Source organism: Lepus europaeus, chromosome 1 (assembly GCF_033115175.1).
Source record: "Lepus europaeus isolate LE1 chromosome 1, mLepTim1.pri, whole genome shotgun sequence".
NCBI lineage: Eukaryota > Metazoa > Chordata > Mammalia > Lagomorpha > Leporidae > Lepus > Lepus europaeus.
In genome coordinates, this window is record NC_084827.1 from 160475874 (window position 1) to 160591218 (window position 115345).

At 44.3% G+C, this 115345-nt stretch overlaps 1 protein-coding gene across 1 annotated transcript; it reads right to left on the reverse strand.

The window, feature by feature from the left end:
- Positions 1-22599: 22599 nt before the first annotated feature.
- On the reverse strand, positions 22600-87094 carry MREG (melanoregulin). The gene is made up of 5 exons (XM_062201849.1): positions 86974-87094; positions 64679-64838; positions 27057-27147; positions 25098-25261; positions 22600-24598 (listed from the first exon to the last, which is right to left on the reverse strand). Exons 1-5 carry the CDS (start codon positions 87069-87071, stop codon positions 24464-24466), a joined length of 648 nt encoding a protein of 215 aa, XP_062057833.1. The 5' UTR covers positions 87072-87094; the 3' UTR covers positions 22600-24463.
- Between the last annotated feature and the right edge of the window lie 28251 nt (positions 87095-115345).

Consider the following 115345-nt stretch of genomic DNA (forward strand, 5'->3'; position numbering starts at 1 on the left):
GGGCTTTGGCGCAACCAGGACCAGGACACTCTGTATTTAGACTCTGTGTTTCAGGGCCCATTCTGCTGCCTTTCTAAAGTCAAAGGAGTGGTTCACTCTCCTGCCTCCTCCCCAGGGCACCCAGAGTTCCTCACACTGGAAAGTGTGGGCGAGACCTCCCTCCCTGTTCCACTCTTCAGTTGGCTTTTTAACTTTCTATTTCATTACAGTACAAACAACTCTACAAGCGGGCCTCCCGCTTCTCCCCTCAGGCTCTGTGGAATTATTCATACTCAGGGTCTAAAGAGGAACATCAGCATGAGGGAAAAACAGACCAAGGAGTAAAAACAAATTAGCAATCCAAACAGCCCTCTCCCTGCCTGTCACTACAAGGCCTTTGGTGTCCCCATCCAGAGTCAGGGGGTTTTCTGAGTGGAAGATTAAAGGATACATTTCCAGGCTCCGAGAACAGAGAGTCTGTGAAATGTGTCTTCACCCGAGGCAACGGGGACAAGTCACACATTTGCTGCACCAGGCATGTCTTCACCCACACAAAGGCCTCTGACAGATCCACCTGTGATGGCTTTTGGGTATTCTGCACCCACTGGGCATAGGTCTTTCATTGTTTCCTTCATGCTTGGGTGGGAGGCTAAGAATTTAAAAAGGGAGAAGAAAGGAATAGGGAGGGAGAGGAAAAGACAAGCTGTGAAGGTATCGTTAAGGGTGCTGCAAACCTTACTGCAAAGCATTATTGCTAAGCAGGATGATTGCACCCTACACAGAAACCCTTGGAACCATCTGAAGATATCGCTTTAAAATTGTCTTTATTTGAGAGAGAGAGAACGCTCCCATCTGCTGATTCACTCCCTAAATGCCTTCAATAGTCAAGGTAGGGTGGAGGCTGGACCTCAGAGTTGAGAACTCAATCCAAGTCTCCTATGGGGTGGTAGAAACTCATTTTCTCAAGCCAGCACTTGCTGGCTGCTAGAGAACTCCAGAGCAGGAAGCTGGAGTCAAGAGCCAGAGGCAGATTTGGAAACCAGGTCCTCTGATATGGGACATGGTGTCTCCATGAGCACCTTAACTTCTCGACAAAAGGCCCACCCCAGAGATCATTCTGGTTCTTAAAACAGAGGGTGGGAGGTGGGATTAGCATCCAGTCGGTGGAAAACAAGGAGAACACTGCTAAATATCCAACCAGGGCTATCCCTCTGCAAAGAATGGTCTGCCCCAAAATGTCAGTGAGTGTACGGTTGAGAAACTCTGCTGGAGAGAGATTAAGCAGTGAAAATGAAGCTTTGAGACTGCTTCTGTGTATGTGTGTGTGTGTGTGACATACACACTCACACTGCCTCATGCGAGTGAAACCTGTGCAGTTGCACAGCCCCCACACTCAGTAGAGTCTCTACTCAGCATAATCGTCTGCCCCCATGTTGGAAATGCTCAGTAATTTTAAATGGGATCCCACACATTTTCATTTTGCCCTACACCCTGTAAAGTGTGTAGCAGATCTTACGTGCAAATGAATAAACACGAGAGACTTGGTCCTTTTTTTGGAGCAGAAAAATATGTTCTCTACAACACCCTCTTGTTGCGCCCGCTATCCCAGCTCATCACAGCAGCACAGGCCCTGATTCTGCCTGACAAACCCCTTTTGGAGTTTTGGCAGAGCAAAAGCTGGAAAACACACCTAGGTCATGGATTTCAAAGTGTCTACAGATTTTCTTCTTGCCCATCAACTGTCTAGAAAATACACACAGTGCACCAAGTGGCAGTCAGTGGATCGTGAGACAGAAACAACTATTTTCTCAGACCGTGGAAAGACGCCACGGAGGCTATAGCAGGTTTTTCTTTCCCACAGGGCAGAGGAGTCTGTTCATATAATCCAATCTTTTCAGAGATAACAAAAATAATCCAGGGCAAGGAATTAGATTCAATCCAGTTTCTCATCTCTCTTCTTCTAACAAGTCGCTTTTCATATAATATCCTGTGTTGTTATCAAATCTAGATGTATACTTAGGATCAACTATCAAAAACCCAGTGAGATAGGACCCCTCACTTTGCTTCTTGTTAATTACGTTTAATCTACTCTCACGGGTCAATCAGCAACGACTTATTGAGCAACCTTAAAGGTAAATAAGCCCCTATCTGCAAACAATCATGTTCATTCTTCCAAATGGATCTCTGTTGATGGAGGGACACAGATCTCTCAGTGTTCCAGCAGAAAGATCCAGGTGTTCTCACACATGGAAAAAAACAACAGAAGCAACGGTAAATTTGGTTTCGAATTCAGAGCATGTATGAGAAAAACTGCGTCGAGATGCCAGTGCCCTTGGCGCGGGGCTGTCCTAAGTGCACCTCTGCTGCCATCTTCTGATGGCCCATCCAATGCACGACCATGAGCTTATGCCGCTTGGGAATCCCCTGAGCAATTTAGAAGCACACTTACAAAGTAAATGAGCTTTGGAAAAAAAAAAAATTAAAGCACAAATCATCGGCATTGCCACATTAGTAAACAGTTGAGAACATCAATAATAATTTCCGAGTTTGCAGGCGATTCGACTTCAAACGGTGCACACAGAGCACAATTCGTCTCCATCGTCTGTGAGCAGACAGCCTTGACCGAGCAGTGGCACTCTTCGGGGACCTCAGCAAGGGCTGTGGCCAAGGGGGAGAGTCATCTGGCTCCGACCCAAGCAGCCTGAGTTTTTTAGAAGTGTTTGTCTGTGGCTCTCAGGGAAAGGGGCCTAAAAGCTATGGGCCTGCTTTTCCAGGTAGTGCAGGCTCCCTCCTAGGAATCACCCAGAGCACACGCATATCTTGTTTCTCCTTTGTTCATAGCTACACAGACCAGATTAGCTCCAAAGGGAATCATCTTGGCCATCACTTTTTGATGATACATTGAATGCCAATTTACTTAATCTTTAGCATAATCTATGAGATGTGTATTATTTATGGAGAGATGGTAAGTAGGCTTAACTATTTGGTACAAAGTCACCCATGAGAGGAGTAGCAGTGTTAGCCAATTCTCATGTGGAGCCCACCCACAAACCCATGGCAGGGCAATTCCTGTAGAGGGATTAAGCAGTCTGTATATAGAATAAGAGACTTCGGGATTCAAGTTGGTTTGTTTACAGTGGAATGGATTCTCCTAAACAAAATAACAGAAGTCAGAAGACAGCTGGAACTGAGGATGGGGAAGTTGCCTCCACCATTTGTCCTGTAGACATTTCAAACTTCTTCCTGTAGTTAAACATTAGCATTGCTCATAACAGCCACAAAGTAGAAATAGCTCTGCTATGGACTGAATATTTTCGTCCATCCCCAAATTCATTGTTGAAGTCCTAATCTCCAATGTGATGATATTTGGAGGTGGGGTTTGGAAGATATTAGGGTGGGATCTCCTGTGAGTGGGATGAATGTCCTTGTGAGAAGAAATTGAATCATTCTCTCCACCATGTGATGATACAGCAGGAAGATGAGCCTCTGCAAGAGCGCCTTCCGTAGGAACTGACTCAGCCAGCACCTTGATCTTGGACTTGCAATCTCCAGAACTATGAGAAATAAGTGTTGTCTAAGCCACTCAGGCCATGACAGCCCTAGCAGACTAAGACAAACCCAAATGCACATTGACTGATGAACAGGAAAGTACAGTGTGGTATAAATCTATACAATGAACTATTGTCCACAATTCAAAGGAATGAAATAATGACACATGCTACCAAGGTGAGGCACCTTGAAGACATCATACCCATTGAGGGAAGTCAAGCACAAAACACCATGTGCCATATGCTTCCAGGTATACAAAATGGCCACAACACACAAATCTATAGAGCTAGAAACTACATTATTGGCTGCCTAGAGTTTGGCACGGTGAGGGGACAAATGTAGGGAATGAGGGAGGAGCGACTGCTAAGAGACATATATTTTCTCTTGGGGGAATGGAGTATCACAAAATTGACTGTGGTGGTGTTTGTACAGTTATGAATACACTAAAACCCTTGAATTATATGCTTTATATTGATGAATTATATGGTATATGAATTATGCCTCAATAAAGCTGTTACAAAAAATAACACTCTATATGTACTCAGAAACCACATGAATTCACAAATTATTGGTGTGTGAGGGGGGAACTCTTGGCGTTCCATCAACACCCATCCAGCTTCTTCTCTCTTTTATGCTTAGCTCAGTAAAAGTACCCCCACTGCTTCACAACTAGAAAGCAAGGCAATGTCTTTGGTTTCTCTTATTCTTGCACCACCCTCAAATCAGAGTCTATCAGCAACCCCTGTCCATTCCATCTCCAAAATGGATCTCAGACTTGACCGATTTACCCTTACCCAGATCCAAACCAGCACCCTCTCTGATCTTGTTTCTGTTCTTGCCATCCTCCACTCCATTCCCAATGTGTTTCAAGAGTTATTTGGAAATCAAAAGTCCCCCAAGTGATTTCCCACAGCAGGGTCAGACATCCACCCTTCACCATGGCCTCCAGGGCACTGCCCAAGTCCCCTTGTCATGTTCTGGTGCCTGCTCTCCCTTCTGTTTCTGAACTATGCCAATCTGTTTATCCCCTCCAAGCCTTTGTACCCAACGTTCTGTCTGACTGGGCCACTCTCCCTTCGAATCTTTGCATTATCTAGGTCTGAACTCAAATGTACCCTTGGAGAGCAAATGTCCCCTCAGAGAGAAAATGTCCCCATCCTCCCTAGGCAGAGGGACTGTGCCCAGACCCACCTTCTCTCATGCCAATGTTCATTTTTACAGCATATGCGTGTGATTTGTAGAGTCCTTGTTTACTTATCTTCTCTGCTCGCACCTGTCTTACCCACCAGATATTCTATGTAATGTTTAATTTTTTATTCAAACACATACTGTGAACATTTATTCCTAATGAAAGTTCACAGAAACTCCAACATGTTGAGATTACCTTGAGAATTAACCAGCAAAGGAGAGTGAACGGGAGCTAAAATTTCCCCAATAGAAAAAAAAGGATTACAGCCTTCCAGTGAGCTTGGTGCTCCACCCGCTGAAGGTTCACTGAATTAAACTAACACAGCCAGGAGAAAGGCTTATAAATGTACTGTGTGCATGAAAGCACTCATAAGGTAATTACCCACCAGGCCAATATCACTCAGAGACTTACATATTCCCCTTTTGTACAAGGAAGAGGAAGGTGGATGGTTTTTAGAATAGTAAAGGTTTTGTACAAGAACTTGGTGGGCTTAGAAAAAACACAATGCCTTGGGACAAAGTCTGTCTGGGCTGCAAGACAGATCAATGGGTTGTAAATGATTCTCTTTGGGACCCAAACAGAGGACAATGGTGTGTGACAAGTCTCTGCAGGTGTGTTGACAGACTTCAGACTTTCTTCCTGTGATATGAGTTCAGTTAATGAAAACTCAGAGAAAGGCCCCGATGCCATTGCTTCTTCTTTGATAGGTCCAGACTGTAGGCAGATAAGGGACCTTTACCAGAAGCCCGTCCTTGGCCTGGGAGGGGGAGAAACAAGGAAAGGTCAGAGGGACCTTGGCTCTGTCGCAGGCTTCTTTGGCCTCTCGGCAGGTCAGAGCACCAGGCTCAGGGGAGCCCTCTCAGTGTGAAAGGCCCTACAACTGCTGTGTATTTACTGAACAATAGCATACAAAAAAAAGAGATCATAACCAGTAATATCTTATAGACGTTAAATTCATTATATCGGGTATAGTACAATTAGTTTCCCTACTGATTATCCTACTTTGAATGCAGCATTCTGGGATTTCCTACATACAAAATTCTAAAGAGATGCCTAGAAATTTGTTCTGCTTTCTGTGCAGATAATCTGAATTAAAGAGGCACTTTTTTTTCACTGGGTGTGGTTCTCCATTCAAAAATTGGATGCTTTTCTAAAGTTAATGTCTCAGAGTCTTAGAGTCACTTTTCCCAAGTAATGATTCAGAGAGGCTAGCATGCCTTGTGTAGTCTTCCAAACTTTCTACTGCTGCAGAAGGTGAACACAGAGCATGAGAACTGTAGAATCAACTATTTCAGGATATCAGCAGAAAGGTTACCTTCGCTTCCATTACAAGAGTTGCAAGAAATGAATAATGGAGGAAATGAGGTCATCGGCCAGATGGCCTCGGTGATCCAGATCTAGAAGTGTCCACGGCCTTGTTTCCCATCCCTCCACCAGACTGACCGTGCTGCCTCAAGACTGACTCAGGAGGCCTGGAGGGGAGCCTGGGAGCTGGGCATGAACAGCCCGAGGCACTCTGACATGGACACAGGATGGACAACTGCTGCGGTAAGCCAGGTGCTCACAGGAATACGAAGATGGCCGGGCCGCGGTGCTGGCCTGAGGTCTTCTTGCCTGGGGAACACAGACATGAGCACGCGCTTCGTGCTCTGAGCGCTTTGCTATGGGAGCACAGAAACAGAGTTGTCTCCAAGTCTGAGTCATACTTGTCCTGGAAGAATCGGGAAATTCTGTGAGCTAAAATGGAAAGCAAGGGATTTTCAACTTTATTTGCAATTCTCTGTTTCCCAGTAAGTTTTTTGTGATCTTCCTCTGGAGAGAGGCCTCTCCTTTACCACCCATTCGCAGACCCTTGAAGATCTGGAACTGGTCCTAAGTGGCCCATGTTCCTGTAGGGCTTGTGCTGAAATTGTTACAATGAAAGGAAGCTAAGAGACCCTGCAGCCCACACTCCACCTCATGTGAAGGAAACTAAGTTCCCGTGAATGTCTGTGGCACAGAATGTGGGGTTGCCTGGAGCTGCCACGGGAAGGATCAAGGACTTTAATAAAAGTAGTGTTGAAGATATAAGGGACTGGTGTGGACAGCAAGTACGAGCGTAGCTGTGGTTTTAATACACTTGGTTCTGCGACTGTAGTAATAGGGCCAAGGAAATTCTTTCTGAAAAGAATTTATTTTTATTTGTTTGAAAGACAAAGAGACACAGAGACAGAGAGAGGTCTTCCAACCACTGGTTCACTCCCGAAATGCCCCCCAAAAGCAGGATTGGGCCAGGCTGAGACCAGGAGCTGGGAATTCAGTCTGGTTCTCCCATGGCAGAAACCCAACCTCCTGAGCCATTATCTGCTGCTTCGCAGGGTATAATGGCAAGAAGCTGGAATCAAGAGCAGAACCAGGACTCGAACCCAGGCACCTCAATACAGGATGTAGGCCCCCAGGCAGCACCCGAACCATCACACCAAACACCCACTCCCAGCAATATTCCTAGAGAGGTGCTTCTGGGTCCATAATACAAGCAGCAAAGGACTTGCACTATCCTTGTCGTTTTCATCAACCCGTGGCGTGCTCACTTAAAGCTCTCTCTGGCTCTCTAGTGTGTGCTGGTAATTTTAAATTCCATTATAGGATAAAGCACTCAAGTATTTACAACATGCACAGATATGATAAATCTAGCTACAACTAAATCTAACAAATAATTATTCTCTCTTTAGAGGATTCCTGCAAATATATTTCAAATGCTTTTCAAAATGTATCTGTAGGACTAGTCTTCAAAAGAGAAGATAGCTCTCAGAGGTCTACACAGATCGGGTAGAAATCAAATTGAAGAGTAGTGTCTTGGCAACACTGTTTTGGAAATAAAGGTTTGAATCAGATTCAACAATAAGCTGTGTCAATTTGGGCAAATGCTTAATCTCTCCAATCCTCACTGTTATGATTCGTAAGAGGAAGATGGTAAAACCTATCCAAGAAGATGAAGACAATTAAGTAAAACTTAGTGATATTTATGGGATCCTTCTATGGAACTAACTTCACTAGTGTTTGCACTTTTGTGTTAAACTTCAAGGAAGCAAACAGTTTTTTTAAGTGAAAGACCAGTAATGACACGAACTTCCTGCAATGCACCACAGCCTTAAGCATATCTCATAATATTCTGATAAATACTGACCACAAAAGCAATTTACTATGCCAAGAGCTAGAGAAGCAAGCCAGTCCGAGTGTCTTCTTGGGCAGAAACTCACGGCTCCAAAACAGTCTCATTTATAACCCCCTGGTCCAATTCGAATTTCTCCTTTAAAATCCACTGCTGCCCCTTCATCTTCCCATTTTCTGACAATTGCCAAATGTTCTCTGGAAAAAAGACAATCTCTGAAATTTGTCAAAATAACTAAAAATTCTTTAACCAATTGTTGAAAGAGAAAAAACAAACGGTGCATGAAGACCCAGGCTTTATAATTATTTATTTATTTATTTGAGACATAAAGTTTCAAATGCCCACAATTTCCGGAGCTGGGCAAGCCTGAATCCAGCAGCCAAGTACTCAATCTGAGTCTCCCAAGTGGGTGGTAGCAGAGCGCCAACTACCTGAGACACCACCTGATGGACTGCTTTTAAAAACGTCTATCTCCACGTGTAGACTGGAGGAAAACCTCGAAGTTGGGTCAACAGCGACATCTAGTGCTCAGTCAGAATCCTGCAACATCCCTAGATGGAGAGGACCAATTATTATTGTGAGATGCAAATCAACTATACTTGTCAACTGCTCAGTAAGATGCACTCACTTGGGCATTTTTGTGCTGGTTCTGGTTCACAAGGAAAGGACGTTGTCAGGTTGTCCTAATGCTAGAGATACCCAACATGTGGCCTTGGAGCACATCGCAACCCCCCAACCCAGCCTCCCTTCATACCCAAGCTCCTGTGCTTTCAGAGCCCCTGGAAGAGAGGAGCTGTTGGCTATCACTTAACAGCCTTCTCAGGGATCTAACTTAATAGGTTCTGTTAATTTTTGAAATAAAATCCTGGCTTTATAGTAACTTTCCCCCCAGAAGTCCTGAATGTGAATACCAAGTTCTTGGGGGAAATCATTAATCTACTACAATCCATAAATGAAAGGTGATGTGGGATCTGGGCATGCCAGTGAGATACACTATTTTTTCTGCAGAGTGCCACCAGATCCTTTAGGGGGACAATGAAGAGTGACCGTGTTACCAAGGATAGATCGAGATCAGTTATAGCTGCTATATATTCAGAGGAGGCCAATGTATAAAAACTAGATCCCCAGCCACTCTGCTTTCTGCAACCTCCCACTCTTCTTGTACTTGTCCACTTTTCACTCCCCTTTCCTCTCCCTGTCACCTCATTATCCCAGCCCTCACACCCCGAGTTCCTGAGGATTTTCTACAGAGCCTTGGGCCCTCCCAATCCAAGCCTTTTAAATATGGCTCAGTCTTCTTGAAGAGACAAAGGTTAGAAAGGCATCGCGGGCCTGAGCAAGGGACACACGGTGCTTTTCTGGGGAGAAAGATGGAGCTCCATGGGTACAGACTCTACAGAAACCAAGAGGTTCAGCAACAGTTCCTCAGCTGGGAGAGCAGGCTGCCCTGTCTCTTGCATACCCTCAAGCCCGCATCTTTGCTATGATGCTACTGGATTCTTTGAGAAACTCTCTTCACCATCTTCTGGGAGATCTTAGATCTTAGAGCTACTCACCTGTCTGTCCGTAAATGCAGGTATCCAGCATCAATACCTACAGAATGGCCAGGGTCCCAGGGCCAATTGTATAGGTGCAACACCCTCTAACAGTTCATCCTTAAGACCTGCTGGTCACTTGTCCCTGAAACTCTGGACATTAGACTTTTCTCTCTAATTATTCATTCATTTACTTCTTCATTCACTAAGACAACATAATTGATCGCCTCCTGAAGAACCCGGACCAAAGATCCGGCTCCTTATAAATGGGAACACTTGTCCTGGATGGTGAAAATAGTTCATTTTCCAAACAACAACAACAAAAACCCTGGAAGCCACCCTTTATGACTTAAATGTCATTTGCATGGTTTATCAGAGTGAAGTGGGGAAAAGTTCTCTGAGGCTCTTCACTTGGTAAACGCCACGTGATGAGGGGATTATGCTTCCCCAGAGCTCATTAATGATAGTTAACACCCAGCAATTGCTGCAAGACAGGCTTTCTGCTCGCACTTCACCTCGGGAGTCCTAAGCCTCAGCACGATTAATATTTGCAGCGGGACGATTCTTTGTGGTGGGGGCTTGCCCTGTGCCTTGTAGGATGTGTGGCAGCATCTCAGGCCTCTCCCAACTACTTGCCAATTGCTACTCCTGTTCCCACTGTCAGAACTAAAAATGCCTCCAGATAAGGCCAAATGTCCCTCAGAGGGCAAAACTGCCACCTTGTTGAGAATCATGTCTTACATAAATTAAATGTATAATTCTTGCAAACATCCCAATGGGTGTGTTTTATTTCTCCTAGTTTACAGTGGACCAAAGCACCAAACATTGTATGGATTCTCTAGTTTTGTACAACAAAACCCACTTCAGAGCCCAGCAGTGCAACCCCAGAGCCTATGCTGTCAACACCTCTGCTGCCTCCGCCCCTAAGGTCCTAGCCTCAGCTTAACAGCCAGGTTCAACAGGACTCTCCGAGGAGCTGGTAATTCACAGGTACCACCACCACCATCTCATGGGGACTTCCTGCCTCTTCTAGAGGCCAGCACGGTCAAAAAGATGAAGGTGGGGGAGAGGAGGAAATAAGGGGGAGAGAGAGAGAGAGGAAGAAAGAGAGGGAGGGAGGGAAGAAAGAGAGAGAAAGAAAGACAATAAAATAGATCCCTTTCAACTTTTAAGAACAAAAGAAAAAACAAAAGTTAAAGCAGATCCCCTTCAACTTCTCCCTTGTGTGTGAAACTGTATTTCTCAGGGCAGGCCCCCTTACAGGTAACTAGAACATTTTAAGAGTCATTACAAAACAAAACTTCTCTAACTCACTGTGGAGTTGTACCCCTCCACATTTATGTAATATTTTTCTTTTTTTTATTTATTTATTTATTTTTTTTTTTTGCTTTTTCATCTTATCTGAAAGGGAGAGAAACAAATAGAGATCTTCCATACAGCAGCTCACTCCCCACATGCCAGCAACTGCCAGGGCCAGGCCAGGCCATAGCCAGGACACTGGAACTGCATTTGGGTCTCCCCATATGGGTGGCAGGGACCCAGCCACTCGAGCCATCACCTGCTGCCTTCCAAGTGTTCACTAGCAGTATGTTGGATGGGAAGTGGAGGAACCTGACCTTGAACCAGGCACTCTGATATGGGATGCAGGAATCCCAACTAGGGACTTCAACCACTGCACCAGACACGCAGCCCATCTGCCTTTAAATTCCTGCCAAAATCTTTGGGGATCTCAACCAGAGCCACTACACTAGCATCTTAATGGATGCTTTGTGTATTAATCAGTTTTCATGTAGTATCTCATTTAAACTTTATAATGTTTCTCCCCTTTCCATATACATACATATCTCCTATTTGTTATTTATAAGATTATATACAGATACATATCTCAAAAAATTCATGGAATATGGAATTAAAAGGCAAGTTAATTTTAATGCAAAAAATTTTTAATCTGTGTATATATGGAGACAGAGAGAAGCCGAGAAAGAATTTAAGGAATTGGTTGGCATTATTGTGGGAGTGGCAAATCCAAATAGGGCAAGCCAGCAATCTGGAGATTGAGGTAAGACTTGATGTTCAGTTCTTAAGTCAGAATTCTTCAAGCCAGCAGGCTGGAAACTGAGGCAGGATATCTTTGTTATAATCTGAGGGAGAAATCCTTCTTAAGAAAATCTCCGTCTTTGCTCCTAAGGCCTTCAACTGACTGAATGCGGTCCAGCCACATCAGGGAAGGTAAAGTGCTTTGCTCAAAGTCTGAAATGTGAATCACATCTTCAAAGCATGGTCACGGGATCATCTAGACCAGAGCAGACCAGACAGCTGGGCACCAAGACCTCACCAAGCTGATGCAGAATTAACCATCGTCACACCTGCCTCGTTAGTGACAAAGCCGGGACTTGAGCAGCAAACTCTCTGCTTTTCCCCACTAAGATAAACTTTCCCCTTGGCCACTCATGTTGTCACCAATCTTTGTGGTACAATCCAGGTCCCCACGCCTGTGCAGCAACCAGCATGATAAGAGGGCGCCGACAAGGCACAAAGGGCTCTTTTTCTGCCACAGCCAATATCACTGATGCGAAGGCTCCCAAGGTCCCACCGAGTCCACAGGAAATAGCTTGCGTGGTCTTCTCTTGTTCTTTAATCGTGAATGTTCTTACTTTCAGAGTGACACGTGAGTTCACGGTGACAAATGAGGAGGAAGACATCAGTGCTCAGCTCATGCCTTCCCTCCATCCCTGGTTCTTTGGTCTTGAATCAAATTCTGCCTCTTGAGTCTCTCTGTCTTCAAAATACAAGCTGTCTCACGCATTCATTCTGTCAGCCTATATTTTCTTTATACCCTTCATATGCCAGCACTTCACTAGGCACTGGGAATAACAGAACAAGCAAAGATAGATGACATGGTGGTGGCTTCAAGGACCACAGATGGAAACTGCATGATGCCACAAGACCATTTGCTGAGCTACCCCCTAGGGACAATACTGCTGAGGACCTCATGTGGAATTGAAATGTAGGGAACTGAAGAATGAGAGGAGGTGGGAGCAGTCACCAGCTAAGAGGGAGATGGGACAGGTGCACAGGCTGTGAAGTGGAGCGAGGGAGCAGAGTCGGTCTATACACCTAGAAGAAGCCCATGGTGACTAGGATTGCAGAGTGAGCCTGAAAAACAAGCAAGGCCCACATTTTGTGGAACTTCGTGGGCAAATTTAGGATTTGGGTCAATTTCCTAAGAATACTGCTTTTAGCAGATGGAGACAGGATCATACTCATGTTTTTAGAAGATCATTTTTTTTTTTTTTGACAGGCAGAGTGGACAGTGAGAGAGAGAGAGAGACAGAGAGAAAGGCCTTCCTTTTCCGTTGATTCACCCCTCGATGGCCGCTGTGTCCAGCATGCTACGGCCAGCGCACCGTGCTGATCCGAAGCCAGGAGCCAGGTGCTTCTAGTCTCCCATGCGGGTGCAGGGCCCAAGGACCTGCGTCATCCTCCACTGCACTCCCAGGCCACTGCAGAGAGCTGGCCTGGAAGAGGAGCAACCAGGACAGAACCAGCGCCCCAACTGGGACTAGAAAGAAGATCACTTTCACTATGAAAGGAATGGACAAGAAACAGAGAGAGGGTACAAAACAACTCATAGAATAGAAATACAGTGCTACCAAAGCAGATGCTGCTACTGGCCTACCCAGCAGCTGCTCCCCTCTTGTTTGTTCATGGGATTCTATTTTTGTTCAAGGTGGTTGTGTGCCCAGCGAAAATTTTTCACCCTCCCAGTATCCCTTTCAGTTGTCAGTGGCCTAGTAACTTAGCTATGGCCAATTGTACTTTGTGAATGGAACTCTTAAAATAGACAGGCACAGGTAACAGTACCTTAGATCCTTCGACCTTACACCTTCACCTTCCCTGGTTATAGATGCTGCGTCTGGAGGTGCAGCAGCCCTCTTGCAACCATGAGGGTTAAAGTCACAAGTTGCAGGTGAGGAGCAAAAAGTCACATCTTTCCCATGTTGCACAGCAGATGCACAGACTGTCCATTCCCTGGCCTCTTTAATAGGCAAAGCCCCTGTATATTGGGTTTTCTATTACTGCCAGTAGAATCCAATCCTCACGTCATTCACTCATCACTCGCTCACTTTCAGACATACTTCAATCCTAGAGTCTTTCTCCAAATGTGCTCTAGAGATCTCCAGGACTGGGCGAAACTTAAGGCCGCATAGTCTTTCAGCCAGGCTACCAGGGCCGCCATCATCAGACTGAGGCATGATGGTCACATGTGCCCTTGCATGATGTGATGAAAAGGGCACTGTCTCTATGGTTTTCCTCCCAGTCAAGTCTTAGGAAAAATGTCAGACAAATCCCAACTGAAGCACATTTACAAAACACTTCACCAGTACTCAGAAACATGGATAGTCAAAGAGGCTACCACACCCAAGAGGACCCACAGAGGACATGCAGTTAACTGTAATGTGGGGCTCTGGATGGGATCCTGGAATAGTGGGAAGCATTGGGAAAAAGCTAAGGATACAAGAACAAAGCACAGGCTTTCCCCAGTAACGATGTATCAGTATTGGTCCACTACATGTGAGCAACACACCATACTCATACTTTCTGCACTGTTTTTGTCAATTTTTCGGTAAATTCCAAACTCTTCTGAAATAGAAATTCTATTAAAATGCACATTTCCGGGCCGGCACTGCAGCTCACTAGGCTAATCCTCCGCCTGCGGTGCCGGTACCCCAGGTTCAAGTCCCAGTTGGGGTGCCGGATTCTGTCCCGGTTGCTCCTCTTCCTGTCCAGCTCTCTGCTGTGGCCTGGGAAGACAGTGGAGCATGGCCCAGGTCCTTGGGCCCTGCACCCACATGAGAGACCAGGAGGAAGCACCTGGCTCCTGGCTTCAGATTGGCGCAGCACGCCGACCGCAAGGCGCCGACCGTGGAGGCCGCTTGGGAGGTGAACCAACAGAAAAAGGAAGACCTTCCTCTCTGTCTCTCTTTCTCTCTCTCATTGTCTAACTCTGCCTGTCAAAAATAAATAAATAAAAAATTTTAAAAATGAAATGCACATTTCCAGGTGCTAGCCAATCCTATAGAATTGGATTATTTTGAGTAGAACCCAAGCACTTGGATATCTAACAAGACCCTCGGCTTTGAAAACTACCAGTTTAGACCAAAATGAGAATCTCATTATACTTGAAAGTTAAGATCCCTCTGAGCACCTGCTCAGTTGCTGCAAAGGAAGATGCAGGACCTTTAAAGAGAAGGCTGCCTAGGGACCCAAGGGTGGACACCCAGCTTCAGAACCAAGCAGAGAGTTCCTTCATTGTGTGTAGATATTATTGACAGCAAAAATCTCTGGCCAGAAATCTCTAGTCCACTGTTATGCTCCAAAGTGGGGTTGGAACCTCTGTATTAATTGTGCTAATAGAATTATCTCTAGTAAAATATCTGGACACAGTTTTGAAGAGAAACATTTAATAATTTAATTTCTCTTACATAGTACCTCATACTGTTCCCATCTCTCAGAGCAATAGAGTAGGAAAGCCAATATTTACAAAGACTTTTCATGGTTCTATGTAAACCTCCCATCGGGCTTGAACAAGCTAAATAACTATTTTTCTGTAAGAGATTTCTGACATGAGTATAACAGAAATGCAACCACTCATTACTTGAATTGAGAAATAATAGGATCAAGTTATATTTCAAAATGCACTGATGGCATGCATCAGAAGAAGCAAGTGTGGTGAAGTGGAAAAAAATTAAACCAGAAATTTGCAGGTAGCAGACCGTGTTGCAGTTACTTGCTGGCTGTGTGACTTTGGAGAAATAACCTGCACTCAATGTCAGCATTAGCAAAATGAGTGGTTTGGAACAGATGACTTCTCAGATCCATCTGGGCTCTGGAATTTGATTATGGACTCCCAAAACAAGGAGGGAGTCTTGCACCCAATATCAAAGCCCCAAGATTTCTATTTGTAAACTCAAAATTTAATTCATAACTAATAATTCAGTATTTAATCATGAGACATAAATTAAAACTCACAGAGTCTTAATCCTTGAGAATTATTTCCCAGAACATGAATTAAAGAGACTCAGCTTCTCAATCCATTTGACTCTATTACAATTGCTGTCATGTGAGACAGTGAGAGACCCAAGGATAAAAACTGATCTAGTGTAGAAATGAAAGACTCCATATAACAGATGTTTTAAATGTGAAGCAGGTGTTGATGTTTATTCATACCTAGCTGCTGAATAGATTGACACTGTTACAACTTTAAAGTAGGGGTTCACCCTATAGACAAAGAACAAAGAAAACATATAAATCACAAAAGAAACAGAAATGGTAAATAACCATAGAGAATAATGCTCAATGTAACTGATAAACAGGCTTGCAATTTAAATCAACAAGAGGGTACTATTTTTATTCTCCACCAACATTTCCCTAGTATAAATTCCAATATGACAACAATGTGGAATTCTAACCTCATACATGATTGTTAGGTGATAGCATAAATGGGTACAAACTTTTTGGAAAATGTTTGATACTCACACAAAGGATTATTTAAATATTCCCAGCCTTTGATTTTGTAATTCCACCAATAGCACAGGACAAAGCAACACACGTGAAGATATCCACTATACAGAAAATCAGAAACAACTTTCAAATGTGCAGAAATGGATGAAGTATTGTCAAATGTGTTACATCTACCCAGATAAGAACTCTGCAGCTTTGTGAAAGAGATGTTCTCGAATGGAAGAAAATGTTTATGATCTGTAAAATGGAGTAGATTGCCAGCTCATGTATACATTATTGGCTTACACAATGTCATAAAAATACTAATTTAGTGGCCAATATTTTAAAATGGAAAAAAATTAATATCATGCTTGCTTGACTCTACTCAAAAAGTCAGGAAAAACAGTCAAAAGTAAGCCCTTTGGCATGGCAAAAATCATTTGCAGCTGGGAAGTAACTGTTCCCATCAGAGCAAGCCACACACAATGCCCTTGGTCTACCCTGCCTACCCAGTGGTCCTTGGAGGCATTTGAGTTCATAACCCCTGAACCAAATCTAAAATGAGAGCATCAAATTGTATATGTAAATTTCAAATATGAAGAGAATAAGAACTTCCAACATACTATATTAGCATTCTGGTATTTAGGTTTTTTTTCTGGTTAAAAACTATCTGCATTATTTGTATAATTTTCAAAATGCGTCAGAAATTGACCTAAGCCACTATGACCTTTCAGCCAACGTTCAGTCTTTTGGTAAATGACAGTGATCTGCAGCAACAGGAAGAGGCAGGTGAAGGCCATGTATCTCCTCCACCCTAGTCCTGACGTGGCATGTTGCAATGATGCCTTTACCTAAATGTCTTCTAAACATACATTGATTAGTCAGAAGTTACGCATTTGCTTCTGCAATCCCAGAGCAGTCTCCCTTTCTGTTCTCAGGTACCACAATACTGAAATAAAAATTTGAGCAAAACGTGACTAAAAGTTTCATTCTTGCCAAGTTAACAGACTTTCCTGAAAAGATCATGGCAACCAGTCTTTCTAGTTAGCCCCTTATCTTGGTCACTAGTCATTTCACAAATGGCAAATTGTGCCCAATACCCTTTTTGCAAAGTAATGAATGTTCTGGTGTAAATTGAAAGATAATTGAAAAGAACTTCTGGATTGGGATTTTTTTCAAATGCTAACCATATGTCTCTAGGATATATGATAGAGGTCACTTACACTCACACACATATTTCATACTACTGATATGGAAGAAATTTTAAGGTTTCTGTCTCAGCACTCATTTTCTAAATTTATTTATTTTTTATTTATTTGAGAGAGTGAGACAGAGACAGAGAGAGGTCTTCCATCTATTGGTTCATTTCCCAAATGCCCACGATAACCAGACCAAAGCTAGGAGCCTGGAATCAATCCAGGTCTTCTACATGGATGGCAGGGACTCAAGCAGTGGAGCCATCAGTGGCTGACTTCCAGGATGTGCATCAACAGCAAACTGAATCAGAAGCTGAGCAAGGACTCAAAACACAGGAACTCTGATATGGTGTGCAGGTATCCCAAGCAGCGTCTTAACTGCTAAGCTGTATGCCTGCCCCCAGATAATCTCTTTTTAATATTTTTTGAGTGGCAGAAAGATAGGAGAAAGGGGGGCAGAGAGGAAAGAGAGACAGAGAGAGAGAGAGAGAGAGAGAGATCCATCCCAAATGTCTGTAATGGCTAAATCTGGGTCAGGAGCTGGGGACGCACAACAGGTCTCCCAAGATTCACATGAGCAGGAAGCTGCAGCAAGGGGCTGGAGCTGGGTATCAGACTCAGGAACTCTGATGCGGGACTTGGGTGTCTTAAGCAGTGCATCAACAGCTGCCCCCAGAAGAATTCTTAAACTAAATCACTACTAAAAACTATGACATTGGGCTTTTAGAAAGCAATGATCTATAGTCATGCTTTCTCTACCTATCTGAGTGTCATAATCCTGTGTCTTTATTATACTGTTCTCTACAAATTTGTCCTCACTAAATACTTAGATTACAGATGAGCAACATTAACTAACTCCACTTAGCTAATAAGCATCTCACCTCAAAGGTTGCTCCCTGAGTTCCCCACAAACAATTATCCAGACCCAAATGTTAAGTGATGTGAAAACTGGGAACCCCAGGGTCCATTTGTAGTGTGCTAAAATAGAAGATAGAATATTCTAGAAGCTAATAATACTTGTTCAAACACTGCAAATAGGAAGTTTAAAGGGGCTATTTTCATTCTTTGCATGGTAGTAATATAAAAAATATGAGAAATTATGCCCTTCCATGCATTTAATTGAATTTAAACATATTTCTTGTGATATTAGTAATGGAAAATGAACTGAGAAAATGAGTAAAAACTTAATCCAATGAAAAGAAAACCTAGTTCATGCCTTGATTTCTCTCCAATCATTGGAAAGTAGTCAGATAAAATATATTCCGCTCCTGTCAATATAATTTTCTTCCCAAAATTATTTCCTTTCAACAGATAATTCTTGGGAAATGTTAATGTTTTAAATAAAAATTTAATCAGGATCCTTAAACATTATTTCACCATGTTAAATAAATTTACATATATCAAAATAATTTTTAAAAAAATAAAATCCTAACATAAAAGATAAATACATTTTTTAATGATTCACAATGAAGTAAATAATAATGTATTGCAATAGATAAATGGTATGGACTAACTATACTAAAACTAATGTAGAACCACTATGAATGTGATAGCTATAAATAGAGACTCAGGTATTGTATTGGTGACTCAAAGATATTTTCAACAATGAGTCTCCTGGAGGAAAGATTCTGAAATACAGATTGGCATGTAAGAAGTTTATTATAGCACATGGAAGGAAGAAGGAAGGTAGGATTGGAGGAAAAAGTGTTTATCTGAGATGCAGTAACTACAAAGGGCCCTGCCAATCTAGGAAGTTCTGTAACTGGAATAACCTTTCAAACGCCTGTGTTGATAAACCAATTCACAGATGCAGGATATCTCCAGGGAAGACAGTAATCTTGGGCAAGACAGCTCTCATTAGCTGAAGGCATTTCCCAGTCAGGGACTCCACTGAGAGGTCAGACACCACCATGGCTAGTAGCTAAGGGAATGAGTGTCTCTGTCCCAAAGAGGGCAGACCTGAGCAGTGTACCACATCATCTTGAGACACCTTGCCTTGTGCTGTTCAGATTCCCTTGCTTTTTATGACCAGTTCTGGAAGAGTCTCTTCTGGGATTCGGGGGTGGGGGTGGGGGTTGTTTCCCACAGTAAAATCACATAAAGCAACCCCAATTCTGTAGCTAGTCTCAAGGTCACACTAAAACTCAACATCTTTACCTTTTGGGTTTCTGAGCAGTACTCCTCAAATGTCAAGGTCTTAGAAAGTAAGGAATGTCTAGAAACTGGTATAGCCAAGAGTTCAAAGGAAAATGATGACTACATGCAACATGGAGTCCTAGGTGGGATCTGCAACACAACAAGAAAAGTTAGGTAAAAACTATGGATATTTTTGAATGAACTCATCTAATCTAACGCTATTGATAAAGAGAACCAATGTGATATTCTATAGAATGTACTGATGGTACAGGTTCATTTGGATCATATTATAAGAGGATGAGAGTATTATATATATGTATATATATGTATTGTATATACATACATACACATACTCACATATGCAGTTACACTCATTATAAATATTCTTGTCCATTCCAAGTGAATAGTTTCTGATCTACCTTTCTTTTACAAAATTTTTATTTATGTATTATTCTGAGAGGGAGAAGAAGAGGGAGAGTTCCTGTCCACTCACTCACTCCTCCAAATGCCTGCAATAACTGTAGCTGGGGCAGGCTGAAGCCAGGAATGAAGAACTTCTGGGTCTCCTACATGGGAGACATGGACTCAACTACTTAAGCCATCACCTGCTGCCTTCCAGGGTGTACATTATCGGGAAATGAAATCAGGAGTTGGGACTGGACTTGCACCTAGGCACTCCAGTATGCTTTGTGGACATCCCCAGCACCTCTTAACTGCTAGACCAAATACCCATCCCTGATTTTTCTTTCTTATGTGTATGGAAGAACCTAGTTGACCAGTGAATGATCACATACTACATAACGGAGGGTATATTCATGTATTTCAGCCAATATCCACATCTAGAACAGCAGCTGAAATTAGTGTAACCACTTGGCTGACTTTTCAATAGTGCTCTTTTATTTTTCAGTATCTTTCTAGTTTTCACAGATGTCAGAGTAATGGAGCATTAAGTTAAATTATGAAAGGTACAAACACCATTGTGCTCTTTAGGTTTTTAGTGGTAGCATTAACTTCTGTCATCTCCCTGGGGTACAATGTTGATTTGGGTTTACTACCTTGGCCAGGGAATGGGAAAGTTTCTTTTTTTTAAGATTATTTATTTATTTGAGAGGTAGAATTACAGATAGTGAGAGGGAGAGAAAGGGAGAAAGGTCTTCCTTCCGCTGGTTCACTCCCCAAATGGCCTCAACAGCCAGAGTTGTGCCGATCTGAAGCCAGGAGCCAGGAGCTTCTTCCGGGTCTCCCATGCAGGTGCAGAGACCCAAGTTGACATTGATACTTGGACCAGAGTAAAACTGTAGTCTACCTTTTATAGTAGGGGCTTAGGGGATTCAGATAATAAATGGAGTCTGCCCCACATCTCACAGTGTGATCCATCAAATTCACAGCTCTACGCAATAGTAATTTCTCCACTTCCAGAATAAGTAATTGAACTGAACAAACTTGGGAGTAGGTAGAACCACCATTCATTATCCAAGTCAATGGCCATGGAGGAAGCAGTGCCCTACATACTTGCAGTAGTATTATAAAGTCCTTTTTCTTGAGGATCCAGACTTTCTTCTTGTCAGTCATTTCTTGGTTTGAAAAATTAGCCAGGGTCTGGAGACTCGGCAAGAGATTTTAACCTTTTATTAAAGTTGCTGAGCCGTATCTTTTGATTATCCATAATCAAGATCTTTCTATGAGATATCTTGAGAAATACTCTTTTTTAAAGATTTATTTTATTTATTTATTTATTTATTTGAAAGTCAGAGTTACACAGAGAGAGAAGGAAAGGCAGAGAGAGAGAGGGGTCTTCCATCTGCTGGTTCACTCCCCAATTGGCCTCAACGGCCAGAGCTAGACCAATCCAAAGTCAGGAGCTTCTTCCGGGTTTCCCACATGGGTGCAGGGGTCCAAGGACTTGGGCCATCTTCCACTGCTTTCCCAGGTCATAGCAGAGAGCTGGATGGGAAGTGGAGCAGCCAGGACTTGAACCAGTGCCCATGTGGGATGCCGGCACTGCAGACAGTGGCTTTACCCACTATGCCACAGAGCCAGCCCCTTGAGCAATATACTTACTAGCTACCCCTTCCCTTGATGCTGGGGATATTCTGTTGATCATCTCCAGATATCTCTGTAAGTATCCATCACACCTGCCACTTACGATAATTGTGCCCATTTGCTTCTGACATTGCAGCACTGCCACTAGGCCTCTTTTCTTCCATGCCATGGTTGCTAGCAAGCCCACCTAATCAGCAGCCTCCAGAGCTCCAACATAGCTTCTTAGAGATGCTAGAGGCCCCTCACCAATCTATTCCTCATCAGTTTGGTAAATGTGGACTCTGTGCCTTCCTAGGTGCCTTAGTCCTTAAGAAAAAACAAGTATCTTATTGTTTTGTAGAGTAATATCCATAAAATATAAATATCCTGTTTGATCTGCTAACTACAGGATTTTTTCTCCTGTTACACATTAAAATGAATGTTAGCTAAAAAGCTTTCTATCCATCTACCTCCTGAAATACTCCTGCATATACAGAGGAAGCTTTGAGAAGTACTAAAACAAGCAAAAGGGGATAACTAAGAAGTAGGAAAACCCTCTAGCCTCCCATACATCTGCAGCTCCTGGTCTTATTGAGCTCATTCTGACTTCTGAAGTGGCCACTCCAGCCACTCCCACTGTATTTACTCTACAGTGTCCACCAGACTTTAGCACACATCTATCCTTTGACTAGTTTTAGGATCATAGGAGATCCTTAAACCCATACATCTTTAAGCTCCTGTGCTCTTTAATTTAAAGAGATTATGGAAAAAAAAATCTGTTACTTATGAATCAGAAATCTACACACATCCAACCAAAAGTAACCACAGGGGTGTGTCTTTAGCCTAGGATACCTGAATCCCATATCAGAGTGCCTGGGTTAAACATCCAGTGCTACCTCCTGACTCCAGCTTCCTGCTAATGCAGACCCTAGAAGGCAGTGGTGATGGCTCAAATGATTAGGTCCCTGCCACCCACATGGAAGACCTGGATTGAGTTTCCACCTCCCAACACTGGCCCAGCCCAGCCCCAGCCATTGCAGGCACTTGGGGGAGGGAATCAACGGATGGGAACATTCTCTTTCTCTGTCTTTCTGCCTCTCAGATAATTCAGAAAATAGACAGAAAATGTTCACTTTGCTGGACGGAAATTTTCCTGGATAATTCCATGTATTTTAATAATCACAGACATAATCTTATCCTCATTCATTCATGACCAAAAATAAAGACTTTGATAACAATTTATACTCCCTAGCTGCAAAAAACCACATCTATTTTGACATCGAAAAATGCAAAAAGACAAAACTCAAATTCTGATTGCAGAGACAAAACAATGCAACATTCTAAGGTTTTCTGATAATTTTATTGTTTGTTTCACTCTTGATGTTTATATTCCAAAAGCCTACAGAAGTGATGCAAAATATCTGAAGGCTAATCTTAACATTAGACAGAGATTAAGCACTAAATATAAAAAATAAAATTCCCAGCTAATTCATTGAACTTGGTGGAATTTTCCTGAAATATGACAGTTAAATTGATCTGCAAAAAAAAAAGAGTTTGCAATGAAAATGGGTAACATCAACCTCTTTTAGGAAATATTTTAAACACTGTGTGTGCTACCAAAAAATGTTAATCAGGATATGAAAATTTTCAACTCACAATCCCCCGGACTAAATACAAGTTAGCTTTTAACCTGAAGTCAGAATTGCAAAATCTGTAAAAATAAAAATATTTCTATTGCTCTCAGCAATCTACTAATAAATTCTACAAGTTCTTAAAGTCTTTTCAGTAAAATGAACCAGGATCTTGGCAAGCTCCCTGCTTGAGCAGCAAGTAACTTGTGACGCTAGACTCCATGTGTGGACAGAAGCAAGCCGCATTGGTAGCACTGCTCCATTCTGAAAATCGTCTCCAGCATAGAAGAAAGTTCAAGTTCAGCAGTGACCTCCTTCGAGGCAGCTCTGATTGCATAGCTCCAAGTCTGCATGAGTGATCCCTGAGCAGGTGCAACTCTCAGACAGTAAGCTGGAAACAGATTAAAAATGAGAAGGAAGAAGAGGTGAAACATTTCAGTTTACAGATGTTATCCTGGATAAAATGTCAAGAGCTTTGGGACCAGAAATGGATGGTATGCAAAAATAAGGCAACTAGATATCAATAACAATGGGAATTCGAGATGCACTGACCACAAGTGAAGGGGAACTATTTAAAACTCACTTCTGGGCAGTACACCTAGACATTTCTACTCTCTATTACATGCCTACTTCTGCACTTGATCTTAGCCAAAAGGCTGAGAAGTGATATATACCTACTTCTGAATAATCACATTTGATACTAAAAATAATGCCTGAGATATCTTCTAAGGTTCTCCAGATTCTTCCAAATCAAAGAGAGGTCACATAATACCTAGTACTATTGGGGATCAGTCTGTATTTCATAATTATTTGAAAATTGGTAACCTATGTTTGGGTTCAATGATAGCTGTATTAATTTCATTATTTTTATTAATTAAAATATTCCACTCTCCAAATAGGATTAATTATTGGAGCATATTGCACAACTCAAACTGGAGTACTGGTCTTTTGGAATCTAACCATCCATAATGAATTATCTCATTGACCAGTTTTCTCTCATTGAAAGGTCACCAGGGTGTTTCAATGCAACCAGAACATTTCAGAGGGTAAGGTCTTCAGGGTGGCCGCACATATTTGTTTATTTAATTATTTATTTATTTTGAGAGGCAAAGTTATACAGTGAGAGAGAGAAAGAGAGAGAGACAGAGAGAAAGGTCTTCCTTTGCCGTTGGTTCACCCCCGAAGTGGCCACTATGGCCGGCGCGTTGCAGCCAGCATGCTGCACCAATCCGAAGCCAGGAGCCAGGTGCTTCCTCCTGGTCTCCCATGCGGGTGCAGGGCCCAAGGACCTGGGCCATCCTGCACTGCACTCCCGGGCCACAGCAGAGAACTGGACTGGAAGAGGAGCAACCGGGACTAGTACCCAGTGCCCCAACCAGGACTAGAACCCAGGGTGCTGGCGCCGCAGGCAGAGGATTAGCCTAGTGAGCCGCAGTGCCAGCCGGCCTCACATATTTGTAGAATTCAGAATAATTTTTTCATTAGCAAGCCCTGTACTTGTCCACTCTCTTTGACACACAGTTGTCCAATTTAGGTAGTTGTTGAATCCCAGTGAAGAACTGAGTGTTCCTTTAGGGACTTGGAAATGGACAGTAGTGAGGTTCCTTCCGGCCACCTGCCAGGCAGGGGACTCCAGGCCTCCTGGGGTAAGTCTGACTAGCAATTTTAAAGAATTCTTCCGCGGCATCAAGAGCAATGAGACGGTCCTGCAGCAAAGGAAAAAAAAATTGTCATGTTGGAAACCAAGCCTTGTGGAAAGAAATATCAAACAAACAACAAAATCTACTCTACAAATAATAATAAGCAAGTAGGACATTTATCAAGTTTTTCTCGCAGCCTTAGAGACACGATCCTTCACTTTGCCGAGACACAGCTCCCACTCTCGGAACCCTTCCAGACTATTTCTCAGCCTCAGGTTCTATAAGCAGTATCTCTCACATTCCTTTGATCTACAAAGGGCTCAAAACCCAACTGCACAGCAGAATCAGCTGAAAAATACAAACTCTTGAGCCATGACCAAGCCTCAAAGGTTGAGCTGTGATCCAGACTTGGGAGAATGAAAGCTCTGATGTGGCCCCAATTCTGCTGGCCTTGGCAGCCAGCACAGATCACTCACCCCATCCTGCAGTGGTATTGGGGGTGTTGGGAGAAAAGGCAAAAAACACAAAGCAAAATTTGGACTGATGAAGAAAGCTATCTACTTACCACAACAAAGAGATATCTTTCCGAAAGCTCCCAATTTGTTGGGAAAATGTTGGTCTCTTCAGCCAGTTTTAACAACATCTCTCGAGCCTTCCTGGTGTTTTTGGAATCACTGATGGTGCTGAGTTTGGTCACAGACAACAAAGAGTCTGCTTCCTTTTGAAAACCTAAGGTAGAAAAATGTATCCCCCACGTGAAGTTGCCAGCATCCCATACAAGTCCCAGTTCCAGTCCCAGCTGCTCTATTTCGGACCCAGCTCTCTGCTAAGGCCTGGGAAAGCAGCAGAAAGCCAAGTACTTGGGCCCCTGCCACCCATGTGGTTGACCTGGATGAAGCTCTTGACTCCCAACTTCAGCCTGGCCCAGCCTTGGCTACTGTGGCCATCTGGGGAGTGGACAAGCAGATGGTAGGTCAGTCTCTCTCTCCCTCTCCCTCTCCCTCTAACTCTACTTATCAAATAAATAAATAAGTCTTTAAAAAAAGGAAATGACTGTCCTGCACTACAGTCCCTACAGGAGATTAAGGGACCCAAGGGCTAGCATTTGGCACAGTGGTGAAGATGCTCATTGACTGGGATACCTACACCCCATATCAGAGAGCCTGGGTTCAAGTCCTGATTCCACTTTCAATTCCAGCTTTCTGCTAACGTACACCCTGAGAGGCAGCAGATGATGGCTCAAGTACTAGGGTTCCTGCTACCCGAGCCAGAGACCTAGATTGAGTTCCTGGCTGTTGTGGGCATTTCGGGAGCGAACCAGCATATCTATCAGTCAATCAATCAATCTCCCTGCCTCCTTTTCAAATAAATACATTTTAAAAAATAGAGAAGGGACTCAAATGTGGACTCTTCACAAATATTAGAAACTAAAGCCAAAGGCACTATTCCATGTACTACATCCCAGCTTGGTGTGACTGGCAGGGTCTTTAATTAATATTCCTTTGATGTTTCTTCTCACTGATTTTTCTTTGTTAATTTTCCCTCAGAATTAAGCCTCAGACATTCACCCACTGACTGTTTGCTGCCCTTTTTATGGATCAAAGCTCCTTTCCCTGTCCTTACTCTTCATCACCTCCCTGTCTGCAGAATTCCTATCTGTCTCCAACCTGCAAAGCGGTCACCTGCAGGATGCTACTACTCCAAGCTCAGGTCTCTTTCCCCGAGGCAATGTAGCTGGCTGATGAAATTACTTACTGAAGGGCAGAAAAGACTCCAGGATATAAACCTGCCTGGAATAACTTAGATGGTAAAAAGGAGACTACCAACATATATACTGGACAAGTAAAGAGGGAAGAGGTCCTATTGTGCCCCAACTAAAGCATTAGGGACTAGAAGCTTAGCACCCTATTTTTGAGTGGTTTTGGTTTTTCAAATCAGAAGGACTGAGGTTTTGAAATAGATAAATTCATTTTTGAATAAACTAAAAAATAAGCTTGTTTTATGATGGGGGCATGTTTATTCATAACAACCCTGGTGGCACTAATAGAAGCCATAACCTGATTTCTACCCTAATGCCACTGATGCTTTTCCCAGCCTTGACCTTTTCTTCCTTTTACTTCAGAGATTTTCCACGGAATTCTGCTGTCTCTGACACCAGCAGTATTTCCCCCAGTTTCATCTTCTAAAGTTATAACTAAATGGCCAATCACCCTGCTCTAATTCCATCACTCCATAAAGACAGAAGTGTAAATGTGGTGCCTGTGTGACTTCCCTGCCCTGTGCTACCCTACTCTGAGGACAGACAGAATGGCCCATGGCAGAGCGCAGCCTTGAGACACGGGCTGCTGACAACAGAAAAATCAGATGTTTATGTCTGAGGCTGTAATAGCAGGATTGGGCAAATACTTAATACACAATAGCCTGACTCATTGCTAACACTGCTTTTTAAAACCCATGATGGAGAAAGTGAAGAGAAATGATCACAACTCTACTTTTACCACTTCACAATGTCTCCCCAACTCACCTAAATCTTCTAAAATGCGTTTCCATCTGTTTCTCACTTCCCTTCGAATCTGCCGCAAGGAATAGATATCATAGTTGAGTTTTTGCCATTCCTGTAGGAACATAAAAATTTGGTTTTATTTATACCTTTTTGGCCTAAATCTCTATCTCATTGCTAAACTTTGCATTGCTGAAACAATGTGGTTCTCTACTTCCTTGATGTCCAAAGCACACTTACAAGAAGAGAAGGGGACGAATGAGATGGTGTCAGCAGGAAAAACATCAGCTAGCTTAACTGGAGAATGTGAGCCAGGTGACACGGCACGTCACATAAATTACCTCACCCAAACCCTTCACATTACCTGTTCTGTCAACTTCAGTGGTCTCAGCTGGCAAGTGAGTTAACATGTTAATAGTCTATTTATAATTGTTAGAGGTGTGGGCCCGGCAGTTCAGCCATGAATTGGGATGCCCATATCCCTTGTCAGAGTGCCTAGGTTCCATTCCCAGCAGGATGGCTCTCAACTCCAGCTTCCTGCCAATGCTCACCCTGGGAGGCAGCCAGTGATGACTCAAGTACATGGGACACCTAGATTGAGTTCCTGGCTCCTGGCTTCAGCCTGATCCAGTCCCAGGTGTTGTGGGCATTTGGAGAGGGAACCAGTGAATGGAGGAACTCTCTGTCTCTCTGCCTTTCAAATCAACACAAATTCCCCGCAGAAAGACTGTTATAGAGATTGAAGGTAAACAGAAGCACAATATCTGCACTCAGTGAGCATCTATTAAAATCTATGTATAGTTAGAGCCATTTTATATATGAATAAACTAAGACCCAAAAAGCCCTACTGATCAAAATAATATCCAGCTAATAGATGTCTGAATTGGTATTTAAACCTGAGTCTCCCTCCCAAGGTCACAAGAAAACTGACATACTAAGCTCCTATGCCTCCCTTTGTTATCAGAATAAAGTAGATTGGGGATACCACATTTCTTGATTCCTTGACAATATTCTTTCACCACAGATCAACAACACAATTATTTATTTGCATTTCTTTGATAAGTTGATTCTTTCAAGAATTCCTCAGCACTATTTAATGGTTATCATTCTGAAATGTTCAGTATCAGGCTATGAGCAGTGGGCCATAATGTTGATCCCAACAAAGAACTGAAATAATTTAGCAGTGTTAGAATTTTCATTGAGCTAAGTGTTCCTTTATAGTGTCATACAATTTGCTTTTAAGGAGGCTTATCAACATATACCGGTCATTTTATTCAGTATACCTCTTCCTCTTTCTTAGAAAAGACATTAACTATCAACTGACATAAATCACCACTTAAAGTAGTAACATTTTAAATGTTCAATTTAAGACTCAAGTTATTTGATATGTTAACTCCTCTAATTGAAAATATTTCAAGGATGTCATTATTTTCTAACTTCCTTCCATGACTTGTCTTACTCATTGCAAATCAACTTTCATGACTTGATAAGAAAAATCAAGTTGGCTGCCATTCATAAATGTTAACAGATACCACTTTGAAAAAAAGAGTTGGTAAAGTAAAATGTGTTTTGCTGCAACTGCATTTTAGATCTTGTATCTGAAGTTATGCAATCAAAAGCGCATGGATTTTCAGTTACATTATTAAAGTAAGGAGGCAATGACTTTGCTCGTACTCTTATTATTTTGGATTTTTTATTAGTTGTTTTTTTAAATTTTATTTAAGATATACAACTTCATGCATTTCATAAATACTAATTTAGGAACATAGTGATTCTCTCCATCCTACTTTTGCTTCTACCCACACTCCCATCCTTCTTCCTCTTCCCTCTCCTATTCCCATTCTTATTTTTTACTAAGATCTATTTTCAACTAACTTTATACCCATAGAATCAGCCCTACTCTATGTAAAGAGTTCAGCATATAGCATGAAGAAAAAAACTGATATTCAATAGTTGAGACGAGGGTTGTTCAAAGTCATCACATCTCAAATTGTCAATTTCACTTCTATAGATTACCTTTTAGGTACTCTATTAGTTACCACAGGTCAGGGAGAACACAGGGTATCTGTCCATTTGGGACTGGCTTATTTCACTAAGTATAATTTTTTCCAGGTGAATCCATTTTGTTGCAAGTGACAGTGTTTCATTTTTTACAGCTGTGTAGTATTCCATGGCATACATATCCCATAATATCTTTACCCAGTCTTCAGTTGACACATATTTGGGTTGATTCCATATCTTAGCTATTGTGAATTGAGCTGCAATAAACATGGAGGTACAGATAACTCTTTCATATGCTGAATTCATTTCCCTTGGGTAAATTCCCAGGAGTGGGATGGCTGGGTCATATGGTGGGTCTACATTTAGATTTCTAAGGTATCTCCATACTGTCTTCCATAATTGTTGAATCAGTTTACATTTCCACCAACAGTGGATTAGGATACCTTTGTCCCTACATCCTTGCCAACATCTGTTATTTGTTCATTTTTGTATGAAAGCCATTATAACTGGGGTGAGGTGAAACCTCATTGTGGTTTTGATTTTTCATTTCCCTGATGGCTGGTGATCCTGGGCATTTTTTCATGTGTCTGTTGGCCATCTAAACTTCCTCTTTATAAAATGCCTTCAACTCCTTTGCCCATTTCTTAACTGGATTGTCTGTTTTGTTGTTGCTGAGTTTCTTGACCTCATTATATATTCCAGATATTAATCCCTTATCAGCTGCATAGTTTGTAAATAATTTCTCCCATTCTGATGGCTGCCTCTTCACCTTGCTGAGTATTTCTTTTGTAGTGCAGAAGCTTCTGAAATTAATGTAACCCCATTTGTCAATTTTGGTTTTGATTGCATGTGCTTTGGGGGTATTTTCCAAGAACTCTTTGCCTATGCCAATATCTTGCAGCGTTTCCCCAATGTTCTCTAATGATTTGATGTTATTAGGTTGTATTTATGTCTTTGATCCATTTTTAGTGGATTTCTGTGTAAGATGTAAGGAAAGGGTCTTGCTTCATAATTCTGCATGTGGAGATCCAGTTTTCCCAGCACCATTTGTTGAAGACACTGTTCTTGCTCCAGGGATTGATTTTAGCCTTTTGTCAAATATAAGTTGGTTGTAGATGTATGGACTGATTTCTAGAGTTTCTATTCTGTTCCACTGATCTATCAATCTGTTTCTGTGCCAGTATGAGGCTGTTTTGATTATAACTGCCCTGTAGTATGTCTTGAAATCTGCATTGTGATGCCTCCTGCTTTGTTTATATTGTATAAGATTGCTTTAGCTATTCAAGATCCAAGATCTCTTGTGTTTCCATATGAATTGTAACATTTTTTGTAGCTATTGTGAATGGGATTCATCTTAGAAGTTCTTTCTCAGCCATAGCACTGTCCGTGTATACAACTCTATTGATATTTGCATTAATTTTATATCCTGCCACTTTACCAAATCCTTCTATGAGTTCCAATAATCTCTCAGTGGAGTTTTTTGGATCCCATATATATTGAATCATGTCATCTGCAAATAGGAAAAGTTGGACTTCCTCCTTCCCAATTTGTATCCCTTTGATATGTTTTTCTTTCCTAATGGCTCTGGCTAAAACTTCCAGGACTATATTGAATAGCAATGGTGAGAGTCATCATCCTTGTCTAGTTCCAGATCTTAATGGAAATGCTTCCAACTATTCCCTATTTAATAGGATGCTGGCCATGTCATAAATTGCCTTGATTGTGTTGAAGAATGTTCCTTCTATACCCAATTTGCTTAAGGTTTTCATTATGAAAGGATGTTGTATTTTTATCAAATGCTTTTTCTGCATCTATTGAGATAATCACATGGTTTTGTTTCTTCTGTTTGTTAATGTGCTGTATCATATTTATTTGTTTGCATATGTTGAACCATCCCTGTATACCAGGGATAAATACCATTTGGTCCAGGAGAATTATCTTTCTGTTATGTTGCTGGATTCACTTAGCTAGCATTTTGTTGAGGATTGTTGCATCTACGTTTATCAGGGAAATTGGTCTGTAGTTGCCACTCTCTGTTGTATCTTTTTCAGATTTAGGAATTAAGGTGATTCTGGTTTAATAGAAGGAGTTTGGGGGGATTCCATCCCTTTCAATTGTTTTGAATAGCTTGCGAAGAATTGCAATTAGTCTTTATGACTAATTGACTAATATATGACCCTTGTTACCTTTGATCTCCACAAAAATCCAGCATGGAAGTCTTTTTATGTAACTTGCACCATTCCCAGCTGCCAGTAGTGGTCAAACAATATTCAAATATAAGTGCATCCATTTCCAAAGCCCACATACCCTTAGAAAAAGAAACTGAAAATAATTAGTATATGTTGTTGCTCCCCTGAACTTAGCTTCTTTTGTATCATGTACACACTAAGTAAGGTAACACATTCAGATGATTCATAATTCAAAAAGTATTGAAGGTTCTGTCACCCAGCCACCCATGCTGCCTCTTCAGATAATTATCAATTTCTCCTATACCCACCTACTTTTTCCATAAATGGTAGCATACTATAGTACTTTTCACTTAATAATGTATTTTAGCCATCATTCCATACCAGAATATAAGCTTCTGATCTTGCTTAATTTTACTTTTTGGACCATCTGAGATAGACAGAAATTGAGTTATAATAAATATGTTTTATAGAAACCAAGTCCTGGGGCCTGTGCTGTGGCGCAGTGGGTTAAAGCCCTAACCTGAAGTGCCAGCATCCCATATGGGCGCCGGTTCTAATCCCAGTTGCTCCTCTTCCGATCCAGCTCTCTGCTACGACCTGGGAAAGCAACAGAGGATGGCCCAAGCCCTTGGGCCCCTGCACCTGCGTGGGAGACCTGGAAGAGGCTCCTGGCTCCAGATCAGCGTAGCTCAGGCCAGTTGCGGCCATCTGGGGAGTGAACCAGCGGATGGAAGACCTCTCTCTCTGTCTCTACCTCTCTCTGTAACTCTGTCTTTCATATAAATAAAATAAATCTTAAAAAAAAAAAAAAAGGAAACCAGTCCCTTCAAAACTACAATCCTAGTCATTCTAGGTACCCTGGGTATCATGCACTGTGCACAATCCTTTGGAAATTTCCACTTCAAGTCTAGAAATATTGGCATAAAAAAAAAAAAAGACACCAGAGGAGGTATTAGGCTTAGTGCTTAAGATTCTAGTTGTGACAGCCTCATCCCATATGGGAGTGCCTGGGTTCAAGTCCCAGCTCCAAATTCCATTCCAGTTTCCTACTACTGCAGATCTTGGAAGGCAGCATACAATATGCTCAAAGAATTGTATTCCTGCCACCCCTGTGGGAGACCTGAATTAAATTCCTAGCCCCAACTGTTGTAGGCTTATGGAAAGTGAACAAGTGGATGAGACCTTGCTTACTCACTCTTCAATAAACAGTTTAAAGGACACTAAAAAACTGATTGTAACAATATTGCATTACAAAAATCAAACATATCTAAATAAGGGAGCTACAAATTGTGTAGTAGCCAATTTTTTGCAAGTGTTAGCTTCTTGTAAAAATAAATGCTTTTGGTAACTGTTCTCCCTTTCAATGCAGTTTTCACCAATTAACATCCTCTTATGCTACTTTCTACTCAAAATGAAGAAGGATCCCCCTATAAGATATAAAAATTGTATTGACCGCTTTTCCAGGTTGGCTCTTTTCATTTTGTAGATAATGGGAAATAACAGATAAATAGAAGACAGACACAGAATACATGGTGGTTGTGTGAGTTTTAGCAAATATCTAACACATTTTCTAACATTTGTGTTTCACAGAGAAACGTGAGATGTGTAATGAAGATTAGGATAGTTTTGCAGCTACTGAGGAATACTCAAAACTACTGACGTCTGGGGCCTGCGCTGTGGCAGAGCGGGTAAAGCCATCGCCTTCGTGCCAGGCATCCCATATGGGCGCCAGTTAGAGTCCCAGCTGCTCCACTTCCCATTCAGCTCTCTGCTATGGCCTGGGAAAGCAGTAGAAGATGGCCTAAGTCCTGGGCCCCTGCACCCACGTGGGAGACCCAGAAGAAACTCCTGGCACCTGAAATCGGATCAGCCCACCTCCAGCCATTATAGACATTTGGGGAGGGAACCAGTGGATGGAAGACCTCTTTCTCTCTCTCACTCACTCACTTGCTCTATCTCTGCCTCTGTCTCTCTGTAACTCTGCCTTTCAAATGAAATAATTAGATCTTAAAAAAAAAAAAAAAAAAAAAAAAAAAAACCTTGATGTCAGTCTGGAGAAAAGTCTCTAGTCAGACACCAAGGGGCTCAGCGTTGGAGCCCAGGCAACATTATAGCAGTGATTTGGCAAAGTAAAATATCAACACAGCCAAGGCACCAGACACAAGGACCTGCTCACAAAGGAGTTCACATGAAAGAAAAGTCTAGGGTTTGAACAAACCAAAAGCTCTAAATCCACCCAAAATGTGGCTTTCAGTCTGCATTTCTCTGTGTTGAACACAGCACTGGGCTCACAAAGAATGAACAGCACATTACCATTGTCCTAAAGGAATGAAAATACAGCTCCCTCCCCCCAGAAAAAAACCCTACTGTAATATTGTACTGCATTAATAACAGCACTTTCAAAAGGGAATGGCAGTCAATGTCTTTCCTATGGTTTGAAAGCATCTCCCAAAAGTTCACTGTTGGAAACATAATCCCCAAGTCCCCATGTTCATGGTATTTGGAGGTGGAGTCTTTGGGAGGTAAATAGGAGAGAGGAGATCAGGAGCATGGGGGCCCCGTGATGGCATCCGTGGCTTTACAAGAAGAGGAAGAGAGACCCAGGCCACCATGTTTGCTCTGTTTCACCATGCAGTGCCTTCCACAAAGCTATGAGGCAGCACAAGGCCCTCATCATGCTCTTGGACTTCCCAGCCTCCAGAACGGTGATCCAAACAAACTCCTATTCTTTCTAAGTTGCTCAGTCTGTGGAATTCAGTTATAGCAAGAGAGAATGCACTGGGACAGTCCTCTTCAGAGAATACCTGAGGAACTGCCTTAAGAAGACCAACTGCGTGGCAGCCAGGAGAAAAGCAGCAAAGACGGCAGCTTTGGACAGCCCATCATGGTGGCCTTGTTGACAGAGGTGGGAATCAGAGGACATTGAAGGACATGGGAAACACCCTTAAATAGTTGCTACATGGAAAAAGGATTCCCTTTGCTTTGTCTAAACAGCTCTAAAATGCAGAACTAGGACAAAGAGGTGGAAGTTAAAAGAATGACGATCAATGCAAGGAGGCCTTTTCTACTTGCAATGAAATCTCTGTAAGATAAGGAACCTTAACCGGAATGCTGAAGTGGTTTCTATACCTTATTCAGAAGCACGCCATATAATCTATAACTTACAGAAATTTATATATACTCACTCGATGTATTTTTTTCTGTGTTACCTGATAAAATCCATTAAGAATTTAAAGGCATTTGCAAAAAAAGAATAGATATATTAATGATAGGTAGATGCACAGAAAGACAATCAACAGAAGCTATAGCTAATATTTGCAGGGCATTTGCTACTTCCCTAGCATTGCTCTAAGCTCCTCATATACATTTGCTCAGTTAATCTTCCTTACAGGATGCACTGCCCTATGAGATGGATAGTATTATAACCCGTCTTGAGAATGTGGAGACTGAGACTCAAATAGATTAAGTAACTTGTTCAGATATGCACAGTGATAAGTAAGGAGCTAGGATTTCAATGTTTATTTATATTTATTTGAAAGGCAGAATGAGAGAGACAGATTGATCTTCTATCCACTGGTTCACTCCCTCAAATGCCCACAACAGCTGGTGTTGGGCCAGGCTGAAGCCAGGACCCAGGAACTCTATCCAAGATTCCCACATGGGTGGTAGGGACCCATTCACTTGAGCCATCATCTGCCTCCTCCCGGGGTATGCATAAGTAGGAAGCTGGATCAGAAGTGGAAATAAGATTCAATTCCCAGAGCTGCTCCAAAACAGGATGCAGGCATCCCAGGCAGTGGCTTAACCCACAGCACCACAACACCCACCTAGCTGGGATTTCACACCCAGGCACAGCCAACACACTTATCCATTGTGCACACTGCCTCTTAAAACAGGAAGGGAGTGGTGGGCAAGGGAGAAAAAGAAATAGAGGAAGAAAAGAGTGAGAGCAGCTGTTGAGACCAACCTGAAGCCACAAAGATGGGCCCGAGGAGGAACTAGGAAACACAGCTGAAATGGGGAGCAAACAGAATTCTTCTCATCAAGAATTCTACCAAATCCAGGAATGTCCTTTATCTAAGGGGTCGACTCAAAGGAACAAAAAGCTCTGGGACTTCCTTTGGAGACTCCAGTCCAGCCATTCTGTCCTCAGAGATGGTAGAGACCACATCCAGCCCCTCCCACACTCCCCCTCACTCCCCCCTCTCCACTCTGTCTCCACTTCCTCTCTGGAGGACTGAGTCAAAGGCAACCCTCCCTTCAAGAGGCAATGGGTGGTGAGGAGGGCAGAAGCTGAGATCTGCAGCTCTAAGAACTGAGTAGAAATGGTAAGTAATTCAGACTGAGTTGTGCTTGTGAACAACAGAGAGGGCTGCAAGGGCTCTCATCCATTCAGGCTTCAGGACTGAGAAGCTCCCAGGGGAGACTTACTTAAGGAACCTCCTTCCTCAGTGCTCAACTCTCTTCTCTAACAGAAGACTTCCCTTGCAAAACTCCCTGGAGAGCTTGCACACGTGTGCTCTCAGGCTTGTGGATCACAGTGTTACATGAATGTGGAAAGAGGCAGGTATTTAGCCTAATGGTTAAGACACCCTCATTCCATATCAGAGTGTCTGAGTTCAATTTCCAGCTCTGGCTCCAGCTTCCTACTAATGCAGACCCTGGGAGGCAGTGGTGATAGCTCAAGTAGCTGGGTCCCTGCCACCCACGTGACCGACCTGGGTTACATTCCTGGCCCCTGGGGCTGGGGCTGGCCCAGCCCCAATCATTGCAAGAATTTGGGAACTGAACCTTCCTCTTCAGAGGAAGAAGAGAGTGCTCTTCTCTGAAGAAGAGAGTGCTTTCTTGCTGTCTTTTACTTCTCTTGCTGTCTTCCCCCTCCACCAAATAAATAATTTTTTTTAAAAAAAAGAAAAGAAAAGAACATGAGAACCCAGCCCAACCTTCCATAGAACTCTCATGACAAACCAGTTTTACTTGCTCACATGATGGGCTTCTTCCCAGAGTTAATCAGCCTGCACATTTGGGCAAAACCCAAATGCTTGACCTCATTTACCAAATCCTTGAGAAGGTATTTGCAAGGAAGGAGCCCACTTGCCTTAATAGGACAACTGGCTGCACTGATGCAAGCAGTTGTAGCAGCCTCTCCCTAACCCCTTGACCTTCTTGAACTCCAGTCTACTTTCCACCCCTGCTAAAAGGCTTCAGAGAGAGCCTATCCTCACTGCTTCCTTATCTCTGATCACCAGCCCCAGCAAGCTGCCTTCTGCACAACTCCTCCCCATGGAAAGTGCTGAGACACTTTCCCCAACCTCCCTAACCCATCAGTGACTGGACTGAGGGGTGTCTCAGGGTCTTTTCTCGGGCTCTGCTCACCTTCCCAGAGCATTGAATCCTGATGGCCATGCTCTTAGCAGATCTAAGTTGCTATGGGGAAGGGGAAAAGAAATGAGCGTGTACTGACGGCCCACTGCCCACTGATCTGCTGGAACCAGGAGCTGGTGCTGGGTATTGAACCCAGGCTCTCCTATGTGGGATGGGGGTATTCTAACCTGAGGTGAACTACTAGGCCCCAAGTGCCTATTTTTGAATCTAGAAATCAGCACTATCAGAAAAAGCCACTTGAGCTATAGCCCATATCTATTTCAGGTTTATAAAGCAGGCTTCTATAAGATATTTTGATTTATCTATTTTTGGAAAACAATACATTTAAGGAAGCTAAAATAAACCAAAATGATTCACTCACTGCTTCCACTTCATGCCTGATCAAACATGTGTCTTTTGAAAAGTACCTTTCAGATTCATCTGAGGATGAACTGTGGAGCAGGTTCTGCCTCAGGTACTCTGTGCTGTTACATTCACTGCAAAATCTGAAGGGATGAGTTGAATGATCCCTTTCTAGAAATGTGTTAAATGAAATCCTATAAACAACTCAGCAGAGACCCCACAACCATGAAGTGGGGGACCTAACACTTAAACTCAAGTCTGACTCCAGAACCCATGCTCCTTATGGTAATAAAAGTAGCTACTTAATTAGACCCAAATTTAGCCCACTCTCTTGTCCTGCTGCATGTCACCAACATGCAAACTGGGACACAAAAGAGAGAAATGGGACACAGCGTGCAGGGATTTTCTTTCCAAAAGTGGTTTCCAGTGCAGCCACTCAGGTCCAGAGGACAGACAGGCAGCCCGCCTCTGTTCTTGGCAGCAGGAGAAAAGTCAATACCACCAGATCCCCACACAAGGAGCAGGCTGGGGAGGGGAGGGAGGGTGGCAACAGTCAATGATGCAGAGGGAGCCCAGGGCTCCCTTTAAACACACCTGAGCAGTGCGTTTAAACTGAACAGTGTCAAGGCTACCTGCCCATCCTGGCATCCCCTTTCAACACCAAGAGTCGATTCTCTCCGGCCACCGACTTGCTGTGTAAGTGGGGAAAAGCAAGGCTGTATTTCACTGTTCCTAGATGGCCAATCCACTTATTGGTCATCTGCCCCCACCTCAGCCTGAATGGCACAGAATCAACTGAGCAGAACAACCCAGTGAGTGTGATGAAGGATAAGTAACAGACTAGATGCACCTGAAGGAAGGGGTGGGAGGGGAAGGAGCTGGCAGGGGCCAGTGCCCAGGGACCCAACCCATAGGACCGCGGGGGACCCCAAGACCTGAGAGCTCCCAATGCTAACAATAGGGTTGGCTTTATTACTGTACCCTGACCACCTCCTCACCCTGCAGCACCCACTGTAAGAAAGGTTTACCTGTGGATAACCACTTTGATTGGGTAGGTTCAACTCTGATGTGGGTGTATCACTCAAGCTTCTTCCAACCACCTGTTTTGGGAGATTAAGACCCATTTTTGGATGACAGATGAGCTTCTGGGTCATCTCCTCACTCACCTTCCAGTGCTATCTACTGGCCCTTCCTCTAAATTCTAGGGGAAATCAAGTCTCAGTGGAGACTATGATGCCCCCACGCATAGAAGCCTCCAAGTCTCTATATGAGAACTACAAGAATAATAAAGTGAAACTTCAGGGCAGTTTGTCTCTCCACACCATGCAGAGCCCCAAATTCCGAATGTCATCTGGAGTTACTGTTCAGAGCACCTGAAAACAATGCATGCACACCCTGGTTGCTAACACAGTTCCTAGGCCCATTGCAATGCTGATCTGCTTTGACCTAGAATAAATGCTAGAATTTTTACCTAGAATAGGTCAATACAAATGCTGAGGAATGCTTCTCCAACTCTTCCTGTTTATTTTCACTCCACAGCTCTGCTGGAGTTCTAGAAACAGACTGCTTTGCAGTCAGAGGCCCCTGACCTAATTCTTTATCTGGTTTTAACCAGATTAAGCCAAGAGATAGCTCACAGCTCCTGCTGCCAAACTATGCCAGCCAAGCCATGGAAAGGAGCTGCTAAGCAATGCGATTTGAGCTCATTTTGTCTAATGTGGGAAATTCAGGCCCAAGCATGGATTTAGAGATAACAGGGCCAAACTCAGGATGTGATCTGACTGGTGCTGCCAGCAGGAGAAACTGGGGCTCGGTGTTCTCCATGTGACACTGTTATTCTTAACCAACCAGTCAGAAGAAACTACAGAGTGCTGGGGCTCTGGTCACTGCAGAGAAGACAGACAAGTCGTTGTTGTCCCCAGAAGCAAAGGATAGCAGGACTAGCTTCCTGTCCCTGGAGAGGAAATGAGAACTTAAATTCTTAGCAAGGTAGAAACAGCCAACTCCTTCAAGGTTGCTTGTTCAAAGTACTGACCCAAGTTTAGATTTAAGAATGGACTGCCTGAATTCAGAGTCTGGAAGATATCTCAAAGATCTGACTTGCTCCAGCAATCCCACAGCAGCCACTGTCTGCATGAGGCTGTTGAGTAACAAAGGTGTGGCTGGACCAAACTGAGATACACTAAAAATACTCATTTATTGTGAAAGGTAGAGAGACAGTGAGAGAGGGGGAGAGGGAGAGGGGGGGAGAAAGAGAGAGAGAGAGAGAGAGAGAGAGAGAGTGAAACAGATACAGACAGAAGGCATCACACGTGAGAGAGCCAGTGGACCAGCTGGGGTCTCTCTTCCTCTTCTTACAGCCATCAGTGGCATCCTAGGGGCCCACCCTCATGACCTCATCTAATCCTAATCACCTCCCACAGGTCTCACTGCCAAAAACCATTAACATGGGAATTTGGGGATTAAATTTTCAGTGTATGAACTTTTGAGGACACAGACAGCTCAAATTTCCCATTTTGTACACAACAATGCTTTCATGGGGGCCTGCATAGCAGGTTAAACATCACTTGTGACATCAGCAGGCCCTACTGGAGTGCAGGTTTGAGTCTCACTGCTTGGCTTCTGATCCTGATCCCTGCTAATACACCTGTGAGGCAGCAGATGAAGGTTCCAGTACTTGGGCCTCTGTCACCCACATGGCAGACCTGGATGAAGCTCTGGGCTCCTGGCACCTGCCTGACCCACCCCGAGCCATTATGACTATTTGGGGAGAGACCAGCTGACGGAAGATCTATATGTGTGTGTCTCAACCTGTCACTCTTTCAAAAAAAAATAAAATACATCTTTGTAAAAAATTCCTTTAGAGGGCTGGCACTATGGCATAGTGGGCTAAGCCTCTGCCTGTGGTGCCAGAATCCCAGATGGGCACAGGTTTGTGTCCTAGATGCCCCTCTTCTGATCCAGCTACCTGCTGATAGCTTGGGAAAGCAGTGAAGATGGCCCAAGTGCTACAGTCCCTGCACCCTTGTGCAAGACTCAGAAGAAGCTCCTGTCTTGTGGCTTCAGATCGGCCCAGCTCTGGCCACTGTGGCCAGTTGGGGAGTGAACAAGTGGATAGAAGACCTTTCTCTCCTTCTCTCCCTTTCTCTGTTGCTCTGCCTCTCAAATAAAACTTTTTTAAAAAATTATTTTAGACTCATAATCTCACTTAACTGATAGGTACATTAGACAAAAGTCATTACTTCTAAAAGACCTCCAAGACAATGAAAAAGGCAAATAAATTTGACTAAGTAAAAATTTGAAACTTTCACAGACTTAGGAAAGAAAATATAACAGAAAGATGAGCAACATACTTAAAAAAGTGATATAAATATAGCAAGGGTTAACATAGAAGGAAAATCATAGCACTGAGCAAAAGACATTGAGACAATCACAAAAAGATCAATTTGAAAGTAACATGTACTGTGGTCAGAGCTGGAAAGACAGTGCTATGAAGGGAGCGCTTTTGTATTATGAGTTAGTTACAGTTTTTTGTGAAAACTACTTGGCAGCATCAAAATGAAATGAAAATGGGTAAAATCTTGGGGGTCAACACTGTGGTATCATAGGTAAAGCTGCCACCTGAGTGGTCGGCACTGTGGCATAGTGGGTAAAACTACTGTCTGCACACCAGCATCACATATAGTGCCAGGCTGAGTCCCGGCTGCTCCACTTCTGATCCAGCTCCCTGCTTATGTGCCTGGGAATGCAGTGGAAGATGACCCAAGTGCTTAGGCACCTGCACCCACCACCCACATGGGAGACTTGAATGAAGCTCCTGGCTCCTGGTTCAGACTGGCCCATCTCTGACCACTGAGGCTATTTGGGGAGTGAACCAGTGGATGCAAGTGGTCAGCCTCTTTCTCTCTCTCTCTCTCTCTCTCTCTCTCTCTCTCTCTCTCTCTAACTCTCTAACTCTGCATTTCAAATAAATCTTTAAAAAAAGAAAAAAAGCTGCCACCTGCGATGCCAGAATTTCACATGGTTGCTGGTTTATGTCCCAATTGCTCCAGTTAATGGCCTGGAAAAAAGAGTGGAAGATGGCCCAAGTGCTTGGGCCCTGTCACCCCCATGGGAGATCCAGATGAAGTTCCTCGATCATGGTTTCAGCCTGGCCCAACCCTTGCTGTTGCAGCCATTTGGGGAATGAACTAGTATAAGGAAAATATGCTTGTCTCTTCGCTCCCCTCTCCTCCCCTCTCTTCTCTCCCCAACGCTCCCGTCCTCTCCCCTCTCCTCTCCCCTTCCTCCTCCCCTCCCCCAACTCCAACTTTCAAATAAATAATCTTTTTTTAAAAAATGGTTAAAACCTTTAATCCAAGAATTACAGTTCTAAAAATCTATCCCAAGGAAAGAATCTCAAACACAAGAAAAGTCAGAGAGCAGGTAGACAGAACAAGGACAAGGTGATGACAAGGACAGCAATCCCAGCAGGGCTAAGGGTCACCTCTGGAGGTAGGAGGGGGGGCGTTTCTATAGAGCTAGGCAGGGGATCCAAGGGGGAAGATAGGAGGAATGCAGAAATTAGATCACTGTAATGTGCTGCTTTTTAAAAATTAATTTGAGAGGCAGAAAGAGAGATAGGAAAGAGAGAGAGAAATATCTCACACTTCTATCTCTTGGCTCATTCCCCATAGACCCAGAACAGCCCTGGGCTGAGCTGAAGCTGGGAGCTTGTAACTCAGTTCAGGTCTCCCACAAGGGTGACAGGAACCCAATCTCCTGAACCATCACCTCTGCCTCCAGGGTATGCACTGGCAGGAAGATGGAGTCGGAAGCTGGAGCCAAGCATTGAACCTAGGCAGTCCAATTTGGGACACAGGTGTCTTAACAGCTAAGCCCAGTGCCCACCTCTAAAGTGCTTTTGTAAAACCGGCAACCCCAGAACCCTACAGTTTGCCATTCTTTAACACAAAAACCTCTTATTGTAGTGATAACTCTTTTTAGAATTACTTTTCCAGGATATCTTATCACCACTGACTATGTTTATAATTGTTCTTCATCTGTTTGAAAGCTGTCAGGTTGCTTATTTCTGCTTGACACTGGATAATCCTAGTCCTTTTCACACCTTCATCCCCCAGAGGAAAACATCTAAGTAGCCAGCCGGTGGTCCACTCATCCACCTAAAGGGAGTGGAGGGGGAGGGAAGGTAGAGGCTCTCATGAAAAAGGGAAGAAGGCACCTGTCTGATTTCCTTATCACCTGAACCTCCAGGTAACTACACTAAAGATTTGTTAGAGAATGCACTTAGCAGGATGTCTCTGGCGAAAGGATTAGAATCAGGATTTCCAGAGTGTTTGAGGCATGACTCCTTGGAAAGTGTCATGCATGCTACAAGTTAATGAGGGCTACAAAATGAGGCTCTCTCACCATTCAAATATATTACACTGTGCACCTCGTTAGACCACCTAATACTCAGAGTCGGACTGACATGTGTAGGAAGGGAGACAGCCTCACCACCCCATATCTCTCTCTCTGCTTCATTTGAACCCCTCCTTGCCTGCCTCTTTGAAAGTATTAGCAAAGCTTCATAGTAAGGGCGATTTATCTGATCCCACAGTGTGTTTTGCTACCCCATCCCCATCACTTGATCCCTACATCCTATTTTTTCCATATTTTTGTTGGCTTCTCTAGACCTTCTGTAAAGTGCCTGTATCCTTTTAAAGACACAGAGCTGCAAACTAAACTGCTTCCCTAATCACACCAAGCTTTATCTAGAGCACATGGTGTCTGCGTGAACAAACCCAGCCTCAATGGCCCTTTTGCAAGGCATCAGGATCCTTGCTCCCCACCACCTGCCAAGAGCCAAGTGGCACCTTCAACAGCTGAGGGTTATCATCTAAATTCAAAACATGCAAAACATTTTTCTTTACAATTCTAATATCTCATTCACTGTGATCACCTCCCCATATTCTTCAACTGAGTGGCACACACTGCTTCCCCCACTTTAGTATTTGGGGTTACTCTTTTTTTTAAAGATGTATTTATTTATTTGAAAGACAGAGTTACAGAGAGAGGTAGAGACAGAGAGAGAGGTCTTCCATCTGCTAGTTCACTCCCCAAATGGCCACAACGGTCGGAGCTGTGCCGATCTGAAGCCAGGAGCCAAGAGCTTCTCCTGGGTCTCCCACATGGGTGCAGGGGCCCAAGGACTTGGGCCATCTTCTACTGCTTTCCCAGGCCATAGCAGAGAGCTGGATTGGAAGTGAAGCAGCCGGGACTAGAACCAGCGCCCATATGGGATGCCAGCGCTTCAAGCCAGGTCATTAACCTGCCGCGCCACAGCGCTGGCCTCTAGAGGGTTACTCTTACAAAGCCTAAAGTATGATAAAATGCCACAGAGTTCAAGGCAGAATAGTCAGGTAAGCTGAAGTAGTCCAAGAGTTGCCTGGGAACTCAACTGGTCAACAAGTATGTAGATAAGTACCTGTCTTTCCTAGCAATTATACACACATGACTGATGCCAAGCCAATTAGGAAGCTGCCTTGTGAATCCAGAATTACGTAGCTATGGCCAGCTGAGAAGACCTTTGCCTTGTCAGTCACCTGCCTGCCTTATTATCAACATGGCAGGATTTACCTAATTCAAACGAAGTGCTTAAAGCCATGTCTGTGGATTTAAATCCCAGGAAGTAGAGGCAAAATTGGTATGGCACCAATCCAGGGACAGGGTATACTTTGACATCTTTGGAAATTATAGAGCACTGTTTAGCTTAGACTATCCCACAGAATGGATCACCATATAGCCATTTTTCCAAAGAAAATCAATACTAAATAAAAAATGTTTTATACCCTTAAATGAAAAAAACTAGACGATTCTCTCAGGTTCCAAAGAGGAGCTCTTCTTCCAAAGTATTGTAAGTTCGTAGACATAGGAAGCCTTCTGCAAAGAAGTCGCTTGTGTGTGTTCTTGTGTGTGCTTGCTGTATGGAAAATTAGATCTACACAATTATGTGGGTCAAATCTGCTGAGCAACAAACTAAAAGCAAAGCTTGCATGCTTGCATGGCCTCAAGTAGTTGGCAAACTGTTTATATAAAGAGCCAAACAATAAATATTTAAGGCCTCTGTCACAACTATTTCATTCTGTCATTGCAGCACAAAGTAGCCAAAGACAATATATACACCAATGGGCATGACTGCATTCCAATAAAGCTTTATTTATAAAAACAGTGGTGGAAAGATTCCATGATGGTGGATTAGGGAATGATATACTAGCTAGCGATAAATAGGTAAAAAAAAAAAAATTTTTTTTTAAAGTGAACAGGAGAGACATGAGAGAAAACTGCACTGGAAATCCTAAAAGAGGAAAAAGAACACTGTGGACCTGTGTGGAGGGTGCAGACATGCAGCATGAACACAAGCACAACGTATCTGCAGCAGTCAGGAGCTGGAGCAGGAGGCGGCTTGGCAGTAGCTTGGAGATAGCGATGAGGCTGGACTGCAGCAAACTGTGGTGAAACAACCAGAGGTAGAGCGTGGCATGAGTCTGGACGGGAGCCCTGGGGGCCAGCACTTGTTAGCAGTTGCCTGCAGACCCACTGGAAGTAGAGGGGCATGATGATCTCATCTCAACTTCCCACAGCAGCACCGCTGTCTGGTTGAGAAGGGGCAGGTGCAATTTTGGGCTTGGACAGCAGTTATGGAAGCCTTTGTGCATGCACACAGCCACTGGCTAAGACAGGACACCTCAGCAGTACTGGCAGCAGTGGCAGGGAGAGAACAACATTTGGCCAGTGGCTCTTATGTGACCCCGAGATTGTAGTAGAGGGAAAAATCTGCAGTCCCCACTGATTTTGAGCTTGGCTTGGAGGTGGCTGGGCACCCATGTAGAACTGTAAGGGGTCCCAGCCTCCATGGATCAAGACGCCTAGGGAGAGCTCACTCCAGGAACATCTGCCTCTCTGTTGATGGACAGGTTGGCAGTGCAGAGTGAAACCTCTGCACCCAGTGACTGCTGGAGCCTTGCGTGCTTAGACTGTGGGGACTTGGTGGTTACATGAGAAGGTGCAGGGTATAGCTGGGTCTCTGGGCAATCATGCTCAAAACTCCTCAGTTGCTTGGGCAGGCCATTGCAGTGGGAACCTTGCTCACAGTGAGGACTATGCAGATCATTTGTGCAGATCACATGACTGCACATATGCACATGCACAGGTGACTACTGAACACAATGGGGGCTAACACCTGGGCATCGCTCAGCTTGGAGGAAAGAAGATGAGGGTATAACCACACCAAAGGAGGTGATCATTCCCTCACCTCTGTAAACAAAAGGAGACCTACCATGCCCAACTTGGATGTTACCCTGGATACTTGCCCCACCCAGGAGCACTGCCCAGAGCTCCCTGGCCACACCCAAAATACACCTCTTGGTATCCACTGAAAGTGCAGACATTCCACTATGTCACAGAGGCATAGCTCAAAGATAAAGGCCATCAGAGGGAAAAAAAACAACAAGCAACTCCACAAATGCCCAAAAATAAATGCAGAAATTCAAGAAATAAGAATAAGGAAGACAACATGACCCTCCCAAAGGAACACAACAAAATTTCAATATTAGAATGTGAAGATGAGGAAATTGAGGAAATGCCACACATGGAATTCAAAAAATTAATTATAGGATTACTCAAAAGCAATCAGAACCAAATCCATGAACTAAAGAAAATAATACATGACATGAATGAAAATTTTCCCCATGAAATTGTGATTTTAAAAAGAAATCAAAATGAAATATCAGCAAAGAAGACTTCAATAGATCAAATAAAAAAATGTGGTGGAAAGCCTTAACAGTAGATTTGGTGAGGCAGAAGATAAAATAACTGAGCTAGAAGACAAATCTTTGGAAATCTATCAGTCAGGAAATAAAAAATAAGAAGAAATTAGAAAATTTAAAAACAGTGTTGGAGATTTATGGGATACTATGATATGACCCAACATACAGGTCTTAGAAGTTCCTGAAGTTGTGAAATGAGAGAACAGACTAGAAGGACTATGCGGTTCCTTCGATAGCTCAGTTGGTAAAGCAAAGGACTCTAGTGGAAGCTCTCAGACTAGAAGGACTACTTAGTGCAATAATTACAGAAAACTTCCCCAATTTGGAGAAGGATATTGATAACCAAGTACAGGAAGCACATAAAACTCCTAACAGACATGACCAGGAAAGATCTTGGTGGTAACAGAATACATTTGTGCTGTTTAAGCCACTTGATGCTTTGTTATGGTATCCACAGCAAACTTAACAAATCCTCCACTCACCAAGTGAATCAAACAAACTCCTCTGTGAAGTATGAGTTTTTCCACTTTGGAACTTTCTAACTAAAACAAGTACGACCTGAGCCTTTATCACAAAAGCTTTTTACTAAGCTGAGCAGCCATAAATGCAGAATGGCAGAATGGAAAGGGCACAGGTTCTGGGTAGGAGTGTGTCCCACCTTTGACTAGCAAGTCTTTAACCTCTGGGATCCCGGTTTTACCAGTTGTAACATGGGAGGCACTGGCCCTGCCAATGCCACAGGCATGTGAAGATCCATGCATGTGACTCTCCACATATGTGAAAGCACTCTTCAAAGAGAAGCACTGTGAAATGTTATAGTTTGGTTTATCTCCACCAGAACACATTTGAAATTCAATTGCCAGAGTGACAGTTGTGAGAGGTGGTAAGACTTTTCAGAAGTGATGAGGCCAGGGGGTACCACCTCATGAATTGATTAACATAGCTCTCCATGAACTAGATGAGATCCCAAGACCAAGTTGTTATAAAGAGAGGACACCTCCTGTGTTTTGTCTTGTTTACCCTCTTGCTTTCCATGAGGTGAAGTAGCAAAGACCTTCATGGGCACCATGCTCTTGGGGACTTCCCAGCCTCTAGAAACATAAGTCAAAATAAAATTATTCCCTGGAAAAAGTACCCAGCCTCAGGTATTCTATGATAACAGCAAAGAACAGGCTTAAGTTGGCAAATATTAACTTGTAGGACATGACAAGCATGGCATTAGTAGCCACAGCTGGTTTAAAAAGCAGCAGTGTCACCTGCTAGCTCCCTTGGCAGCAGGAGCGGAGCAGGAAGTAAACAACCTTGCATTATGTGCTCTTTCGAGCCTCTAGACATCCAGAGGTGCCTTTCTCCCTAAGCGTCACTTCAAAGCAGGCAAAAGACAAATTCTATGTTCTGGATTACAATGTCAAGATGAAGATGAGGAGTCAACAAATGCTGTTTTTGGATCCTCAGCTACCAAAAGCCTACAGATAGCTGGGGCTGAGCCAGTTCCTCCTGATGACCAGATCTTGCCCTGTGTCAGACGAGAAGTTCACATACACAGAGGCACAGATAGAGGTGAAAATGCCGCAAGCAAGCAAAATGAAGAAAAGGATGGGTGAACCGAGCAGAGGGGCTGCTTCTTCCCTTCCTGGTTGCCTTACATAGTCCTGCTCTCAACTTTCTGTAGCTCGAAGAAGACTCAAAAAAGACTGAAAGCAGCAGAAACAAGAGAACAAGAGAAGACCTTTTAAAACTAGGGCAGAGGAACAGTTGAGTGAGTCAGTGTTTCAACACCAGCCAGGGATCTGCCCAGGAGAAGGGAATTGTTTCTCCAGTGTCCTGCGTCACCTGGCTGTCAGCTGGGAAAGACATTCCCAGTATTCTCAGTTGTCCACATCCTCTTACTCTGCAGCTCAAACACGTGTGAGATGCTGACTGCCATCATGCCAGAGTTCACTCTTCTAAACAATTCCGTCCTCACACACACAAGATCATTTGAGACAAGCAACACTCCTGTTCATCCAGTTCCTTGTACTCTACCCTGAGGACCTTCTCCGTATTCCAGGAGTCCAGCATTCTGAGTCTCTGCTAGTGTCTCCAAGGTGATGAAGTTGTCCCAAACCCCAATTCAGGAAAGACCCAAAACTGCAGTGATATTATCCATAGATGTATCTGGAAGCCAAGCAAGAAAGAAGCACTGAGCTGGCCTCTCTGCTCAGAAAACCTCTCCTCTTCCTCCTATTTCAACAGTTACAATGAGCTTGGGTTCAGTTTCCCTTTCAAGTTAAATGAATCAACCATTCACACCCCTCACTGAATTCCTCTTTTAAGAATTTCTGTTTTAAAAACTCCCAGTTGAGTTGTGCCTGCTTTTAATAGGGTAGAAATACCGGAGAAAAAATGTTAGAATTGGGGTACTGAGTGGGAGGAGGATGAGCCAGGCTTGGAAGGTAGTCAACTGAAGGGGCATGGCCAGAAGGCCACATGACAAGAACCCTGGAAGCCGGATGATCCTGGGACAGGAGCCTATAGAAGTAAAGAGGAAGAATGACTTCTAAGCAAAGGAGGCCCAGTCTGCTGGTCACAAATTCACCCTTGAGTAGCTCAGTCCCACTCCAGTGAGTCTACTGCATTGTGACACATTACCCATCCCCACCAAACTTCTGCCTAGAGAAGGAATAAGGACTTAAGAGCAGGTGCTGAAATCATGCCCCATTAGAAAGGCACTGAAGCTTCACCCACTTTAGACAGAGAATAGCAGCACAGAATGTTTTTGAACGTATTTTTGCAGACTGCCGTGGTTAGACTGAAAGGGTAGACACCCTCATGAGTGCATGGTCTAGAGGTCTCTCCCTTCTGAAAACCTAGGGCCATTCCCACCCTGAGATCTCCTCAGAGTCCTCCACGTTTTTTAAGTAAAGACTGGGAAAGAGACCACAGCAAGTGGATAAAAAGACCAGACCAGAGCGGATACTCTGTGAAGTACATCTGTGCTTATCAACAACTCAACTGTAGTGGGTTTTTACCTCCACCCCTTGAACGTATTTCAGAATTTCTCGTAAACTCACAGAGACTACCATAAATAAAAATAGAAAACAAGGAAGTCCATCCAGTTACACAACTGAACTCTCAACATATTTGGGTTGTGCTAGGCAAGGCTGACCCCCACCACACCTCGGATGACTGCTCCAGATCTGGGCCTGGTTAATAGACAAGGGCACCTGGTTCTTGGTTTTAAAATATCCAGGATCAGCAACTTGTACCCCAGACCCTCTTCCTGCAGGCTTGTGGTCTCCTACCACAAAACATCATTTATGAAACAAGGAACTAGGTTAATTTTGACTCAGATCCATTGAAAATAGTCCTAAGTTAGGAGCTTAAAAAACACTGAGGACAACATCAAATTGTTAAAAGAGCCTGGACATGACTTTACCTCATTTAATTTGTAATTAGCGATTATCTGTGTTTCCAGAGGGTGTGTCTAGTTTGTATTCATGAGCAGTATGACTTCCCTCTTAGATTGCATAACCATAAAATGGTGCAGGGTACTCCTGGGCTGGAAATAGCAGGATCATGTGTAATAATTACGTAACAGCAGGTATGCAGAAGCCCTGGCACCCAAATGGAAGGGTTGCGCCATTTCAAGAAAAAAGTGTTCTCCTTCCAGCACACACTGGGGATTTAAGCTTGAGAAGCAGATCTGAGCCTGAATCAGACCCTGGCGGGAACTCCCACGACTCCCACATGCTCATCAAAGCTAGAACTCACGTGTTCTTACAGAGCACTTTTCAGAACACTCCTGCAATCTCCCAACTCATGTCAGGAAGTCCCAGTGCATCTGTATCAAGAGCTCTCTGGGGCTTCTGTGCAATGAAGTGTCATTTTTGTTTATTATAAGAGGACAGAGCTCAACCAAAGGAAGGAGCTAAGGCAGGGACAGGGATATTTGTATGGATAGAGTGGTAAAAAGCCAGCAGATACAAACATCTCTATGGGAGGGGAAGAGACTTTCAGAGAAAGAAGCTGGTGTATATGGAAAATATCAGGACACAGAAAAGATAAATGTTGTCAGATGGCATCAGGCACAATCTGCCTCCGTATACTTGGGGGAGATCCTCAAAGCTGTCCCAGCTCCTCCTAAACTACTCTCTCCCTACCTGGCTTCTCCCTCTCCCTCTCCCTCTCCCTGCCCCCTTTCTCCACCACACACACAGTAAGACAAAGCAAAACAGTCAAGAAACACCCAGGGAAAGAGCCACTACAAAATGTTTTGTGAAAAAGTAGGGTGAAAATTTTGGTTCATATGGAAAATATGTGTACAAAGCAATATATACATCTAAAATTATTCTCAAACAGTAAAGAAGAATATAAAGTAATGGAAAAATCACCTTCCCTCTACCCACTTCTAACAAGTGCACAGACCACATTCCACAAAGCATATCACGTGTACTAGCATACACATGCTTTTACACAAATGGGGTAATATTACACAGACTCACCTAGCAACAATCATAACCATCTTTCCAGGTCAACACCTACAAATCCTGTCTCATTATGTTTCAAGCTATGTAGCATTCATTACTATATTATTGGTGATATATTCAACTGGTACTTTCACAGAATAATTTTATTTCCAGATTTTTATTTTTCAAAATAATTCTGCAAAGAACATATATCTTTATTTAACACTGTGACAATATCCAAAGGATAGATGGATAACAGCAACACTGCTGGGTGAGTTGATTTAATTTAGATTCAATATTTAGGCTGTTCTACCTGAAAGAGAGCCTCAAGCTAGTGCATGCAGCCTAACTGACAGATGGGAAAGTAAAGCAGCTATTGTATCTCCAAGGAATACCATCCTGGGGCAACCAGTACCCACGGGTTTAGCCAAGAGATAAACATAGATATTTACTGAATGCCGCCACAGTGCATTTGGGCAGAGATTTCTGCAAAGCTTAATGACCTCACAGGTTTCTTTGCCCTCAATCAGCTATTTTTTTTTTTTTGACAGGCAGAGTGGACACAGAGAGAGAGAGAGAGACAGAGAGAAAAGTCTACCTTTACCATTGGTTCACCCTCCAATGGCCGCTGCGGCCAGCACACCACACCGATCTGAAGCCAGGAGCAAGGTGCTTCTCCTGGTCTCCCATGCGGGTGCAGGGCCCAAGGACTTGGGCCATCCTCCACTGCACTCCCGGGCCACAGCAGAGAGCTCGACTGGAAGAGGAGCAACCAGGACAGAATCCGGCGCCCCAACCAGGACTAGAACCCGGTGTGCTGGCACCACAGGCGGAGGATTAGCCTATTGAGCCGCAGCGCCAGCCTCAATCAGCTTTCTATACTAAATAGTTAATCAAAAGATGGGTATTTGGCCTAGCAGTTAAGATACCACTTGGAATATCAGCATCCCATATTAGAGTGTCTGGCTCTGCTCCTGATTCCAGAAACCTGATAACGTACACCCTGAGAACCAGCAGGTGATGGTTCAAGTAGTAAGGTCCCTGCCACCCATGTGGGAAACCTGCACAGAATTTTCAGCCCCTGGCTTCAACCTGACCCAACTCCATCAGCTGCAGGATCTGGGGAATGAACCAGCGGAGTTCTCTCTCCCTCTGCTTGTCAAATAAAATAAATAAATTTTTAACAAAAAGATAAATGAATCACAAAAATGAATGAGCCTTCAATTGGAAAAGTGAAACTATCCGTGGTCAGTAGAGAAGACACTGTTACTTGATTGGGAAGATGGTTAAGGCAATCTCATGGAACAAATCAGGACGGGTATGACATTGCTTCCTTGCTCAGCCTTGGAAGTGCACTAAGTTACATTTGCAGCTATCTATCCCACTCAGACTACAATTTCCAGAGATCTCTACCTTCCATCTACCCCATGCCTCTTGTCTTCCATTCTAATCTGTTGGCCTTGTTTGGCCATCTGCCTAGCATCTTCCAGTTGAGCCTTTTTATAAAATACCTCTCTTGCTCTCAGTCCCATATTCAACCAATATCACATTGTTCTAGATTGCCCTAAGTTCCATATTTTGCTGCTCTCCCAAATCGCTGCCTGTGTCCAGTGCCTAAGGTTGCTACTGTTCATTGGAGAATGTTGTTCAGAAGCCTCCATCTACTGCCATCAAGGGACAGGAAGTCCTAATCAGATGACACAAATAACTTTATAGTAAGTTCTCACATCCTGAGGACAATGGTAGTTGGTATAATATACATGAAAAGCTTAGAGCTGCACCTGGAATACAGTGAGTGCTCTACAAGTATCAGTGAATTCTTATTGTTGGGTCCCTTCTAACCAAGCCACATCTTGTAAAGTCACTGGCTTCCCTTACAGAACTTACATATTGTAGGAGAGGGACTGCACTGAGAAGTAAGCTGTAAACTTAAAAATATACAAAAATGATAAACTATACACAATTAAGAAAAGAAAGCGGTCATGTGTCACAGACACAATTTACATTTTGGCCTGAAATACTTAATATAAGAACTTCCTTTTCCTCTTAGGATCAGAAGTGATTATGTTCCAAATTGGACAATGAATATGATGATCATCCCAAGGTTAAATACCTGCTTGGCATCATTGAGCCAGAACACAGCAGAGGAATGACTCATCCCCAAGTCTGTCTGATTCAAAGGCTCATGTTTTTCACTACACAACACATCCTATTGAATATCTATTGATATCCCCACTGCTTACATCAAGTTTGCCAATATTGATTGTCTCAACTCCACTGGGACATTGTAAGAGACATTTCTTAGAAATATTATGCTAAGACCAATCTTCAGACATGCTTACATATTTCCAAAGAGGTGAACAAAGACTAGAAAGAACCTGCAGACTGAAAAACAGAATGCCTTCTGGTGTTACCTAATGGGTTTTAGCACCCAGAATGGAGCAGCAGCATCATGAACACCTTACATGAGGAACTCAACACAGTTTGATAACACACACAAACCAATGTCAATCACACTGAGATTCCATTGGTACCGAGTGTGTAATGATAAAACAAGCACACAGACCTGTCTACTCAAGGCAGGAAGTCAAAACCTACTTAGTAATTTTGGTTTTGACCAAAAAGATTACATTGAAGCTTTTTCTAAACTCCCTAGAGCATGCAGCAGTGGTTAATGGTTTCCAGGTCAAACAGAGCTGAGATTCCAGTTCTCACACTCATTTCCTCCTACACCCTGAATAGACAATTGAAATATGTCCCTCAAAATGTATCAAAATGCCTCCTTTGTCGGACTCCTGTGAGGATTCACTGTTTTTATTTTTTAATTTATTTTACGTATTTGAAAGGCAGAATTACAGAGAGAGAAAGGAAGAGACATAAAGACAGTGATCGTCCATCCTCTGGTTCATTCCCCATATGCCTGCAATAGCTGGTGCTGGACCAAGACGAAGCCAGGAGCCAGGAGCTTCACCTAAGTCTCCCATGTGGGTGCAGGTTCTTAAGTACTTGGGCCATCTGCTGCTGCTTTTTCAGGCACATTAGCAGGGAGCTCTCCTGGAAGTGGAAGGGATACCATTTTTGCAGGTGGTGGCTTAACCCACTATGCCACAATGTCTGTTCTTTTTAAAACCACCCCAAAAATAATTTATCAATTGAAATGTAGAATGGCAGACAGAAGAGGGAGAGGTAAAGAGATTTTCTATCCATGGGTTCACTTTCCAAATACCCACAACAGCTAGCGCTAAGCCAGGTGGAAACCAGAAACCCAAAACTTCATCCAGGTCTCCTATGTGGGTGGCAGGGAATGAAGTTCTTGGACCATCAACTGCTACCTTCTCGGGAACATTAGCAGGAAACTGGATTGGAAGCAGAGTAGCCAGGATTTGAACCAGCACTCTAGTATGGGATGTGGGTGTAACAAGCAGTGATTCAACCTACTGCACCACAATGCTTACCCCAGAATTCAGTCTGTCTTGGAGAGCATTTTGCACACTGCTTAACACATAGCATAATACTCAATAAATGTTATTATCTAGAAAGTAGGACAGGATCACTGGATTCTCAAATCCCAATGACTTTTTTATTTTCTCCAGCCTCACCACCCCCACCCCCGCCCAATTCTCTAAACCCAAATAGTCACGAGCTGAGTAAAATAAAGAATGGATGCATTCAATAATCGAGATCATCTGTTCCCACAGAGGACCCAGACTCATCTAGAGAATTGCTCCAATGTTCCTCTGTTATTTAGTTCCTCCATGGTTAGAATGACCCCTGCAGTGCTATCTCCAGCAGCAGCTAACATTCATCCACTCGTGGAGAAATCAGATGGGCCTGAAGGAGTGGGCCTTGCCCTGCCGGTGAACACTTACTGAGACACAGCAATGCAGAGCCAGACTGGAAGACCCAGGTCTCTGAGTGCTTATGAGTTGTGAGGCTAGGACAGGATCATTTCAGCCCGTCTTCCTAACAAATGGCCCAGCCGACTGCTTTGCTGCTTCTTCTTGAATTAGGGATGTGATAGGCTGTGCGTAAATCCAGACACGAGAAACAGCTCTGGGGAAGGGCTACTGCTATTTTTTAACATTTTCAGGAACTATTCACAATGGCTGGCAGCAGGTAGTCCTGAGCACAGGAACAGTAAATAAATTGTAAATCAGTAAAATTGTATGTTTTTGCTTCCAGAATATAAAAAAAAAAAATCATAGTGGGCTGCTCCCTGGGGTTCAGTATTATCCCTAGGCCCACTCCAGCTGCTCAGGCATCTGCTGATCATATGGCTCTTCCTGCTTTGTAAACCTTGCCTGCCTCAGTACAAACAAGTGGGCACTCATCAAGAGAACTACATGCATTTTTGAGTCTGTAGTTATTTAACAGCTTTAAATATAAGCAACAGAATTTTTTATCATCCACTATGCCAAATAAGCATTGTTTATTTTTTAACTAAAACAGTTCTTGAAAGTGTCTTTGAGCCAGCACCGTGGCTTAACAGGCTAATCCTCCACCTTGTGGCGCCGGCACACCGGGTTCTAGTCCCGGTTGGGGCGCCGGATTCTGTCCCGGTTGCCCCTCTTCCAGGCCAGCTCTCTGCTATGGCCCGGGAGTGCAGTGGAGGATGGCCCAAGTGCTTGGGCCCTGCACCCGCATGGGAGACCAGGAGAAGCACCTGGCTCCTGCCATCGGATCAGCGCGGTGCGCCGGCCGCAGCAGCCATTGGAGGGTGAACCAACGGCAAAGGAAGACCTTTCTCTCTCTCTCTCTCACTATCCACTCTGCCTGTCAAAAAGAAAGAAAGAACGAAAGAAAGAAAGAAAGAAAGAAAGAAAGAAAGAAAGAAAGAAAGAAAGAAAGAAAGAAAGAAAGAAAGAAAGAAAGTGTCTTTGAGAATGAGCTGCTAGTTAGCACATCATTTCTTAATCAAAAATGTAAAAGGAGTCATGCATGTGGCCTGGCAGTTAAGAGACTGATTAGGACACCTGCATCCCATATCAGAGCACCTGGGTTCAAGTTCCAGCTCCACTCCCAATTCCAGCTTCCTGATCTGCACCTTGAGAGGCAACAGGTAATGGCTCAAGTAGCTGGGTCCCTGCCATCCACATGGGAGACCTGGATTGAGTTCCTAGTTTCCAGCCTCAGTCCCAGCCATTGTGAGTATTTGGGAGAGTGAATCAACAGATAGGACTATCATTCACTCATATTCATATTCTCTCTCTCTCTCTCTCTCTCTGCCTCTTAAATAAAATAAAATGAAATGAAAATAAAGGACCTGCTATCTAATTAGCATAAATGTCTACTAAAAAAGTGTACAAGCCTTTTTTAGCAGAATAGAAGTCATGTGCAAACTCCTAAAAGAACTGTTGTTACCAAACCATCAGAAAGGGTACCAAGTACCAGACAGAGAAAACCAAATAAAGTGACGAACTAGGAAGAAGAATAAAATACACCGAAACTAATAAAACAGAAGCCTGGGGAAAGACTCCTAGCCAGCTTCAATCACCATGGGAAAGCAGAACTCAGAACACAGGTGTTATGCCAGGAATACTTCCTGAAACAGTCACATCTTCAACCAAACACAGTTCTCATCTCACTGATGTGAACACATCTTTCATGTATATCGACTTCAACATATCACACACCCTTGGGTACATTTTATGCATGCATTTTGGAAACTATATTTAATCACACATGATATCTGTTGCTGTCTATTTCCATCACAATATTCATTATATATTATGTCTGGATTTAGAAAGCCTAGATTCAAATCCTGGCTTAAAATTTAACAACTACATGGCTTTGGATTAATTGCTTAAAATAGGAATAATAACGGTACCCACTTGACTGAGTGATTGCTGATGATATAGGTAATAAATGCAAAATAGATGAGCAGGCGTTTAACCTAATGTTAAAATGCCTGTGTCTCACATCAGAATGAATGCCTGGATTTGATGTGGAGCCTGGGCCCCTGACTCCAACTTTCTGCTAATGTAGACCCTGAGAGGCAGTAGTGATAACTCAAGTAATAGGATTCCTGCAACCCATGTGGAAGACCTGGATTGCATTCCTGGCTCACTCCAGCCCTGGCCCAGCCCTGGCCCAACCCCAGCCATTCCAGATATTTAAGGAGTGAATCAGTGAATGAAGCGCGCTCTCTCTCCCCTCTCTCCCTTTTAAATAAATCAAAAATAATATTTAAAATATTTAAATATATATATATGTAAAGTGGTTTGAACCATGCCTGGCACTGTTCTCATTATTATTAATATACTGGGAGACAAAGTCACTCAGTATGATTACAACTATTTATACCAAAATGTAAATTCTATGTATAGATATATCATTACCAATTATTAAGCTCCCTACAACAGAGTGTGTTATGTAAAGCACAACTAGTTTAATGAGAATGAACATAAGGATAATGATTTAGAGACATGGTTTTGAGGATGTTTACTCTTTTAGTCAAGCATAAAGTACTTTATGGCATCATTCAACGACAAGAACAACCATTTTTCTACTACCTGGAAGTCTGCCAATGCATCATCATCTGCTATGGGTTTCCTCTCCATCAGCTCCTGAAAGCTTCTACAAATCAAGCTGTCTTCTGTCTATGGGATTTAAGTAACATGACTCTTTACAAATTCTGACACTGTAAGTTACTTTCAGTTCACACCTTTGCTTCATTATTTGTTCTCCTTGTTAGCTTCTTTTCTGACTTTTTTTTCAATTTCAAACACCATAAATTTAACCTTAATTATTTGTAGCCCTTCTTCTGTCAGCTTTACATTCAATGGGGGAATGTAAGGAGTACACTCATTGGGGCCGGTGCCATGGCTCACTTGGTTAATCCTCCACCTGCAGCACCAGCATCCCATATGGGTGCTGGGTTCTACTCCTGGTTGCTCCTCTTCCAGTATAGCTCTCTGTTGTGGCCCAGGAGGGCAGTGGAGGATGGCCCAAGTACTTGGGCCCCTGTACCCGCATGGGAGACCAGAAGGAAGCTCCTGGCTCCTGGCTTTGGATCGGCGCAGCACCGGCCATGGCAGCCATTTGGAGAGTGAACCAACGGAGGGAAGACCTTTCTCTCTGTCTCTCTCTCTCTCTCTCTCACTGTCTAACTCTATCTGTCAAATAAATAAATTTTTTAAAAAGGAGTACACTAGGCCGGCGCCACGGCTCACTAGGCTAATCCTCCGCCTTGCGGCGCCAGCACACCGGGTTCTAGTCCCAGTCGGGCCACCAATCCTGTCCCGGTTGCCCCTCTTCCAGGCCAGCTCTCTGCTATGGCCAGGGAGTGCAGTGAAGGATATCCCAAGTGCTTTGGGCCCTGCACCCCATGGGAGACCAGGAGAAGCACCTGGCTCCTGCCATCGGATCAGCGCGGTGCGCCGGCCACAGCACACCAGCTGCGGCGGCCATTGGAGGGTGAACCAACAGCAAAAGGAAGACCTTTCTCTTTGTCTCTCTCTCTCACTGTCCACTCTGCCTGTCAAAAAAAAAAAAAAGTACACTCATTATTTTCAAATTATTTTCATCATTCAGGGAATTTCAAACATATGAGACTGAACCCCTATAATGTACAGGCAGGACCCAGCTTCTGTTCTATCTTCCTTAGCACAATGGATCCTTGCTTGTCCTTTATCAAAATAAATTCACTGAATTGAAAGAATATAGAGCTGGCCCCACAAGATTCTCATCACTGGCCCCAAGAAGTCATTTGCTTCTCCAACAGATAAAACTTGTTGGCCAATACTGTCCTGAGCAATTTGTTTAGGGGAACTCCAGGTCCAGGGAGGGAAATTCCAGGTCAGTGGTCAGAGGTAACTACCACTTACATGCTAACCCATAGATCAAGTGAAGCCCACCTGGCCTTCATAAAAATTTCCTAAAGAGCACAGCATTGGCCGGCGCCATGGCTCAACAGGCTAATCCTCCGCCTAGCAGCACTGGCACACCGTGTTCTAGTCCCATTCGGGGCGCCGGAGTCTGTCCCGGTTGCCCCTCTTCCAGCCCAGCTCTCTGCTGTGGCCCGGGAGTGCAGTGGAGGATGGCCCAAGTGCTTTGGGCCCTGCACCCCATGGGAGACCAGGAGAAACACCTGGCTCCTGCCTTCGGATCAGTGCGGTGCGCCCGTCGCAGCACGCCGGCTGCAGCAGCCATTGGAGGGTGAAACCAATGGCAAAGGAAGACCTTTCTCTCTGTCTCTCTCTCTCTCACTATCCACTCTGCCTGTCAAAAAAAAAAAAAAAAAAAAAAAGAGCACAGCATCACTGACCAAGCAAAGAAAGGTCACCAGTGGCACTGATGAACCAGGAACTTGAACACGAGCTGAACACACACCTCTCAGCTCCAATTTAATCTTTTTTTAAATTTTTATTTAATGAATATAAATTTCCAAAGTACAGCTTATGGATTACGATGGCTTTTCCCCCCCATAACTTCCCTCCCACACACAACCCTCCTCTCTCCCGCTCCCTCTACCCTTCCAATCACATCTGTTCATTTTCAATTATCTTTATATACAGAAGATCAATTTAGCATATATTAAGTAAAGCTTTCAACAGTTTGCACCCACACAGAAACACAAAGTGTAAAATACTGTTTGAGTACTAGTTATAGCATTAAATCACAATATACAGCATATTTAGGACAGAGATCCTACATGAGGAGTAAGTACACAGTGACTCCTGTTGTTGACTTAACAAATTGACACTCTTGTTTATGGCGTCAGTAATCACCCTAGACTCTTTTCATGAGTTTCCAAGGCTATGGAGGCCTTTTGAGTTCGCTGACTCTGATCATATTTAGACAAGGTCATAGTCAAAGTGGAAGTTCTCGCCTCCCTTCAGAGAACGGTACCTCCTTCTTTGATGACCTGTTCTTTCCACTGGGATCTCACTCACAGAGATCTTTCATTTAGGTCTTCTTCTTCTTCTTTTTTTTTTTTTTTTTGACAGAGTGTCTTGGCTTTCCATGCCTAAAATACTCTCATGGATTTTTCAGCCAGATCCGAATGTCTTAAGGGCTGATTCTGAGGCCAGAGTGCTGTTTAGGACATCTGCCATTCTATGAGACTGCTGTGTATCCCGCTTCCCATTTTGGATCATTCTCTCCCTTTTTTATTCTATCAGTTAGTATTAGCAGACACTTGTCTTGTTTGAGTGATCCCTTTGACTCTTAGTTCTATCATTATGATCAGTTGTGAACAGAAATTGATCACTTGGACTAGTGAGATGGCATTGGTACATGCCACCTTGATGGGACTGAATTGGAATCCCCTGGCACATTTCTAACTCTACCATTTGGGGCAAGTCCGATTGAGCATGTCCCAAATTGTACATCTCTTCCCTCTCTTATTCTCACTCTTATATTTAACAGGGATCACTTTTCAGTTAAGTTTCAACACTTAAGAATAATTGTGTATTAATTACAGAGTTCAACCAATAGTATTAAGTAGGACAAAAAAAAATACTAAAAGGGCTAAAGTATTAAGTTGTTCATCAACAGTCAGGACAAGGGCTGATCAAGTCACTGCTTCTCATAGTGTTCATTTCACTTCAGCAGGTTTCCTTTTTGGTGCTCGGTTAGTTGTCACTGATCAGGGAGAACATATGATATTTGTCCCTTTGGGACTGGCTTATTTCACTCAGCATGTTTTCCAGATTCCTCCATTTTGTTGCAAATGACCAGATTTCATTGTTTTTTACTGCTGTATAGTATTCTATAGAGTACATATCCCATAACTTCTTTATCTAGTCTACTGTTGATGGGCATTTAGGTACATGAAAAAATGTTCAGGATCACTAGCAATCAGGGAAATGCAAATCAAAACCACAATGAGGTTTCACCTCACCTCGGTTAGAATGGCTCACATACAGAAATCTACCAACAACAGATGCTGGTGAGGACATGGGGAAAAAGGGACACTAACCCACTGTTGGTGGCAATGCAAACTGGTTAAGCCACTATGGAACTCAGTCTGGAGATTCCTCAGAAACCTGAATATAACCCTACCATACAACCCAGCCATCCCACTCCTTGGAATTTACCCAAAGGAAATTAAATTGGCAAACAAAAAAGCGGTCTGCACCTCAATGTTTATTGCAGCTCAATTCACAGTAGCTAAGACCTGGAAGCTCCAATTAAAATTTATAAGAACTTTCACCCTTAAAACTTGGGAAGGCCAGGAATTAAGCAAAAGCTACCCAGCTCCTTGCTCTGCGCTTTGCAATGAATACCTACTTTCTTCCACCACCCCGATGTCAGTGTTTGGCTTTCTGCACACTGGGTAAGGGGATCCAGATCTGGGGATTCTATAGCAATACCTCCAGCTGATTTGGAAGGCTGTTCTGAAACAGATATTGCTAGGTCTTTTGCTCAAAGCGAAACAGCATGTTCACTTTTCTTAATATTGTGCTTGAGCTTCTAAATAGTGACATATATAAATATCTAGGTTCCTTATTCATTGATAGGTGGAATTTAATTTCCTTTCAAAACAAAAAACATCAATTTCATTTAAATCTGTACCAATTTTATCCTCTTTGAAAAAGAAAATAATAGTAATTGATACGGAACTTATTCAAACTTAAAACACCCTCACCAGCTTTCCACCTTCACCCTCTAAATTACTGGTAAGTTCATTGTTCAGTCACATTGGACAAAATGACAATAACAACAAGTAGTACGAGTAGTAAATCTCACTGTAAATGCCCTTACGTACCAGTAGCCCATTAATATATTTTGTTTAGCAACATTTAAAATATGAATTGTGATTTTAAAATCTGGACAATTTGGATGAAATTAAATGAAAATCTGGATTTTTCATTTCTGTTTTAGAAAAATCAAAATTTCCAACCTTTGTGGGCCCACATTCCAGCACAGCAAATAGTTATCTGGAGTTTTGAAACTGCTCTTCTCATATACAGTGAGAGTTTACAACGCCATTCAACACGCTAGGCATGGGTGTTGCTGCTAGTCCCTCCGGGGATCTCAAGCTGCAACCTCTGTTATGCACCTGAAAAGTTTTCCCTAGGCTCTTCCAAGGATGAAGCACTGTCACCATTCCAACATTTTAAGTACACACACTTTGGCTCAATAGCTCTATACCTGTAAAAACGCTGGAAGATATGGATATAGACTCCAGCATTGCTTCTAAAAGCAAGAAAAATGGAATCAGTCTAGACACCAGTCAAGACTGGTTGAACAAACGGTGGTAAATCCATGCTGCAGTGTAGCAGGGAGTCCCCAGGAGCAGTGAGATAAATGAAAGCACAAAGAAATGGAAAGATGTCTGAAGCATATTAAGCAGAAAAAAGCAAGGTACAGAATAATGTATATGATCCATTTTGTGGGAAATTGAATACAGACATTAATACATGCTTGTATTGCATATTTGGGAAGACAATATAAGCACCCTTTTAAATTTAAAATTTTAATATAAAATTTGAATTTTCAAAATTTGAAGAAGGAAGCACTATGAACAGGGATATTTCAAATTGTTTCACGCATAATCATCACATTTCTGGGTTGTTTATACGGTTGCCAGTCTTGGTAACAGAGTTCCTCCAGAGTCAAGTTTGACTCCATTTCTTGGGCAAGGAGAAGAAAAAGCCTTCTGGATGTCTCTACACACCAATCTAAGGACCAGCACAGAAGAGACACAACCAGCCATCGTGGAAGCTGTGCCTGTTGACGCTGCTCTATAGCTCATGTTGCTTAACCGACTGTCTTTAGCACGAGCTCCTCCAGGAAGAGCTACCAAGTTCAGCTCCAAACAGCCCTGGTTATCCCTTTCACATCTTCACAAAGGCCAGGGATGCGTGTTTATGCATGTGTGTGAATGAACATATATATGCACATGCACACATGGGGCAGGAGGCTATATGTGATTTCTCTTTTGCTGTTACTGCCTTGGGTAGAGCCCAGGAATAAGAGAAAGAAAAAAGAACCAGTTCCACTGTCACCAGCAAAAACCCTAATTGGTCAACTCAATACAGCAGGGGTGGAGAATGTCCAGCCCATCAGGCCATATAAGGTTCACAAAATCATTTGTTCTGTCCCTGCCAAGGCAATAGTATGTGGGACTTTAAATTCAATAAACCCACAGCAAGATGATTTTCAAGTTCATAATTTTGCATGGCCTTTAAATGATGTTATAAATATCCAAGTGGCTCTTAGCAGAAAAAGTTCTCCACCCATGCTAATGTCAGGATTGGCTCTTCCCACTGAAGTGAAGCAAGGCCCCTGCTCCCATTCACCTGCTCAGGAAGGGCAGCAGGGCAGGCTGTGCTAGTAGCAGCAGCTGTTGTGATAAGCTTTCAGTGTTAGCAGTCAAGGAGGGGATTTTGCCAGGACATGGCAAGTCAGAGAGAGAACAGTGCTTTGCCGCCAGTAAGATGCTTGCCAGCCTCTGTGGGGCTCTCCAGCCCATGCTTTCCCGGACCTCAAGAACCAGAGGCAAGGGACCAGTGCTGTGGTACAGCAGGCTAGGCCTCCACCTATGGTGCCAGCACGCCATATGGGCACCGAGTCAAGTCCCAGCTACTCCTTTTCCAATTCAGTTCTATGGTATGGCCTGGGAAAGCAGTGGGAGACGGCCCAAGTGCTTGGGGCCCTGCACCCACATGACATACTTGGAAGAAGCTCCTGGCTCCTGGCTTCAGACCCACCCAACTCCAGCTATTGCAGCCATATGGAGAGTGAACCACAGGATGGAAGACTTTTCTCTTGGTCTCTCCCTCTGTCTGTAATTCTGCCTTTCAAATAAATAAATAAAATCTTTATATTAAAAAAAAAAAAAGAATCAGAGGTGAGGGCCAGCACTGTGGTGTACGAGGCTAAGCCTCTACCTGTAGTGCTGGCATCCCATGTGGGCACCAGTTTGAGTCCTGGCTGCTCCTCTTCTGATCTATCTCTCTGCTAATGGCTTGGGAAATCAGTAGAAGATGGCCCAAGTGCTTGCATCCACGTGGGAGATCCAGAAGAAGCTCCTGGCTCCTGGCTTTGGATTAGCTAAACTCCAGCTGTTGCAGCTGTTTGGGGGAGTGAAACAGCAGATGGAAGACTTTTGTCTCTGTCTTTCCCTCTCTCTCTCTCTGTAACTCTTCCTCTCAAAAAAAAAAAAATTAAAAAAAAAAACAGGAGAAACAGCCCTTCCCTCAGCCTATGTTCCTACTCCAACCCCCCCAAAGGCATCCAGGTCAAAGGACCAGGACATATAACACTTCTAAAAGCTATAACCCACTGCTAAAATATTATTTTGGTGGTGGAGGGGGGAGTTGAGAGGAGGATAGTTAGCAACTAATTCACAAATATAAAGAAATCTAGAGAAGGAGCTGACGACCTCCACTCTTTGGACCCCACCCTGGTGCTTTCCTTCAGAGCACAAGCCTAGGCTCTGAGGTTCCCTACTCTGCTCTCAATCATTGTAGGGTGAAGAAACAGGCAGACATACTTAAAGCAGGTGTATGCTGAGCTAACCGACACAGAAGTCAGCAAACCAAGCTTGCAGCACCTGGAAAATGATAGCATACTGTAGTCTACATAGTCCTCCAATAGCACTTCTGAAAGAAAGGAAGAGAAACCATGGTACCCTTTGCTGTTTTTGTTTTAACTTCTGGAGTCCCATACTTTCTAACACTCTAGCACTCCCATAACCAACAACCTTGAATTGAGTCATTAGGAGTGGTTTCAAGCCTTATCACAAAAACCACCCCACACAGCAGCTCTTCCACTATCTGATACATACACAATTTAAGGAGTTTTAAGAAAAACAACAAATTCAGGTCCCATGCATTCAGAATTAGTGATCATGCAAATTACCCTTCAAACTTTAGTCTGAATCAACTGTGGCCTGCTACACAACTGAAAAGACCAGAGATGGATAATTTAATCCAGTAAAAATGATCAACCATCTTCACAAGCTTCAACAGCATCGTCTTGTACGTAATTTGCATTATGAAGGTAAGAATCAAAGTCTTTTCTGTTTATAGCACCAGTCCATCAAGACTAGCCATAATTAGCAAGGACTGATAATATATGCTACTAATATACTGTCCTTCATTTCAGAGAGCTCATCGGTCAATTTCTTTCTAGCTGATCTTCCTCATAATTGGTGTTTCCCTCTGCACACAGCAAGATGTCGAAAGGTGCTTACCAGAGGCAGGCGTTATGGCACAGCAAGTTAACCTGCCACTTGGATACCTGGTATTCCTTACTGGAGGGCCTAGGATCCAGTCCCACTTCTGTTTCTGACCCACCTGGGAGGCAGCAAATGATAGGTCAAATACTTGAGTCCCTGCCACCTACCTGGGAGACCTGGAAGGAGCTCTGGTTGCTGAGTCCCGCCTAGCCTGCCGCTGGTATTGCAGGCATTTGGGGAGTGAACCAGCAGATGAAAGACTGGTATCTCTCTTCCTGCCTCCCTCTCTCTCCAGCTCTGCCTTTCAAGTAAATAAAATATTTTTTTAAAGAAAGGTGCTTACCTCAGAGTCCTTTGCCTGCTGATTACGAATGACTATCAGATTGTACAGGATTCTGTCATCGTCAGCCTCTGTGTGGGACACGTCATGAGGCAGACTCCATAAGTTCTTTTCATCATCCCTTGCCAGAGTTGCTCCAAATGAGGAATACGGATTGTTGCCACTGTGGGATCAAAGGGAGGAGGCAGGTTTTGTAATATATACATATGCAATATATTATACATCCCATGTATGCAACATGCCATATAAATTAAAAATACCTGCAATATGCTATCTAACATAGTATGTAAATACCAGGGTACTTCAAAAAGTTTGTGAAAAAATGAATTAAAAGGTAAGTTTATTTGGGTCAAAACATTTTTGAAATCCATGCACAGTTTATTCATAATATGGATTTCCATGAACTTTCTGAAGACCACCTCCCCATAATTAAACATAATGCAAGAGCACAGTATAATCAAGCGGCAAAACAAGGTCAGTTTTTTTTTTATTTAGTGAATATAAATTTCCAAAGTACAGCTTATGGATTACAAAGGCTTCCCTCCCCCCAACAACTCCCCCCCCCACAACCCTCCCCTTTCCCACTCGCTCTCTCCTTCCATTCCCATCAAGATTCATTTTCAATTCTCTTTATATATAGAAAATCAGTTTAGTATATATATAGATTTCAACAGTTTGCCCTCCCATAGCAACACAAAGTGAAAAAAATACTGTTGGAGTACTAGTTATAGCATTAAATAACAGTGTACATCACATTAATGACTGAGATTCTGCAAAATAATTTTTAAAAAAAGATTGATTATTTTTCTATGTAATTTCCAATTTAAAAAACCAAGGTTTTTTTTTTTTCATTTTCAATTATCTTTATATACAGGAGATCACTTCAGTATATACTAAGTAAAGATTTCATCAGTTTGCACCCACACATAACCACAAAGTGTAAGAATATTGTTTTAGTACTAGCTATATCATTACTTCACCTTCAACAACCTATTAAGGACAGATCCCACATGGGACGTAAGTACACAGTGACTCCTGATGTTGTTTTAACAATTTAACACTCTTGTTTATGGCGTCAGTAATCTCCCTAGGCTCTAGCCATGAGTTGCCGAGGCTATGGAAGCCTTTAGGGTTCGCCGTCTTCGATCCCATTCCGACAAGGCCATAGTCAAAGTGGAAGTTCTCTCCTCCCTTCAGAGAAAGGCACCTCCTACTTTGATGGCCCCGTTCTTTCCACTGGGATCACACTCGCTGAGATTCTTCATTTAGGTCTTCTTCTTCTTCATATTTTTTTTTTCCCCAGCGTGTCTTGGCTTTCCATGCCTAAAATACTCTCATAGGTTCTTCAGCCAGATCCAATTGCCTTAAGGGCCGATTCTGAGGCCAGAGTGCTATTTAGGACATCTGTCATTCTATGAGTCTGCTGTGTCTCCCCCTTCCCATGTTGGATCCTTCTCTCCCTTTTTTTTTTTTAATCAGTTAGTATTAGCAGACATTAATCTTGCTTGTGTGATCCCTTTGACTCTTAGGCCTATCAGTGTGATCAGTTGTGAACTGAAATTGATCACCTGGGCTGGTGAGATGGCATTGGTACATGCCACCAAAAACAAGGTCAGTTTTAAAAGAGGATGAAACAGATATGAGCAGGTCCCTGGGCAGAGTTAACTACTAAAGTTAATCATAAAACTCAGCACTGAGGACCCCAGTAGCTAAGGCAAAGAAAAAAAAAAAGGCAATCCACAGGGTGGGAGAGGGTTGAATTCCCAGGACTAAAAGAAGGCAATGAACAGGAAGAGCACAGGAAACACAGTGGAGCACAGTGTTGTGTAATAGCTAGCAAAGAAACCAAAGTAATAAACATACATATTCAAATTTTCACTCTGCAATGCAGGAATTTCTGTGGCTCTGTTTTAGACATTCATTTTATGATTTATTCTTTATAAGGTGGTACCCATCGAGGACATGACCACACACAGCCCCAGCTAACTTCTGTTGGGCAGGACAAGTGGGCACATGCTAGGGCTACTCACATCACCTAATAATATGTATGAACCACTGACTACACATTAATCACAGGGCTCAATAAAACTCACAGAAAAACAGACACAGCTTCTGTTCTTGGCCCTCATTGGAGGTTCACATGGGAATCATATTCGTGAATGACCACATGACTACATAATTAAAACCTGTGATGAGTGCTGAAAAGGTGGGGTCAAGGTGCTGTAAGGGCAAATGCAAGGTACAGATGGAAAATCCTCATGGAGATGGGCATCAGGTGGGCACTGGGGTTAAGGGGGTATTTGAGCTTTAAGTTGAAAGTAAGAACAGGGGAGAGGGGCCAGCACTGGGGCACAGTGGACTCAGTCTCTGCCTGCACCCCATATGAGTGCCGCTTCAAGTCCTGGCCACTCTGCTTCTGATCTAGCTCCCAGCTAATGGGCCTGGGAAAGCAGCAGAAGATGGTCCAAGAATTTGGGCCCCTATACCCACATGAGATACCCAGATGTAATTCTAGGCTCCTGGCTTCACCCTGGTCCAGTCACAGTCATTGCAGTCATTTGGTGAATGAACCAGCAGAGGAAGGATACCTCTATTTCTCTCTCCAATTCTGCCTTTCAAGTAAATAAATAAGTAGATATATGAATCTTTAAAAACAAAAAGAACAAGGAAACAGCATGTTCAAAGTCCCAGAGTGGGAGGCAATCAGGGGCATGCATTCAAAAAAGAGGGCACTGGACAGAGAAAGAGAAGCTAGGATGGGAGGTGGCTTGGGCTGGATGCTTTCTCACATTCTTCTATCCTGGTCCTGCTTGTTAAAAGCAACACAAGATCTGGAAGGGTTTGAGCAAGACTGTGATGTGACACCAACAGTATCACATCTTTAAGTCTTCCACCTGATTAGAGGGTGAAGAACACTACAGAGGGGTCAGGAGTAGGTGTGGGAGGGTCATTAAGATGCAGTTGAAGTTACTCAGGTGAGAGATGAGAGGCATCAGGATGGGAATGGCAGCACAGAGCTAAAGAGACTAGAAGATAAAACCAGTGTTTTGTGATATGCTAGAGGAGGGTAGAGCAAGGATAGGGTGGTAGGAGGATCCAAAGATCACTGGGAGCTCTCAGGCTTACTCACTTGGACAGGGAATGATGCCGTTCTTTGGGACACAGCTAGACAGTCCCAAGGCCATGGCTGCTAAAACACCGGCAGGTGTGACATGAGGGAACGGCAAGTGAGGACAGGCAGAAGACACTCAGATGGACATGGACACCTGGGAACCTGGACAGACCTGGGAAGGAGCAATGGGAATGACTGACAGCTGAGCTGAAGGTAAATGTCAAGATTCCAACAAGCATAAGAAATTAGCTCTAAGGGAAATCTCAAAAGCCAGCAAGCAACACGTCAATCACCAGTGGAGCAGCAGGAACCACCCAGCAAGGGACAGTTCTAGGTCAGGCTGCCAACCAAGGCCTCAGACTTGGGAAAGACAATCTGGGCCACTCAAGAAAACTGGGGTAAAAGGTGGGGACAGGATGTCAGAAGCAAGGCTGGCAGGAAGCCAGCCACCTGAGTGAGCACGGGGCTCAGAGACAGGGTCCTGACAGCACTCCTGAAACATCTCTGGCTGTAGGTCAGAAGGTGAGTCTGTGGACTGGACAGAGCAATCAGTACTATGGGAAAGGAGCCACTCATAGGCAGTGAGACACAGCTCAACCATGCTGTTCACAGACCTGCCCCATTGTTACTCACCCAGACTGATAACATCCACAAAGGCTGGAACACAGAGCCCTACAGCCTGGCTCCTTTTAAGACATCATAGCACCTGCGTTAGAGTCCTGGCTCCACTTCAGATTTCTAGCTTCCTGCTATTGTGCATCCCAAGAAGCAGCAGGTGCAGTAGTTGAGTCCCTGACACCCACATGGCAGACCCAGACTGAGTGTCTTGTTCCTGGTTTCAACCTGGCAGTCCCATCCATTGTAGGCATTTGTGGAGTGAATCAGTGGATGGAAAATCTGTTTCTCCTCCGAATAAATAAAAATAATTATATAAAATAAAGGGGAGGCAAATGATGCCTTGATGTCCTGTCCATGCTTGCTTTAAGAAGCTTATCAAGGGGTCGCCACCTGCAGTGCGGGCATCCCATATAGGTGCCGGTTCTTGTCCCGGCTGCTCCACATCTGATCCAGCTCTCTGCTATGGCCTGGGAAAGTAGTAGAAGATGGCCCAAATGTTTGGATCTCTGCATCTGCATGGGAGACCCAGAAGAAGCTCCTGGCTCCTGGCTTTGGATTGGCACAGCTCTGGCCCTTGCAGCCACTGGGTAGTGAACTATCCAATGAAAGATCTCTCTCTCTTTCTCTCTCTCTCTCTGCCTCTGCCTCTATGTAACTCTGTCTTTCAAGTAAGTAGATAAATAATAAATAAATAAATACTTATCAAAGCGAGTGCTGTGGTGTAGTAGGTTAGACCTCCACCTGTGCCACTGGCATCCCATATTGCTGCTGGTTTGTGTCCCAGCTGCTCCTCTGCTGATCCAGCTCTCTGCTAATGGCCTGGAAAGCAGTGGAAAATGGCCCAAGTGCTTGGGCCCCTGCACCCACATGGGAGACCTGGAAGAAGCTCCCGGCTCCTGGCTTTGGATCGGATCGGCTTAGCTCCAACCGTTAATGGCCATTGGGGAGTGAATCAGCACATGAAAGACCTCTCTCTGTCTCTCCCTCTGTCTCTCAAATAAAATAAATAAAAAAAAAAAAACTTTTGAAAAAAAGCTTACCAAATTAATTCATTCAGCTGTTTGTATATTCAACATACAATGGACACCTGCTACATACTAGGTATCGGGTGTGTTCTTGATGGACATGATGTTTCCAGAAACAACTCTGGATAAAGAAGGAACAAGGAAGTGGCTTAGAGGAGGGTGTGGTTTTCATGCCCTGCTCTTTGAGGTCCTAGTGGCAGGGGCCTTGGGGTCACTGCAGGCAGGAGTGGAGGAGGAGATGGGCAGGGTTCCCCTGGCAGAGACAGAAAGAAGCCCACAAACCAACCACAACCAGAGCAGTGATGCTGCTCTACTCCACTCAGTGAGAGCTTCAAGATTTCTTCAGGCACAGGAAAACTTTGGTTCTGTTGCTATACAAACGTGAGGGTACTCAACATGTAGACAAAAATGGAATTAAAAATAAGCTTATTTTGGTGCAAAAAAGTTCAAATCAGCACATAGCTTTTTCACAATACACATTGTTCAAGGATTCTGTGAAGAACCCTCATAAATATGTAATTTTAAATGCTTTGAAACGGTGGTTGAGATGCAAGCAAACAGGGTGTGAACCAGGGGAATAGCAGTGATGCTGGAAATGAAGGGGCTGATCCCAGCAGCACTGGAGAAGGGTCCACACAGGTGCATGAGAGGGGTGACGTATACAGGTGACGTCTTCAGCTGAGACACAAAGGGTAGAAACCCCAGCTGACCTTGTGAGCCTGCAGAGCAATCAGGGAGATGTCAGAGGTCTGGGGTTAGGAGTGAGGGCCGGGCAGAGATCTGGAAGCAGCAGAAATGCACATCCATTTCATGTCAGCACAGAAGCCATGGGATCAGAGGAATGGTCTAGGAAAGGGGAGTGGGGCACTGGAGAGAGCAGGAAGCCCAAGGAGAGGGGCAAAGAGAAGTTTCACAGAGCAGATAGACTCTGGGTAAGTATTGATAAAAGAATATCACTGACTCCAATTTCTCTTTGGCTAAGTAGCTCTTATATTCAATGACAAGCCTCCATAGCATTGTGTGAGCACATAGCCAGTGCTTGAATCAAGGGTTCCTGCATCCCACCCCTCGTGTTATTCAACCACCAGAGGTAGGAAGGGTGCAGGGTGTTATCCCACTTAGTAGAGAAGCAAGAATGCTGAGTTGCTCTACTCTCCACTGGCCAGAGGGCCCAGGGCCCATTGACAATCCACCCAGAACCAAGTCCCTACTGGGGAGTCTCTTGACTCTGAAGCCACATGCTGTCACTGGTAGGATGCACCTCCAGATGGAGCCAGCTCAGGTATGGGCTGCAGGTGTGGATGTTCTCTGCTCAAACTGAGACCACACCCCAATAATCAGGACCCCACCTCTCGTTTGTCTTCCTGAGCTCAAAGTGTCCTTGCCCTTGCTTGCCATTTATCAAAAAGAATTCATTAAACTGAGAGTTGTATAGCTGGCCTGACAAGAAGTCTTGACTTCCACTCAAGAAGTCCTTTGCTTTTCCAATTAAGCCCTGTTGGCCAGTATTATCTGGAGGGGTTTGTGTGGGGGAATTCCAGATCCAGGGAGGGAAATTCCAATCTGGGGCCAAAGGTAACTACTACTACTACATATAACCCCCTCAGACCAGCCAAAGCCCACCTGGCCATCATAAAAATTCCCTAAAGAGCATAGCATCACCAACCAATCAAAGGAAGCCCACAGGCACTACTAGCCAACCAGGAATTTCAACACAAGCTGATCATGCTCTTCTCAGCCCCAATTTCAATCTATAAGAACCTTCACCTCTAACTCCTCAGGGAGCCAGGGAATTAAGCACAGCTGTCTGGTTCCTTGCTGTGTACTTTGCAATAAAAACTTTCTTCCAATACCCCAATGTCAATAATTGGCTTTCTGTGCATCAAGCAAGCAGACCCAGGTTTGGGGGTTTATAGCAACACCTCAGCTAGTTTGGGGGTTGTTCAGCAACAAAACCAGAGAATCTTCTTCAGACTTCTCCCAGGGAGATGACTCCTTGTGTCATCCAGGACTGGCACATTCACCAGGAGCTGCACCCTGCACTGTGAATGCCACCACTGTAAATGCATCTTGGGGCCACTGAGACCCTAGTGCCTTCCTGACACTGCTCTTTCACGGGCTCTCAATCGGCCTCAACAGGTTGATCACATTCCTTAAGGGCAGCTACTGCATTGAGTACTTCTTCTAAGCCCCATGGGGCCTCGGAAGGCTCCAGCACAAAGCAGTTGCATTAAAAATTCTTGGTGAATGAAGCAAACTAAGATATAGACATAATGCATTGTCACCCTTTCTAAAACTTCCATAAAGCAGGTTTGGAAATCAGCCAGCAGTTATCTGAGTCATCAGTAAAAATCATATGAATTATCGAGCTCCCTGTTGCTTTCCTAAGCCACAGCTTCCTTTCCTGTTTTAAGATAGTGACAGCTTGGGCTGGCGTTGTGGTGCAGTCAGTTAAGCTGGGGCCTACAGTGCCAGCATCCCATAAGAGTGCCAAATCAAGTCCCAGCTGCTTCTGATCCAGCTCCTATCAATGTGCCTGGGAAAGCAGTCGAAGATGCCCAAGTGCCTGGACCCCTGCACCCACATAGGAGACCTAGAAGAAAGCTCCTGGCTTTGCCTGGCCCAGCCCCAGCCATTGTGGCCATTTAGGGAGTAAACCAGCAGACGGATGGAAGATCTATCTGTCTCTCCTACACTCTGTAACTCTCTTTCAAATAAACTAATTAATTATAAAAAATAAAACGATCGCAGCTGCCTCCCCAGCCAGCCCCCAACCCTCTCACTATCTCTTTTACCTCTCCTGTCTCTACACTCTCTTCATCTCTTCCCTCTCTCCTCTCTGCTGTTCTGTCTCTCTAGCTGTCTCTGTGTCTGTGTTGCTTTTTCCTTTCTCTCCTCCCCTCCCTCTCTCCTCTCCAGCTCTCCCCCACACCCTCACCCCAAGCATTACTCTGGCCAACTTGAAACACCAGCCACCCATCCTTAACCTACAAACTCAGCAATGCTCTACAGGAAGACCAAGCTCAGCCTGTTTAGAAGAGCTCATGTCCCAAGATACACAAGTGCCTCCTGAGTTCTGCTCAGAGCCCTGCCCTAATTAGGAGCAGCCTTCCCCAGGTGCCCTGGGAAGAGCCTCCAACTGCCTAGTCACCGATACCCCGGGGACAATGTAAAACAGCACAGAGAATCAACAGCTGCTACACAGGCCCAGCAGGGACCCTCACCAGCCGTGTCTGCTTGCGAACTTCTGCCACCTTCCCAAGCCCCCATCTGGCCTGCTCTTGGCTACTGTGCAGCCTCCTTCACACTGCCCCATCCGCCTCCACCTGAACCTCATTCCTGCCATGTTCTTCTTCAGCAGTTAGAAGTCAGCTTTCTTTGCAGTATAGGAAAGATGGGGTCCTATTGTTAAATAACTAGTACTCCAACAGTATTTTTTTTTTCACTTTGTGTTGCTATATGGGGGCAAACTGTTGAAATCGTTACCTAATATATACTAAACTGATCTTCTGTATAAAAAAATAATAATAATTAAATTAAAAAAAAAAAACTATTACGGGTGAAAAATCAACGAGGGCACAAGCTCATTCAGCAGTAGCAGAAGCACCTGCCAGGGCTCACGCATGGGACCCCGGCTGGGTCTGCAATCAGTATGCCAGTCCCTGCTGCGACTACTCCTGCACCACTACCCAGTTAAGGTACTGATCCACTTTAAGACTTTGTACCTTTAGGGCAGAAAGACCTGAAAACAGAAATAAGCCTAAAGCAAACAGCCAAAGGGGAAGCAGCCTGGGAGCCTCTGTGTACCCCAGGCAGAGAAGGGCTCTGGGGTGTGCTTAAAGAGAATTCCATGCAAAGGCCCTGAGGTCTGGGCCTGAGAAGCCCTGGGAGGATGGATGGTGGCTGTGGATCAGGAGTCTTCCTTTCTCTCCTTCCCCCATATGATGACTTCTGTGAGGTTCCAAAGAAAGTGAGAGTGGATGCTTTGCCCCTGGCCACCATCTGCCGATGATAAATATTTTACTAACTTCAGGCCTTTGAGAGTAGCTCTAATGTTACACAGCAAGCAGCTGCTGCTTCCACTCCCGCACATGGGATGAGAAAAGCCTCAGGTTTCCCTCACTCGCCCCAGGGGCACAAGAGCCGATCAGATCCACCAAGTCTTCTTTCAACTGCGGCCTGAGGATATGGCTGCCAAGTGCAAGTCAGCATGGAAGCTTTTTACCAAGACTCCCCCGGATTCCTCCCCACAAACACGGGCCCACAACACACCGGGCACACAGGCTGGCTGCCCACACTAGTGGTCCCAGTGACCTTACTGCCCTGCCCACAGGATATGTGTCAGCTGTCACCTGTTTAAGACTGAAGCATTGAAAATATAAAATCTCCAGTAAAGAGTCACCAAAGGGCTAGAAAAACAAACCCAAGAGGCTGTCCTGTCCAACCACTACACTCCTCAAGGCCTCCTGTTCTGACTCCCCAAGAGGAGCTGGCTGGCCTGCTGGCCCAGGCTGCCAGCCCTTTCCCCTCTCCCTCCATTCAAACCTCCCTGAGAAGGAGCAGGTGAACCTAAGGTCCTTTATCCCCTCCCTCCCCTCTCCTCCGCCTCTTCTTTCCTTCATTCCTTCTTCTTTCTGCCTTCCCCCTTCTCCCTCTCCATCTCTCCCTTTCTTCCCTTCTTTCTCTCTTTACTGCTTCCAGGACAGATACTCTGGCTGCTCTCTCATCCAGCTGATTTACTTAAATCTCCAGTCTTTCTCCCCGAGGTCAAACATTGTTCCACTGATTCCGGAGCTCTGCCCAGCACTTAACCACCTGGCTTGCGACTTCCCCCAACACCACAGAAGTGACCCTCTCAACATGCAGGCAGGAAAACGCTGGGCACCCCTTTCCTGGTAGTCCTCCATGATATGTCGCTACGTCTTGGGCTTACCTTCCTCGAAGCTGCAGCAGAGCCCTGGGTGACCTGGTTGTGTGGCCCTGCATCCTCCTCTCCAGGCTTGGGATGGTCCCTTACCAAACCCCAGTGGAGCAGGCAAGGCAAATTTCTTTTCATCTCTCCCCCTGGGGAAATGCATGGGCTCTGCTTATGCTCACGCCCCATCATCCGTGCCTTTAAATAGCATCCACTTGAGAAAGAGTCCCAACTCCTGATCTGGATCCCCAGCTCGGATGTCTCCCCCAGTGTCAGGCTTTCCATCTTCACTTGGATGCCTAATAGACAGCACAGGCTCAACATGATCCAAACCACGCACCCAATCCGCCCTGACCAGCAGAAGGCAGTGAGCCATGACCTTGAAGTCATCTTGCCTCTGTGTCTACAAGCACATCAAACTCTTAACACATTTTAGCTGTTGCAACTTATGAAAGTCAGGCTTCCAGTCTTGTGGGAGGAAGCAGATGACAAACGCATATTTATGTCATATGATACCAGGACCATGAAGAAATCCACAGTGAATAAGGGGCAGGCTGAGGGGCAGAGCTTCCTGTTCCACAGAGGGCACTCCGGCAAGAACTTTCTGCTAAAACTACTGTGTGCAGAGAGCTGAACCAAAGTGTGAGTTGTCCATGCAGATAACAACATTCCAGGCAAGGAAGTTAGGAAGTGCAAAGGCTCCAAGGCAGACGTATATTTGGCATATCCAAGGAAATAGAAGGAGAGCAGCGGGGCTGAAGGAGGAACAATTTCACTTTTTTTTTTTTCTTTAAAATCTAAACCATGCTACATAGCACCAAATTGGAAATCACACAATAGCAAAATGTATAAGCAAAGTAGAATATAGGAGCCGGCACTGTGGTGTAGCAGTTTAGGCTGCCGCCTGCAGTGCCGGCATCCCATATGGGTGCCAGTTCGAGACTTGGCTGCTCCTCTTCCAATCCAGCTCTCTGGTATGGCCTGGGAAAGCAGTGGAAGATGACCCAAGTCCTTGGGCCCCTGCACTCATGTGGAAGACCCAGAAGAAGATCCTGGCTCCTGGCTTCAGATTGGCACAGCTCCAACTGTTGCGGTCAATTGGGGAGTGAACCAGTGAATTAAAGACCTCTCTCTCTCTCTCTCTGCGCCTGCCTCTCCTTCTCTCTCTGTGTAACTATGATTTCAAATAAATAATCTTTAAAAAAAAAAAGTAGAATATATAAGGGCCCTTCAAAAAGTTCATGATAAAGAGATATTTTTTTTAAAAGCTAGGTATAGATTTCAAGATGGTTTAGGGGCCAAAATAAACTTATCTTTGATTCCATTTTCTTTGGACTTTCTGAAATCCCCTCAGGGAAGGGATGAAGGAAATGGAACACACTATAAAGCAATGAGAACCCCTGGCTGAGCGCCACATGACAGCATGGATGTGTCTATCAAGCTAAGCCAATGAAATGAGTCACACAAGAACACAGTTTGACCCCATTTATGTAAAGTTCAAGAGCAGGTAAAACTAAAGTACATCTTTTTTTTTTACTGTATTTGTTTTCATCTATTTGAAAGGCAGATAGAGAGAGAGAGAGAGAGAGACAGCTTCTAGTTCATTCCACAAATGCCCATAACAGCCAGTGCTGGGCCAGGCTGAAGCCAGGAGCCTGGAATTCCATCGAGGTCTCTCACATGTGTGGTAGGGGCCCAAGCACTTGAGCCACCACCTGCTGCCTCCCAGGATGCATCAGCAGGAAGCTGGATTGGAAGCAGAGGTGCCAGGACTGGACCCCGCATGCTGCTATGGGAGGTAGACACGGCATGCTGCAGCTTAGCCTGCCGCACTATAACTCCCACCACTAAAGTACACCTTTAAGGTGCACTCAAGGGGTAAAGCTATAAAGCAAAATGAGAAAATGACCTCACAAAAGTCTCCAGAGTACCAGAAGTGGACAAGAGGTGAACAACAACTACCTGGTGCCCTGGGCAGTGGTTAGAGCAGCATTCACTTTACAGCAGCTCTGTACACGTACGTTGTATGTTTTTGATCTGTGTTCTCACACACGCAAACACACATTTTTAAAAGTTAAAAAAAAAGAAAAGACTAATAGGACAGGGTCAGACAACACAGGGGTTCTTTAGATGCTGTTTTGGATACGCACTGTCTCATCAAAATTATCTCCTAAAAGGGCACAAAAGAATAGAGTGCACAGTACACGAATGGGATGAAACAAATATGTATCAACCAGACTGAAAGGGACCTTTAGTCACTCACTGAATCAACTATTTTAGCAAAATTTACTTTCCAAACAAGGGTAGTTAAGATTATCTGGAAGTTGGCCGGTGCCGTGGCTTAACAGGCTAATCCTCCGCCTTATGGCGCCGGCACACCGGGTTCTAGTCCCGGTCGGGGCACCAGATTCTATCCCGGTTGCCCTTCTTCCAGGCCAGCTCTCTGCTATGGCCCGGGAAGGCAGTGGAGGATGGCCCAAGTGCTTGGGCCCTGCACCCGCATGGGAGACCAGGAGAAGCACCTGGCTCCTGGCTTTGGATCAGCGCAATGCAGCAGCCATTGGAGGGTGAACCAACGGCAAAAAGGAAGACCTCTCTCTCTCTCTCTCTCTCTCTCTCACTATCCACTCTGCCTGTAAAAAAAAAAAAAAGAGAGAGAGAGATTATCTGGAAGTTCCAGGACACCCAGATCACATGCTGTGTAGGAGAAAAACTCTTCTCTTCCCGGGAACTTCCAACATCACTGAGACTGACTACCACAAGTCTCAAAAGAAGAAGAGGGATGCTGTGGGTTGCTGTTGAAGAAAATCTTTAAAAGTCATCTTTGTGTCCTGCGACTGGCTGACTTCCTCTAGAGCCTTGACCTTCCACTGATGGGATTTACAGCCCTAACCCAGGGACAGCCCCAAGACCCTCCCTATCTCTCCTGTCTCTCAAGAAGGTCAAAGTGCTGGCCTTGGAAGGGGATTCTTGGAGCAAAGGGCACCTTCCTGCTTCCTGCCTTTGTGGGCTCTTCCTATGAGTCACTGTCTGACCCCTGGGCTACCAGCTCTGTGAGCTGCAGCTTTTTGCAGGAAGCTGGGGATGGGATGCAACACCTCTTTTCCATCTACTTGGAGATTTGGCTCTAAAGAAATCCAACAGCAGGGTCAGGGTAGGGAAAACCAGGCCTTCTGGCCTCAAGTCTGATGGACTGCAGTGACATGAACACATTCACCAACATGTTTTTTAAATGCCCTTCCAAGGACGGAAGACAATCTGATTAGTGCAGAGGTCATGTGAGTCCACACTGTAAAGTGAAAACCTCTACAAGTACAGGGGCTTATTGTACTTTTGGAGTTGGTGGTGACTCCCTCACCAGTCTCCTGAGCTCTCCGTGACCTCACCCTTCCCTCCCAGTGGCACCTGGTTTTGCTAGTCTCAATGCAGAAAAGGGGCCCAGTGTTCTGGACCCCAGGCTGTAACAATTCAGGGGAAGTCTCATACTCTTCAACTCAATTTCTAGCACACACCACACAAGCCGCTTATTAAACGTCTCCCTGCACACTAGGAAGGCTCTGCTCTCGGTGACACTGAGACATAATAGGATATGAATCCAAGCGTGGCATGTGTGTCTTTGAGCAAGTTAGAAAAGCACTCTGTGCCTCAGTTTCTCCAACTGCCTGGCAAGATCATAGACAGAATACAGTTGACTCTTCTTACTTGAAAATTCTGTATTTGTAAATTCTCCAACTCACTACAATTATCTGGAACCTTAAAATGAATACTAGTGATGTTTTCAAGGACATTGGTAGATACGACTCACAAGTTCCTTGAGGTACATGTTTCCAGCTAGGGTGGAACAGGCACCTGCCTCCCTGTTTCAGTTCTCATAACAGAAACAAGTTTCCTTATTGAGGTCGATTTAATGTCACATATATCTTGCATTTTTGTACTTTTAGATGGTTTTACCATTTAAAGTGGTCCCCAACTATACTGCTGAAGTGCAATATTAATCAAGAGTACATATTAAATAAGATGCCTCTATGCAGAAACACATAAAACAAGATTGTGTATTGCTTGGTTGGTTGATGAATCAGCCTGCAGGAACCTGAGCCTGGACTGCCCCTAGAAACAATGGTTTAGTAGTCATGAAGTCAGCATTCCAGGTGGTTACAGAGAACATGAGTACCACAAACAAGAACAACTATACTTCACAGGGTTGTGGTAAGAATTTAATTACAGATATAAAGCACTTAGGATGTACCTAGTACACTGCAAGCACTAAGTAGAATGGCCCTCTGCACCCACAGGTTCTGCACTCACTGATTCAACCCACCCTGTATGGAAAAATACTTGAGGAAAAATTGCATCTGTATTGAACATAGACACTTTTATGGTCATTACTCCCTAAAGCACATAGTACGATAACTATCTACACAGCACTCACATTGTCTTGGGTATTATAAGTAATCTAGAGATGATTTCAGCTATACAGGAGCATGTAGGAGCATGTGTGTAGGTCTTATGCAAATATACACTATTTTACCTAAAGGAATTGAACATCACCATGGATTTTGGTATCTAGGGAGGGTCTTGGACACAGTCCCATGTGGATACCAAGGGGTGACTGTACTACAACCTATTAAGAGTCAAGAAAGCAAAGACAAAGATGGCCAACTGTCAGAGATGCCATCCTCCTTAACGTTTCTCTCACCCTCCTCTGAATCCTGAAGCAGAACAATTCAGACTAAACCATTTCATTATTGCCTGTGCACCATTACAGAAAATTCAATTCTATTGCCCACACTCATAGGGCCAGATGGATTCCTTCTTAGAAGACCCTTCAATATGGGTCCAAAACAATCAACTAGGGCAGACTGAGATTTGGTTTGATTACTTCCTAATGGAAGTTCAGGCACTGTAGAGAAATAAAACATGAAGCTCTGTTCTCCTCCATTGCCCACAGTATGTACATCAGTTCTGTGTGCATCAGTTCTGTTCTCACGAAGGAAAGCTGCAGGTACGCACAGAGAAAAGCAGGGAGCCAAATATTTGGAAGCTTGGTGTGTGGTCAACTTAGGTGGCTTATGAGAGAGCCATGAGTGGTTAAATACCTAACCATGGTTGTTAATTATTTCCATTGCTTCTTTTGCTTTTAAGAGACCGATAAGTCACAATGTTGCTTATCAGTCATTAACAGCCAAAAGAGAGAGAGAGAGAGAGAGAGAGAGAGAGAGAGAAAGTTATATTTCCCTGGAACAGTTCAAAATAAGCCTTGGAAAAGTAGTGAATGATATTTCACCACAGCCAGCTCACTCACGTTCCATTTCGGTCTCCTCCAGGGCTCTACTGTCTCTGTAGCACGTCAGATGGCAGTAGTCTCTATGGGGCCAGAGGTCATGGGCAAATCTCTGCTTACAGGTGACTGCAGCTGGTCCTCCGGGGCTATAACTCATGCCCAGACAGACTTTGATTTGCAAGAGCTGCTTCTGGCACAGATGGAAGAAAGCCATGCCACAAAGTGAAATAAAAACCTATGCTTGAGCTCATACAATTTTCTAAAAGTATTCTGTAATGGGTTGAATGGTGTCCCCTAAAAAGATACATCCAAATCCTATTTCCTAGTGCCTACAAACGCAATAGTATTTGAAAATAAAGACCTTGCAGGTGTACCTAAGTTAAGGATCTTGAAATGAGACTATGCCTGCCAGACTTTAGGATGGACTCAAAATACAGTGACTGGGGTCTTCATAAGAGAAAGAGAAAAAAAGATTCCAGATTCACAGGAGAAGAGATACAGGGAAGAAAATGGAGGCAGCAACTGAATATGTTTGACCACAGGCTAAGGAACACGAGGACTCTACCATCAGCAGCAATGATTCCCCTCTAGTGCCTTCAGAGGGATTTTGACCCTTTGATTTCAGTCTTCAGGCTCCCAAAACTGTGAAAGAATGAGTGTGTGTTATTTTAAACCAACAAGTTTGTGGTAATTTGTTGTGGTGACATTAGAAACCTAATAATATCCATACATACCCCCACATGTTTCTTTTAATTAAAACACGAAATCATGAACCAAAAAGACATTCACCATTGCAAAGATACACAATCAATGATCTTGCCATTCAAAAACAATCCATTTGCATGTTTTTTGGTGCCTGCTGGTTTGTTTTGCTGTTTTGGTCACCACCCCACTTCAGAAACATGCCCAGCACAGGGATGAGTGATATGCAGAACTTCAGACCCCGTAGAGATGGTTGATAAGAGGGGTTTCACATGACTCAGTCATAAAATCGGGGCACAGGGTAAGAAAGCAGCAAGTAAATGAGTCAAAGATTGAACTAAACCTTGGGTTTGCTTTGAGACTGAAGTCTGAATTAGGATGTGTCCTTTGTCCAGACCCAAGCTTGTCCTTAAGCTTCCATGAGCTGGAAGTGGCTCCTCAAGGCTGGCACTGTGGCGCAGCAGGTTAAAGCCCTGGCCTGAAGCATCGGCATCCCATATGGGCACCGGTTCTAGTCCCGGCTGCTCCTCTTCTGATCTAGTTCTCTACTGTGGCCTGGGAAAGTAGTAGAAGATGGCCCAAGCCCTTGGGCTCCTGCACCCACATGGGAGACCCAGAAGAAGCTCCTGGCTCCTGGCTTCAGATCAACACAGCTCTGGCCGTTGTGGCCATCTAGGGAGTAAACCAGCGGATGGAAGACCTTTCTCTCTCTCTCTACTTCTCTCTGTAACTCTGTTTTTCAAGTGAAATAAAATAAATCTTTTAAAAAGAAAAGTGGCACCTCAACTGTTTACTGGTGAAGCAACCCTGGGCCTTTGAAGAGCTGGGCAAATGGTCAGGATCCACATCTCCTAGGCCTGCAGGATCCTTCCTGGCCTCCCTACTCTGTATTCCAGTCCGTGTTAAACAGAATGTCAGCTAACACAAGCCCACAGAAAGAGGATAAGCAAGTCTAGACCAGCCCTTCAAGTTCACAACGTTGATCTCATTTTCTAGGAGAAATTAAGGCCAGGGAAGTGTAAGGACTTCCCCAGCATCTCACAGCTGATTAATAACTGGAACTAGGACTCAAGTTTCCTACTTCTCACTAGGGCCAGGAGGCTCACACATCTAATGGAAGACTCACAATGATGAAGGGCGTGGAAAAGGGGAAGAAGAAAGAGGACAGAACAGACAGGGACTAAGGCAGTGATATCCAGAAATTTTTAAAACATTAACACTTTTAGAAGCTGCTTCATAGTTATCTAAATTGTCTACAATGCAAGTCTTGCACCTTGAATCTGACAGACAGGCACCCAGAGTTTGGCTCTCCAAATGTATCAACTGTGACTTTGAATTATTTAAATTCTCTAAGCCCTAGGTTCCTCAGCCACAAATGAAAATAACTAACATCTACCTCATTTGGTCATGATAACTGCTAAACACGATGTACAATGGGTTTCTAAAAGGTTCAAGAGAAATGCATATTACAAGAAAAACTATGTGGATTTTAAAAGTCGTCTGCACCCAATTAATCCTATGTAAAGAAATTTCACTCACACAAAAGCCTACTTGCAGAATGCATCATGAATATAAAATTTAAAAATGCTAAGCACAGATTCAGTAGGAGGAGGATAAAGTTATACATGGAGAGCTCTAACTCTACTATTTCTTTTTAAATTATTTAGTGGATTATTTTATTTAAAATGCAGAGGCACAGAGAAATATGAGACAGATAGAGATCTTCAAGCCACTGGTTCACTCCCCTAAATGCCTGCAATAGCTAGGACTGGGCCAGACAAAAGCCAGGAGACTGAAACTCACTCTAGGCTTCCCATGTGGGTGGCAGGAACCCAAGAACTTGAGCCATCATCTGTTGCCCTCAGGATGTGCATTAGCAAGAAGCTGAAACTGGAAGCAGAGCTGAGGGATGAAGCCAGGAACTCTACAGTGGGATACAGGCATACCAAACACCTGCACCAAATGCCTATCCCAAACTCTGTCATTAATGTTTTCTTTCCTAAGGTGTATTCAAGGTATATGAGTGTTTGCTTTATTGTTCTTCATAACACTTTATTTTAAGCAAAACATGTTTTAAATGCACAAAGAGAAAGCAATTTGTATATGAACAGATTATGGTATTATTAATTATGAAGTATTTACTCAGTCCTTACTCTATTGCCAAGCACTCTAGTGGGCAATATAGAGGATACTAAGGTGAGTAAGATTCAGCCTTTCCCATCTAGACTACAGCCTCCAGTCACATCAGGGTTATAACTGCCGTACCAGGCAGAATGCAGGAAGTGACCTGAGTGGTATAAAAAGAGAAAAGAGGCAGACAACTTCTCATAGGGACATTTCTAAGACTTCTTCAGAAAGGTGACAACAGAAATGGGTCTTAAAAATTCAGCAGAATTTTAATAAGTAGTAACAAAAAGTGTTTGTACTAACAACTGGGACACTGGCTAAGAAAACCAGCTCAGTCAGCCTGACCCCTGGCAGAGCCTGGAGCAGGCAGGATCAGAGAAGAAGGACGGGAGGGAGAAAGGATGAATGGTCAGCAGAGAGGTGTCCATGTACACTGAGAAAATAATGTTCAATTTCTTTCTTTTGTAACTTTCAAGAGAGGAATTTTCAGGTACTTATACAGGGGACAAAAATCAGGTTCCAGTGCCTGGGGGCAAACAGTAGGAGCTCCAAAACTACTCGCTTAAATAAATGAACCTACCTAAATGGGCTTGCCCACAAGGAGGAGAGCAATCCCTCCATCTTGTCTTAGGCATAAGCTTGTTGAACCAGGCTTCTCGAAGGCTGTCCCCAGATCACTTGCAGCAAAACCACCTGGCACATTTACCAAAGTGAAGATTCCCCAGGCCCCACCCAAGACTATATATCAAAACCTTTGAGATTCACCTAGGAAGTTGCATTATTGGAAAAGAGAGATAGGGGAGAAAACAGTGTTGAAGAAGCAGCGTGGGGGAGGGGAAGGCAGGGTAACAGCTGGCCACTTTTCAAGACATTTGTGCACGCAAGACAGCGGAGAATAGTTGCTGGAGGTCAGGAAAATATGAAGATGAACTGCTAGTCAGAAGAGCCCTCAGACTATTTCTAGAGAAAGGGAAAGACAAAATAAAACTAGTGAGATGCAAATAGAGATGCACATCACAGAAGACACAAGCACTTTCCCACAGGTACAAGGGTCCAGAAAAAGATGAAGGACAGGGTCAAAAATGCCAAGTAGCACTATCAGACTGGCCAATGAGCTGAGAGCAGGAGCTGTTTTTCCTGATCTAACAGTCCCTGGTGTGTGTCTCCCCAAAGGGACAGAGGTGACCATGCACATAGATGACAAATACCATCCTGCCAGCCACACCTCTTCCAGACACGGCTGCTGCGGGGAGTGAAGTAAAACATGAAAGTCATTAAGACAGTAGAAGCTGTACAAAATGTACTTTGTAAATGGGAACAAAAAGGTGATGCAAAGAAGGGAGTTCTCATTCAAGTCATTCAGATCACCTTAGCCACATGATTTCACCCCATCAAGATTTCAATCCAGTCTCTTTGGGAAACAGTATGACAGTTTCTCAACAACATACAATTACTATAAAACCGAGCTAGTCCATAACTATGTATTTACCCCAAATAGACGACATGTCTGCACACAAACATGCACATGCCACAGCATCATTCATAACAGCCAGAAAGTGGAAACAACCCAAAAGCCAATCAACTGCTGAATGTATGCACAAAATGTGGTCTATCCATACAATCGAACATTATAGGCATGAAGGAACAGATCTTTGGCCTAGTAGTTAAGATGCCAATTAAGACACCAGAGTTCCATATCAGAGTGCCGGGGTTCTGAATCAGCTCCACTCCTGACTCTAGCTTCCTGCTCAGGTAAACCCTAGGAGGCAGCAGCAATGGTTTAAGTGATTCGGTTCTGCCACCCACGTGGGAACCCTAGACTGAGTTCCTGGCTCCCATGTTTGGCCTCAGGTAGAGGATAATGTGGGCATTTCAGGAATGAGCCAGCACATGGGGGCTGGTCCTTTCTCTCTCTGTCTCTCTTTTCCTGTGTGTGTGTGTGTGTGTGAGAGAGAGAGAGAGAGAGAGAGAGAGAGAGAGAGAGAATCTCTTTGCCTCTCAAAAAAAGTTGTGGGGGGCAGGGAGGGGTGAATTGTGGCACAGCAGGTTAAGCCAGTACTTGGGATGCCTACATCCTATATCAGAGTTCCAAGTCAAGCCCTGGCTACTCAACTTTTAATGCATCTTCCTGCTACTGTGCCCAGGAAGCTGTGGAAGATGGCTCAAGTACCCGGGCCTCTGCCAACCACCTGGGAGACCTGCTTGGAGTTCCAGGCTACTGGCTTTAGCCTGGCTCAGCCTTGGCTGTTGTAGGCATTTGGGGAGTGAACTAGTGAATGGAAGATCTCCTCTCTCTCTCTCTCTCTCTCTCTCTTTCCCCTTTGTCTCTCTCTCTCTCTATCTGTGTGTGTATGTGTGTGTGAGCGTGTGTAACTCTGCCTTTCAAATAAGCAAATAAATATTTTAAAGGAATGAAAAGGTGACATATTGTTTGATAAAAATGTCCAGAATAAACAAATCGATAGTGCCAGAAAGTAGATTAGTGGTTGCCTGGGCAAGGTTAGAGAAGTAGGAGGAGTGACTACTGATGGTAATGTTTCTTTTGAGGGGTGATGAAAATGTGCTGGAATTAGATCTTGGTGATGGTTGGACAACTTTGTATACACACTAAAAACCACTGAATTACACTTAAAAATTACATTAAAGAAAAATTATTTCACACCAGACCTTCAGATGACCTGTGTGGGAAAGAACACGCAGGTATCCACACACACATACCATTGCTCCACATGTCCATTAGTAAGCTCTTCTTCCCAAATACTGTTGCACTGAAATGGTGCCGGAATGACACCAAACCACATGAGACCAGTCCACTCATATTTACATTCTCAGAATAACAAGGATAATTAACTACAATTTATTGAGCATTTACAATGTGTCAGACACTATATTAAGCATTGTACGCCTATTGCCTCCTTTCATTTCGCATTACAAACCTTTCAAGTGTGTGCCATTATTATCCCCATTTTACAAATGAGGAAATTGAGGCACAAATTGTGCCAGGTCACCCACCTGGGTGACTCACCCCAGGCAATCTGATTCATGAGCACCATGCATCCTACTCCAACTGACCTCATCTTCTTGGAACCACTTGCAAAATTCATTGACTTACATTTGCCAGATGTAAGCCAAAGCAACAGCCTATTAACTGAACTATTAGCTGGAATAGCAATCCCGGACAGAACACTGGAAATACTCAAGGCTCTGAGGATGAACTGAGCTGAAGATTGTATTTCCTATTACCAAGAGCATTGAGAAGTTGAGTGTGTAATCCAAGCATGAAATTCTAGACCATTATCCATTACCCTTTAGACCAGGGGTAGACGACTGTTTCTCCCTGCCCACAGTAACCTGGAAATCATAGTAGCAGCAGCAGCAAGAGCAATAGCAAACATTGTGCACTGTGTGTATGTGTATGTGTATGTAATACACATGGCAAACACTTGCTAAACAGTGAGGAGTAGATGGTGAATTACATAGCAGAGGCAATGAAATCAAAGAGGCTTGCTCAAGGAGGCTTTGACATTCGCACTTCTGAAGGGGCAGCAGGACTAAAGCAAGCACAGAGAGGAAGAAAGCATTGCTCCTCCAACAAGGAGAGCAGTCAGTGTTTAATATCCTGGAAAACAAGAGCGGACAGGCAGGAAGAGGTTTTGTAAGATCTCCAAAGTCAAGGGAAGTGTTTGGGCTTGACAGAGTAAGAAAAGATAAGTCATGCTTTAGCAACAGTTGTGAAAGATTGATTGTATGGCTTGCCTACTTCATAAAAGAAAAAAATAATAAAATCCTGGCTTCAGTCCTTGCTTCCCCAACCCTGAAATTCTGCATTAAATACTGGTTCCTAATTTCATTTTAAACATTCTGCTTCTGTGATATCTAACCCTGAGGTATGACCTAATGGAACCTTCATTTTCATCCACTCAAGATGTAGAATCATTGCTCAAAATCACAACCCTGAACAAGACTCCGTTGTATGGTTTCTTCACAAAGCCTCTTAGCATGTCGCTAATGAGCATTAAATTTCCTCACACTTCACGGCTTAATCTATAATGAATCAACAGCCTCGTGAACAGCCTGTGCCTTGATAAAATGTGTTCTTCGTGTGAGAAATATTTCCTTGCGCTCCCTCACTGAAATTTTCTTCAGGTAAAAAGACTGACAACGTATCCAACTTCTTCTGCTGAGTGCCACAGAATTCCAGTTTTCTCCTTCACTGTCATACACCTAACACTCACAACTGATTTTTTTTTTTTAAGGGGACCCTGTGGAAACTTCTCTCCCGAACTTGCCCTGCACCTGACAGCGGCATCCACCTGGGTCTCAGGTGCTTCAAGGACTTTAGCATTCCAGGCAAGAAACCCAAGAAACACACCGAAAAATCCTGTTCAGGTCCCAGGGGCTGAGTCTGCCTCTCAGTAGGATCCCACAGCGAGCCCCCCTCGCCAGCACGGATCCACGCTCCGCGACGCCCGGCTGCGCCCAGGAAACCCCAGCTCCCGGGCCGCGCGGCGCACTCACCTGACCAGGGGCTCCTTCTCGGGCAGGGCGGGCTCCTCCAGGCACTTGCCGGGGCAGCAGCAGCAGCACACGGTCCTCAGCCAGCCCCTCAGCCCCATGGAGAGCGGCCACCCGCTCTGGCGCCAGGAGCCTCGGCGGGCGCGCGCGAGGCGAGCGATCGCGGCCGGGGCGCGGCCACCGCGCCGGCGTCCAGGTGCGGGGACAGCGGCGGCCCGGGCGTCGCGGGCCGGGCCGTGCGCATCACGCCAGGGCCGGGGACGCGGCCGAGGGCCCAGGGGGCTGCGGGCCGCGCGCCTCTGTCCCCTCGGGGTTTGTTGTTGGGAGCGAGTTTTTGTTGGTTTTGTTGGTTTTGTTTTTTGGTCCTCTCTTAATTCCCGGGGCGCAGGTTGGGGCGCATGCGTCCCGGAGACGCCGCGCTGCTGCCCTCTAAGGAGGACGCGGGGACTCCAGCCGCAGCCCGGCACGCAGAGAAAGCCCTGGAGCCACGGGGCACGCGGTGGGGATGACTGGATTCAGACTTTTTATTGGCTTCCCAGTGGCAGGAAATAAAAGGTCGTCCGCCCCCACCCACCCGCCACGCCTTCAAAGCAGAGTTTCCGGCATCTTTCCAGCGTGCTGGCCCCTCGCGGATTAAGTCAGCCAAACTTGGGTGTGTGGGTGACAGGGCATCTGAAGCTCTGTCCTCCGACCTCCCCGCCCCTGGGAGAAAAGCTGCCGCTTGTGCGTGCCTTTGCACAGCTGCTTTTGTGTTGGGTCTTGATGTATGCACAGGTGTATTTACGTGTGCTTGTCCAAACTTGTAAATGTGTGCGTGTCCATAGCGCCCCGCCTTTTTACCCTAACACTCAGGACGTCACAGACAGGGTATCAGGTCCGTGCGGTGAGGGGGTCCCTTCCTCTGTCTTTAATACAGGCGCCTGTTATGCAGCCATCCTACATGTCTTGTCTTTGGAACCAGACCCCTACTCGGGGTAGGGAGATGTATTCCAGGCTTTTGTTACTAAGGTGATGCCGCAGTAGATATCTTTGAGCCATGTATTTGGACATTTCTGCAAGAATATCTATCAAATAAACGTCTGTCAGTGAATTTTGAGTCTTAAGTAAGATGCCTCTTTAATTTTTTTATTAAACTTTTATTTAATGAATATAAATTTCCAAAGTACAGCTTATGGGTTACAATGGCTTCCCCCTCCCAAAACTTCCCTCCCACCCACAACCCTCCCCTTTCCTGCTCCCTTTCCCCTTCCAATCACATCATGATTCATTTTCAATTCTCTTTATATACAGAAGATCAGTTTAGTATATATTAGGTAACGATTTCAACAGTTTGCCCCCATATAGCAACACAAAGTGAAAAAAAAAAAATACTGTTGGAGTACTAGTTATAGCATTAAATAAGAGTGCCAAATTTCTCTCCAAAGAGGCAAGGCAAATTGGCACTGTCCAGCAAGATGAAAAAGTATCCACTTCCCTGTCCCACTACCAATGCACAGTGCCATCTAACTTTTCGGCTTTGCCTATCTGGTTTATTCAACAAATATTGATTAAGGGTCTGTTATGTGCCAGGCGTGTTCTAGGAACTGGTGCTGGAGCAGTGAAGAAAACAAAAATCCTTGCTCTCCTGGAGCATACATCCTAGTAGAGGAGTTAGACAAGTGAAAGGACAGTGTTTAATGTGTTAGAAGATGAGAATAGGCACTAGAGAAAAATAAGGCAGGGACAAGGATAAGAAGTGCTAAGGAGGGTATGTCTGTGTGTGTGTTGGAGGTGGAGGCAGGGGAGAGTGGTGCCTACAGTTTGTTTTGAGAGGCAGTGAGAGGTAAGCAGATGGACAGTTTTCACCCACTGGTTTACTCCCCAAATGCCAGGGGCTAGGAACACTGTCCAGATCTCCCATGTGGGCGGCAGGGATCCTATTACTTGGATGACTACCACTGTCTCTGCATTACAGGAAGCTGGAGTCAGGAGCCAGAACTGGGTATCGAACCCATGTACTCTGATGTGGGAGGTCAGCGTCTTAACCTCTGGGCCAAAAGCCTGCTCACTCCTGCCTACAGTGTGAAGTGGGGTTTTTAAGGAAAGCTTCCCTGAGACTGTGACATTTAAACAGAGATTTGGAGCTGAGCAAGCTAGCAGTGATAGATGGAAGAGATTTCGCAAGGGAATAGAAGGAGGGAGTCTGAGAAACAGCAGGGACCCCGGGGATCCTAGAGAAAGGGGATCGAGGGGAGACAGTAGCAAGAGACAGAGGAATGTCAGGGATCTTGGAGGACGCGTGAGCTGAGCAAACCTTCAGAGGCTTTGGAGAGAGGAAGTGGTGGAGTTGACCTCTGCAGGTGGCAGAAGATTGGCTGGTGTCTCTGCGGTGCCAAAGGCTGTGTTAGGGAGATGCATCTGACGATTCAGGCGACAGATGACAGGGTGGTAGCAGCAATGGTGGTAAAAAATAGAGGGGCTCTGGGTGGAACTTAAAGATGGAGCTACCAGCCGGCGCTGTGGCTCAACAAGCTAATCCTCCGCCTAGCAGCACCGACGCACCAGGTTCTAGTCCCGGTCGGGGTGCCGGATTCTGTCCCGGTTGCTCCTCTTCCAGTCCAGCTCTCTGCTGTGGCCCGGGAAGGCAGTGGAGGATGGCCCAAGTCCTTGGGCCCTGCACCCACATGGGAGACCAAAAGAAGCACCTGGCTCCTGCCTTCGGCTCAGCGCGGTGTGCCGGCCGTAGGGCGCCGGTCACAGCGGCCTTTGGAGGGTGAACCAACGGCAAAGGAAGACCTTTCTCTCTGTCTCTCTCTCTCACTGTCCACTCTGCCTGTCAAAAAAAAAAAAAAAAAAAAAAAAAAGATGGAGCCACCAAGAGTTGCTTGAGGAGTGTAAAGTGGAGTTTGAAGATAAAGTGGGAGAGACTCCAAGGCTTGAGGTTCACAAGCTGTGAAGGCTGACCCGCCAGCGACAGGGACAGGGGGCTGTAGGAGGAGCAGATGTGGAGGGGTGAAGAGGAAGGTGAGAGTTTATTTTCAGAAGTGTCAATGCTTGTGGGTGGCTATCATTTTCAAAAGTACTTTACTCCACCTAGATTTGTCCTGTGCTGACTCAGAGTAAGTCTGAAGGGACTTACCAAGTGCCTCTTCATTCAGAGGCTACAACACAAGGGAAAATAGCAGAAGGTCCCTGTGGCCTCCATTTTTGTCGGGGAGAAAAGATATGGACCAATCATAAATGTTGGCAGGACAGGACAGAGTACCAGCTGTCGCGAGGCACAGGTGGGCATCAAGCCCACAATCAGGTCATTTATCCCTTCAGCTGGTGCCAGGAGAGAGGCTGTGTGCTGTTCTAGAGAACAGACTTCCAGCTGACTGGGAAGTCCTCTTGGTGGACGCGCCTATGTTGTGAAATTGGATTTGGGGTTTTTAGTAAGTCCACACCAGGTCAGGTAGGCAGTGCATAAATGGTGCTACCAAAGTGTGAATTCAGTGAGCAAGAAAATGCCATGAGAGGCTACAGCTGCCACTATGACGTTGGGTCTGCTGGGAATGGAGAAGTTACGGAAAGCGTCCAGCTCTGTCCCTTTACTACCTTTGATTTTTCTGAACCTCAATTTCCTAGCCTATAAAATAGGGCAGCTCTGGCTCTGCTGTGCACAGTTGCAAGACTCAAATATTTGAGACTGTTCAAAAACCGAAAAGCCCTGTAGAAATATCGGAATTCAGCACCAATGAACCAATCCAAATAATATAGGTCTGTCAGGGAAAGAGGTCTGTTCCAACACTCCTCAGATTGCATATGATAATTTTTTCCACATCTGTACCTTTGCCACATGTGGGCATCTTTTATGTGGTCTGTTTCAAGCAGGATATATATAGAAAGCTGTTAGAACCATGTCTACTCCAACAAACTTGACAAAGAGGTTAATGCCCTCCCTTTCTGTATGCACTGCTTGCCTTCTCTAACAGTTACTAGTATTTTGCTTTATTATTTTCTGAAAGTATTTATTTTTAAAATATTTATTTATTTGAAAGGTGGAGTTACAGAGGCAGAGTCAGAGAGAGAGAAAGAGAGGTCTTCCATCCGATGGTTCACTCCCCAAATGGCCACAACGGCCAGAGTTGAGCCCATCCGAAGCCAGGAGCCAGGAGCTTCTTCTGGGTCTCCCACATGGCTGCAGGGGCCCAAGGACTTGGGCCATCCTCTACTGCTTTCCCAGGCCATAGCAGAGAGCTGGATCAGAAGTGGGACAGCCGGGACTTGAACCAGTGCCCATATGGGATGCCAGCACTGCAGGCAGCGGCTTTATCTGCTACACCACAGCGCCAACCAATGAAAGTATTTATTAACTTATTTTGAAACACTCAGAGAGAGCTCCCATCTCCCATTAACCACCACCACCCCCCCTCCCCCGGCTGCACCAAATGCCAGAGATTTTGGAATTCAATCTAGGTCTCCCATGTAAGTGGCAGAGACCCAACCACTTGGGCCACAACTTGGTGACTTCCAGGGTAGGGACCTGGAATCAGGTGGGGAGCCAGAACACAAAACCAGGCACTCGGTGTGGAATATGGACATTGTAACAGCTATGTCAAAAGCCCACCCCTCTTTTTAAATTAATTTTAAGTTGTAAAAGCTATCAATGAATTATTCCTGTTAAAAAGTAAAAATATTACAGTTCAAATTCCTTCTGCAAACTACCCATAATCCCAGTCCCCTTTCTACCCTGCCCAGGGTAAGCATTATTGTCAGTATAAAAAGAAAAAGAAGAAAGGAAGGGAGGGAGTGAGAGAGAAAGGGAGAAAGGGGAGAGAGAAACAAATCTTTCTGTGAACACATATGAGATGACTTCAAGAACTTCATGGAAAAATGGAATTAAAAGATAAGCTTAGAGGCTGGCACTATAATGTAGTGCGTAATGGGCGCCATTCAAGTCCCTGCTGCTCCACTTCTGATCCAACTCCCTGCTAATGTGCCTGGAAAACCAGCAAAGGATGGCCCAAGTGCTTGGGCCCCAGCACCTACACGGGAGACCCGGAAGAAGCTCCTGGTTCCTGGCTTTAGATCAGCCCAGCTCCAGCCATTGTAGCCATTTGGGGAGTGAACCAGTGGATAGAAGATATTCTCTCTCTCTCTCTCTCTCTCTCTCTACCTCTCTTTCTCTCTCTTTCTTTCTCTCTCTCTGACTCTTTCTATAACTCTGCCTTTCAAATAAATAAATAAATCTTTTTTAAAAAGTTTGTTTGGGGTAGATACTTGGCTTAAAAATTAAGCTGCCCACATTTCATATCATTGTGCCTGCATTCAAGGCTCAGCTCCCCTCTGATTCCAGCTTCTTTGTGCTGTGCACACTAGGAGGCAGGAGGTTATAGATCAAGAAATTGGGTCCCTGCTACCCATGTGGGAGATCTGGATTGGGTTCCCAGCTCATGGCTGGCAGCTTTGGCCTGACTCGGCTTTAGCTATTGCAGGCATTAGAGGAATGAATTGACGAATGGGAGATATTCTCTCTCTCTCTCTCTCTCTTTCTCTCTCTCTCAAATAAATGAATTAATTAATTAATTAATTAAAATTTGTTAAAAATATAAACGTATTTCAAGGCCAGCATTGTGCACAGCACATAAAGCCACCATCTGTGATGGCAGCATCCCATGTGGGCACCAATTCATGTCCCAGTGGCTCCACTTCCAATCCACCTTCCTGCTAATGGCCTGGGAGAAACAGCAGAACGTGGTCCAAGTGTTTCAGTCCTTGGCATCCGCATGAGAGACCCAGATGAAGCTCCTGGCTCCTGGCTTCTGATTCCTGTCTTCAGCAGTAGCACTGGCCGTTGAGGCCTTCTGGGTAGTAAACCCGTGGATGGAAGATCTCTGTCTCTCCCTCTCTCTCTCTGTAACTCTGACTTTCAAGATAAAGAGAGAAATTTAAAAAAAAAAAAGCTTATTTCAATGCAAAAAAAATTGAAATCCATGCATAGATTTTTCATAATACACATGGATTTTTAAACACCCACCTGGTAAATATATATATACATGCCCATGTGGTGTAGCATCGCTTTGCCCGTTTTATTGGCAGTCAGTTTAGCTTTGTATGCACACATCTGTTCACAAGCTTTTCCCACTTACAATGCTTTGGAGTAGCTGTCATGAGTATTAGTTTTTTGAGGACTAAGGTTTTTCATAGTGCTCATCTTCCCAGAGTGGAACGCCTCCATCATGTTTCTGTTTTTGATAAATTGGACCTTTGACAAGAGTAACAGTGCTACTAACTCCTCCAGTTTCAGCTTGCAGGTAGCTGCCAGCACATTTTGACAACCTCATTCTATTCAGACATCGTTCACAGGAGAGCAGCAAGCTTCCCTTTTTTAAGGCGGTACTAGATTATTCTTACTGCCTGAATTTACGCCCACAGCACCAACCACAGTGATAGCACATGATATTTACCCCGAGTCTCTGGGCACCTGGTGTAGAGGGCGTAGGCAATCCCCTAAGGCAGCGATAACTCACAGCCCCATCAGCTTCTTGTTTTTAAGGCAGAAGTAGGAAACTGCTTGGCCCCTGTTTTCAGATTTCTCAAAATGGGGGGAATTTTAGAGTCTGTTTTGAAAGAAAATATTGGTGTCATTTGAAGTCCCTGCCCTTTAAAAATATACTGGTGACTTCTGAGAGTTGGAGGAAATGACATATGCAAAGAGGAAAAAAATAGAAAATCAAAATATTTAAGCTCCAACATCACGTCATGAATGCATTCTACAGAACAGCTGTGGTTGGAACACTATAATACGAGCTAGTTCCATTCTGTTTTTCATTCAACAAGTATTTCTTTTTTAAGTTTGTTTTTAAGATTTATTAATTTTTATTTGAAAGGCAGAGTTACAGAGAGAGGGGTAGAGACAGAGAGAGAAAGAGATCCTCCATCCACTGGTTCACTACCCAATTGGCTACAACAGCCAGAGCAGGGCTGATCCGAAGCCAGGAGCCAGGAGCTTCCTCTGGGTCTCCCATGTGGGTACAGGGGCCCAAGCACTTGATCTATCTTCCACTGCTTTTCCCAGGTGCATTAGCAAGGAGCTGGAAAGGAAATGGAGCAGCCGGGACACAAACTGGTACCCAAATGGAATGCTGGTGCTGTAGGCAGTGGCTTTACCCACTAAACCACAGCGCTGACCCCAACAAGTATTTCTTGAGCCAGGTACTACAATGGGGAAACTAGAAAATAAGTTCCATGCATGAAGGTGGGGACTTGGTTTTGCTCTTTGCAATCTCCCCAGCAGATAGGATAGTGCAGACCCATGGGAGGGTGTCAATAAATAGAAGGATATGCTGTACAGCCTCATCTAGAACAATGCATCCATATGACAACATGGTGAGCACTTAATATGTACATTGACTAGTGTAAGAAAACAGAAAAAGAGCTATTTAATATTGGTGTGGAAATGTCTAACTTCTGAACGGTCTGTTTAGGTATTACCCAAACCCAGGAAAGAAAAACCAAAAGGCCACCACCATCTTCCTTACAGATCTTCAAGCCGGTACCCTGAGCCAACCTCAGCATCATCACTCCCTCCAGCCACCCAAGATGGCAAGCCTACATGTCTCACATCTCCAGGGAAGTCTTACAGGGAGAGGTGGAGGCCCACATGACTGGAGGTCACCGTAAGATCTCTTGTTTCTGCCTATACAATATTTCTCCTTTTGATAACAGCACTTCCTTTTCCTTTGCACATGCTCCACCCCTGATTCTATAGGTTGTCCATGGGCAGCGAAGGCACCTTGCACCTCTTACCCTTCACCCCCAACAGAGGATGAGCACGTGACTAAAATGAGTCAATTAGACACTCTCCCTGCAATTTGTGTCTTAAGGGCAAGGACCTAAAGATGGAAAATGGCTGGAGTTGGGACAGGATCTATTTTAGCGATATGCTGAAGAGTAGGCCCAGTGCCATTGGTGTATGTATAAATAGAATTTTCCTGCTCCTGCATTTCCCTAGGTCAAGTTTTTCCAGCTGTTTAGTTTTCCCATCATTCTGTACATTACTCCATCACTTGTCAATCAGTAATGTATTGTTTTCCTTTTTTTTTTTTTTTTTTTTGGCTTAAGTTAACCAGGGTTGCAGTCTGTAGCTTTCAGAACTAACTCTATACAGCCCCACTGAAGTGGTTAACATGAGGAAAAAGGGTCATTGTGACAGTTGATCAGTCTTGTTAGGGGAGGGGAGGGGATACAGTGCACCGAAGTTGGATTTGGTCAGGTGAGATTTGTGTTTCTTTTTCTGTGCATGATTTCTCTCTAAAGAGAAGTGGACAATATCTGTGGCCTGAGAATCCTTCAATCCCATCTGTCTGTGCTTTCCCAGAATGTAAAATACTTACTTTTCAAGATATTTTTATTTGATGCTGTCTCCTGGTCAATTTCACTTCCCTACCACCCCTTAAATATATACTTTGAGAAAACTTTAATAATCACAATCTTTGCTCATTCTTCAGTTGCAAGGGACAAACATTTCTGCTCTCCTCAAAACTGAGCAAAGCTGCTTTTCTAAACAACTTAAACTTTTTAAAGGGTGACTGTGACCAGAATAAATACAAGCCTGAGTGGGGAGATGAGGTCTTGAGCACACTAAGAGGTTCTTTAAAATCTTGACTCTGGGGCCAACACTGTGGCATGGTAGGTTAAGCTTCTGCCTATGGTGCCAGCATCCCACATGGATGCCAGTTTGAGACCCAACTGCTCCACTTCAGATCCAGCTCCCTGCTAATGCACTGGGAAAGCAGTGGGAGATGGCCCAAGTGCTTGAACTCCTGCGCCCATGTGGGAGACCCAGAAGAAGCTTCTGGCTCCTAGCTTCAGCCTGGCCCAGCCCTGGCCATTGTGGCCATTTGGGGAGTGAACCAGTGGATGGAAGATCTCTGTCTCTCCTCCTCTCTCTCTAACTCTGCCTTTCAATTAAATAAAAAAATAAAGCTTGAATTAAAAAAAAAACAAACAAACTCTTACAGCTTTACCATGAAGGAGTCTAAAACCTGTTGAGTATCAACTCAATCCAGCAATTTTGGTTCAGATTTTTGTGGTCTTTGTCCTCTGAATATTAATGAGCTGCTAATTATGAGTTATAATAACACTGTTCAAACTGGTTTAAGTGTAACAGGAAATGTACTAGCTCAACTAACTGGAAATTTCAGAAGAAATGCTGGTTTTTGACACACTTGGATCCAGGCGCTCAAAGGTAGAATAAAGGTGAGTCTCTTTTCATCTCTTTTAGTCTTGGATCCCCAAGAGCTCCAGATTGCTCAGCTTTTCTGCACAAAGGGAACATCGTCTTCCCAATCAACAGACCAACAGGCCCCAGGCTCGGCTCTCACTGGCCTAGAATGCAACCAACTGCCAACTGCTCTGTTCAGAGGGAAAGAATACATCCAACTATCAGGCTCTAGTCTCATGCACACCCTTGTGCTGTTCAAGTGAAAAGGAACTGGGGATTTAGGAAAAGTCAGTTGCTTGGACAAGAGTGGGGAGAGGCATCGTTTCCTAAAGAAAATCCACTGGAAGCACAACAAGGGGAATAAATATTGGGAAGGCAAAGCAACACACGTCTAGTATGCTTAGCTGCTAATGCACAGATCCAAACACAGTTGTGTATGTCCAAGAATCTTCTGTTACCTGGAGTGGACAGAAAGGACCCCACAAGAAATAGCCAGTCCATAGCCTCAACACATGCTGCAGGCACTTTCTACAAAAGGAAATTCAGAATCCCACTGCATACACTAAAAGTTCACAATTAATTGATGAGCGCATCCATATCTACTCCTCAAAACAAAGAGAAATGACATCACTGAATGCACATCCATGTCTACATCCAGTAATGTGCCCATTGCGATTAAATCCCCTGTCTAACTGTACTCCTGGAATTAGCTCTGTTGTCATGGCCTTCTATCATGTAGGTGACAAACACTTTTCCAATGTGCAAAATAGTCTCTGTTCTCAGCCCAGGAGATGAGATCTGGACTCCCATCTCTTCCCACCTCTGTAAGACCAGCCCCTCTACAATTCCAAGTGTTCCACACTACCAAAAGTCTCTCCATGTTATTATTAACTAAAATTAAACATATGCTGGACCCATCTATCAGGCCATACCTCTTTCTAATCCAATTAGACTCTAGTAAACATTTATTAAGCACAAGGTGACACAAAGCTATAAAATATGAGAAAATATACCTCAATAACTATAATTTGAGAAAACATTAGTATCATTCTTACTTGCTGTGAAAGACCCAATGCTTGCCTCCACTCTAAGCCCACTCTAAGCGAATCTGAGTGCTAACAGATAAACAAATTTATGCATACGGATTTTTAGTTTGCAGTTCCTTAATATCATTTCTTTCTCCATAATACCCACAGAGACACATAAACGGACCAGAACCCTGCAAGTTCTATACAAGTGAAGGTACTAGGTAAATCTCTTCATAAATTACACAATACAGAGCGTAAACCCTCCTATAATCCTCTCTACTGCCACCTCATGGCCTTCAACTGTAAATGAACTGCAGTGTCTGGAATTGGGGGTTAAGATTCTGAAATGCATGAGAAAGCTTTCTTTCACTCCACAGACGGAAAGTTGGAGCAACTACAGATCTTAAAAGGCCATAGTAATATTTCAGTATAGATTCTCACTGGCTTTAGGCCAAAGTCTAAAACTGTTTGGGTACTGCTAAATTGAACAGTAAACCTTCTCTTTTCATCTCTACCATGTTCCAAACATCACTCATTATTGTATTATTATCACATTTGGTATTATTTAGCATTAGTATTTGACTTGTTTTCCTGAAAAACCATAGAAAAGTGCATAGGCTTTTACATATATTTTTACATAAAGGAAATTGTTTCAATAAATCATTGAAATTGAGGAGTGTTTTTTAAAATGATGTTATTTATTCCATCTTTTATGTACTGAAATAAATCTGTCTCAGATGCTGCTTGACAATATAGATGAAAAGGTGTTTGGCCTAGCATTAACATGAAAGTTAGTATTTCCATGCCCAAGTCAGAGTGCTTGGGTTCAACTCCCAGCTCTCACTCCTGATTTTAGCTTCCTTAATGCAGACCCTGGGAGGCAGTGTGGATGACTCATGTAGTTGGATTTCTGCTACCTATGTGTGAAAACTTGACTGAGTTAACAGAACCTGGCCTGGGCTCCCCTAGCCCTTGTAGGCATTTGGGGAATGAGCCCACAGATGGGAGAACTCTCTTTCTCTGTTGCTCAAATAAATAAATAGTTTTTTTAAGGTAGGAGCACAACTCCTTAGGAAAAGAACAGATGTGGTTCGGTGAAATGCATTAACTGGCCATTTTGGCTGTGCAAAAATTCGCTCAGGGGCAGGCAGTATAGTGCAGCAGGTTCAGCCAGTGCTTGGAATGCCTACATCCCATATTGGAGTACATGGGATTGAGTCCTGCTTCTGCTTTCAATCCAGCTTCCTGTTACTACTCCTGGGAGTTAGCAGATGAGGGCCAACTACTTGCATTCCTATCACCCACATGGGAGACCTGGCTGAAGTTTCTCATTCTTGGCTTTAGCCTGGCCCAGCCTGGCCCAGCCTGGCAGTTGCAGGCATTTGAAGAGTGAACCAACAGATGTAAAGTTTGTCTCCCTCCCCCCTTTAAAATAAATAAATCTTTTTAAATTTATTTTATTTAAGTTATACAGGTTTCATGTATTTCATATACACAAATTTAGGAACATAGTGATACTTCCCACCCTATCCTCTCTCCCATCCATGCTCCAACCCTTCTTCCTCCTCCCCCTCCCATTCCCACTCTTACTTTTTACAAAAATTTACTTTCAGTTTACTTAATGACTATAAGGTTAACCCTATACTAAGTAAAAGAGTTCAACATGGTATGAAGAAAGAAACACTGTTCCTCAACAGAAGAGACAAGGTCTATAAACAGTCATTGAATCTCAAAATATCCATTCTTTGAAAAATAGCTGCATGGGCCCAGACAACTATCTTGTTCTGCGTGGTAAAGGAGGAAGAGCCTGAGTTTCCCTCAGAGATTTCAGAGGAGCAGGAACTGGGGAATGTGAGGAGCTGTGAGATGAGGACAGGCTGGCCTCACAAGGGCATCGACAGGGAGCCTTTTCTCCAGAAAGGTGGCAGTCGGCCCCTCCATGATAGGACAGCACCACGTGCCAGTGCTTAGATGGGGAAGCTCAAGTTCTCAACACCTTAATGGATGTTCCATGCCTTCATTACCTCTTAACGTCTTTCCTATATTTGTCTCTGGGCTCTATTTTTTTAGATATGAGAGAAATTTGTTTCATCTGCTTGTTCAATCCCCAAATGCCCACAATGGTCAGGACTGGACCAAGTTGAAGCCAGGAGCCTGTAACCAGGATCCCATAACCAGGATCCCACATGGATGGTAGAAATGCAATTACTTGAGCCATCACTCCTGACTCCCAGAGTCCACATTGGCAGGAAGCTGGAATAAGATTCAAGCCAGGACTTGAACCCAAGCACTCCAATATAGGATACAGGCATCCAAAGGGGTATATGAACTGCCTTGTCCAAACCTACCCCACCAGGCTTGCCATGGATACTCTGCAGTCTGTAGAAGACCCATGTCTTTATATATATATATGTTATATATATTGTTTTCTTTATTTGAAAGGCAAATTTACAGAAAGAGGTAGAGACAGAGAGAGGGGTCTTCCATTCGCTGGTTCACTCCCCAAATGTTTGCAAAAACAACAACAACCAGGACTGCAACAATGACAAGAAGAAGCCAGGAGCCAGGAGCTTCCTCCACATCTCCCACATGGGTGCAGGGGCTCAAACACTTGCACCATCCTCAGCTGCTTTCCCAGGCATGTTAGCAGGGAGCAGGATCAGAAGTGGAGCAACCTGGGACTCAAACCAGCGCCCATATGGGATGCCAGTGCTGCAGGCCAAGGCTTTAACCTGCTATGCCACAGTGCTGGCCTGAGACCCCTCCCTTTGCAGTTCCTATTAAACAGAGAGTGCATTCTATGTAGAAAATACATGGGTTACAAAGATGAAGAACTGAGAATATCCCTTTCTCAGGCCGTGGCATCATAATCTTGAAAAGGAGCAATAAAATCTTAGAAATATACATCTTGGCCAGATGGAGAAATGAGACCTCCAAATAAAGGTGAAATCCTTAAATATCACCCCACAGTTATGCTAAAAACTATTGCCTTAAAGAACTTGAGAGGAGAAAACATTTTAAATTCCAGTCCCCAGAGAGCAAAGGTTTCTGGCTCAGAGGAGCTCCAGGATGCCAGGACACCTCTTGTAACCCTGCTGACTGTCCAGTGCCTACCGGCTCCTCAGGAAGCCAGATCTGAGGTGGAGCTCTCAGGGACACTTACGAGGGTGTGCTCCCGGAATCAACACCCATGGAAAAGAAAGGAAAGGCAGGCAGGACTGGGCCTCAGCCAACCTTAGGGGGAGCTCTGAAGACAGACAGATTCGTTAAAGTCATCCCATGATAATCAGTCAGTCTCTGGGTGAGCGTGACCTTGGGTGAGGTAGGTCTCAGCGGGGGCTGTCTGGGATAGAGGCTGGCAGCGCAGGGCTGTCTGCTGGGCTCCTTCTTTCCTGGGAGGGCCCTGCTTGGTGCATCCCAGCATCCACTGCCCTGAAAGCCCTAGCCATCGCATGGAGAGTACGACAAGCTCAGCATCTCCTTCCTCTGAAAATGCCAGGATTCTTTCATCAGATTTCTTCAGTATAAGATTAAGGCCTCCAGGCATGATCACTAAAGACTTCTGCTCTTAGGAAAGAACAATGTAGGGCAGTTGTTTGGTGCAGAAGTTAAGTCTCTTTGGGACACCTGCATCCCAAATCAGAGTCCCTGGTTCAAGTCCTGGCTCTGCTTCCAATTCAGCTTCCTGCTAATGCACATCCCCAGAAACAGCCAGTGATGTCTCCAGTACTTGGGTCCTTGCTATGCATGTGGGAGACCCAGAGTGAGTGAACCTGCTGGTTCACTTCCCAGATGCCTGCAATGGCTGGGGTTGGGCCAGGCCAAATGTCAAATGGAATATTCTCTCTCTCACTTTGCCTTTCAGATAAATGTTTTTTTTTTTTTTTTAAGGAGCAATCTTTTACCATAGTCTCAAACAAAATCTCTCTATTTCTTCATAGTTTTAATATTTTTCAACCATCCAGGATTTTTAAAAGGCTTCAGTAAAACCAGAAGTTGGATTATCTATAAACAGGAAACCAAAGAAGTCTAAAAAATTTTTTTCAATATTACAATTTTAATTCAGAAGGTTAAAATTATGGGGTAAGAAATTCTGACACTCACTCTGAATAACTCTTAAAAATGACTCTTTTTAGTTGTGCTTTTTAAGTCCATGGTAATTACTAGCATTTGAAAAAGATGATTCTGTTGAGCCCTAACTAGAGCTACAAACTCTGACTAAACCCTGTGACTCAGCCTGGAGAGATGAAAATAAAATGTGAATGGTTCAAGTAGTCAAGAGAAACAGGGAACATTGTTTTTGATTTTCCAATTGGATATAAATTTCCCCACTCACATCATCTGAACTCAGGTGTATCAACACTACCCAAATAATTATGCATTTTGTGCAACCCTACCTGTTTACCCAGGTGGCTGGTGGGAGCTGACTAACTGGTAATGCTGAAAAGAACGTGAAAAAAAGTCCATTTGCAACCTGGTTTTGCCTTCCTTGTGCCTTACTCGTATCTCCCATAGGCTCCTGGATGCCCAGAACAAACTCTCTACAGTTTCTCCTCAGCACTTTTTATGTAGAAGTGTTATTGGAGAACATAAACCAAAATTTAATATTTTGGGTTCTTGCTGTTTGCTTAGATTAGAATTCTAAGCACCTGCCCATGTGAAGCAGACAACATGGTAGGATTTATTTGGAAAATGAGAGAAATACATAGGAACGTGAGGGCTTTGTTAAGGAAACGTGGGTCAGAAAGAGTAAGCGGGGCATTCCACACCAGCCTTTTCCAGAGGGCAGGCCAGAGGCTGTGAGAGGGCACGCGGGCAGGAGAGCGGTGAGAGGACAGGCAAGCGAAGCACGGGAGAGCAGGCAGGAAAAGTGGCAAAACAGGGTCCAGCTCAGCACACCGCAGCCTCTTATCCACTTCCAAAATGGGAGTGGTTATGTAGTCTGATTGACAGGTAGATGGATATAGGTGAGATCACACAGGGGTCAAGGAGGTGTGGCCTCCAGTTCATGAGCCCAATTCTATCTCCCTGATTGGGTAGATATCATTGCCCCCTCAGAGATTCCAGACCGTTAATCTTAAGGAGGTACTGAAGGACATAGACTCATCATATCTTCTATACCTACTTCCTGCTGATCAGGGACACAGACCCTGCTCATCCTAGGTCTGGAAATCTCTTCCTGTCTGATCTAATGAATGCATCTTGAGCTGGAGAAGTTCCAGTCACCACCAATGGCTGTATCCCCTACACGGTCATCATTACTCTCGGAAGTCATTGAGTTCTAAAACATATAAGTTTATTAGTCAGTGTAAACAAAACTGGAACAAAACCAATTGGAAGTGGAGTGCCCTTTATGATGGAAAGAACATATTTTATAGACTCCCAGATGGTGGGTGGTGATAGGCTATCCTTATGCAGATTATAAAACTATTTAGCATGAGCATAAAGATTTTAATGTCTCTTTCAGTAAACATACTGTTGAAGTAAAGGCGTCAGATTCCATCAATCACAGCACAAGTTCCTCCTTGTTCTATTAATATATATTCCAAAGCCTGTCTGTTGTCTATAACTATCTTGGAGAGAGTGTCCACAGACGTAAGTACTTGCTGTAAAAGCTGGTCTGAAGTGTAAGCCAGATTACCTAAAGCTATGGTCAATTGTATTTTTTTTTTTTTAATTAGCTTCATGTGGTTCACCAGGACAGGCAATAGTTTAAGCGACAATTCGGCGGTCTCCTGGAAAAGCTTAGCTAGAATTTTCTTAAAACTATGATTAGTCTTTTTTTTTTTTTTTTTTTTTTTTTTTTTTTTTGACAGGCAGAGTCATCAGTGAGAGAGAGACAGAGAGAAAGGCCTTCCTTTTGCCGTTGGTTCACCCTCCAATGGCTGCCGCGGCCGGGGCACTGTAGCTGGCGCACTGAGCTGATCCGAAGGCAGGAGCCAGGTGCTTCTCCTGGTCTCCCATGGGGTGCAGGGCCCAAGCACTTGGGCCATCCTCCACTGCACTCCCGGGCCACAGCAGAGAGCTGGCCTGGAAGAGGGGCAACCGGGACAGAATCCGGCACCCCGACCGGGACTAGAACCCAGTGTGCAGGTGCCACTAGGCGGAAGATTAGCCTGTTGAGCCACGGCACCGGCCTGTGATTAGTCTTTTCAACTTTACCCAGTGGCTGAGGTCTCCAAGAGGCATGGAGATGGTAAGAAATTTCTAGAGCAGCATCTACCTGTTGAGTTATTTTAAATAAAAATGAAGGTCCATTGTCACTCTGAAGTGACTGTAGGAGTCCAAAGCATGGTGCAATGTCCTTCAGCAAGACTTTGGATACCTCCAGTGCCTTTTCTTTTATTTTATTTTTTAAAGATTTTATTTATTTATTTGAAAGTTAGAATTACAGACAGTGAGAGGGAGAGACAGGGAAAAAGGTCTTCCTTCCATTGGTCCACTCCCCAGATGGCCGCAACAGCCACAGCTGCGCTGATCTGAAGCCAGGAGCCAGGTGCCTCTTCCTGGTCTCTCATGTGGGTGCAGGGGCCCAAACACTTGGGCCAACTTCTACTGCTTTCCCAGGCCATAGCAGAGAGCTGTTTATAGTGGAGTAGACACTGAATGTTCTCCGTCCACCCTCTATCAAGGTTTCCCGTTGATTCTGGTTGCCTGTAGCTCATTCCTAGAACATTCTGCAGGAATGCTCTTGGGGAAGACATTCTAAGTTTATAAGTTTGTGTCCTGAATACTTAAATTTGGCTAGACACAAAATCCTTGGATCTTTCTTACTTTGTTTTCTTGCTCAAAAAGCATTTTTAAAAATATTTATTTATTTGAAAGGCAGAGTTACAGAGAGGCAGAGGCAGAGAGAGAGAGAGAGAGAGAGAGAGAGAGAGAGAGAGGGAGGTCTTCCATTCGCTAGTTCACTCCCTCAAATGGCGGCAATGGCTAGAGCTGAGCCAATATGAAGCCAGGAGTCAGAAGCTTCTTCCCGGTCTCACTCACAGATTCAGGGGCCCAAGCACTTGGGCCATCTTCCACTGCTTTCCCAGGCCATAGCAGAGAGCTAGATTGGAAGAGGGGCAGCCAGGACTTGAACCAGTGACATAATGGGATGCTGGCACCGCAGGCGGAGGATTAACCTACTGTGCCACAGAGCCGGCCCCCCTATGCCTTTTCTGTTTTAGATGGAAAGGCTTATATCTATCCTGTGAAAGTATCAATACAAACTAGAAGATATTTATAATTATTTGTTGGAGGCATGTTAGTGAAGTCAGTCTGCCCTCTTCACTTGGGTATCTTCCTCTGCTTTGCACAGGAGTCAGCAAGGAGGCAGTTTTACATGACCACCAGAATTATTTTGTAAACACAGTGTGCAAGAATGAGTTACTTCCCTCCTGATAGCATTTAGTCCTTTCCCTGCAAACACTCAAGAGACTGTTTGCATCAAAGCTTCTCTTCCCAGATGAGTAGAATCATGTATTTCCTTAATAATTTTCCATTGAGAAGCCACTGGGAACATAACCTTTTGATCCGAAGCCCTCATCCATTAGCATCTTTAGTATAACCCCGTTGTTGGGTCCATTCAATCTCAGATTTGATATAGTAAGGTTCTTTAGTCATTACTACAGGTTGATGTATTAGAGCTATTTCTAGAGCTTCCTGTGCAGTTCTTTTTGCTGCTTTATCTGCTACTGCATTTCCCGAGCTAACATAGATGTCTCCCTTCTGATGTCTGTTACAGTTAATGGCAGCCACTTCCAAAAACTCTAGTACTACCTGAAGTAGAGCTAATATCTCCTTTCTGTATTTAACAGGGGAATTCTTTGCAGTCAGTAAGCCTCTTTCTCTCCAGATTGTTGCCTGTGTGTGTAATGCACGTAAAGTATATTTGGAATCTGTATTTATATTAACTCACTGACCTTTTCCTAGTTGCAAGGCTCTAGTTAATGCAGTAAATTCAGCCTTTTGGGCTGAATTATTGCTTGGTGATGCTTGAGCTTTATTTCCTGGGTAATATCTACTAGAGCATCACTTGCCTTTCTAACTTCTTCTTTCATGTAGCTTCGGCCATCAGTAAGCCATTCAGCATCTGGGTTCTCCACAGACTCATCTTGTAGGTCAGGTCTACTAGAACGGTTTCTACACAAGAATGAGTTAACTATTTCTAGTACCCTCAAGTGGCGACAGAGTTGCTGGGTTGAGGACCTGGCACACTTTAAGAATTTTCTCAGACAAGTCTAACAGTAGAGCCTGATATTTTATGAGGTGCCCTCCTGTTAGCCATTGATGTCCTTTAATTTCCAAGACCCCTTGCACCTGGTGTGGAATTTGTACTTCAAGTGGCTGGCCTAAAGTCACTTCAAGAGTGGCCTAGAGCCACTCTTGGTGGCTTCCTCCACCAAGAGAACTGTAACAGCAGCAGCCCTTAAGCATGCAGGCCACCCTGTAACCACTGAATCGCTGTTTAGAAAAATGGGCCACTGGTCGTGGAAGTGGACCCAATTTCTGAGTCAGTACTCCTAGAGCAACTCCCTGTTTCTCTGCTGTAAACATGGTGAATGGCTCACTCAGGTAGGAATTCCTAGTGCTTGGGATTCTGTTAAAAGCTCTTCAATTCTTTGAGATGACTTCTGTAACTCCCCTGTGCATCAAAGTAGGTCTGTGCCAGGGCCTTTTAAAGCTTCCTACAAAAGTTTGGCTATCAATCCAAACCCTGGAATACATATTCTACAGAATCCTGCTGTTTCCAGAAATGGTCTTAGCTGCTTTTTCATCTGTGGTGACTCCATACATAGAATAGCTTCCTTTCTCTTGACTGAAAGTGCATGCTTTCCTGGGGTTAGAATATATCCCAGGTAATCTACCTCTTGTTTAGAAACCTGAGCTTGTGCTGAGGAAACTGTGTCCTCATTCCACTATGAAGCTCAAAACCTGGATGGTATTTTTATCTGAATCCTCCCTAGAGGGGCTTCAGATTAGAATATCATCTACATATTGTAAGACTGTGCCATTATTTAGCTGTAATTTTCCTGAGCTCCTTTGCAAGTGCATTGTGCGCAGGCTGTCCCAGAACCTTTGGGGGAGCACAGTCCATGTGTATTGCTGAGTTATACCTGAAGCTGGGTCAGTCCATCCAAAGGCAAATAAAAATGCTGAACTTAATGGAATGCAGAAGACAGCATCCTTTAGGTATAAAGCTGTATACCATGGGGCCTTTTCAGGTATTTGTGTCAATATAGTATAAGGACTTGGCACAATAGGATGAATTGGAATAACTGCCTCATTAATAGCCCTGAGGTCCTGAACCATCCTGTAGTCTCCATTCAGTTTTAAAACAGGCAAGGTAAGAGTATAACAGGAAGACTGACATGGCACCAAGAGCCCATGTTTGAGATACTTATCAATCAAAGGTTAGAGTCTCCATCTCCTAACTTCTGGCTTTATCGGATATTGGCACTGGTGAGAAAAGGAAGTCTTAGCATTTAAGAAAACCTTGATAGGCACAGCATGTATAGCCTGTCCAGGAATTCCTTGATCCCAAACTCGAGGATCTACTCATTTATTTTTTTAAAGATTTATTTATTTGTTTGAAAGAGTTACACAGAGAGGGAAGGAGAGACAGAGAGAGAGAGAGGTCTTCACTCCCCAGTTGGTCACAACAGCTGGAGCAGCACTGATCCGAAGCCAGGAGCCAGGAGCCAGGAGCTTCTTTCTGGTCTTCCCATGCAGGTGCCGGGGCCCAAGGACTTGGGCCATCTTCTACTGCTTTCCCAGGCCATAGCAGAGAGCTGGATTGGAAGCAGAGCAGCCATGTTTCGAACCAGCACCAATATAGGATGCCAGCACTGCAGGCAGTGGATTTACCTGCTACACCACAGCGCCAGCCCATACTCTTTCTTTTATATCAGTAGGAATATTATCTAAACTGGGACGTGCCTCATCCTAGTATTAGTACTAGCTAGTACTTGCTAGCATCATAACAAATTACTTAGACTTAGGGGAAGTTAATTTTTTTTTTTTTTTTGACAGGCAGAGTGGACAGTGAGAGAGAGAGACAGAGAGAAAGGTCTTCCTTTTTGCCATTGGTTCACCCTCCAATGGCCGCCACAGCCAGCGCACCGCACTGATCCGAAGGCAGGAGCCAGGTGCTTCTCCTGGTCTCCCATGGGGTGCAGGGACCAAGCACTTGGGCCATCCTCCACTGCACTCCCTGGCCAGAGCAGAGAGCTGGCCTGGAAGGGGGGCAACCGGGACAGAATCTGGCACCCCGACTGGGACTAGAACCCTGTGTGCCGGCACCGCAAGGCAGAGGATTAGCCTATTGAGCCGCAGCGCCAGCCAGGGGATGTTAACTTTTAAAAAGCACCTAAAGATGATAACAAATCCATTCCAAGCAATGGGGTTGGATGCTCCAACATAACTAAAAATTGGTGGGTAACAAGAACATCTTCCATCTGACACATCAAGGATAAGGATAATCTTTGGGACTGAGGTTTCTCATCAACTCTCATAACAGTGCAACTTTCAAGGGGAAGGGGTCCAGCTTGGGAAGTGAGCACAGAGTAAGCAGCTCCTGTGTCAATTAAAAAATTAACATGCTTCCCTGCAACCTCAATAGTCACCCAGGGCTCTTGACATGATAAGCCTAGGCTGTGGAAGCCATTTGAATCCCCAGATTCTATCAGTCTTCAAATAAGGCCATGAGCAAAGTGGAAGTCTTCTTTGATGACCACTTCTGTCCACTGGGGTCTCATCCACAGAGGTCCTTCTTTGATGACTGCTTCTGTCCACTGGGGTCTCATCCACAGAGGTCCTTCTTTGATGACCACTTCTTTCCACTGGGGTCTCACCCACAGAGGTCCTTCATGTAGGGAGACATTTTGCATCGGTGCCCTGGCTTTCCATGCCTGAAATGCTCTTGTGGGCCTTTCAGCCAGATCAGAATGCCTTAGGGGCTGACTCTGAGGTCACTGAGTGCTGCGTACAGCAATTGCCATTCTGTGAGTCTGCTGTATGGACTGCTTCCATATTGAAGCACTCTCTCCTTTTTTAATCCTATCTATTATTAATAAACAGTTAATCCTATCTATATGATCATATGATCACCAAACACTTAAAATGCTATTTTTACCATCTAGCTAGGAGTTGGAATCTCATGGTAAGTCTGCAGAACTATACAGCTGAACAATCTCTTTGTAGGACCTGAGAAGATAAAAACAGACACAGCTCTTCACAAGCTTAATTATCTTTAAGCATGTAACTTGGATGCATTGAATTAGCTATAATTTTGACACCTTAAAGTCTCTATTTGAACATAAAATGGGGCCCATTGCTTTACCCAGCCCACTGAGGGGGCTCCCAATTTTTTCTTTTTCTTTAACTCAGTGTAAAGCTAAAACGCCATACCAAAACAAAAATACAACACCACCTTGTCCAAGATGAACTCTCAGAAGGCCCACTGTGCCAGGGATACTGAACCCTAGGAGGCCACTGCCATGCCTGGGGAATGGAACCCTAGGAGGCCAAAGAGAATCAGTGTAAAGCTAAAATAAAAATATGGGAATCCAAAAGGGGACCAGTGCATAGCCCAAAGGATAAGGGAGCTGGTGTGAAGCCAAAAGGTTAAATAAATGAGGAATCCAAGAGGTCTAGCATAAAGCCAAAATAAAAAGTTAAAATAAAAATGCTGTAATAGCAAAACCAGCATAAAGCCAAAATAATAAACCAGCTTAAGACAAAATAAACTTTAAAAAGCCATAACAAAAAGTCACTCTGCTAACTGGGCATGCAGCATGTGGTCAGCCATGGGGGCCGCCATCTTGGGGGTGAAGTCTGTTGCCCATCTTCCAGTAAGGGCAGAAGTCCCCTTGGGGACCTCCATCTTGGAACTATGTGTTTTTAATGGAGGCCACTATCTTGGCAACCTTGTGTGAAGCAGTTTGAAATTTCCTTACCATGTTGGCTGGTTTTTAAACAGATTAAACAAGTCTCTTTGTGATTGCCATTCATGTTATAAGAAAACATAAGCCAAAATTTAATATTTTGGGTTCTTGCCATTTACTTAGATAAGAATTCTTAGATAAGCACCAGCCCATATGAGATAGACAACATGGTAAAGTTCAGGATTTAGTTGAAAAGTGACAGAAATATACAGGAATGTGAGGGCTTTATTAAGAGAAACCAGGTCAGAAAGACTAAGTGGGGCATTCCATACCAGCATTTTCCAGAGGGCAGGCCAGAGGCTGCGAGAGAATGCACGGGCAGGAGAGTGGCGATAGGGCAGGCAAGTGAAGCACAGTAGAGCAGGCAGGAGAAGCGGCAAAACGGGCCAGCTTAGCGCACTCCAGCTTATCCACTTCCAAAAGGGGAGTGGTTATGTAGTCTGATTGACAGGTGGTTGGATACAGGTGTGATCAAGCAGGGGGCAGGGAGGTGAGGCCTCCAGTTCATGAGCCTAATTCCGTCCCCCGATTGGTCCCATATCAGAAGCAACTTACTCTTCCCCTGCTACTCTTATCTAAATCATAGATCATTTCTATTTTATAGTGTTTTTTGTATTTTGATGATTTCTGAACTTATCCAAAGGAGAAAATAGTGCAATCAACCATGCAACACATATCTGTTACTCAGCCCTAACAATTACTACCAGTTATATTGCCAATCTCCTTTCACCCACCTTTCTGCACTTCTGCCATATTTTTAAAGACTCATTTTATTTATTTAAAAGGCAGAGAGAAAGGATACACAGAGAGTGATGACTGGTTCATTCCACAAGTGGTTGCAATGGCTGGAACTGGGCCAGGATGAAACCAGGAGCCTGGAACTCCATCTGGGTCTCCTACATGGGTGGTAGGGGCTGAAGTACTTGGGCCATCTGCTGCTGCTTTCCCAGGTGCATTAGCAGGGTGCTGGATTAAAAGTGGAGCAGCCTGGACTTGGACCAATGCTCTGATATGGGAGGCTGGTGCTGCATTTTGCAGCTTAATCCATTTGCCATGGCAACAGCCCCTCCTCCCATTTTTTTTTAAACCAGAATATTTTTAAAGCAAATCCCAGATTTCAACACTTCCCTGATGAGTAGGAATAATTTAAAATATAACTGCCCTAGCATGGTCATTTCTAATAAAATGACCAGTAATTCTTTAACATTAGCTACTAACCAATCCATATTCAAATTCTTCAGTTTTCTCAAACCCCTCATAACAGCAAGAAAGTGGTAGAAGCTTGGATTTGAACACAGGCAGCTCGACCCTAGCAGACGTGAAGATCTGTAACCCTGAGAAGGGAATTCACACAGAACTGCAGGAACTGACAGGGAGCAAAAGCAGCAGGTGACAACATGCCAGGAAACTGTAAGCAGAAAGTTGCTCATAACCTCATAGCAAAGGGTGGCTTCAGTCAGAAAAGGAGTGCAAAATGGGTCCTTTTAGGAAACTGATAACCTCAAGGAGGACAACTTTGGAGGCAGCCGATGGAAAGAGGTGGCAGGGTCCAACTAGACCAAGAAGTGCAAGGTGGATGGCAACAGCATCAGGCCCTGGTGGGTCCTAGCAATATGGCTGCCACCAGGGAAATGCATGGGAATGCCTCTCTCTCCACTCAGCCATGGCTGCACAAAAGCTGCACCAACCAGCAGAGAGCCTTGGTAACCCACAATCATAAATGATGTTCACAAGACAAGACTCAAAATACTCCCTCTGCATTACAGGTGATTTGGGCTGTTTTAAAACAAGAGATAGCCATAATCCCTATCTTTTGATGGTTTTGATTCTATAAACAAGGAATGAAAAAGAAATGCTGAAAGAAGAAACTAAAGATCAGGCTGCAGCTTTATTAGAGCCGGGTCCTAGAATCACAAGATGCTGCCCAGAGAAGCTGGTATTCCATGATTCACCACAAGGTGGCACTGTTTTGAGCCCAGTCCCTGAATACCGTCAAAAATCAATGTAGACAATGGTGATTGTATTACCATTTTTTAAAAGATTTCTTTATTTTTTGGAAAGGCACAGTTACAGAGAGAGAGAGAGAGAGGAAAAAAAGTCTGCCACCTGCTGGTTCACTCCCCAAATGGCCACAACAGCAACAGCTGGACTAATCTGAATCCAGGAGCCAAAAGCTTTTTCCAGATCTCCCATGTGGGTGCAGGGGCCCAAGGAATTGGGTTATCTTCTGCTGCTCTCCTAGGCCATAACAGAGAGCTAGATCAGAAGTGGAGCTGCCAGGACTCAAACTGCCTCCCGTAAGGGACGCCAGCACTGCAGGCAGTGGCTTTACTGGCTACACCATAGCACCGGCCCTGATGGCATTACCGTTTCAAGGCAGCCATGAAAATGCACCCCTTTGATGTACTACTGTGGGACACATAATTGACTGTCAGCCCCAGCCACTCTGATTCTCTTCTGTATCCACCCACGGGCTGCTCCAGGACAGTGCTTGGGCGCAGCCGAGCTCCTCCCCATGCCATCAGTGTGGTCCAGCTTTTTTGAACCCAGCTGTGTTCAAGATGCCCCTCTCCTGCACAGTTGTCAGGACTTCAGTTTAGCCTCATTCAGAGGTGACCCTGTAAGATTGTGGAGACAGGAAATCTTCCCTAGATGTGCAGTTTCCAAGTGGCACAGCCGGTATCCACACTGGAAAAGAAAGCAGCCTGGATTGAGACTACATACAATTCCGGAGCAGTGAACAACGGTTTGGCCAGGACACACAGGGGTCTGAGGGAGAGGCATGTGGGCACAAAGTGTTATTTTTGTCTTGTTCATTAATATCCACTCCCAACCCCCTGGAAACAGCTAATCAACCTGGTCATATTAGCTGTCCTGCTTCCTCAGTCTCCCCAGAACTGGTGTAAATGGGCACATTGCAGCCAAGCCCTACAGCATGAACTCCCCCCCCCCCCCCAACCAAAGCTGATGTGGTTACTGCTGCCTCCAAAGGTCCAGCCTATGGGCAGTGGAGAACAATGGTGAGTCTCATCCTGGTACCATGCCCTAAGGAGACTAACAGGCCACTGAAGGCAAATCAACAATCAGGTGAGTTACAGATTCAGTGCTTCTCTGTAAATAAAATAGAATTGGCTCCTTTAAATGGTTTTCCTCCACCCACTGGCACTGAGGCTTTGCTGTAGAGGGCGATGGAGAGACACTGGAGCTGTATAAGGGCTTTGCTCCCCAATTGCTGTGGTGCAGGCAGCTCACACGCAATGGTCAGCAATACCAGGCTGCCCAGGCACCTCCCTCGGTAGTTTTGTAACAGGGCCTCTGGTGAGACACCTCTCTGTGGACAGTTTTCCCTGGTGCCCTGGAAGGTGGATTTCTAGCAAGTTCTACCAGCAGAGCTCCAGTCACTTCTCTGCTGCCCATTGCGCCACAGCCGTGGCCTCCCCACTAGATGTGGTCATCAGCCTAGTGGGTTGAGGAAGCCTGGTCTTTGGGTGCTGCTTGCCAACCTAAGCAGTGTCAGTTGCTCCTTGTATCTTCTGTTTCAGATTCTTTGGAGCTCTCTTCACTTCCTGCTAGCTAATCCTTCATTACTCCATTATTTAGAGTTAGCTTCCCTTGTTCAAATTACAGTATGGTCTCTGTGCCATTCCCCATAGTGATAGATACCTATTCCAGATAAGGGTTTGCCTTTCCTTCCTGCAGGGACACAGACACCACCACCATCTGGGAACTTATATAAGGTCTGATCCACAGACACAGAATCTCATGCAACACAGCCTGTAGCCAGGTGACCCACTTCCCAGGGAAGGAAATTTCAGAGTGTGTTACACACTGCACATCCACAAGCAGCCAACCTCACACAGGGCTACAGCAACCAAGGCTAAGCTAAGTGCCATCTTTCAGGATGCCCATCCCCAGTAGGTTGGGGAACATGTTCAGAAACCCACAGGAGAAAGTGGACATAGCCCTAAGTTCCATCACTCCCAGTGCTCCACTGTGGGATCAGAGCAGAGTAGCAGGGAATAGGAACATTGGAAATCCTGGTTCCAAAGAGGGTGGCTGTCGCCAGAGGACATAGCAAGCCAAAGTCCCATTGAAAAACATCCATGACTTCTACAAGGCCACTTGGACTTCCTTTGTCCAGACACCTGGTGGTCACTGCCACCCACAGGGAGGAAGTAGGGCTACTTCTAAACAGGGGAGAAGGAGGAGCACCTATGGAATCCAAGAGACCTGCTGAGTGCCTCCTGCTATTCCCTTGTGCTGGTGTGACTGCAAATGCACACACATAGCAACCTGAACCTAAGAAGGGTTAACTGTGCGGCAATCTGAGATACTTCCCAGCAGCCTCGCATCACAGGATGAATGCTATTACTGCCTTCTGGGGATCCCTGTCTTATCCTCCACAGGCAATTCTCAGTAAGTCTCATGCACGTCTTATTAGGTCTTGCTATCTGCTTCTCAAAGGACTAACACAAGCCTCAAGCCAACAGAGCAGTGTGTGATGACCCCCCCCCCAATCATCTCTCAATAAAACTCTTGTAATATGAGTAATTGTAGAATTGCTTTTACTTTCCTCCATGTATCTTTTTCTTTCTGTTATAGGCTTTTAACACCACAGCCGTATCCATTATAGCACTTCATACATAGGAATTTTAATTTTATGGGTGTGGTTTGATTAATGGTTGGATGGCACATGCTGTCTAGAATGCAAGCTCACTGAGGACAAGATCCATGTTTGCTTGTTTTTTTCCACCGTTGCATGTCTGACTCCTAGCATGATGCTGAGCACACAGTGGTGTTGCAGGAATTCAAGTTGGTTCTTGTCTCATGTCAACTAAGAAAGAGGATGTGGACATTGAGAGTGGGTGAGCAAAAGCTAGGCTAGATTTGATTGAGAGGCAAAGACTTCTGCTAACCAGGAGGGAACCATAGGGAGGGTTCCAGCAAGGTCTGGTGTGGGAGTTTACACAGGGAGTGCATATCAGTTGATCAATTCTTCTACATGGTTTCAATATGTCAGCGGTCTATTTTGGTTTTTTTATGTCTTTGGAGAAGTGGTCATGGTTGCTAACCAAGAGGACTTGTTACCTTGCCGACCACTTGAGAAATGTTGACAGCCAAGAAATATTGCTGACCTCCCCAGTTAAGGAAGGCTATGCTAACCCGATCAGCTGCTAAGCACTTGAGACATGCTGCTTTGTGATGGGGTCTGGTCTGGTGCCAAAGCCTAGTTTCTCATATAGGAATTCTCTCTGCCTCCAGTTACTTTCACTACCTGCTCACATTCCCTTCTCCCAGACAGGAATCGCTATCTGCCTATCAACCCTCTTAACTCCTTGTAGTAGTAGCTCAAGGTTAGTTGGAGCTTCCTCAGGAATTGTCCTTCTACAGCAAAACCTGTGTTGCAGCAGGAGAGTATTATTGAAAAGACAATATATGCAGAATTCCTGGAGGCCTGATTCTAGAACTGATCAATATGTATTGATCAATACAATGATAATATGAGAAGCAACTCTGACAGGGAGTGGCAACTAAGGTTAGTGCTGCGTAGGGCAGACTTCCTGTCAAGCATAAACAAACAATTGTCAACACTAGGCAGACTTGCAGGGTTTTCGACAGTCATCAACACAGGGTCATTTGAAAAGCAAACGCTGCCTTTTCTACCCTTACCGAGTTGTATCAGGGCCACCTTGTCCTCCAGCATGGCTTGTGATTCTTACCACAGTGACGTTATCAGCTACAGCTATCTGCAAAAGAAAGATTTCTGATCTCTTCACATGAACACTCTGAGTACACAGTTTAAGGACACCCTTTAGGGATAACTGCACTTACACACACACATAAGAGAGAACACCTTAAATGTTGCACCCTGGGCATGTCATCAGTCTTACCTTTGTGTTGGTCTTCTTGGGATCCTGGCAAAAAATGTAGATTCTGAGGCCCCTGGCCCCAGAGTTTGGTAAATTACATATACTTGAAAGTGAGTGTCACTGTTAAATTAGTGACTTCACCTCACTCACTTGCATTAAGATAAACGGGGGCCAGCGCTGTGGTGCAGCAGGTTAACACCCTGGCCTGAATCACTGGCATCCCATAATGGGCACAGGTTCTAGTCCTGGCTTCTCCTCTTCCAATTCAGCTCTCTGCTGTGGCCTGGGAAAGCAGTAGAAGATGGCCCAAGTTCTTGGGCCCCTGCACCCACGTGGGAGACCCAGAAGAAACTCCTGGCT

Excerpts from the sequence above, each read along its gene's own strand:
- MREG (XM_062201849.1), bottom strand. The coding sequence starts at position 87,071 with ATGGGGCTGAGGGGCTGGCTGAGGACCGTGTGCTGCTGCTGCTGCCCC. Across the intron at positions 27,148-64,678 it reads AGCAGGCAAAGGACTCTGAG|GAATGGCAAAAACTCAACTA; the intron begins GTAAGCACCTTT and ends ATGTTCCTACAG. Across the intron at positions 25,262-27,056 it reads ACGCATTTTAGAAGATTTAG|GTTTTCAAAAGGAAGCAGAC; the intron begins GTGAGTTGGGGA and ends TTTCTACCTTAG.